Consider the following 109,096-nt stretch of genomic DNA (forward strand, 5'->3'; position numbering starts at 1 on the left):
AGTTAGACTGAAAAAGTGCAGTGGGAAAAAAATTTAATCTTCATGCATGATAATACACCTCCACATACCAGCAGAGTCACTACAGACTTCCTTAAAGCAGCAGATATCGCTATTCTGTAGTGATCTGCTTGCTCACCCGACCTTAATCCTATAGAGCATTATTTGTGGGATATGCTTAGAAAAAGAATTAGATCTCGCCATAGCGGATAATCCACAAAACATCGTACAGCTAGTACAAGTTGCTCTTAAAGAAAGGAAAGAACCTACCACAATGAAGCATACCCACGTGACTTGGAGTTTGCCTAAGGCATAGGGTTAGTAACATCTTCTTCAAGTGCCCTCTCCGCTACAGAGTTTGGCAATCATCATTGCTATTCGTATCTTTGAAGCTGTTGCTCTAAATAATTGGTTAGATGTGCACTGGAACCAGTCTCTTAAATTGCTCAGCCAAGATATACTTCGTTTACCCTGAATCTTTCCTTGGATAATTAACTGGAGCAATCTGTACTTTTTCCCTTTCATCACATGACCAAGATATTCCAACTTTCTTCTCTTGATGGTGATCAACAGATGGTGACATTCTGTGATATCATTGTTGTTATTAACGCTTGTTCCCAAATATTTATATTTGTGCACCCGTTCGATTTTGTTATTGTGAATGTACAGGTTTGCATTCAATCTTTGTTTTTTTTAAATAATCATGAATTTCGTCTTCATGACGTTCATTGTTAACCCTTTCTCTTCACTAGCTGTGACTACCTTGTTTAAAATGGCTTGCAGGTCTTCTACTGTCTCCGCCATTAAAACCGTATCATCTGCGTATCTAATATTATTATTTGGTTGGCCGTTAACTTTTATCCCAATCCCTTCTTCCTCCAATGCTTTCTTCATAATTTCTTCCGAATAGAGATTAAATAGCATTGGTGACAGAACACATCCTTGTCTAACTCCTTTTTTAATTTGAATTTCATTTGTTGTACTATTTTCGATGCGTGCGACTATATTCTTATATCGCAAGTGTCTAACTGTTTAGCTTCCAAGATCTCTAAAAGTTGGTCATGCTTGACGTTATCAAACGCCTTGTTGTAATCAATGAAACAAGCAAATACATCTTGATTCACATTCAAACACCTCTGTGTCAAGATGTTAAAGGCAAATAATGCTTCGCGAGTTCCATATCCCTCTCGGAATCCAAACTGAGTTTCTCCGATATCTTCTTCCAATTTTCTGTAAATTCTATTGTGAATTATTTTGAGGAATATTTTTAAGGTATGGCTCATCAGACTGATCGTGCGATGATCACTGCACTGCTTAGCATGTACCATCTTGGGAAAAGGGACAAAGGTTAATCTTAGCCATTCTTCAGGAATTATACTGTTTTCATAAATCTTGTTAAATAAGTCTACTAACAAATGGATTCGATCTTCATCTATCAATTTTAGTAAATCCACTGGTAGCTCGTCTGGTCCTGGAGCTTTGCTATTCTTTGATGACTTCACCGCTTGCATTACTTCTTCTTTGCTTATTTCTGGACCTGTCTCCTCTGAAAAATTATCACAAGGAGGCTGCCTTTGATCGTCAAACAGTTCTTCTATGTATGTCTGCCAATGTTTTAGTTTCTCCTCTGTTTCCATTATCATGTTCCCTTGTTGGTCTATAAGTACTGTCTGCTTCCTGTTTCTATTGATCATTTCTTTAACTTTCTTGTGAAGATAGAACGAATCATATTTGACTTCCAAGTTTTCAATCTCCTTACATTTGTCTTGTAACCATTGTTTTTGAGCGTCGCGGATTTTTCTTTTGATCTCTGTGTTAATTTGCTTATACTGTTCTTCATTTTTGCCTTTCGATAGTCTTCGAGAATTCGAAGACTATGAAATGCTGCGAATCCCGTAAAATCACTTTTGGATCGTGTTACGTACAATATTTTTCTGTAGGCGTTTATTGCGTTAAAAAGAATCTGAATGGATACATTATTTATGAACTTTTTATTATAAAGTAGGTACATACTCATATCATAACAATTGCTCTTATGAATAATGATTACACAAATATAACAATTACTTATATTAATATTATTAGGGATATTAACAGAAGTGGCAATATTAAAATTAGTATTATTAGACTTATCAATATTTGTACTAGTTTGCGCAATAAACATACAAGTTGATATTATTGTTAAGGCCGCTTACGTAGATACTCAAAATCGTTCCAAAAAGTGAAAAAGATCGTCCTGAAAATAATTGCTTTCGGTACGATTTGTATAAAGTGGAACTTTCGATTTAATAAAACATACCGAAAGTTTAGTTTTCGGGAAGGCTGCTGAAAAAGGTCTTTTATCGAAACGGCTAATGCTTTAAGTTCTGTTTCGGTTAGAAATATTATAACTGGTTTAGTTGTATTTACCTGTTCGAATGAAATATCACTATTAGCTCGGAATTTATTGAGTATATTCTTTTAGAACATAAACTAAGTAAAATATTTTTTTATAATAAACTAGTTAAAAGGTCCTATTGAATTTTTCGTAGATTCCGTAATCCGTAGTGTCTCGTCAATTTAAAAGCAACATGAATACACGATTCCTTAGACAATTAGCAGACCATAATGTCATAAAAAGACTGATCTGTCAATATACTCTTTGGTCATTTTAATTTCTCTTTTAATTTTTTGTTGTAAATATTTATATTCAACCTGATTTGAATCGTATAAGTGCAAAACCAGACATTTGAATTTTTTAAAATGAGATACATATATACCTATGGATTCCATATGTAAAAATTGATAGGAATTCGATTTTTTGACCCGTCTTCTTCTTCGGCTTTTTCCCATTATCAGTTCGCCGTTTTCGTCCTCCACAACACTCTAGCACAGAATAAATAACAATCAGATGCCGCCTTTGAAGTTTGTCAGCACGCGATCGCCATATTTTAAACGGAAACATAGACTCGAATTGAGAAATTTGTGACAAGCTACGACAGAACTATAATTTAAATTTTTAGAGATTAATAATTTAGTACATTTGAAATAATTTAATCTATTCTTCAACTAAGAGTACAAATAAAATAGTGCATATTGTGTCTATAGTTGCCGTAAATAAATTAAACCTGGTTAATTTTTCTATGCAGACCAGATAAAATGTCACTGAACAGCACTGGTTCCGTTTAAAACATGGCTGATTCCGTCTGCACGGACGAGATGCGCGTAGATTTTTTCAAGCAGAGTGGGCATTCTGATTGTTTATTATTCTGTGATTATGCTCTGAAAGATCCTTTTTTTGTTTACTTTGGTTAGAGTGTTATATGGCCTTGTTCACAGTCAGCATTTAAACCCTATTTAAAATATTTGTAATAAATTGGAGAGATGTATACGGAAATATGTGAAAATTCTACAGAGTTTCGAGACGTATTAGTACAGGAATTGAACATATGGATATCTTCTGCAGAATGTGATTCAATGCGCTCTTTAGCATATTAAATAAAATTGTACATTTTAATTAGTAGGACAACAAAAAAAAATTAAAATGTCTGTAGTAACTTCAAATTACCGGATGACCTAAATTTATACACAGTACCTAAATCTATATCAGCATTTTGTAAGTTTTTTAAAATTTTATCAATGTATAGTGGTTTTAATCGGAAGGAAATAAACATTAATAGTAAAAAAAACGTTAATTCATAATAATAAAAACAGTTTTTTTAAACACAGTTTTTTTAGAGAAACACAGTTTTGACATTAAGCAAAAAATAGTACCTTATCTTGTTTACTAGCAACAGATTTATTACATTTCTTATTGCATTAACGATAAGTTTCACGTTTATTATGATAAATTCAGGTCGCTCTTCATTAGTTTTTCAAATCGTGTTAAGTAGTATAACTCCCGAAAATAATGCAAAAGTTGTGGCATTACATGAAGATGGTCGCAGTATAGGTTATATTGCAAATCATTTGAATATTGCCAAAAGTACCGTCCATGATGTTCTTACGAAGTAGGGTCAAACTGAAAAATACCCTAGAAGACCAAGTTTATTATCGTTTTTTTTTAAGATTTACGTATTACGGAACCGCTCTTTAACATCCAATGTTCTCGTTAGTCGTTGGTTAGAAGCTCGAGGAACTCATATTTCTGCACGAACTATAAGAAGAGTCCTGCGTGAATGTAAGGGAAAGTAGCCTAATTTCGGATACCATTTACAATTAGTGTCATATTTTTCACCTAATAACACATTTTAAACTTTTATCTACTCAAGAGTACTTGCAGAGTAATATAGAAACTAATTTTATTATCATAGACAATTTATTGAAAATCTTTTTTACAAAAAATATTGTTCAATAAAATTAGTGCTTTTGTATGTCAAAAATTTTAGGGCTCCTAATTTCGGATACCCTATCCGAAATTAAGACACCATTTTGTTCATCATAAGAATAGTTACACATCTTGACAAAAGTCGCAAATATAGGTTTTCTTCTTATCAGCATTGGCGCACATCTCATGACACCACTTGAAGCACTTTATACACCTTATCCACTTCTCACCGTGTGTATCTTCGGAATATAAACTGTCACAAAACATACATTCTGTGTCTCCATCTTCATCGTCTACATCCATATCAGAATCATCATCCAAAATAAGGTCATCACCAGGATGTGAAGTGTCACTACTACTCGATTCAATTTTTTTCTTTTGCTTTTTTTGGCGTGGAGTTTTTTTTCTGTTGACTTGATTTAATTCGTTGCTTATTTTTGGTTTCTTTTCTTTCAAAGACTTTTTTCTTTCTTGTTCGGCTACACTTCGTTCAAGTTCATCTTTATAAGGTGTACTAGTTATTATCCAACTAGAACCTTTTCGAGGATTTTTTTGTTTGTTTGTTTGTGAGGTATAACTGCAAGAAGGCAGTGGACTAATATCCTCAGCTCTTATCATAGTTGCCGTAGTTTCAGTTGCATTTCCATTGGATGATTTATTTGTTAAGTTATGTTTTGGAGGTGTTCTTTCGATAATGCTTTGTGGTTCTGGTCTTGACTGACCTCTTGTTGGTAATACTTCCCCATGATTTTGATTTATGGGTGGTGGTGTTCTTTCTCTTTGTCTCTCCATTATAAAATCGTGATCAGAAAAGTTATTTTTATTAAAAGGATATATTCCAGATTTGCGAAAACCATTCGCGGAAATTTCTGCAGTAGCACTTTTCAAATATGCCGGGCACATAAGCTTACAAATTTGATACGAGTTTATGGTGCGTCCAGGATTTTGCCTTAACCACATCTCAATTTGTTGCGAATAATATGTTTTAAATGGTGACATAAAAGACAAATCTAGAGGTTGTAGTTTGTGTGAACTGTGCGGCGGGATACACAAAATTGTAACGAAATTTGCACGTCCTGCTTCTATCACATCTATATTTCTTGTGTGGCTGTAGTGGCCATCAAGAATAAGCAGCACTGGGTCTTCACGGGATGGTTTCACGTGAGCTACGAAATGCTGTAGCCATTGGGAAAAAATGTGCTGCTGAATCCAACCTGATGGATGGCAAGCTGCAATAGAGCCAGGCGGCGATCCATCTAATAATTCCACTTTCATGTTCTTTCTTGGAAACACGAATAATGGAGGGACAAACCCACCAGCAGCATTCATACAAAATACAACAGTAACTAATGCGCCTCTTTCAGTCGCGGTAACAGATCCAACCTGTTTTTTTCCTTTTAATGTTATAACACGAGTATTCTTGGACTGAACCGTTGTTATGCCGCTTTCATCAACGTTATAAACTCTTGCGGGGTTGAAGTTAACTTTTTACATTGACGTTTCTAAAAGATCATAGAATCTGCTGACATTTTCTGGGGTAAATCCCTTAATTCGGGCTTTCGAGATTCCTTGTGGTTTTCTAAGGGACAAAACTGCGTTTCGCCTCATAAATCCCCTTAACCATTTTTTACCGGCAGATTCGGCATGGGCAAATGGATGACGAAGACCATTTCGTAAAGCTATTTGATATGCAAGTCTCTTGATATCAGCGGTCCCAATTCCGTAAAATCGCCGGTCCATTTCTAGGCAATACGAGACTAAATCTGCTTCCATTTCTGCAGAAAGTACTGGTCTTCTTCCAATTTTAACAGCAACCAACTGCTCCGGAGTTTTATTTTCTTGCTTAACATAATCTTCCAGAGTTGATTTCGGAACAGCAAATAACTTCGAGGCTTTAAGATACCCCATTTCCTTTCCCCTGACGGCACGGATAGCACGTATCATTCGGTCTGGATCCCATTGTTTATGTTTTTTACTTGTTTTTGGCATTTTCTTCTGAAAAGAAACAAAAGTTTTTATGCTAACATGATCATCAATTTAAGGTTCCTAATTTCGGATATCCGAAATTATGGGACTTGTACTATCCGAAATTAGGAATTTTTTATTTTTAAGGTTAGGGCTCTCTAATTTATATGTGATTAAAATCTGCTTTAAATTAGTAGCAAAATCAAATAAAACAGGTTTCTAGCTTACCCCTGCCAAAAGATCAAACTTCAAACAGGAATAAAAACACGAAAAAATAGGCTTTGAAATACGACCGAAAAAAAACTGCACAATAACGTTTGGTGGTTTCGGCACTGCCATCTAACGGGGAGCAGCTCTACTACCTAAACAATTTAAGATAATGTTCTCTGTGGTATTCAGCGTGACATACGTATAGGTTTCTGTTCGCAAATAAAGAAACTTTTTTAGATACACCGCTATCCGAAATTAAGACACTATCCGAAATTAGGCTACTTTTCTCTACTTTACGTTTTCATAACCCATTAGCATTCCCTAAATTAACAACAGCTCATCGAGCTAACAGGATGAAGTTTACTAATGATCACTAGGGATTGGAGTGTTGCAATGTTTTTTCACAAGTCTCGTTTTTGCTTACGATCTCCAGCCGGACACGAACGTATTTGGGGAACTCCCGAAGAACGATTTGCACCTTGCTGTATTTTACCCAGGACGTCATTTGAGCGTAGGTGTTATGGTATGGGCGGACATTTCTTTCAACCGTCGTACCGAATTAATTTTCATCGAACATGGAACTTTAACAGAAGACATATACATAACGACAGTGTCTGGAGGATAATGTTGTCCCTACGCCCCTTTTGTTGGGGATAATTTTTTATTTATGCAGGATAATGCGCGTCCACACACTGCGCGAATCGTCATGGACTACCTAAATACTGTGGGAAAATCTGTTTTGGATTGGCCCGCTTGCAGTCCTGAGATGAATTAATTAGAACATTTATGGGACATTTTAGGGAAAAAGATTATAAAGAGGCAACCATTACCAGAAACGATTCAAGAGCTGAAAATAGCGTTGACTAAAGAATGGGAACATATACTGCAAGAACAGATTCAGCAACATAAAGTGTGCCTAGGCGTATTGAAATTCTCTGCAGATGTAGAAAAGGTAATACCCGATATTAAACCTAAAGAACAGCAACTGTGGGCAATTAAAATTTTATTTTTTCTTTTGTTTAATTTTTCGAACCATGTTAATTATTTTTTCATTACTTATTTCTTTCTTTTGGGTTACTTATTTTTTCTATTATTACTTTTTTAATATTTTAAATAATCGATTTCTAATATTAATGTTTACTTCCTCCCCATTTAAAACACTTCACACCTACAGAATTTAAAAAAATAGTTTAATAGTTAAATAATAATTTAAAAAGAATATATACATTTCCTATTTTTTTAAATTTTGAAATAAAATCTAAACTTTTTAATCTGTTTATATTTTTCTAACCCTTTCTAATACTTAATTACACCGCTACTGATAAAACATTTATTTAAATTGCACCAGTCACTACTTTTGTAAATATGACAACATCGAATTTCTGTTTAGTAAGTCAATAAACGTCAATTTAGATTATACGCCATTGAATTAATTTGACATTATGGCTACTTAAGTAAAGAACAAAAGCTATTTTTTATGTTTATTTTTTGTTATTTATAATTTACAATTAATTTCCGTTGCAGTATTCAAAGTTTTATTAAAACTTAAACTGTAAATTTAGTGTTATCGTTCCTAAAGAGGTATTTTTGATAAGTAAGTGGAAACATGAACTAATTTGTCAATGTGTCATTCTTATGGTACTACTGTAGATTATTTATTCCCTACTCATTTGTTGATAAGATTTAGTAGAGTAAAAGACTTTTTGTCGTAATGCCGAGCACTACATATTTTTTTTCAGAAGAAAACATGGAGACTCCCGGTGCCAGCAGAGCCCCTTCCAAACTGGAGCAGACCCAGCAACAGGTAACTTAAAAGTCTTAAACAACTTTTTTACATACAATGTTTTTTTGTTTTTATTATGTTTTGCTTATAAGACGCTAACTGATTCGTTTTTGTGATTGCCTGTTTTTGAAGATATATTAAATGTTTCTAAAATATTTTACTAGATAAATAGATATTGATTTTAACCTTATGGTTTTAGATATATTGAATTATATACGATACAAACAATGTACATTTTGATATCATTGGTGTTATTTTTATTTTGCACATAAGATAAGGAAATTCAGGGTGGAGATAATATAATTTTGACAGCTGTCATGTTACTGATACTGATGACATGATGACAAATAACCCTTGCTCAGATAACTTGTTGAACCATGGAATACAGGGTGGATCATTAATTGTAAGATAACAGAGCAGTATTATTGCTACAAAAAAATGCTCCAGGTCGGGGCCAACTTATCAGTTGTTAATATTAAGACATTAAAATATTTTTGTTGCTTGTTTTCTGTGCAACTTCAATCATAAAATTAATTCCTGCAAAAATTAGTTTAAGAATATTTAGTAATTAACAGTCTTCAGAAAAATGTATTAAAATAAAGCTTGCAAGTGTGTTATAAGAAAACATGAAAAATACACTTAATACATATTTTTATTGAAATTGAGAAGCTTTGTATGAAATGAGAATTAGTCCTAAAAAGTATTCTATTATAAAAAACACATTCACTATATAAAATATATTTATATTTTACTATGGAATCATTATCAGATGGCGCTACACTCCCTAGGGAGCTCTGAACTGCCTCAAAACTGTTCCCAACAAACTCCAATATCTGTCAAATTCATACAGATATCTGAGCTTAAGTTGCCCCCTTGATTTCCCTCCAACTGTCTAATTTATCATAGTTGTTTGAAATCTACCATATACAGTTCCTAAATACCTTTCACAAAAGAAAACTTCAAATCCTGGAACAATTATCTTCAAAACAGTTGTCTTTTAAGTGATGACATTCTGGAGATATCTTTTTGAAATTTAAAGTTCACATTTTTATCTTCCACATTATGGTTTTAGAGCAGGCCACTAATTTGATTTAAGTCCTGGGTCCTGATTCTAATTGAGATTTCGACTCAAAACATGTCGAAATTAATATGGCGACGTCGAAATGAGACTTTGCGAACCTTGTGGATTTCAGCTGAACTAACCAAACGACGTCACTAGTTTTCGACTTATCGAAATTAATTTCAACTTCAAGAAAGTGGTTGAAATTTCATTTCGAGTCGAAATTAATCTGACATGACTGACTGGACTGGGAGAAGTGAACTTAGGTTCAGTTTAAGTAGGCGGTGTTTTGATCCTTGCAAGGAAAACTGAGGCAAAAAGTATCAATATGGCTGTGTTTTACGGACATTTGCTAGTTTTGGAGGAATTAGAGAGGTTAGATATCCGACGTTCATAACGGAGGATAAGAAGAATGTTACGGGATACTCAAAATTCTTTTTCACTAAGTGATGCTCAATTTAGGCAGCAATTCCGGATTAATAAACAAGCTGCAAATTATTTAATAAGGGTATTAGAACCATATTTGGAAGAAGGTGTTTATGCCTCTAGGATACCCAAAATGTTTATTGTTAGTATTACTAAGCTGCAGTAAATTTAAAAATATATTAGAATATAACCACTAAGTCAAATCTTAGTGGTTATAACTTAAGGATCTCCCACATCGCCTTTTTTTTCTTGCAATCTTTTCTTTCAATTCAAAATATAATTGAGAATGGCCAATATTTATGATTTAACAACTCAAACAAGAAAAAAAAGACGTTCACGTAACGTAAACAAAACAAACATTCAACAAGCGTAGTGCAGCCAATAAACAACAGGGCCAACCTAAATTTTCAGCAGTGTCAAAATGATAAAGTAAATATCCCCAGTTTTAACTACAATCGAAATGAATGAGAATCGCTAGCGATTGCGACTGTCATGGCGTAGTCGCTTTTAAATTTCGACATCGAAATGAAATAGAATCAGGGCCCTGGTTGTAAGGTAGTAGTCTTAAGACAGAGTGATGTAAATCATTCATAATCTGATCTATCTCTTATGTTTTATATCTGGAGTTGTGAATTTTTATTATGCTATATAATTCTGCATTTATCATTTCTTCTGAAAAGGGAATGTTCCGCTGTTCTAACCATTCCTTTATTTCGTCTTTTTTGCACCCCATAGTTGGACATTTTTGAACTTTGATATTGTGTAAGTATTGTCTATAATAGATCATCATCATCATCATCATCACTGACTCGACAACCCTTTTTGGGTCTTGGCCTGTTCTAGGATTCTTCTCCATTCCGATCTGTTTCGTGCTTTTTTTCTCCAGTTTTTTATTTTTAAGGTTGTTATATCATTTTCTATTTGTTCTAAGAGTCTCAGTTTTGGTCTTCCTCTTGTTCTTTTTCCTACTGGCATCTGTTTGAATATTTTGTTTGGTATTTCGCCTTCTTCCATTCTTTCTACATGTCCTATCCAACGCAGCCGTCCTATTTTGATGAATGTTATAATATCCGGATCCTGGTATATTTTGTATAGTTCAGAGTTGTATCGTCTTCGCCATATTCCGTTTTCTTTTGTGCCCTTATATATGTGTCGCAAGATTTTTCTTTCGAAGGTGGCTAACAACGTTTCCTCTCTTTTAGTAAGTGTCCAGGTTTCTGAGCCATATGTGAGTACCGGTCTTATTAGGGTTTTATATATTTGGCATTTTGTCTTTCTTGCGACGTTATCTGATCTTAGGTGTCTAATTAAGCCATGGTAACATTTATTTGCAATAAATATTCGCCTCTTCACTTCCTCCGTAACGTTATTATCAGACGTGACTAGGGATCCCAAGTATATAAAGTTTTTTACTTCCTCTATGTTGTATTCTCCTATAATATAATTATATTCTCTCTATAATAGATACACTACTGTTTATATTAGGAATAAGTTTTTCATGAATCCATTTTTTATAATCAATATAGTTCATTTCACTGTGATAATCTCCTAACTTAGTACCAGATTTAAATTTTAAACAGCCCTTTGGACACTGGCTTGGGAAACCTTCGGTGATATTTAAATTTGTATCTTCTTTATATTTGTATCTATTTTTTAGATTTGTATCTGAGACTATTCACTTTAATTGGAAAAATTTTGATTATTTATTTGTTTGCCAACTGATTCTTGTGAATAAACATATTTATATTCTATTGTCTCCACAGTATTTGTCATGAGTATGAGAAACCTTATTATTACTTATCCCATACTTATATTACCCCATAATTTACATGGATGAAACTTATTTAATATAATAGTTTTACCTATGTAAATTATGGGACGATTTTCTTCCATATAATGTTTAATATATTAAGTTTTATGTAGCCCTGTATACATATTGTCTTCACTAATTTTTGTTTTGTTTTATGTCTCAAGGTAGGAACTTGTTTTCCTTGACATAAACCAATATTTAACAATGTTAACCTCTGTTAATATAGTCCAAGTTGGATTTTTGGGTAGATTTCATTTTTTTTTTTCGTTAACTGTAGAAAATAATGTAGATGCACTTTCTTCTATATTTTTCATTTCATGGAAAATCAGTTTTATAGTGCTTACTTTCGTTGCTAAGGCAGCACGCTCTAATGTACTTTTTTTTTTAATCTTTAACAGGCTGATTTTGTATCGCTTCTCGATCCATAAAAACAACTACATTTGCCATTATATCAGTGTTTATCTAGACAATTTGATGACAAATTCCACGATAAAACTCAAATCAATCACAATAATAACTCTTCCAACACAGGTAAAAGAAAAAACAATATTTTTTGTCGCAGACTGTAAAAAAACCTCGCTTTCAACGATCACGAAATAAGAATGATGATAATTTTGTTGCTGTTCACTGCGCATCGTAGGTGCTGCCTAATATCAAAAAGGTCCAAGTGTCAAGCTATTTTTGACAATTAATAAGTTCTAATAATTTATTTATTTGCGAAAGTCAAAACCAATTTCTCCAAGATGGTATAAGCCAAATTTATTGTGATGACCTCGGGTAGTAAATAACAGTCGGAGACAGAATTCGTTTTTCTCAAGACATTTATTTTGATCTAAACAGATAAAATATGAAAATCATTTCGTTATTTCAAATTTATATAAGTTCTACATGTACATATCCGGCTTTCGTAGATCTTGGAATGTTAGTGTGACGATATTTGATCCGTGAATAATAAATCGACGATTGGCGAAATTAATCTTAAAGGCGTCTTCGATTCAACACATCATACAGTAAAGGAAACTCGGTGGCTACATTCAATTCAATGCATGTAATCGCCGAGGCAGGACGGGGAATTATCGATTTGGTTCAACTCACCAAATCGACGGAATGGAACACGTTCAGCTCATCTGTTCCGGTAGGTAGGTAGGTATTCTTTTAGTTCAATACACCAAGAATGCCTCTAATGGATTTCTGCTCGGTCTTTTATACAGCCAGTGACGCTATAAAAACATGTTGTGTTGAATACGTAGGCGTACTCTAGAGTCTAGACAAGATAAGAGTATATTATCGTCACAATCTGTTAAGCGTCTTAATATATATATATATATATATATATATATATATATATATATATATATATATATATATATATATATATATGTATATATATATATATATATATATATATATATATATATACACGCAACGCAAAAGTCTAAGGATATTTTAATAATTTGACAATACCAATGACAGAAATTTCATGACCATATAAATTTGCTTGTACTATAATTGTTGATACAGACACTCACTTCTTATCAAAAAAAAAATTTTAAACTGATAGCAATACGTGTTTTAGAATATTTTTTAAAAGGGACAAAAAAATCGACATTTTTATGTTTTGTTTATTTTTAATTTTAGTCACTTTATACCATTTTTGTTTAATAGGTGAGTTAAAGATAGTGTTTTTACCATGCAACGACAACATTTAACGTTGGAAGAGATGAATAGAGTCGTGGGCCTCCTTCAAGCTGGTATGCGACAATCTCAAGTTGCTGACCAGCTGGGTGTCTCCTAAAGCGTCGTAAGTCGTTTGTGGCGTCGGTTTAGAGACACTGGGAGTCCAGCCGAGCAACATCCAGGACGTGGTCGCTCTACAATCGTCGCTCAAGACCGATATTTAATTTAAATGCCAGAAGGCAGCCAACAATCACAGCACCCGAGCTGGTTAATGAATTACAGCTTGCACATAGTGTAACAATTAGCAGCAGTACTGTGAGGAATCGTCTCCATAAAGCTAATCTTCGTAGTCGGCGACCACTGAGATATCCACCTCTATCTGGAGGCAATCGCGCTGCAAGATTAACCTGGTGTCAAAAGTTTCAGAATTGGACTGACAATGACTGGGCCACAGTTTTGTTTATTGACGTGTCTAGATATGGATTTCATCCAGATTCTCGTCGGACAAGAGTTTGGAGACGACCCGGAAATGGAGAACGATTACGACTTCTTCAAGACGTGTATGCATACAGAGGTGGTACATTAATGGTATGGGGCGGAATCATGATTGACGGAAGAACTGACCTCATTTTCCCACATAGCTTTCTCACAAGTCAGCAATATTTGGACACTATGCCCGTTTGCTGCTGCTGTTGGAGAAAATTTCTACTTTATGCATGATAACGCTCGACAAAATGTTGCGCATATTGTAACAAACTAGTTGGATATTGATGTATTGCCGTGGCCAGCACAATCACCGGACTTGAATCCCATTGAGCATGTATGGGACATGCTCCAACGAAGAATTACTCCACATATGGACAATATATACAATGAGTTTCAATTAAAAGAGCTTCTGAGAGAACAATGGACACAACTACCTCAAGCAGACATTAACAATGTGATTCGGAGCATGAAAAGTAGATGAAGAGCTGTGATAAACCAACGTGGTGGCCATACTTTATTTTAAGTTTATATTTCGTATTTTTGACATTTTATGGTGGTATGTGAAACATGGGTGATTTGCAATATATTTTTTTTTTGCTCCAATTTTCTGTTTTTTTTTGCAATTTATGGGTTTTGACATATTAAACAACAATTTAAACTAGAAATTTTTTATTACTTTTTTTAAGTTGATTACAGGTACACAAAATAGACAGTCGTTTCCGTGCTACGACAGTCAATATTTTCGACCAAAAACTGCAAAAAAATATCTCGGACCGGAATTAAGCCGTGAAAAAATGTACAAATTATATTGCTTATCATGTGAGGAAGAAAATACTTGAAGGAATGAAACTGTTAAATTATGGCTATATAAAAAATTATGGCTGTATTTAATTTAGCATTTCAATCGGTTTGGGTGGAACGTGTGATACTTGCGATCGTTTTATGCTACAAATAAAAAAGTGTTCCGAACAAGAAACAGTACCAATACGGCAAAAACATTTTCAAGATGCAGAAAATCGATACAAAATGAAAGCAAACGATAAATAGGAGAGCAGACAATCAGCTGGGAAAACTAAAGTTATGTGTGATTTACAAAAATGCTTACCTACGCCTTGTTTATTCAATAATCAAAGTTTTTGTTAGCCTAAATTATGGACTGTAAATTTCACGATATATGACGCCACAGAAAAAAAATCTTATTGCCTTGTCTAGGATGAATCCGAAGTTGGAAGGGGTGGACACGAAATTGCCTAGGCATTGACTAAATGAGCTATAGCAGTTCTATCACAAACTGATGTGGAAGAATTGGTGTTTCGGTCACTACAAGCTACTTTTGGCGTTTAAACATCTGACCTAATTTAAAAGTAATTGACTATAAATATTTAGTGAGAAGACACGCTCATTTAGAAGCTGACCAAGTACACGCTCTAATTGAAAGGTCTATAAAAACAGCCAACAATGCAGATCGTAACGCTTTGGGATTGGCAGAAATTAATCAGTTTCGTAGGTGATCAGGTGATTAAAATGGACAAATATGACTTTAAAAATTTTGAAGTACTGTACGCTCAGTCTCAATCCCCATTCATCCGTAAAAAGAAAACGCAGAAAATACACCGACTTTAATTTTTTATAGACTTTTAAAGAAATTAGACTCCATGAATTGTACGTGGCTAGAAGAACAGCAACTGTGACCAATCTTACAGACCAGTTACCACTCATTATGAAAAACCGAGAGGTATAACACAACACACCAGACAAAATGTTAATGATAGCGATGATGAATAAATGTTTTTTTTTTATCATTTTTTTGATAAAACACTATGACAATATTGTTCAACTAACTAATGTACAAAATTACAATTATATAAATACATAATTTCATATGTGTTCAGATTTAGAATGATTGCAATAATTTTCTGGAATTCATCTTATTTACTCATCTCAAACTTTCACTAGATGGACATACTACCATTGACCTCTACGGTACAGATATATATATATATATATATATATATATATATATATATATATACAAAAACTAAAAATTAATAAAAATAATTAAAGTTATTTAAAAAAAGTAATCATTAAATAAAATTAACCAAAACAATGAAATATTTCAATAATTGTAGTATCTTTATACATACAGTGTGTAAAAGCCAAATGGAATAAATTCATTATTTAGGTTACTGTACATATTTATAAAAAATCCCGAAACACGTCAAATTTAAATTATAACTTGACATTATTTAACGTGAAAATGCAACCCCTACCTTCAACCCCCTTAGAATGACAGGTACAACCCCCAATTTTTAAAATAGGAAGTATAAGCTTCTGATATATCGTTTGAAAGGTCTTTTCATTCTTCATTCAAAAATGTTGTCGCTTTCAAGTTTATTAAGATTAATTAAGATAAAATAAATTAAAATCATGTGATTACCGAAATTCGCTACAATACAATCAAAAACTAAAATGTAATGCAAAACGTAATAAAATGTAGAACACGAAAAAGAACTATGAATTTTAATGAAGTAGATGTTCAAAATGTTCACCGCGAACGTCTTGGCAACATCCTAATCTCAAATAAAACTGTCTTCTAACATTATTTAACATAACAGGCGTGATCGACCTAATCGCAAGCGTTATTCGTTCTTTTAAGTCATTTAAATCAGAAGGTTTAGTTTTGTACACATGGCTCTTCACATATCTCCATAAAAAGAAATCTAATAATGTAAGATCAGGTGATCGCGCTGGCCATTCAATCGATCCTCGCCTCCCTATCCACGGATTGGGAAATATTGTGTCGAGGTACTGCCGTACATTAAGTTGGTAATGTGGTGGTGCTCCATCCTGCTGAAACCATATCGTATTCGCTGGAACTTGGGGGTTTCCTGGATCAGGATATAAATTTGCCAACGTTGGAATGACATCATTTTGAAGTAGTGCCAAATAATTGTTGCCATTCAAGTTGCCCTCAATGAAAAAGGGACCAATGATATTGTTTCCTACAATCCCTGCCCAAACATTAACCTTTTGAGGGTATTGAGTGTGTTCTTCTCTTATCCAGTGAGGATTTTCCGTGGCCCAGTAGCGGCAATTTTGCCGATTAGCATGACCGTTAAGTGAAAAAGTACACTCATCAGAAATCATAACGTCTTCTAATTGGATAATATTGTTATCCAACATGTCCATCATTTGCTCACAAAAAAAAGTTCTCCTATCAAAATCGTCTTCCATGAGCTCCTGAGTAGGTATCATCTTATAGGGATGCAATTTATTTTCTTTTAATATGTTTACTATCGATGTATGGCTAGCATTGAATGTAGTGGATGCCTGTCTACTCGATGTATGTGGATTTTCCTGAAACTCAAGCAACACATCTAATTTGAGTTCATCACTCAGTGCATTGGCAGCTGCTTTTTTATCTGCCATTCATGACCAAACTCGCGAAACTGCTTCTCTATTTTACTTATTGTTCCTTGGGATATAGGCGGTAAATTAGGAAATTTCTCATGAAATAGGCGAGTTACTTCCTGTTGTGTTCGGGTGTTATCTCCGTAACCAATCATTTCTAAAACTGTTATTTTATGCATTTCCGTTAATCTAACCATTTTTCAGAATTGAATTGAACGAACTTTTTACTTAAATTAAAATACTGACAACTTAAATAAAACAATTTACTAATGCGTGTTAAAATAACGCTGCCACGGAAATTCTTTAAAGTTTTTTAATGGTTACCATCTAAAACCCACATTGCTATGGTTTTTGTTCACTTTCTTATTATCAAGACCTAAATGGGAAATAAGTTTTGAGTACATTTTAGCGAATTTCGGTAACCACATGATTTTAATTTATTTTATCTTAATTAATCTTAATAAACTTGAAAGCGACAACATTTTTGAATGAAGAATGAAAAGACCTTTCAAACGATATATCACAAGCCTATACTTCCTATTTTAAAAATTGGGGGTTGTACCTGTCATTCTAAGGGTTTTGAAGGTAGGGGTTGCATTTTCACGTTAAAGAATGTCAAGTTATAATTTAAATTTGACGTGTTTCGGGATTTTTTATAAATATGTACAGTAACCTAAATAATGAATTTATTCCATTTGGCTTTTACACACTGTATAAATAACAAAATTTAGAGTTAGAAATACAGAAAAAATTCCTCTGATTGAAAAAATTTGTTTGTTTTAAAATATCAAAATGTCTGACTAATTGGCTCGGTCAAGGCCATCATAGTCACAAAAAAATATTATTTTCTTCAATCCTGAAATTAAAGCAACAGCCGACATATAAATATTACTGCACTGCGGCCGCCCCTTGTTTTATACCTGTCTTTATGTTTATTTCTGACATTTTCCATTTATTTATACTTTCCTGGTGACTTTTTTATGTGCTTTTTAATACTTTTATAATTTATCGAGAAATTTTCAGCCCTTCCATTATTGACCTTATTATTTCTGTATCTAAATTATCAAATTTAATGAAGCATTATCATTATCTATAAACGAGATTTTTTCCCGTTTTATACTTCTTCTGAATAAATTTTCTCAACATCATTGCCCTTGATCAATTAATAATCGACATTTTTTTCTTTAGTATCAACAAATAGACTAAGCTCAATTTATTTTAATGGTATTTAGAATTTGCAGTAAGGAGTACAAATTGTTCAATGTCATTATTAGCAGACACTACAAAGTATAATTATTGTGGAAACACACTTCTATTTATAGTAAATATGTACAAACGCTTCATTCTTTTTAAAGTGACTGTTTATGTTGACATCATTATGTTTTTAGGAAATGTGTAGAGGAACAATCATTTGTTTTAAAAAATGCCTTTGCCTCCCTTTTTTATTACAAGATTTATAAATCGGATATACATCAACATTATTAACATATATATATATATATATATATATATATATATATATATATATATATATATATATATATATATATATATATATATATTGTGTGTGTGTGTATAGGGTGTTCCAAGATGTTTTTAACAGCTTATAATTCAGAAAGTAATATTTTAATTTGAAAATTGAAGTGAAGGTTACATCAAACGAAAGACTTTTTATCCCAAATACAAGGGTGTACCACAATGAGGGCATTACTGTTAATAGTTACGCTAAATTTTCAATTTAATGACGCATTTATCATCTCCAAATTAACCTGAAACTAGCTACTTTTATAGTTTTTACAAATTCACAGGTTGTCCTTGAGATTTTATTTAAGTAGTTTTCTTATAACTACAAATAGTAATAGCTAATGTCATTTCTTGTATTCACTCACTAATACGTTCATTGTAGTTTTAAAATTCATTGAATTTTGAAATATCATGAGTTTATATGTACAGTAGTAAAAACGACTTTTCTATTCACACCTAATGAATACATAGATATGTTGTTGATTTATGGACATGGAACGCTTTCCCGAAAGATGAACTTAGTCTTATCTAACTTTGGTATGGTTGAGAAGATGCGGCAAGATTCATTTCCGAACGGTAAACATAGAGATCGTGTCAAATCAATACAGACCGAACAAAACTTGGTGAATGTTTTAGCATATGTAACAATTAATCCACGTATGTCCATAAGGTCCGTTGGTGCAGAAACTTAAGTGTCTTCAACTATAGTTTAAAGTATTTAAAAAACCACCATTACCATCAATTAAAATTGTGTTTGGTTCATGAATTGCGACCCACATATTTGGATCGAAGAGTAACCTTTATCACCATAATGCAAGTGATGATGCAAGACACTCATGACTTTTCAAGAACTAGAATTTTCTTTTTTTTAACTAGGGTTTTCATAATAATGGGTTTGTAAATCGCCTTAGCTCCATTACTGGTCTGTGGACAATCCGCACTGGTTAAGGGAAACTCGTTTTCGAACTAGATGGGGAATTAATGTTTGGTGTGGAAATATTTTTTTGAAGAATATTTAAATGGTGAGAGATTTTTGAATATTCTGAAAAATGAGCTACCTGTGTTACTGAGGAATATTCCTTTACGCGAAAGAGGAGTCATGGTACGGCAACAAGATAACGCACCCCCACAAAACAGCGGTATCGTTACCAATTATCTTAATGCCACATTTCCAAAAAGATGGGAAAACCGTTGAATTTGGGATAATTATACCTTTTCATACCCAGATGATGACAAATCTTGTAGTCAGCGAAGATATATGCGTAGGAACAAGATCCATAGACCAGGTAATGGCCTATAAATACCTAGGTCATGAGATTCGCATAGGAAAAGATACCCAAACCGTTGAGCTTCTCCGTCGTATAAGACTGACTTGGGCAGCCTTCGGCAAGCTGAACCATATTTTCAAATCGTCTGATATACCAATATGCCTTAAAAGAAAAACGTTTAATCAGTGTGTTTTGCCAGTGTTAACTTACGGTGCCGAAACGTTGACCATGACAAGGAGAACATTTCAAAAGATCCGTGTGTGTCAAAGGGCGATGGAGCGTGCTATGTTGGGCGTTTCACTACGAGACAAGATCCCAAATCGCCAGCTACGACAAAGAACAGGAGTGGCTGATGCAGTAGAGAGAGTAGCAACTGGGCAGGTCACCTGGCTCGAATGACAGACAATAGATGGACAAAGCGGATACTGGAATGGAGACCAAGAGATGATGCCTACCGAAGTAGAGGTCGTCCACCAACACGTTGGACTGACGATCTAAAACGTTGTGATAGGAATTGGATGCAAGATCGAAATAGATGGAAAATTATGAGGGAGATCTATGTCCAGCAGTGGATAAGTGAAGATTGAATGATGATGATACCTTTTCATCTGACCTGACCTTCGCCCTGATCCATTGAATTTTTTCTATTGTAATGACGTCACAGCGCCCGTGATGGCGTCACAGATTTCTGTATGTGTCACTTGCTAGTATTTTAGGTCCAATTGACATTTCCCAATTTTCAAATAAAAATATTCGTTACTTCCTGAATTATGGGCTGTTAAAAACATCTTGGAACACCCTGTATATAATCATCATTCTCGTTTCTTTTGTCCCAATGCGGGGTGGGCTTCCCTAATACATTTCTCTATACGTTTCTATCTTGGTTCATACCAATATCAATCTGCTTTACCGACATGCCTGCCTAAGCGTCTCCCTCCCCACAAGTCTGCTTGTTTCATGGATGACAACTATTCCAAATACTCAATTACTACTGTTACGTAAATTGTCAACTTCTTATAGTTATGTACATTTTCTGATCTTCCAGATATTACGAGACATTTCGGGATTTTTCGATATCTTGAACATTCTAGATTTTTTAAATATTTTTTTTTTTCGTCAAGGGACTTTTCTTATGGAATAAATCTTACGGAACTATCAGTAACACTGCTCCTTCCCTTATAGTCATTCGCCTCAAATAACTGGTCTATCAGGAACCGACCGAAGCCAACAGGATGGATCAGTTCTATGGTATGGAGCTAATCTCTGGATATCAAGTACCTTGGGTTTAGTTCTAGATGAAAACTGGATGCGGCAGATTAGATCGTTTATTTTTAGATCGCAGATTACAGGACAGTGTACGGGCCACCCCAGTTTCGGACAAAGTCCTTTCTTACGTTTGGGATTGTATAACCATACTGAATCACCTCTTTCGAAAGTTGTCCCAGTAGTATACATGTCGAGACTGGCCTTGGCTTTATCACTTTAAATCTTCAAAACGTTTATGAGCAAATTCGTAGACTTGTCCCAATTTTCGATGTACGTCAGGAATAACGTTCTTCTTTACAGGGAGGCAATCTTCCGAAAATAAGATCTTAAGGAAGCTTCATTTCTCTTCCGGTGATCATTATCGATGGAGAATAACCGGTTGCTTCATTAAAGGAGGAATTAAAGTACCCCAATCTTTTTGATTATCAGTGACACATTGAAAAGTATTGACAAACAGTTCTATTATGTGCGACTTTCCTTAATACCCAAAATTTTCATAAATGCTTGCCATAATTCTGATTCAAAATTTCGTTTTTTGGTCAGAATGTAACTCTAAAGGAACTTCATGTCTTGATACGACGTATGCCATGAATGTTTCTGCTACTGTAGTCGCTTATTGATTAGGAAGGGATGCAATTTCAGGCCATTTTGAAAAATAATCCATTGCTACCATTAGTATGTATTTCTTTCCTCACTCTGTCTTCGGAACAGGACCGAGAATAGACACGACAAGTCGTTCAAAATGGTCTTCGGATAGATATTGTGCCATTTTACTACGACTTCTTATTCTAGGGCATTTTCTACCGTTACATAAATCGAATTTCTTACACCAACCTTCTACATCTCCGCGACAGTTGATCCAGTAAAATATGTTTCAAACTCTGGCTAGTGTTCTTTTAACTCCAAAATGCCCTACAGAAAGGCTGCTATGAAGTTCTTGCAACACAATTTTTATGTGTGATTTTGGCAGTAGCAATTATTGAACTGTACATACTCCATCGAGACTTTCCCACTTCCGATATAATAGATCATTGGAAAGATACAGAAGTTCCCATTGCGCCCATTACATATTTATAGTTCCACTGTATTTTCTTGCCAATGGTTATTTCCTGCCAAATAGACCTTACTCCATTTTTAAGCCATTCTCGTGTGACTTTTAAGTCATTATCTTTCGAATTGTATGTACTGTACATGCAAGTTAAAATTTTGTCTACAGTTTGCTGAAAAAGGTAAAAAATACACCTTTTACACCAATTTTTTTTTAGTTTAAAAGCTGTGTAGTAGCTTGACAAGAATTTAGAATGAATTGTATATACAGTGCATCTAGTTTACTTACCGTTGCACGTCATTATCATTGACAGAGATCGAAGTTGACATAGTTGCCAAAGTATAAAAAATCCTGAATCCATTTTAAATCAAATAGCTTACATAATTATTACGAAAGAGCTACCATATCTTTACAACGACTATTTAAATTCTTAAGTAACATTTCTGAAATAAAACACACTAATTTTGTTCTAAAAAGAACAGATTTTATTAAATAGCTAAAAATATAAAACAACAGGTATTCACTTTAAAATTCGAAATAAAAAAGTGTCAACACCGCAACTGTCAAAAATGTTACCAATTTATGCCAAAATATCACCTTCATTAGATTACAGTTACAGTGTGTTCCGAACAAATGTTCTTCATAAAAACGCGTTATAATGCATTTATACAAATTAAACGAAACATATTATTGTGTATTTCTTTAAGTTAACAGTAATAGAAATCTTTAAATATTATTTCTACGCGTATATAATAAAATATTTCTAGTGGCTGTAATGCCAGTGTACTCGGCAAAGTGATTCTAAAAAGAACACACCTACCGCCTAAATATTTCGTGTTGGTATCATGTGACCTCACGGGCTATGACGCGGATGACGTGCAACGGTAAGTAAATTAGATGAAGTATATATGTTCATTCCGATGATGGCTGATGGTAATATCTGATTATCATTGATATATGATATATTCTATTTTGATTGATTATAAATTTCTATTCTGTGGAAAATATCCACTATATTCACCGAGTACCTAGTTGGCCAATAAGTAGTTATAGTCAAGTTCTCTTTTATCTCCCTTCTGGATATAATTATGCGGAAACACAACATATAAGAACAAATAAAAATAGACATGAACTATTTTTACAGTATTTATCTTGATGATATCATTATGTAATGAATGGTGTGCGAATTGGTTTTTCAAATAAACTCGTTTGTTTCAAGACCTGTGAAAATTTTTGTAGTAGAAAACATATCTGAAATTATCTCTAGAGTTTGCTCGATTTTTGACATTTTTTTTCAAAAGTTTTTATTACATATTTTATATTCATATTTACAAGCAAATTATTTGAGTTATTTTCTATGAGCTGTGACAATTTCGTCAAGATCCGTCTCTACATAAGAAAGTTACGTAATGAAAATACGTTTCACTGGGTATATTAGCACCTTAGCGAATACTCGACAATGAAAATTACTTATTATCTTTAACTACGTTAATGAATATTGATAACACTAATACGTTAGTGTCGTTAGTTATATCTAACGGATCGCCAGTACATTAATTATGATTTCAGCAGTTTTTTTAACTTCTACACCACAATATTTAGGAGAGAAAGTTGCAAGTTTGCCCTTTTTTTATTTTTCCCTTCGGGAGACTTAGCCGATTGTATCAACTTGATTCTCCCTCCAGAATCCAGAAGTAGTTAAGAGGTTTCCCTGTTTGACGTCCTTGATAGTGTGAACTAATCCCTCCTATCTTTGAGCTTCTGATAAGCATAGCCAAGATACTTCCCAGTATTTCGATGTTTTCTGGTAGAGTAATTAAATCTCCTCAAGTGACTCTTAATGATCCTAACGATCCCGTTGTTGTTGGTCTTCCTTAGTCTTCTGGACATTCCTTTTGGAGTAGTTTCGTTAGTGTTCGGTTTCGTATTATGTTTTTTATTTTTATTAATTTCCTCTATTCAATTCCACGAGCACGGGAAAATGAGGTTCCGTGTCTACAGAGCTCTCAATATAGAATATGAATGGAGCTGCTGCATTTTTCTTCAGTACACTTTTGTGTCAGTTTTTTTAGGCACACCTCTGCACTGTCATACACGCGTGTGTACAATATGGTGCAATACACCTTTACTTTGCGTTTAGCCATTCTCTTAGTCCCCTTGCAGCAGTTTTCCAAACTCAAGCCTCATAACGTCACGATGGAACAGCACTTTTAAATAAATAACACTAATTTTGAGTGGATACGATTTATCACTTGCTTATATGCCCTTGGTGAAATCTCAAAATTTTAAACTTAAGTAAAAGTCTTACATTGAACTGTATTTAAAATGAGTTATTGAAAATACTGATAACGAAAAGTTTTAAAAGTCAAATGTATTCTAAATAAAACAGTTTTCATATATTTATGGAATGTTGATAACAAAATATGTATCGTAAATTAAATCAATGAGTAATAGTTACTTGTGGTCAAAGACTACACATATGTCCAAAAGTTTGGTATATTGGAATATTTCATCTTTTTATTGATTTTTATATATAAACTCTTCTGAATAGTTAAACATAATTTTGTTTCAATTCTCAACAATATTAAATAAATCTCAAAACCAGATAAACGATATGCAAAAAAATTATTTATTCTCTTGAAGTGAAAAACTTAAAATGTACAACAAAAAATTTAAAAATAACTTAGTATAGAAAAAAATAATTTTTAATAAAACTAATAATTAGTATTTCCTCCATTGTCCTGTATGCATGCCTGTAGGCGATTTGGCATGCTGCCGATTAACTGGTCGAGCTGGGCTTGCGGAATTCTCTCCCATTCTTCACGAGCAGCATCTTTTAGTTCTCGAAGTGTAATAGGGATTGTTTCGCTTCTTGATGCGTGTTTTGAGAATGTCCCAAGCATGTTCAATAACGTATATGTCGGGGGAATTCGAGGGCCACTGTAATGTAGATATTCCTTCTTCTTCTTCCAGAAAATTTTGTACTGCTGTTCGATGAGGAGGTGCGTTGTCGTGCATAAACACAAATTCATCCCCTACTGCCCCTCGGAATAGACGTACGACAGGATTTAAAGCTTCCTCGATGTATACAGCACTAGTGACTCTTCTCTCCAGAACCAGCAGTGGCGTCCGTGTACCACTCATAATACCACCCCAAACCATAATACTGCCACCTTCAAATAGGACAAGCGGTTGGGCTGTTTCTAGTCCGGCTTGTCGTCCTGGGGCCCTCCAAACCAGTGTTCTTCGCAAATCAGATACCAAGCCAATTTTTGACTCAACAGAGAATATCACGTTATTCCAGTTAGGACCATGATTCACAATTTCTCTAGCCCATTGCAACCTAACTATTTTGTGTTGGTATGTTAGTTTAGGAACACGTAGCGGTCTTCTACGATACAAATTTACCACATTTAGTCTGCGAGTTATTGTTTGCCGTGAAATATTCAGTCCTTGAAGCCTAGAAATTTCTCTGGATATACCACTTGTAGATTCCAGACGATTTCTATGAGCCATCAATGTTATTTGCCAGTCTTGTGCTGCTACAACTTTGACTACAGCCCTGTTGTAACAAAGCAATTACTCTAGATCTGTCAAAATGAGATATCACGTTTCTAGACATTTTTAAACGGCTCAATTAAAATTTAAACAAAGACTGAAATAATTTGTAAATACGCTAATCAATTGAATGTGAACAAAATCATACAAAAACGATTCAAATTTTGTATCATGTTCATTAATTTAAAAATGCTCTAGAATGAATATCAACAACAGTTTTAAAACCACCATAGGCGTAGATATATTATTTGTACGTATTCCAAACTTTTGGACATGTGTGTACATTGTTTACATTTTCTTTTCTTAAATTTTGTTTCTTTATACAAAGTATTAGAAAACTTAAAAAAAGCCGAATGAAATAGTTTATATAATATGTATCGTAAATTAAATCAATGAGTAATAGTTACTTGTAGTCGAAGACTATATTGTTTCATATCCTTTTCTTAAATTTTGTTTCCTCCGTAGGAACTTTATACAAAGTATTAGAAAACTTAAAAGAAGCCGAATGAAATAGTTAAAGTCATTCCCAAGTTATGGCTTGAGCACGATTTGTCAGTGTGTGTTTGAATTGGTAAACAAGTTCACAAAATTAAACACGAAAGACCAACAAACCTCTCCTAACTGTCTGTTTTTATACGCTTACTGATAAAGTGGTAAGCGTACAAAGGTGCCATATACTTTGATGGCCATACAAAGTTTACATTTTATCATATATATACATATATTATCTATTAAAAAACATTATTGATCTTACCGTAACTTAGAATTGTAGAGTTAGAATATTAAAAAACTTTGCTAGTAACATAATGGTGTTTTTTGTTACTATGTGCAAAAAAAGTTTTTTTTTTATATAACGTTGGAAATGTATGGTAGCTTTGAACTTAAAACGCAAAGGTTTACCCAAGGTTAATCGAAAAACCCAATGTAACTATACATTTAAAAGGAGGTAATTCTTTGAATTGTCGGCAATAACTAAATTTTTGATCGTTAGAAAGTTTAAAAGTGAGGTTCTGTTTTAGCCCGAACGCATGCGGTGACAAATTCAAGTAGTTCTTATGAATCTTTATGTCGTTAAGGTTCATTGGGTAAAACCGAATGAATTTAAATCCCAGTATAGGGAAATATTATTTTGAATATATATATATATATATATATATATATATATATATATATATATATATATATATATATATAGATTATGATTAGTTGAATACGCTATATTTTTAAAGTTTTTAAACTCTCTTACTTTTGCAGGTGAATGAAGTTGTCGGTATTATGAGAGTAAACGTCGAGAAAGTTCTAGAGAGGGACCAGAAACTTTCAGAGCTCGATAGTCGAGCTGATGCTCTTCAAGAAGGCGGCAAAAGATTCGAGCAGCAAGCACAAAAGTTGAAACGAAAGTATTGGTGGAAAAATATAAAGATGATGATTATTATGGGGGTTATAGGCCTCATTATTTTAATTATCATTATAAGTAAGTAAATATATTATTGTGTAACATAATTACAGTCGAAATTTAACGGGTCGTTTTTATCTATACAAATAAAAATGAATCTCCGAAATGTATGTACGCGCATCACTTCAGAACGACTGCACCAGATTAGATGTCTTTTTTGCTTTTTTTATTATTAGGTACCAGGAGAAGGTTTGTGTAAAAGATAATTTTCAAAAAATTGTACGGAAAGACGTAAAAACAGTTTTTCTGTCAGTTTAAATCGCATTATAATAGATGGCGTTATACTATGATCAACAAAGGAAGCTATGATTAACAAAATAAGTGTCAGTATTGATAGATTGACATTGAATAACGATTAAACATATCAGATGGGAAGATATGTCAATGAGGCGGTTTTTAGAATCTCTTCATTTTCCATAAACCATCCCACTGTACTTAATTTAGCTGTTTACCTGCTGAATGGACAACGCCTTTATTTCACGAGAGAAAACACAACGCAAAGAGCTGAACGATCACCAACGACAACGTTGAAATGTTACCTTTTCTTAAAGCGAGACTCGACAACATAAATATATATTATTAGGTAGATTTTAAGTTCAGCGATAAGTCAGAAACTGTTTATTAAAATAAAATAGATTAAAATAAAATAGAATTAATAGAAAAAATAAAGTAAAATAAAATAAAACCGTAGAATAATATTAAAAGAAATTAAAATAAAATAGCATAAAATAAAATAAATTAGAATAAAATGGAATAAAATAGAATAAAATAAAAATAAATTAGAATAAAATGAAATAAAGTAGAATAAAATTAAATAAAATTAAAATAAATTAGAATATAATGGAATAAAGTAAAATAAAATAGAAGCCAACAGAAAAAAGTTAAATTAAATTAAAATAAAATAAATTAAAGTAAATTGTAGTAAAAATAAAACAAAATTAAAATAAAATAGAAAGCAATGAAATAAAATAACAATAAAATAAAATCAAATCTTAAATTTTACGAACAGTAATAGACTCCCAGTTGCTAGTTCAATTGTTTGGTCTGTCTTTTATTTTTTTTATTTTAGTTTATTATCAAGACATAGTTTTTTTATGTAGCTTAATATATTTTTCAAAGAAAATTTACGATGTACTATTAATATTTGACAGTAAATAAATGTTATTCATTTCCTTTGTAACTTTATGAAAGAAAACAACAGTTACAAAGAGAACAGCAGTTCAACACTGAATTATTTGCCGAAATAGTTCGTACAAATTTTCTGCAATTGAATCAACAACAAAGGATTGCGTATGATACTTTAATAGAAGCTGTGAACATTGGATCTGGTGGAATTTACTTTATGTTGTTGCGGGATGGACAGAAAAACATTACTAATTTTATTGTTAATGACAAGGATCAGATCGCAGTAGAGTTTGTGTCATCTGGAATATCTGCAACTTTATTAGCAGGCGGACGAATTGCACATTTTGCCTTGAAATTGCCATTAAACATATAAAATAATGAAACACCAGATTCCAACATCCTCAAAAATATCGCAATGGCGAAGATTTTACAGTTATGTAAATTAATCGTTTGGTATGAATGTGCATTGATCCATAAGAGGTCATTATAGGGACCGGACAGAACTTTAAAATATATTCGTGACAATCAAAAACATTTTTGGTGGAGCTATGATTCTATTCAGACTGTTCCTTATTTAATAATTTTTTCCCAATTAACTGTGTAACGATATTTTTGCTTACCACAGGGTAAGAATATGGGGGACAAGATTGGGCAAACAAAATAATCGGAACTAGTGCGTACGACACTCAGTTGGTTGTTGGAGAGCTGGGTCGTGGATAAGTTGAAGATATGGGGGTTGGATTGGGGCAACTACAAAAAAAAAGAAAAAAAGGGGTACTTATACAAATCTCTTGGGGCAAACAGAATGAAAATAAACCGGAAACACCTCAAGAAATTTAATATAGGGCGCCACTTGAGGTGCCTAATTATACCTATTACAACCACTAGTTGTAACTAGGAAAAGAATTATGGAACATCAAAAATATAGAAAAAAAATATCTTTTTCAAATAAAACTCAAAATAGATCAGAGAAACAAATTAAACGTTTATTTTTGTCTTAAACAAACAGTTATCAAAAATACAGATTTTACAAGAACATATTATACAACATAATCCAAATTAATAAAAACTTACATGTTCTTCGTTTACATAAGAGATTGCTACAAAAATTTTAAATGGTTTCTAGGTTATAATATGGCCAATTTAGATTATCAAAATTTCATGGATATCCTTTTTATGAAAAATATTATTGAATTTAATCTTACATATGGAATATCTTTTATATAAAATAATCAAATTAAAATTGTCTTATAACAACAATGGATTAAAGCGAAATGTCATATGTGAACATAACAACTTAAGACAGAATAAAATATGACATTTTTTAGCTACGACAAAAATAATATAAAACTTTAATTATTACAAATTCTTTTATTTTAATGAAAGCAAATTATTAAAAATGTCTTTATAACTTGGGAGAATTAATATATTAAATTGTTACCTTAATTCACATAATCACTTAACTTTGTAAAGGAAAAACTTGCTACATCTCTGGGAAGCTACTTGGACAGAATGGAATCAAATGAAGAATCAAAATGGAAAACAGGAAACCATTTCCGTACTCAGGCAGGAACGATTGAAACAGGAACTTGGTGGAGGAATCAAGCTGTCGACGGGGACATTCTATATAATACTTTTCAAAAATTTCCAGTATCTGTTCAAATCTTCCAGTGACCACTCTGACAGAACTGCCTATGCAAAGAGTATCATCACGTCCACTGGTATGAGAACATTACAAAAAAGTTGAATCGCTTGTTCGATTCAAAAATTGCCCCAGATTTCACATTTCAAATCTTTTGTTAGACTTCCTTAGCTCGACTCACATTGTAGCACGTCTGCCCTGCTTGGAACTTAAATGTCGACCCTATTTGCGTTAAATTTTACAAATTCCACGCCATAAAATAACTCTCTCCCTTGTGTTTACAAAACCTAAACAAACAAAATACCTCGGACCCTCGTTCTAAGCGACAAAAACAACCTTTTTAAATATTCCAGTTTATTGCGTTTTAACGACGAAAGACAAATAAAAACTCTTTTTTATATTAGGGAGGCATCATGAAATATAATCCTCTAGGCGACAAAAACTTAATAGATATAACATAATACAAATTAACAAAATAGCACGTAGATTTTAAACCGGAGTTCTACCTGACTTTGTAACAAAAGGTTATGGAATTTGAAAGTACACATAGACAAAAAATATATCCAGCGTTATTTACGCATTAAGGATTTTCGTAAAAGACAAACACAGATTTTATGGCAACCTTTATGCGTACTGACGAGATAAACGAACAGGGACGTATTATAAAATATAAAACGCTACAACTGCTGCGAACGAACTAAACGCATACCTAACGTCAGTCAATTTGTGTCAGTCAGTCATTTGACAAATAACATGCAAGTGTTTTTGCAACAAGATCCAAGTGCATTTGTGTTTTCGAAGCAGTTGTTAGACATTGGAAATGGTAAAGTCGCTATTGACACCTCGACCGGATTTATTTCATTACACAGAGATTTCTGTTACTTACAGTAACAGTCTCGAAAGAGAAGCTTATTGAAGTTTGATATATTATTTAATTTTAAGGCGCTAGGTCAGCTAGTATCTTTATAACGAAGTTTCAAACAAATGTAGGAGCATATTTACGACAACTGTGTATTTATTGTACGTTATTTGAATGTCATTGTCGTATTTAAAACCAAGGACTATAACAATAAAATAAAGAACTACTGAACATGAAAATCGACAAGAAAATGAAACACCACCCCACTAATACTCTTATGAAAAAACTAATCAACTTGTTGCTCAGAACTAGCCTCAACCGAGGCTAATGAATATCAAATTAAGAAAAATGTATGCAAATCAGAAGCACTAGCAAGCGATTATATGACCTTCCTATAATTCAGAAGGAGAATGCTACTTTAAGACCGATTAACAAATTACCTCGTCTAAATGCGATCTTGAAAAATATCCAAGTATGTTGAAACAACCCATTGTCTATTCCGTTGCTACTCTTAAAATGTTAAATACGTAATGTCAAATTAACGTTTCTTCAGATTTAGCCATACGGCTCACTCTGAAGAAACGTTAATTAATACAGATGTATATATACGAATTTAGTTGGCTAATAATGCCGCATCATATCTAACAAACTCGTATTTATCTATTTATAAAACAAAAAAGTATTTTTTGTTATTTACTATCTTTAATGGAAATTACTAAAGAGAGAATTTTACTGCTACGATTGGGTGTGATTGTCTTTTAAAGACACATCATATGATATGATTTTTCTGACATTTATTCTCATATTAAAGTTAATTTCATGTAATAATTGAATGAACAAACTGTTCTCCAATAAAATCCCAGGAACGCACCTCAAAAATATTGACACTATTTTTAAGTCATCAATTTAAAATGTATAATATGAAGGCAATCTGAATTGACAGATCAAAATTATTTGTTTAATTTTTATTTCGAGAAGGATTTCCGAAGTGGAAATCGTAACGTAAAAATAAACGTATTTTCAACTGAAATTGTGGTAAATTCCAATAAAAGATATCAATAACAATAAAATGCTACAAGAAAATAGCTTCCGTACAATATTTAAAAAATATTTTTTTGTTTCAGTTTCCATTGCTAATGCAGTTAAGGACAAAGACTCCACGACCTCAAACACAACACAATCTCCATAATGAAATTAAATGTTGACAGAGCTTTCTGTATCTGATTATATATTCTGTATTTGATTATATATATTTATTGTTGCATTATACTTAAAATAAGAACAAAATATTTTACAATTCTATGTTTGCTTTATGTCATTATTTTAAATATATTATTCCATAGAATAAAGTGTTTCTGTTTAAAAAGTAAACACCTATTGGGTGTTTAACTATCGAGAATTTGTTTTCCATTATTAAAAGTCATCCATCAAGTCAATTTATCCATTTTAAAAACAATAAATGTTAGTAGCATTTATGATTGGTCATTGTCGATATAAAGGTTATTTGGTAAACAAATTGTATTATTCAAAATATATAAATTTTTAAACAAAAAGTTTTTTATTTTTAGTTTACATAATCTCTTATTCGCTGTTTTAAAATCTAAGATATTGTGCTTGATGCTATTATTTAGTCCACAGTATCATATGTGTTTTTGTCTTTTATTGCGTTCCTTAATCATTTAGTTTCTTGCATTGCGGATAATAATTTTTATTCTTCCCAATATTACAATTTCAAGCTACCAGATGAGTGTTCCATATACACCGCTGAAATAATTGCCATGGCAAAAGCATTTAGATATGTCCAGTCCAGAAATACACAGAATCATGTTATATTTACTGACAATTAAATATAAATACGACTCTCCAAAAAACGTCAAGGTATCAAGGGGACATAATGATTAGCGACGGAAATGGCCTCTTCCTTTCAGAACTAAATATTTAAAAATTAGTACAGTAAAACCTACCTTAACCGAAACCTCGTTTAACCGAAACGGCTGAGTTTCAATAATTTCTTCAATAAAAAGTAAATTTTTATCGCAAAACGTAAACAGTTCCATTAATTTCACCCACCGATTGATGCCTATGTGTTGGGAAATCAAAAAAACCAAGAGCTCTAAAAGATATTTCCGAAAAAGCACTTCCAGCTTTTTATAGAGGCCAAAAAAGATCATGGATGTCGACCACTTTATTTTCAGAATGGTTCGAACATGAATTCGTCCCAAGTGTAAAATCCTTTTTAAAATCAAAAAACCTTCCCATCAAAGCATTGTTGCTTGTTGACAATGCGCCAACTCACTCTCAAAATCTACAAAATGGTCAGATTTTTGCCACCGAATGTCACGAGCTTAATTCAGCCGTTAGACCAGGGAGTAATAGAGACATTCAACAGATATCATAGAGGAACATCCTTAAGACATCTGTTATTACAGAAGACAAATGAATCCAAAAGTGTTGATTCTCAATCTTTAACAATGAAACATGTTGTTTATTGGTGTGCTTAGTCGTGGGCCAAGATCAAATCTTCAAATGCTGGAACAACCTTTTTGATTGGATTGTGATTGACGATCCTGAAGAAGAAAATGATAAAGAAACGACAGAAAAAATTAAAACTTTAATAAAAAATTTTGCCGGGATGTGAAGAAATTAACCAAGAAGAGATACGTGAGTGGTTAGCAGCCCATGACTCAGAAAGTGAATTCATCGACCAGGAGATCATTGATATGGTTCTTCATTCAGACAACCTGAGCGTATTAGACGACGAAGATGACAACCCAACAGGCAGCACGAGACCGCCGACTCACGCTGCCTTCAATGATTTTCAATGCCGTAGAGGTAAGAACTTTATACAGTAGGCCTAATTAGTTAGGGACACGATGAGGTTCTTAATTTTTGTTGTCTTTGTATAAAGTTTTTTCCTTTTAAGATTGCTTTATGTTTCGTCGAACAATCGAATGAGGCAAACTCATGACGTTCTGCAAATGACCGATGAAGAGATATAGCTGCAAAACATCGTTGTCAAACAAAAACGCAAAAGAAAATAGAAGATTTCTTTAAAAAAGCATGTTAAACTTGTTCATTTTCCTTAATTTTATTACTTTTTATTCTGTATTTACTTATTAGAAATCATTACGAAATCAGCTCATAGTATTTTTTAATACTTATACTTTGACCAAGAATACTATAAAAAACAATTTTATTTTTAACCGAAATTCTTGTTATCCGAAACGGCCTCCCCCCCCCCCCCCAATTATTTCGGTTAACGGAGGTTTTACTGTAGTTCCAAGTAGTAGGGATATCGATAAGAAAATTAATTGATATAATATATGGATATTGTAATGTCGAGATACCAGGGGAAATGTTAGTAGACAAAACAGAAATTAAAAAGTAGAAGTTAAGCGCCAATTATTTTGGTTTTTAGGATAAAAACAAAGATAAAGTATCGTTATATTAATATAAATTATTTAAAAACAGGAAGAGAGAATAATTGATAGAAAATTAGGCAAATATAAAATAAAAATTTTCAAGAAGCAGAAACTTAACATTATTTACTGAGTTCATTGAACAGCTATGCTTGAGTTTTAGGTTTATTTATAGTCATAACGTTTCACGCACTCGATCCATAATCAATATTTTTTTTGCTTGACTCAAGGATAGGACTTTCCTATGCTAGGTTTGTTTAAAGATCTCTAGTAGCATTTTTCTTAACAGGAATGGGTATCTGGCCCATTTACCAACCTTCCTTCTTTACCTGGGATTGGCAGTGGCAGTGTTACCGTGAGTTACTCAATCCATCCAAAATACCAAAGGCGGAGTTAAAAGAGGAGTCCTGCGAGAAGTTAGAAGAAACGTATGACAGTTCTTTGAGAAATGACAAGATTGTATTAGGCAACATAAATTACCAATTCTCAGTCAAAGTAAGTTTTTATTAATAAAAAATTCGTTAGCCGATTGATAATGAACTCTACCGCGACTCTATTAATGCCTTCGCTGTTAATTTTCATTACCTCTTTAATTTAAAGTGAAAAATATTGAGGGCTATTATTATTCTACTAAAAGTTCCGACCTTTATATTTGGTATATTTGTCGATTCAATATAGACAAAAAAAGGTCCATCTTTTGGCTGTTGTTTGTGTTTGTTTCCTGCTGTGAATAAGTTTGTTCATAAAGGTTATTATTCGGGTTATGAGAATTTGAGCACCTTAGATAAAAAATGATAGAATGTTGGGAAGCAAGAGAAACTTTAATGTAAAAAACACTTAAATAATCTTAACTAATACAATATAACACCGACAAGGTTAAGACAAAAAACCTCTTATTGTGAACCACTGTTCACAGTTTCGAAACATTTTAACGAACCTCAAACCTAGAAACAGATCAAATGAAAGTTGCACCTTGGGCTTTATTTGTTTTTAATTGAGTCAGAACTTAACTTATTTCATGCAGTTATTTCTTATTATCTCTACCGACTCCACGTTCAAAACTTTTTCTTTAGTTTCTATATATCTTTGCTTTATATACTTCTCTATAAAATTCTTCAGTTATTTTTTTGATGTTGTCTCGGCCGTGCTATTTGCCATTCTGATTTTTCAAGCGAGGTTTTCAAATAATTTGAATTTCTCATTTGATTTATACTACTACTGAATCATATAAGGGAAAAATAATAGGTGCACTAAACTCTACTCTTGTCCAAAATCTATCACCAAACAAAAGAAGATACATCTATATAACAACATTTTTAAAAGCATTGTAATTTATGGATCAAAGTCTCTGAATTTTAACGAGAATTCTGAGATTGGTGCTTCCTTGAACAGTTAGTAGAGTTCATGGTTGTACCAAAGAATTTGGTTGTACCTGCACGACGTCACATACGCTAAAACTATCTTAAGAATTATAGGTACACAAAAGAATGTACTCCAAACTATAATTAGACATTAGTGTAATGCAATTAGTCAGGAGAGAAGCAATATTTGCTCTTATCTTCTTATTAAAAGATGCTTAGAATTAATCAAGACTTTTACGCATATTATTTTATAGGATAGATACAACAAAACCTTTGATATGATCAAACATGATAAACTAATAGAAGTTCTCAGTGGTATCAAATATAATTATACTAGATGCCTATAGCTTTTTTATTTATAGCTAGTTGTTTTATTCTAGTGTTATTATTACAATCATAACACAATAATTCTCCTATTGTTCTATATATATATATATATATATATATATATATATATATATATATATATATATATATATATATATATATATATATATATATATATATATATATATATATATATACCTATATATTCCCTAATAATTCAGAGTGTTTTTTTTTTGTGAATATTTGTCAGTTTATTTTAAGTTGTCGTAACGTTGATAACATCGTAACTTACGTAATACTGTAACTTAATTAATACTAAAAATTGTTTAAAACATTTTTATTTGCAAAGTTTTAGCGAAATCATGGCAGTCGGTATTGGCAAATTCCCTATTTTCAAATACAAAAAAGTATCGTAGTGCGCTAAAAGTTGGAACAAATATATCTAAAATGTTTCGAAATCAAAGAAATCGAACTTAATTATCTTTGTTCGAAATAGACTTTTTACTATGGACAAAAAAATGTTTGGAATCGATTAATAGCTACACATTTTACAGGAATGTGGAATGTTGCAATGTGCAATTATTTCATTTAGGAACCCCATTAAAATATCTACTTCGAAAGCCACTGCTGTATCATCTAAAATAATGCTGTTGCAGATTTTTTTTATTTGGAAAACTGTTATAAATTATTTATATTTTTTATAATTTACTGAACAGCTTTGTGATTACTAATATCTCCATCTTCAAATATTTTGAATGAATTAAAAAATTAAAAAGATAAAATATGTTTTATTTTTATATTTGACATCGGCACTGTTGTCATATCTTTCGTTCTAGTATTCACGTGATAAAAATCTTCCTGGAAATTTTGACTTTTGACATTCGTAAACAACCAAATTTTTAAACATAACCTTCAATTTATAATGTGGTTTTAAAGTTAATTGCTTAACTTTGAATTTAGTTATTTTCATTTAGGAAAATTAAGTTATAACTTCGAAAAATGTCCAAAAAGCGATATAATTGGAAAGCTAGGCAAAATGTTGAAACTCTGGTTGATAATACTCATAAAGAAAAGGTATATCATGCTAGAATAATTGTAATTTGTATATTAACCCTAGACTATAGATATTTTTTTCACATATTAATCACTAGAATATTTACTCCTTACCCAAAAAAAAAACGTTCTAACATTTATATGTCAAATTTTTAATAAAATGGTATTATCAGGTACAATAGAATTACAATTTTTGAAAGAAGAGGTGACCAATAATGCATGGTTATCCTTGATTGTTTTTTATACTCAACTGGCATAATATTTTCCAGAAGGTTTGCTATTTTTGTTTGAGTTGGCTGTGATTTTTTAAGCTTTTTATGCTTAACTGGTTATACTTGTCCTTGCACCAAATTGTCTTATTGTGTGAACTTGACATGCCCTTTGAAGCATGGTGGTGACTTTTGTGATAGGAAAAATAATGCAACTAATGTTATTGATATCATATAAAAGACATAAAGGTCCTATTGTCACTGTGACACTGTACTCACATAAACTGGTTTAGATCCAGAAACGAATTGTGACCATGTCCATTAATTAATGGAGATGGTCACTGAACTTCATCTTTCTTGTGTATTATTTTAAATAGTACTCTTAAAGTATGACTCATGAGGCCCAGTGTTCGACAGTCAGAGCACTCTTTTGCTGCTTGTTTTTTAGGGATGGTTATAAACGCTGACTTCAGCCACTCTTGCGGTATTATTATTTCATTCATACACTGTGTTAAACAAATCTGCCAGTATTTCCAAGTTATCCTCTTCCATTAGTTTTAACAGTTCTACTGGTATTTCATCTAATCCAGCGCCTTTTTAGATTTTTTGATAGCATATTTGATTTCATCTATTATGATCTTCTGTCTCTTTAAACCTTTAAAGGATCTCAATGTTGTATCTCTTGCATTTCATTTCTTTCATCTTGGAAAAGTTCTCTATCATACTCCTCCCGTCTTCTTAATTTCTTAGGTAAATGTATTAGCAGTACTCCTTGTTGTCTTTTTTATGTCCTTGTTGTCTTTTTCAACCCATTCTGGTCACCAAAAAGAAGATTACCACAATGCAATTATCTTTTTAGATTCACTTTTAGTTGTTGAAGATTAAAAATCCAACTCAGCACATCCAATTATATTATTTTTGGTATTGAAACAATTCTAAAAAAAATAATAAATAAATAATTGTAGAAAACCATATGCTACAAACTAGATATTTATTCGCTCCGTGCGTGACCATGGTAGGGGTACCTTGAAACGATGCCAGCGTGCATAGCGGCAAAATATGACAACATACATTTTATGTGTGCAAATACATGTTGCATATTTAATTGTGCTAATAATAGCAAAAATAGGAAGTGTAGTTTTTATAGGTTCCCAAAGATTGCATATAAATTAGAGAAAAGAAAAAGATGGATCCGTGCTATTAATATGAAAAAGTAAATATCACATAATCTCATTTTTATGCAATTGAAATAGGAAATATTTAAATAATTTACCTTAAATGATATTTTATAAGGCTTCAAGCTAACTGCAGAGTGCCTGATGACTTTAGCTTTTATATCATACCTTTTACTATTACTGTTTTTAATTATGTGCTCTTTCACGTGAAAAACTTGATTTGCCAGTACTAGATTTTTCCCTTTCTTTTCCGTTTGGGGTTAAAAAGATATATTATGATGAATTTTGAGAAACCCAGTTTTTAATACTACATTTATTTTGTACATAAACTGAAAAAATATAATTAAAAATAATTGTCAATTTCGCCTGTATTTAACAATGTCAAACATATGTTATATGTTTAACCTGAAAATTGGTAGGTCCAAAACAGCCAGATGAAGGCGGTAGGTGTCGCATCAGTCACGCATGGAGCAGATACATAATGCCAAGAGAAAAGCTGTTGGAAAACTGAAAGGAAGATATAATATAATATAATCCTTGACAGGAATGAAAAAACAGAAAAGGAGAAAGAGAATACACAAGACTAAAGAACTCATGAGCACATATAAAAAAACTTGTTCCAAATCTTAAATTGAAGAATATAGAAAAATTGGAAAAAAAGTTGGTGATTCACAGATTTAGAAAATATACAATTTTTTATGTAATGAGAAATGGAGAATATAAACATATATCATAGATGCTTTACCTGTTGAAAATCTATCACTTTCCAAGATAAGCTTGTTTAATTGTCCATTGCTCATTGCAAATGACCTAATTTCTGACTAATGGCTAATTAAAGAAGAAAAATAACAAGTTCAATGATGAAAAATAATTCTAAATTATTCTGCCCACTGTATGTGAAACATTATTTGGTTAAATGATCTCATTCGAAAAAAAAGAGCTTATGAAAATGGACAAATAGAAAAAATGGAAGAAAATTTCAAAAACAACTAAATTAGAGGGGCTTACGAATACCTAAAAAAGATATCAAGTGGGTATAAACCTCAAACAAGTCTATGTAAAGATGAAAGTGGGCAAATAATCAGTGACCAACAGAAAGTCACAGAAACCTGGAAGCATTATTTTCAGACCCTACTTGGTACACAAGCAGACATGGAAGATGAAGTTGGTAAGTTGGTACAAACTACATAGAAGAGAATGGAGTAGAAGCCTCAACTATAGAGGAAGTTCTTGAAGCTATTAAGGCCAGAAAAACAATAAAGCCCTGGGAGTTGATGAAATACCAGCAGAATTGTATAAGGTAGGTGGCGACCACCTAGAAATCCACATCCACATGCTCATCAAAGACATATGGCAAGAAGAGAAAATACCCGACGACTGGAAGAAAAGTATAATATCTATCTATCTATAAAAGTATAAGATCTATAAAAAAAGGAGACAAACTCCAGTGCAAAAACTAATGTGGAATTTCTCTACTATGTACAGCATATAAAGTCCTCACATATATTATAAACCATCGGCTCCAACCACTAGCAGAAAATATTATTGGAGAGTATCAGACGGGCTTCCGACAGGGAAGATCGACACTGGATCAAATATTTACAGTCAAACAGATCTTGAGTAAATCATGGGAACATGACATTGATAAACAAAATTCATGATACAAACGAGAAGAAATATAGTCCCACAAAAATTATACATGAAGATGTAATTGAAATGGTTGGAAAGTTTACATACCTGGGGGTAGAAATATATGCCGACGGATCAGAAGATGGAGAAATACGGAAGAGAATAACGCAGGCAAACAGAGCTTATTTTGCCCTCTCCCATATATTTCGGTCTAAAAATGCCCACCGAAATACAAAGATGAGAATCTATAAAACCTTAATTCGACCAATTGCATGCTATGGCAGTGAGGCATGGGTCCTGAAAGAAACATCCAAAAGCAAACTCGACACATTCGAAAGGAAAGTACTGAAGAAAATACCTGTAAGAATGGGAGAGGATAGGCCACCAAAAAGAGCACTGAATGCTAGAATGAAGGGAAAGAGACCGGTTGGAAAGCCAAGAAAGAGCTGGGAAGACACAGTAAACAGTGAAGCACAAGCCCTTTTAGGAGTCCTTGTATGGAGAAGATCAGCCAGACAAGCAAGGGTGGAGACAAAAAACTAAAGGAGGCCAAGGATCAATTTGGGCTGTAGTGCAGTAGACGAAAAAGAATCTCATTTTAATGAGTTTAATTGTTTCAGACTAAAGGTAGCATTTGTTTGAAATCTATAACTAGCGTCAAACATTCAAACTATTTTTATAAAGTTAAGTATTACATTTTGTGAGAATTTTTATGTTATTTCATTCAGATTTGGATAATATTAATGACTAAATGCCCATTAAGTTTTCACAAATTTTTACACAGATAAACACAAATTCCCCTTATCTTGGCCATTTTCACATTATACTTCTGCATTTGTGTCAGTTCTTTATCAGTGAAGTCTTGAATTATTTCCTGCTAATTTAAATCTCGGTTTTCTGTTAAGCCCCTTCAATAAATTGGGACATTTTTGTATCTAGATTTTCTGGCATATTTTTTAAGAGAGAACAATTGACAGATTCCAATTTCATCTTTGACTACTGCTATATACTGCAATTATCCATATTACAGCAGGTGATATTCTTTTTTTTCTCAAAATTATCTGTGGTGTTTGTATTAAAAAAAAAAAAACAATTATTATAAAAATTATGTTTTATTTTAAAATTTTGTGTTATACATACCTTGATCCAGTGATTAACAATAAAATGGAGTGTTGGTCATAATGTTTGAACATAATAGCTTGTGTTCTTCTAACAATAAACTAGTCTGATAACTTTTGTATGCTGGTATTATATTTTTTTACGTTCAGAGATAATTTCACATTTTTGTATTGTAAGAACCAAATTCTTATGTTTAGGAAACATAATAATCTCTGCTGACACAAAGTAACACAAATAAATTTCACATTTATTTACATTTACATGTTTTATTTAATATTAAATTAAATTTCAGATTAAAGTTGATTTTGAAACTGTAGGAAAATATGATCAGAGCAATGAGCTGGTTCTACCTTCTGAAAAAAGAAAAACAAAAATTAAAAAGAAACAAGCTGAAGTTACAAGAATACTTTCTAAGAAACAAAGGAAACATCTTCAAAATATTGTAGACAAAAAGAAGAAGAAAGAGATGGTAAGTATTACATGCGATATGTTACTTTGTTGCCAACCTTAGAAAGTGAATGTAGTCAATATTTGATTTATAAGCCCTAGTTCATGAGTTCTAACACTGGTTGTTTTTCCTTGTTGAAGTTTTTGGATATAAACCTGTGGTACTTTAGTCTAACCCTGCCGTAATCACTACGTTGAAGTTTAAAATGTTAATGTGGAATTTTATGTTGCTGGAAAAGTTGTTGTCTGTAGTTTACAAGATGTATTATATTTAATGCTTTTTAGGTTTTTCTGTATTTTCTCGTTTACTTGACAATCCCACTCAATTCTTATTCCTATTTTGCTTTCTCATATATTGAATTATTCTTAAGCTTTCTTTTTTTTAACCCCGAAGACTCACACGTATGTAGTTACATAAGTCATTTTATAGTCATTTCGACGATTTTCATGGGCTCTGGAGCAGTTGAAAACTGACCCTAACAAAAGTACAAAAGTGAATGCTCGTGCGTTGATTTGTTACTGTTAATATAAATATGTATATATTTGCATGTAAAGATGTCTGCACTGGATGTTCAACCATTAACACGACCTTCACACTACACCAAATTCTCGAAAAGGCACAAAAGAGTTGATTTTAAAAGCAACATGTGACAGTGGCCATCATGGCTTTATGAACAGCAACTGTAAATAATAATATTGTCGATTTTCCATACCACTATCTTATGTTTTTAAGCCATGATTTTCTTCTTCCACCAGGACCACATTTACCTTGGATTGTTCCCTCTATGATAAGATGCAAAAATTCATAGTTTTCAGCTGAAGTATACCAGCTTGTGTCTTTTTATTATATTCATTAGATGTGTTGCTTGAATCAGCTGTCTCAAAAATAGTTGTCTGTGTACCCACATGTTAATGACTTCTAAGCGTTTAAGCATGTCCTCAGAGTGCACGCTTCTACTCCATATGGTAGTACTGGAAAGATGTAACAATGTGTAATTATTACTCGAATCTCAAAGGTCGTTTCTCATTTTTACAAACATTGGTTGGGGCCGGTTATTCTGCTTTTAATTTATACAGTTTGATCCCAGCTCTCCACTCTGTCGTATCTTGTGATATTCACATTTAATCCATTCACCCCTTCTATTGGTTCCATTAGAGGCTCCAAGACTTCCGTAAATATTTCCTCTAAATACAAGTTGAAGAGTAGAGATAATGTAAGCTCTTTTCTTAATTTCTTGTGAAGGTGAAAGGGATCATAATTTTTCTTATAGTTTTCAATTTCATTACACTCTATTGTATAAAATTATGCTTTCTCATCTTTTGTCTGATTATAGTGTGGATTTTCTTTGTAATCATCGAACGACCCATGAGGAACGATGGACGGCAATAGGTGGCAATATAACTATCTCTGAATGTTCAAGTGAGTGAACAGAGTGAGCTCTGAGTGAAAATCAAGATATTAACTAATCATATTTATTGTACATAAAAAATATAAACTTACTTATGAAATTATTGTTTCATGTACTGTTCGCTTCATGTCCTTCAGGAAGTTCCTGTGTAGTTCACCAGGCTCAGGAAGTTCCACCCATGTGGTTACACTATGTCCCACTAAAAGGTGGACAAGAAAAAAATTAATAAGGCCAAAAAACTAAAATAATAAATCTTGAGTTAGTGACTGCATAGATTTTAAAATATTTTCTTGCCATATGGAGAATGAAAATAATTACAATATTAAATAGAAAATAGCAAATTAGCAAGGAAAAAATTAATATAATTATTATTAAAAAAAATTAGTTAAATTATATTAAAGATTATCATTATCATTCTGGCTTTACAACCCTGCGTGGGTCCTAGCATCCTCAAGAATTTCTCTTCAGTTGTCCCTATCCATCGCGTTTCTCCGCCAACTATGTATTTCCATATTTCTCATGTCTTCATCGATGTTATCAACGAAACTTTTTCTGGGTCTTCCTCTTCTTCTCTGACCAATGGGTGTATCAAGGAGCGTTTTTCTAGCTGGGTCATTTTGTTCCATCCGCATTACATGCCCTATCCACTTCAGACGTCCTATCTTAATATGTTCTACGATATCACGTTCCTGGTATATTCTACAAAGTTCGAAGTTGTATCGTCCTCTCCACACACCATTGTCATTCACTGCTCCATAGATTCGCCTTAGTACTTTTCTTTCGAAACATCCTAACATGTTTTCATTATTTTTTGTTAGAGTCCAGGTCTGTGAACCATATGTTGGGACTGGATGTATTATTGTTTTGTAGAGTTTTATTTTTGTATTTCTCGATATAATTATTGTATATGTAAGGATGAGATTGAGCCCATTATATTAAAGATACTAACTGCATATAATTTGAAGAGAAACAAGTGGGTTGGAAGTTAGGTATAAAAATTCAAATATGAAATTATAAAAAGACTTTGGATAGTTGGTAAAATATTAAATATAAACTTACCCTAAGGAAGATGTAAAGATATAAATGAATTTTAAACTGAAAATTCAGCTTCAAGTAGACAAAAAACATTATAAAAACTAATCTCCCTTCTACATTGAATATAACTGACATGACAGAAGTCAAGAGTAATCAACTGACAGATATACTTTGTCGACTGAAGTGGGGCGTAGAAATTCATGTATGTTCTATCTCATAGAACATAATGAGGTCTGAATACAGGGAATTAGAATATTAAGTGAAAATTAAAATTAGAATTTAGATTATCACCGAATATTTAGTAAATAGAAAGTTGACCGAAGAGTTGAGCGCCAAGTATTTTTAGAATAAAAATAGTTAAATAAAAGAGAAAGTTAATAAATCAATAAAATTGAAATAAACTAATTATTGAAAGAAAAATAACGAACATGTGACTTTTATAAAGTTACATCTTGTATTCGTTCTTATATTTATTTCTCTCCTTTTTTGTGCATGAGCTTCAGTATTTCTTCTGTGATCCACGCCTGTTTTATTCTTGTATTTACTTATTTGTTTAGGAACCTAGAAATCTCGAGATCAATTGATCGTGTTAAATGGTGTTTTACATTTATATAGAAGCCCCATAAATGGTTCTCTTTAATTGTGGTAAATATCAATATTTTAATATGCGTGTTCACTGTACTGCGATATTTTTATATTCAGTTGTCTTAATGCCATACATACAAGATATTTCTTCGATACAATTAGCTTTGCCTTAACCTTATAGCATTTTTTCTGACATGATTAGAAGGCCCAGAATAAGACTTAAGCGTCACTATAATTTCTGAGAGCTTATTGTTTACAATTTTGAAATTATACTTTAGTATCGTCAATGTATTTATTTTTAGAGAGCACACCTGTTAGATTCGCTTCAAAAATTTCAAGTATCTGCTGAAGAATTGTCTAAATTAACTTCTATAGCTTCAGTGCAAACTAAGGGTCTTAAAAGATACTTCCAAGAAGAAATAAATTCTGAGAAAGTAAAATCAGAACCGAAATCAGAATTAAAACAGACAAATATAGACTTAGCACCTAGTAAAAAACGAAGAAAACTGTTAGAAACTAATGAAACAAAGAATACAGATGATCCAAATATTGTTGGGTTTGATGAGAGCAGCAGTTCAGATAGTAGTGATGTAGAATCTTTTGAAGAATCAGTTGAAGTTAATAATGAAGAAAGTACTCGCGAAAATGGGATAGAAGCTGTAGAAATTAGTCCTGGTCCTGTCAAAAAGGAAGCGATAAATATCGAAAACAAACTAAAGTTAACAAGTAAAAAAAATGAGGATTCGAAAGTGGATTCTGCTTCACGAAAACCTGCAGTTTATGTAGATGTGATAAGAAGTGAGCAGATCCAAGCTGCCAGACTAAAATTACCCATATTAGCTGAAGAGCAACAGATTATGGAAGTCATCTATGAGAACTCTATTATTATAATAGCTGGAGAAACTGGAAGTGGAAAGACTACACAAGTAAGTATTTTTTTGTGATTATTGTATGTAAGTAGATGTTTTAATAATATAGAGATTTTGTACTATAGAGAGAGACATCAGGAGAGAGATTCTCTCTCCTGATGCCAACCAATATGTAGCTTCGTCATTTTGTAAAAATTTTAAACTGTCCTTGTGTCGTGTTATGTTAATGTATAATTTTTAATGTTTATGACATTCTCAATATATTGTTGGATAGGCCAAATTTGACGAAATGCCCCTGAAGATGTTCTAGGAGCGAAAGTACTTGGACACGATTTAATAAATAAGCTGTGCTCGATATCTGCCTTTTATTTGATTAAAGTTCATATAATTATTCGCTGAAAGTATCCGTTTGTCAAAATAAAAAAAATAATCACAACTATGACAGACATACATAAATTTAACTTTGATTCCTCCTTTTTTCCGTCGTATTCTTCAGATCTGGCCCAAGCGAGTATTAGCTTTTTGGAATCTTCAAAAAAATGCCCCCAAAGAAAGAGATTAGGATTAAATGAGAAAGTGATTGCAGAAATTCAGACATATTTTAAAGCCAAATAAAAACCATTCTACAAAATAGCATTTAACTGTTAGAGAAGCATTAAAATAGGTATCACCGTTAGAAAAGACTGTGTTAATAAATAAGGTTGAATTTTCCCTAAAAGTTGTTTCATTGATTAGCTTCGGGGCCTATTGAGTGAAGTGTTATATTTATATTTACTTTTGAAAATCATAGGTATGTGTAAAGTAGGTATCGTTTTAAATTAACATAGTTTTCATTACATAGTAAATTTCTTTGCTATGAAAATATAGGCGATCGGACCAAAGTTCTAACGCCAATAAAAGAGACAGTTAAACAAATGTACTATTAAATCAGCAGAAAAGATTTATCTTAAAAGTACTGAGATAAATACAGTAATCAAAAAGTATTAGAAATATCAAAAATATTCTTTTGTAATATATAATTGTTTTTCAATAGAAAACTAGAGCACACATATTGGATAACATGCGTGTCTTGTTTCATAACATTTTCGCTACCCTTTAAATTAACCTTGTAGATTCAGCAGTTTGATCAACATTCTTGGTATCGAGTTGATGTGTATAGAATCTTGATGTTATAAAAAGTGTAACAGAAATGAATCGGATCAGGATAGTTTAGTCGGTCGGTACTTTGTAATTAAACATATGTAATTTTAGTTACGCGTAGACAATGATATCACCGTGCGGATCCAAGTAAATCGCGTTACATCTTCAATTAAGTACTATATAAATCATTAACTATAAATTGTAAATAGTGAGTCATCAATAAAGATGTAAGAAATATGTCAGAATATATGTTATACATATATTTTGACTCTCCATACCCCAAAGATGAAATCGTGAGATAGCAGGAGAATGGCTAATAGTGCAGCATGCCTACTCCAGATTTAGTCGACCCACTGTTCCACCATGCAACCAGCCAGAAAGACCCGGTATAGGTAATCTCCCGGCGAACGACCAAGACACAATAATCGCGTTACAATAAATTATAAAAGAAATATGGAATCACGTTTCTACGTAAAACGTAGAGAATATTAACCACTCTACTATGCACTTTAACTCTGAGAGTTAGAAAGAGTCCACAATATTACCTACTTGGGTGCAAACGTTAACGATAACTGGGATATAAATAAAGAAATAAGAATACGCATTGAAAAAGCCAGAGCCGCCTTCTATAAATTAAAGAAAATTCTAATTAATAGAGATATTACGTTAAACCTTAAAGTCAGATTAATACGCTGCTACATATTTTCCACATTGCTGTATGGTATGGAGAGCTGGACCCTTACAGAGATATTAATGAAAAAATTAGAGGCCTTTGAGATGTGGATTTATCGAGGAGTATTGCGGATAGGTTGGGTTGATCGAATAAGAAATGAAATAGTTTTACATCGAATAAAAAAGAGCACAGAAATAACAAAAACCATAAAAATTCGAAAGCTACAATATTTCGGTCATGTAATGAGACATCCAGAGAGGTATAACCTTCTACACCTCATAATACAGGGTAAAATCGCCGGAAGGAGAGGCCCAGGCCGGCGAAGAACATCTTGGCTCCGAAATCTCCGAGAATGGTATCAAGAGACCACCGCTAATTTATTTAGAGCCGCCGTAAACAAAGGTATTATTGCCAATATGATCGCCAACGTTCGATAATCGGACGAAGAAGACTATGCACTCTTCTCTCACCATCTGAAGAAATAATACTTGGATTAAGCCAGGCTCTTTTCATGTTGGTAAACCGGTAATTTATCAGACTTCTGACCTAAGACGAATTAAAAAAAAAACAATGAATTGCGGCATATTACGTAAACATTTATATGCTGTCAGACAGCTTATGACTCTATAAACAGAGGAGATATAATTAGGGTAATGGGAGACCTAGAAATACCAAAGAGTTGGTAATTTTAACAAAACCAACTGGTGAAAGAATTTAGTGCAGAGTGAGGATCTGGGGGGAATTTTCCGAACTTTTTAAAACAAAACAAAAACTCTCCCTCCTGTATACTATTGAATCTAGCGCTGCTATATATACAGAGTGGCCCAAAAGTTAGTCCAATCATCTCGTAAATTGCTAGTCATAATTGTACAAAATTTTAGGTATACCTATTTTGGAATACGGAGATTCCTTATTTAATATTTGCAATGTTGCCAGATTTGCCGTTTCTCTTATATTATTAGTAACTTTGGTTTTTCAAATTCATCACCCTTAATATTCAGTCATTATTGGAATCTCCTATTCAATACGAGTTTAACCATACGTAACACTTACGATTTTATGTAGTCAGGAAGGTCTTAAATACATAAAACAGTGCAAAATATGTAGATTTTAATAAATTTAAAAGTAGAATGCTGTGATTTTGACATTTGTTCACCATTTACATTATTAACTAAAACTGACAGTAGTTGTATTTCGAAAAGTTCTGCAAGATAAATTGCTTCTATAAAATGGCAAAATGGCTCTTAATGAAATAGAACGAATTACTATTTTAATGATGAGGGGGTACGGTGACAGAAAAAGATCTTATTGTGAAGTAGCCAACTTGTTTAATGATACTTTCCCAAACCGTTCTCCTATTCATAAGGCGACGGTACAAAAAACTGTAAAGTGATTTGAGGAATCTGGAGAAGTAAAAGATAGATACCGATCAGGTAAACCGAAAAGAGTTATGAATGACAACAAAACTTTAGATATAATGCAAAGTTTTGTAGAAATCCACATACATCCTCCCGCAGGTTTGCACAAGTACATAATGTAGGTCGTTCTTCAGTCTTTCGTGTATTACGTAAGAATAAATTTAAGCCATACAAAATTAACTTATTGCAAGAATTAAGTGAAGATATCTTCGATGGTAGATAAGAGTTTACTGAGCTTATGATGGATAAAATTGAAAATGATTAAAATTTCGTTAACAGAATGTTTTTCCGATGAAGCAACCTTCACACTGTGTGGAAGTGTAAATCGACACAATTTGAGATACTGGAGTGGCGTAAATCGACACTGGATGCGTGAAAACCATACTCCAAGACTACAAAAATTAAATGTATGGTCAGGTATAGTAGGTACTCAGTTAATTGGGCCATTTTTTATCGAAGGAAATTTAACATCAGATAGTTACGAAATGTTACTTAGAAATGAAATTGTACCTACACTGAGAAACTTGTTTGGGGTTAATTTAATCAGATATGGTTTCAGCAAGATGGAGCTCCAGCTCATTTTGGTGTAAATGTTTAAATGTAGATATTTCCCGGACGATGGATTGGTAGACGAGGTAGAATTGAATGGCCTCAACGTTTAATGAAATTTGGGCCAGTCGGTATAATTTTGCGTTTTGGAGATTTACTTATATGGAGGGAATTTAATTGGAAGCCAGTACGACACTTATGCTGTAGAAGAAGAATTCCCAGTACTGACTGTACATAAGGGAGCGTTTCAAAGAACAGATGACGCTTTTTGCATGGAGAAATCTGTCAATACCTCCATGCTGTTGGTATTCAGGTACTGGGGTCTGTACACAAGTCAAGTCTTAATCTAAACCACATAGAATGTATGGGACACCCTAAACAGAATAATCTGTAGCAGATCAGTGCAAATCGTTGAGTATGATAATGATATATTGTGAGAAGACTAGAAAATATATACCAGATACATATGTAGCTCTAAAAGAGGCAGCCATAAAAATGGGTCTAATAATACAATAGCACCAACAAGTTAGTTTATGGTTTCAAATCCCCAAGTACATCGAGAAATATACAACAACTTGCACTTTTACAAAACGCAATGAAAACATGTTAGGATGTTTTGAGAGAATAGTACTGAGGAGAACTTAAGGAGCGGTGACTGATAATGGTGCATGGAGAAAATGATACAACCTCGAACTCTACAGAATGTAATATGAGGTACCAGATTACTTTAAACATATCGACATAAGATGTCTGAGGTGGGTAGGACATTTGATACTGATGGAGTAAAATGACCCTGTAAAACAAACACTTCTTGATAAACTCATTGGACAGAGGAGAAAAGGAAGTCCCAGAGTGAGATATCTTTCATAATATCGATAAAGACATGAGAAATAAGGGAATAGGCGCTTAGTGGAGAAAGACGATGGATGGGAAGGCTGGAGGGAAATACCTGAGAAGGCATGAGGCTGAGGAGTCAGTAGTAAATCGGCGTTTAGGTTTTTAAAAATTGTAGACATGCTCTGTTTCATTTACACTGGACTTCAAAATTTACAAAAAATTCACAACAAATATTTGATTAACTGATGAATTCGTAATAATTCGTTTAACATTTTTTGAGATTTGTGAAAGAAATATTACTTGAAAGTCAGCCGTATCAGCCTTAAAGTCGTCGTAGTTCCGACTAATTCTTCTGTTTAGGGTGTCCATACATTCTATATAGTTTAGATGAGGACTTCTGGTGGCGACTCCAGTATCTGAATACCAACAGCATGGAGATATTGACAGTTTTCTCCAACAAAAGGCGTCACCTGTTCTTTGAAACGTTCCATTATTAACAGTCAGTGTTGGGAATTCTTCTACAGCACAAGTGCCGTACCTGCTTCCAATTAAATTCCCTCCATATCGGTAAATCTCCAGAACGCAAACTGTGTTTAGAATTCTCGCAAATACTAAGCGGTCTGTGCGATGGTCTTCGATCACAAGTCAGTCCGTGGCAGGTGGATAGCTAGTCAAAATTTTGTTCCCACAATCTTAGTACAAAATCTGAGAAAACTACTGTACCATGAACATCTGATAATCTTCTAGCCAGCACTATAGAAATAAGTATATACACAAATGCTGATGATGTGGTGGTATGATGAAGCCTAAAAACTGAAATTTTTTTATGCCTATATTTGAAAAAAATATTGTAAGCAAATCTGCAGTGCATTGCACGTAATTTGCAAATAAAATAAAGAGGGTCTGGTAAATTCTTGATTGAGTGTAGGTTAAATTTTTATTGGAAATGTTTTTTAAAATTTATTTTTTTATTTTAAAATTTTTTTCCGATTTTTCTTTTTTTTGTGTAATTTATGTACTTTTTTCAACGTAGACTATTGAGCATACCTGCATTTCAGATCCAGTTTTAACGTTGCTTAGGGTCGAAGTCTTTAAAAAAATAGCGTATTTTCTACCACAGTTTCATTGGTGTATATGATTAAAATAATTTGTTTGTTTAAATATTATGTTTATATGGTATTTTTTTGTTAGGTTCCACAATTTTTATATGAAGCTGGATTTGCTCTCGATAAACAAATAGGTGTTACAGAACCCAGAAGAGTAGCTGCGATTTCCATGTCAAATCGAATTGCACACGAGATGAATTTAAGTACAAAAGAAGTCAGTTATCTAATCAGATTTGAGGGGAATGTGACTGATGATACGAAAATCAAGTTTATGACTGACGGTGTGTTATTAAAAGAAATTCAAAGTGATTTCTTGCTGAGTAAATACTCTGTCGTGATTTTAGACGAAGCTCATGAAAGGTATTTATATTTATATTAAACGCTAATTTCAGTTTTATCAATCTGAATCAATCATATGCGCAATATCCTAATCGAAGGAAACATGAACTATTTAATCACATTATTCCATTTTTAATAGTTTATTTTTTTCTTATACTTTATCCCATTTTCTCTTCAGATCTTCTGTGACTACATTTGTCCATCTTTTTTCTAGGCCGCTCCATCTGATCTTTTGCGTAATACATTGTTTATAACTCGGCAGTCCCTGTTCCGTATCACACGTCCTGCCCATTATTGGCCTTTATGTGTTTCACTAGATTTTCCTATATGACGAGAGTATCTAATTCGTTGTTGTATCTGTGCGCCCATACGTTTTCATTTTATTTCTGCAAGGATCATATATATAATTAATGATTTTGCGTTTCCACCATTATTCGCATTCCAACTTCCCTTTTTTTTTGTTCTCATTGTTGATTGATTTTTTTGACCACCTCGAAGTTGTGGTTATTTATAGTAATTTTTTGCCTTATTAGTTGCTGCTCGTACTTTGAAACCATGTATTTTGTTTTATTTTCTTTTATATTTAGACCGATCTTTAATGCAGTTTGTTCAAAACTTATCCAGAAAATATCCTTAACTTTCTTTGGATCCAGATTTTTCCTTTGTAAACATTCCATCATTTTGTCTTGTTTATTTTATCAAAAGCTTTTTCGTAGTCAATAAAGTACCAGTAGATATATTTTTGCTGATCTTGACACTTGTGCATTAATATGGTGAAACTACACAATGTTTCTCTGGTTCCTGGTCCGTTTCTGAACCAAAATTGGTTCTATCTCAAATCTCACATTTCCTGTATATTCGCTCCTAAATCATTTTTATAAATAATGTTACATGAGGTTTAAGTCGGAAATGGTTGCAATAAAAGACGATGTTACCTATTCCCCAGGAATTTTGCCTGTTAATGAATATTTGAGTGAACACGTCTAAATTTTCCTTTTCATTAAGTTTTATATATATATGAATATAATGAACTCTTATACATTTTTAACGACTTCGACCGACATATAAAATTTACAGTTGAAACAGAAGACAAACATCAGTCAATCCCATTCCTTGACACCAAACTAATACGTAACAATAACAACATAATAACAACAGATTGGTATATGAAACCTATTAGTTCCGGAAGATACATTAACTATTGGTCATATCATAAGCATAGCACAAAAATTAATCTTATAAAACAAATGAAAAACAGAATTTTACAGATTGCAGATCAATCACTCTATTATAAAAACCTAAAAATCCTTCATCAGCTCTTTCTAGACAATTCATACCCAAACACATTACTTACTAAAATACTATTCAACACAACAAATGATACATTATCTGTAACACAAACCATCTCTAACCACACACCACAAAACACTACACCTACACTAAACACAACCCCTAACACTAATTTAACTCCTTTTAAATACTTTAAATTACCCTTCATACAAGACTTAACACCGAAACTTACACGAATTTTCAAATCAATTGACGACAACATAAAAATCGCTAATTACACAGTGTTAAACATTAATTCGATATTCACCAAACTAAAAGATAAAACACCTACTGATCAATTATCTAATATAGTCTATCGTATCCCGTGCGGAAGTTGTAACAAACAATATATTGGCCAAACCAACAGACACCTAAAAAGTCGCATCACTTCCCACAAGAGTGACAGCAGATTATATCCTGATAGATGTTCCCTTGCAAAACACGTACATGATGAACACCACATAATGAACTACAGTGAAACAAAGATTCTTGCAATGGAAAATAATCTCAATAAAAGACTCTTCCTCGAGATGGCATTTATCACTCAAATGGATAATTTAATAAATAAGAAATCAGATGTTGAACATCTGAGTGAGATTTATGCTTATTTATTACACATCGAAAAACAAACATTATAAATAGACACATATAACTATTAAATAATTAATACAACACATAATGTAATTTCAAAAATTTTTCAACTATAACACACCTTACAGTAAATATTAATCAAATAAACAACTACTACGTCAACACCATGGAACTAATCATCTTCACAAAAGTCAATTAATAACATTCGATATTTGATAGTTCTAGTACTTAACCTTAATGACATTTACCGAACTAAACGTTATGTCTGTTTTATTTTTAATTTAAATTGTATTTGTTTCCTATATTTTAATTTGTAATCAACATCAACTACAATCAACATTATTCCAACAAAAAAATTTTTACTTGATGGTATTAAAATAAATCGCACTGCCATTAACCTCAATTAAGTAAGTATATAAACAACAAACTATTATTAAATTGTATTTTACCATGTTTTAAATAATTGTAGCTCTCATCTGATGATGCCAATGAAAATTGGCGAAATATAATGAATTGTTAAACAGAATACACTTGGCTTTTAATCAGCTGTATACCCAATTAACCTCAACCCCCCTTTTTCATCTACCAGTTCAGCTGTTATTTTAGAGGATATATATATATATATATATATATATATATATATATATATTTTATATATATATATATATATATATATATATATATTATATTATATATATATATATATTTTATATATATGTATACATATATATATATATATATATATATATATATATAAATATTACAAGATATCACTGCTAAATACAATATATTTTGGAGACGGCTATCGTCGTATTCCCGTTCTCCTCCACCAATCCTCCAATTAAGTTTTATAATGTCTATAAATATTATCGGATCCTCGAACTTTCCAACACTCAAAGAGCGTCAACTAATGTACATTATTTATGTAATTAAGGGAGACAGATACACAATACTTGACTTGGTTGATCATTGACGTAAAAATTCAAGGGAAAAAGTCAATAGGAAGAAGACACCATTTTTGATTCAAAGACCTGCAATGTTGGCTTGGTAAAATATCGATCTAGATCTTCAGAACCGCTGTAGCCAAGTGGATCGTCAATCTTCGAAGGAAGAGGACGCAGTAAGAAGGAGAAACTTTCTTATTTTTTGATGTTTCGTATTGCATAGTTTATTTTTGATTCACAGAATACTTGAAAATGTCCCCAGTGCCCAAGCAGGCTGTCGTCCTCATCGAGGTTGTACGGACCAACTCTTATCAATAACAACTTTTAGTTTTCAAGAAAAAAAAAACAAAAAAACAGCCGCAGCGTTCATAGATCTAACAGCAGCATACGATACTGTTTGGAGACAGGGATTAATATATAAACTGACCCGTGTTATCCCCTGCAGAAACATAATAAACCTCATTGGCAATATGCTGACAAAGAGAACCTTCCAGGTAATAATGGGAAAGAATATAAAAACAAGTGAAACTTAAATAATGACCTTTCACAGGGTTATGTGCTTGCCCCTTTACTTTTATGCTCTATACTGCTGACTTGCCTGCAACCGAATCTCACAAGTTTAAATATCCTGATGACTGGACCCTTTCAGCAAGCCACCAATACTTAGAGACTACCGAAAACATTTGTTTGTAACTCAAATAATTGTTATAATAAAGTCATCAAAAATGTCTAAGGAACATAAGTTTTTTCTCATATATACACTAATTTTGATTGGACTTTAAAAAGTGACATACTCGTATTATGCCTGTGTTTTCTTCAGTAGCATTACAGTCTGACACCTCCTTGGCATGCTTAAAATTAAATTATAAACTTCGTTTTGAGGCAATACAGTATTAACATTATGTAGATGAGGAGCAATCTGTCTGTGAGCATATCCCATACATGATCGATCGAATTAAGATCTGGCGATTGTTTTGGCCTCTGTAAGAGTGCATTATCGTCATTATGAAACTAATCTCTTATTGTTGCTGCAGTATGTGGCCTGTGGCCTAGCATTATCCTGCAGGTACCTCAAAACAGGACCTGTAGAAGTGGAAAATGGAAGGACAAGATGTTCTAAGATACGATCAATATATCGAGATTGATTCAAAGTGCCTTCTACAAAAACGGAAACAGTTTGATGATGAAAAATTATTCCAACCCACATCATAACTTGTAGACCACTATATGGACGAACACCCTGTACATGCTTGAGTTTCTCTGATTGACCAGGTCCTATCCAAACTCTCACTCTTCTTTAATTAGAGTAGAGACAAAACTTTGTCTCACATATTCACATATTCACTCTTATGAATATTCAGTTTTCTGAAGACAGAAATTGTGTCTGTGAATTTGTGAATAAGACAGAACTCCATTCTTGTAAGTCCCACTGCACGTGTTCTTGTACCCACCTTAATCTGAGTCCACGATTTCCATGACGCAACCTGGGAATTCTCAATGGACGTCAGGCGTGTAGGACAGTTTCATGTAAATTATTCCTTAAAGTTTGGTCACATACGGTAATGTTGTGGGTATTTTCTAAGGCCCCATAGAGTGCATGTGGAGTTATATGCACATTTCGACGAGCTAATCTTACCACATACCGATCATGTTGAGGAGTACTTTCACGTTGACGACTCCCATGTCTTTCAACGACATTACCAAATTGTTTATATCGAGGCTACAATCTCGAAATCACGCTCCGAGATACGTCAAAATGACGTGCAACATCAGCTTGTGAAAGATTAGCCTGAATCATATTCACAGCACTTACTATTTGAACATGTGTTAAATGCCGACGAAATAAGGATGACCGTCAAAAAAAACCAAATATATGACCTTCAGTAAGAATCCAATACATGACACTAGTATCGCAATAAACGGTGCCCAACTCGAAAAAATAAACGAATACAAATACTTGGGAACCCTCATCAATGAAACAGGTGACCAAAATCACGAGATAAAAAGACGTATTGAAATTGCCAGGTCTACCTTTATAAAAATGAAAAAATTATTTTGTAATCGTGATATTAGTATTCAGCTACGAACTAGAATGTTAAAATGCTATGTATTCAGTACTTTGCTTTACGGTGTTGAGGCATGGACTCTTAAACAGAAGAATGTCCTGGATGAGAAATTTAAGAGAGTGGTTTGGCTGTACCACTAACGAATTATTCAAAACAGCAGTAAATAAAATTAGAATCGCCCTAATGATATCCAATCTCCGATAGGAGAGACACTCAAAGAAGGAGAAGATTCATTTAATTGAACACTAATTTTATAAAAGAAGTTTGAATTTCTAGTTACATTATATTATGCTATGAAAATTAAGGATGTGTAACTACATGCATATAGTATGTAATTGTTATTTCTTTGACATACTCCTCTAGAGATTATATTCACCTAGATAAGTTGTACTGTAGTTTTTATACCCAAATGGTAATATCTCTTAATTTTCCTTCAGTTGTGATATTTCTTGTTTTTTTTTTAAACGTTATACAGATGACGAATATTGCTAATTTTGACATGTGTTTTCATATATTTCTCATATATTTAAATATGTAAATTTGTGAGAATCTTTATTAAAGTAAATAATATTTAGCATTTTTTACTTTTTATATCTGTTGCATTGAAATAATTTTTAAAAATGTCATCCTTTAGTTTAATGCGGTGCATATGTCGGGTGTTACCGCAAAGTAATCCAGCCAAAACTGCAACTGATAAAGAAATATTTATCGAATAATTCAGATTCATCATTAAAAATAATGTGGAGAGAATGATAAAACCGGAAGTGTTCCTTCGGTTGAAAAATATAAAAACACATTTACTATTAAAAGTTAATATTGTCACCCCTTACAATTTGTTTTTGTAGATCAGTGTATACAGATATATTAATTGGTCTGCTTTCCCGAATAGTCCCTTTAAGACACAAGAAAAATGACCCTCTTAAACTGATCATAATGTCTGCTACTCTACGTTTAGAGGATTTCACAGAAAACCAACGTCTATTTAAAAATCCACCACCGGTTATAAAAGTAGAAGCCAGACAATTTCCAGTGACCTGTCATTTCAATAAAAGGACCAATGAAAATTATTTAAAAGAGGCTTTTATTAAAGCTGTGAAAATTAATACAAAACTGCCGGATGGAGGAATTTTGATATTTGTTACAGGTAAGTATTTTTACACTGCTTTTTACTTAGTTTCATGTCTATCAATTTATTAGCAGTTTTCCTTACAATTTTAAAATAACCAGTCTTCTACATTAAGAACAGTAAGGCTTTCGCTGCCAGTATTTTATTAAGATTAAATAAAAAATATCAAAATATTAAAAAAATGATAGAATTCTGTTGTTTGATGACTTGAAGCAGAAATGATGAAGATGACCGTGATGCTGATGATGCAATAACAGTTAAATGAAAGCTGAAGGTCAGAACAAACGAAGACAACTAGCAGATATTATTTATTTCCGCATTTAATTTAATATAATAAACAAAATTACCATGTGAAATAAATAATAATGGAGAATTAAATTAAATCATATTGGATAATTTTATACAACTTTTCCTATAAAGTCCTGAGTTTTCAGTTTCGTATTCAGAACTCTCTGATGTCATGTTGACATTTTCGCGAACTACGAACTACTGTACCAAATAACCAGTCAGATGGATATTTTATTCAACAAAAATAGGACACTTCATTTAATTTTATTTAATTACCTTGTGATTTATTTAGATTAAACATCAAGACCAATAAATGTTAAAATAAGTGAACATCAATCTTATATCAAAAAGAGAAAATTTCATATATCTCAAAAAGTTAACACGTATTAGAAAATGAACATAGAATTCAATGGAAAAATTCATGTGTGGTGCTAAAAGAAACAGATGGTAAAAAGAGACAAATCAAAGAAGCTGTCCTTATTATATTAAATGAAACCAATAGTTGCCAATATTAAAAGAGGAAATAAATAAAAAGAAAATCTGTACAACTATAAATCATCGAGAATACAACATTTATGTTTTAAAGTATAATACATGTAAAGTTGAATTTGATATTAATATTGGGAGTAAACTAAATGCAAAGCCAAAACTTACCATGTAGAGGACTTATCTTAGAGTTTTTCCCGGTTTTTTACATGATTTACTATGGGATCACTAACTGGAGAATTTTACTGTCATCATTGCATGTGGTTATCTTTTTAAAGATAAATCACATGCTATGATTTTTCTGACGGGTAAGTTAAAGTTGATTTCATGTAATCGAATTAACTATACTTCAATCAAGTCATCACAGGCATGCAAGAAACTCATAAACTATTGACAATATTGTTTTATAGTCATCTACTTTAAAATGTATAATATATAAATGAATTGTCAATATGAATGAGTCAGATAAAATTAAGTAATTAGAAAAATTTTATTACCAAGTAACAAAAGCAAAATTTGTTTAATTTATATTTTGAGATCTATTTCCAACGTCAAAATAAACATATTTTAAAGTAAAATGGTGGCTTATTTCCAGTAAAAATAGTAAATTTTATTTAATATTAGTTGGTATAATAATACATACTTTTTTTTCTACTTTTGTCATCGCGTGCCTTAGTCTGTGGACCAATGAGCATGTCGATGCGTATCGCCCAGCCTTTCTACCTCCTATGCAATTTATGATTGGCCGATGGACTTGGAAAAGCACATATCGATACGAAATAAAGTGTATAAAAAGACCGCCGCTCTGAATGAGAAACGAAGGTTTCTCGACTCCATCCTCGTGTTCGTAGAGTTTATGTGATCTAGGCTTCCGCTTAGCGAGAAGTTTATCGGGGACTCTGCGGTCGACAAGGTGCCACCAGCAGCCAGAATACTTTAACAGTCCGAGGTTTATTTCTTACGTGAATTTGTCGTACATGAATATTTGTTTAGTATTTTGTGCACAGTGGATGCCTTGAGTCTTACAGAGACCTTGGATGCCTTGAGTCTTACAGAGACTTCACACCTCGCCGTGTGGCCACGTTCACACTCCTCGAGAGGTACAGGAACGTCGGCATAGTGTTGACTCTGCGACGGCATTTCACTCCGTATCGCCACCTCTCGAGAAATAATTGGTAGTCCTATAAGGACGGTTACTATATCTGTAAAAAGGTTTTGGCGGCGAGTTGTCACCGCAGCTCGGCGACTAAGTGAGAAGTAATTTCCAGTCCCCTTGGGGCTTTTATTTACTTCTGACCGTCAGTGGACCAGTGGAACGCTGTGTCAGTTCGACACAATCTGAAATAGCTATAAGACAACCTGTCTTTCCCTATCTCAAAGAGCGTGTCTATCTGGCCAGGGAACGTTCTCTCCGAGCTGCTAGCCGGCCTCTGCGAGGTAATTGTAAGTCCGTTGCCAGACTTTTCTTTAAATCGACAAAAGGTAGGCCGTCAGTCAACAGTCGCCGGTTCTTGTACCCCCCTGTGGTTCGAATGATATCGTAGCCACACGGCTTCGTAGTCATTCAAGCACTAAAGAGCTTTGGAATCGTCTTCGCTTCGACGTCTTCTTAGATTGAAGAAATGTTCACTCACGTAATAATAAAACGCAGAATCGTAGTAAAGGCACTCGGCCAACAAGGTCTAGCAGGAGCTAGTGATGTAGACAATTCAATCCGGATCGGAAGATGTACTGCCTTTTTATACACTTTGTGTTTGCAATTTAGCAGCGATCTTCCGCCGGAATGACAACGGTGATTGACCGGCCAGAGTGACAATCTGCCTCGTGATTGGTCACTTCTGGCGACACTTTACTGATCAGAAAAAAAATACTACTAAATATGTACCAAATTTTCTAGAAGTTAAACGCCAGTTAATTGGAATTTGATTGTATATAACTGTTTGCATAAAAACAACGAATATTCCGCGTGGCAAAAAACCACTTTAGGATCCCCTGTCGTTCGATCAGAAATTGATTTTATTTTCACTATTACAATACGTAATAATTATTATTATATAATAAATAGGTTTTTTTGGGACGTTACTGATCAGATAAAATAATACCACTAAATAAATACAAAATATTCTATAAAATTATCCGCCAGTAACTTTAAATTTGACTGTAACCGTGGTTACTGCAATTAATTTCATTTTAGGTCAACAAGAAGTGAATTATCTAGTGCGAAAACTTAAAAAAGCTTTTCCTTTGAGGCACAAAAATAAAATTCTTCAACAAAATGAGCAACTGAAGAAAGGTGATAAAGTATTTGAATCCGAAGATGATGACTTAGGTAGGTGTACATTTATTTTTTTGTTTTAATTTATTATTTATTACATACTACTTTGAGGTAACGTTAAAAAATGGAATATTTAAGTATGGATGTTAACTCGCCAGAGATGATGAAATTTTATAAACACATAAAAGCCAGTGGACCATTTTTTCATCTTTATTCTGTTTTTTTTTTTCGGTGAATCTAAACATTTTTGTGAATAAGATTTATAGCGTCAATTGTTTTATCATCCAATTAAATTACAAAATTTAGTAAAACCATTCATTTTTATAGTATATTTGGGAATATGAATAATTCGAGGAACTTGCCAATCTTTCTTTGATTTTTTTTCTGATTTACAGGCAAGAAAAAAACACCAAAGAATAAAAATAAGATAAAAATAATCCCAGAAATAAATTTAAATGATTATAGTATTCCTGGCGATAATGAAAATATAGATGAGGAATTCTCAGACCTTGAGGATGACGACGATGACAAAGTTGAAGAAACAGTTATATCCAATGCCCAGCCTCTGTGGACTCTTCCCTTGTATTCATTATTATCCACCAGTCAACAACAAAAGGTGAGTAAAAAGTTAATTAGCTTACTGCATTTATCTAGTCTGTTCACAGTAAGTCATTTTTTATCGTCGATGTAAAAATTTAATTAGCGTATACTTTCTTAAAACAATAAACTAGTACCAGACAAAAAAGGAATAGCAAGCATTTTTTTTTAAAGTTTATCAATCCAACCCAAGTTATCAAAACCTAAAACTGAAATTTCTTCAACAAAAAATATTTTTAAGCCATGTAGTATCCCTATTGTTAATATTTATATAATATTTATTTAAAACAAGTTTTTCCAAACATATGATCCAGGGCCTATCAACATTTAGGTACCTATCCACAAACAAAACAAACTAAGAAAATCCAACATCTTATCATCCAATTTTTAACATGTAGCAAAGTGATGGAGAAAATTATAAATTACAGATTAATGTCGTATATACACAATTCCAAATTTTTCTCCCCACACCAAGGTAGTTTTCACACAAGAAGGTCTCCCGTAGATAATTTAATATTAATCGAATCCGAACTGCGCGAAGTATTTTTGGAAAACTAAAAATTATTAGCAGTATCAACATTTAAAAATTTAAATTCCTAAAAATCATAAAACAATGGTCAATTCAAGGTAATACCCTGGTTTTCCAAAATTTTTTAAATGAAATTTAAAGTAGAGAAAATGGATAGTGCAAGGCACTATTTTTGGCCACTATAAGTGATATTTTACCTATATACCTACCAAAACTGCTAGGTTACCATAGTATAACATAAAAATAATCATGATAGACGGTAATACAAAAATGGGAATCAAAAAGATCTACAAATCAATAAGAGGTAGGCACAGTAAGCATAATGAAAGAAATAAAAATGGACAACGGCTAATGTTGTAATGTAAAAAGAAATGGTGGTCAAAAGTATCCAATTTTAAAGGAAATAGATATACAAAAGGAACTTCAACTTGACCGGATAGTAAAACAGTCAACGAAATAGATTGTGCTTATAGAAAAAAAAAAACATGTCAAATATATCACCAACATGGAAAAAAAAGAAAGGGCGCCCAAGGAAAAGATAGTATGACAGTGTTGTAGAAGATGTAAGATCTAATTGGCGTTATTGACTAGAAATAATTACGAAACGACAGAGGTGAATAGAGAAGAATAGTAAACGCATACGGTGGAATCAGACAATAAAAAAAAAATGAAAATGATTGATGTGAATTGTAATGTAAATTGTATGTAAGTAATGTAATGTAAAATTTGTAAAATGTAATGAAAAATTGGACCATCCACCCTAGGCCTACAAGGTCTGTTGAGCAAATAATATAATAATAATAATATATTATAGAACTGTTCACCCAACACTGGATTCCATTTTTGAACTGAAAACACTGGATTTGTAATATTCAATAAGAGAAAATATCTATTTAAGCATTACCCTTTAATTGACTATATTAGACGAAACCAACGTTATAGATTTCTTAGGAATCTACCTTGACTCTTCCTTAAAGTGGCAAGCCGTTATTAATAACATAATTGTAAAGTCAGATAATCCACTAAGCTTCTCTAAAATCGAATATGGGAGACGTATACTACAAATTTATTAAACCTCTATTAATCACTCCGAAGATACGGCCACTTTAATGCAATTAACGAATAACAATGGGTGTAACACTACGTGAATCCTATTAAATAGATCTGTTAACCTGCATTTAATACGGGCCTGCAAGTAAATGAAAATAAAACTAAGATAATGGCATCAACACCCAACAATAGAGCCAGAAACATCGGCCACCAATTCACGGTTGATAATTCTACCTTTGAAGTGGTGGACAAATTCACATACTTAGGCTCCCTGATCACCAAGGAGAAGACTGAGTAGACATATGAGAAGCAGAAACTTAAGCCAAAAAACAAAAATAACCATATACAAAACCCTTATACAACCAGTGTTGACATATGGGTCGGAGACATGGACCATTTCCAAGGCAGATGAAAATCTGCTTATATTTGAACGAAGGATCCTGAGAAGAATATTTGGTGGCATCTGTGAAAATGGTGTTTAGAGAAGGAGGTACAACTACGAGATATATCACAGATATAAACATATATTTGGTGGTAAAGACGTAGTATCCTTTATAAAAATAGGAAGACTAAGATGGGCAGGACATCTGGCAAGATCACAGCAGAACAACCCTCCTAGAAGAATCCTTATGTCACAACCTGTGGAAAGTAGAAATAGGGGTAGACCAAAACTCAGATGGAGGGATGGTGTAGATGAGGATGGTAGACAAATAGGCGCAGCAAACTGGCAACAGTTGGCAATTGATAGAACTGACTGGCGTAATAGACTTGGGCAGGTCGAGGCTCTTTTATAGGGCTGTAGCACCAATGATGATGATGAGATCTGTTAACCAAATTTTCCCTGTCCCTCTTAATGCTTTCCACGCTTCCCCATGAATATCATCTGGTCCAACTACTTTTCCTTTCTTTATTTTTTAAACTATTTGAACCACTTCTTCGTTTTGTTATTTTGTCACCATTACTGTATCCGTTACTCAACTCAACACAGTTAAGTTGCAGAGGGTTGTCTGTCAAATTCTTCATTTAATAACCTGTTAAAGTACTTTTTCCATCGCTTTTTGGCATCTTTTTCGTAAATTAGTACAGTAGACTCCCTCTATAACGAGAACTGAAATGGCAGACTAATTACCTCGTTATAAGCGGATCTCGTTATATCCAACAACAATAATACTGTGCATACATATGAATATGTAGTTTTCTAAAACATTAACTTTCTATAGTGAAGCCATTCGGAGCAATATAAGATGCTAATAAATATTGTTTGAATGGCGTTTTTGAAAAAAAAGTTGTTTACTTTTATTGTCAATGATATACGTTAAAACAAAAAAACTGTATTCTGTAAGTCTGTATAAAGCGTATTTTCAAGAATAACATAAACTATTGCGTCTGCAATTGGAAGAAGTTTGTCATTTTTGACTGCTCTAAATTGTCCAGTATTCTATCTATCATATTTTCTAAAGATGTGAAACAGTTTTATGCTTCTTCATTTGCGTTTTTTCTTTGGATAAAGTTTCTGACAACCTTTAAAACACTTTCCACATCTTGTATATTAGGACCTTATTAGGTGTGAATGGTCAACCTCCTACAATGACACTTGTGAATCATAAATTGTAAATTTCCAACTAAGAATCATAAATTGTAAGAATGTTATTGCGGGCGGCGCAGTTAAAAAGGGTATTTAATTATAGCTACGGCCGGGCAAAAACGTAAAAAATACGTTTTTCAATCTTAATTTATCTCGTTATAATCAAATTTATCTCGCTATAGAGGGTTATAGCTCAATAGAAATTGCACGAGACATCTAATGTACCTCGTTATAAGCGAAATCTCGTAATACCCGTGTTCGTTATAGAGGGAGTATACTGTATTTTACTATTTTCATCTCATCTAATCTGATTAAAATCTTTTGGTTTTCTTTGCTCTATAGTTGGCTATTATATATATATATATATATATATATATATATATATATATATATATATATATATATATATATATATATATATGCTTCTCCTCCCCTGGTATCAATTGGATCGATCGTTGGAAATTTCATCTTGATTTTATTATTTCATGACATTTTTATTATTTCATAACAGAATTGGAAGCAAAATATGTCGAGGTATTATTACAATATTATAATATAGGTATTCTTTTTATGTACCTTTTTCGACTTCAATGTATAAGGTGATGTCTTATATTCGAATCTTATTTATTGATATATAATATACTTTACACTGATGTCTTGAGTTCGAATCCTAACTCCTCCGTCTTCTTGCACGATCACCAGATTCTTCAACATCCGCATCCCGATGAACACATTGACGTCTTGCTAAGTTCTGAGCTTGCTTCACCAGAGATTTCTTGAGTGTCTACCGATAGAAGTTAATGAACGTTAATATGCTTGGTTTATATACTTGACCTCGTGGCCCCACATCCCTCTTACTGCACGAAATATTAGATATAATTTTTAACATACTTCTAGCATACTTTTAACATACCTTTAGTTTTTTTATTATTATTATATTTTATTATTACAGGTTTTTGAGTCTCCTCCTCCTGGCTGTAGACTATGTGTAATTAGTACCAACATTGCTGAAACTTCGCTTACGATTCCCAATATTAAATATGTAGTAGATACCGGAAAAACCAAGGTAAAATTGTATGATAAAGTCACAGGTGTCACCAGTTATGTTATTTCTTGGACAAGTAAAGCATCTGCAAATCAGAGAGCTGGCAGAGCTGGACGAGTGGGTCCTGGACATTGCTATAGGTAATAAATGTTAATCATTAATGACAGAACCCGTTCAATTTGGTAAGGATTTATATATGAAGAGTAATATAATTGAACTTCTACTTACAAAAATACCTTTATCTAACAAAGATTTTACTTTATTCACATTGAATGGGTTTCAACCTATAATAAATATATAATAATTGGAAACAACACCGACTGTATTGTTCTCTCAGTCGAGCGCTGTTTGCATTCGTACCTAAACCTAAATCCCAAAAATCCGGCAATAACTCGAGCCCCTACATATATTGGGATTCTTCCAAGACGAAGCGATCCGACTTCTTGCAAAGTTCAGGATGTCTGCACCGAAGATCAACTAGTTCTTTTTCTCTCAGATATCTTGAACAATATGTGCGGTGCCGAGACCTCTCAAAAACCTACATTCTCCAAGAAAATGGGAAGTAAAGTCCTCTTCATACAGGCGTTTATGGCAGGGGCTATGTTTCATTGCGATATCCTCTAGTGAGTCATGAGGATCGCTATCATTATTCGTAAGTTGCCGCGACTAACGTCGGGGAGTTATTTCGTCCTGATCACGCGCGGTCTCGCTACTACCATCTTAGCCTCCTCAAAAACGCAAATTAAGCTTATTGCTACTGTCTATACCGCCTTATCTCCTATATCGTTACTCGGGACCCCAGTGTGAGCAAGCAGTCAGTAACACATGTGACCACCTTGTCATGTGGCAGTTTCTCACCTTTAGTTCTGTACCTATTCTTATATCGGAGTTGACCGCGCCGCCACACAGTGGAGCGAAAACGCTTAAAAATGATTAAATCCTCAGGATATTGAAGTATAGCCTGGAAGTTTGGCATACTTCTTTGTGTTACCAAGTAGTTGGATAGTATATATTATGAAACGAATTCGAGTATAATGAAATGTTCAGTATTCAGTATACAAGACAATTGTCAAGAAACAGAACAAATATTTTTCAAAAAAGTTGTGCGAGGTATTATTCGTATATATAAATTCATATTATATTAATTTGTGTGGGGTGTTATGTAATACAAATGAAGTATTTATAAATGGAAGAATTTATAAGAAAGAAAATTTATTTTATTTATATATAAAACAAAAGCTATATAAAAACTAAACTACATACATCCATTGCAATTTTATTAATTTTAGCTGATGCTCCCTGATGGAAAATAACTGTTTAGCATCAGTCTCAAGGTCCAATACGAGTGGTGGCAGGATTTATTATCAATTGTGAGTTAATTCAGATTAACTGACTTATCTTCACGATATGACAGAATCGCATACATTTTATGTAATTTTCTACTGTGACTTGGCTATTTTATGCATAGCTACACAGGTCATGATACTTCATACCGTTTTTACTCATTATGTTTTGAGAACTGTAATCTAATGTACGTTTTCTGAATGTTACACGTACGTAATTATTTACGTAAACGATACATCATAGCCCCGAATATCAGTATGGAGTAAAGAACTAAAGGATTACCATCTCCCCTCTTTCGTTTGTTTGTTTACACAAGGATAGAATTATCGAGCTTTTTCGATTTTTTTGGGCTCGGGATCCAAAGTACGCATTTTTACGCAGCTAATTCCCTTTCAGGATCTTCGTTCAGACCCTTGATGACTAATTAATACTTATTTCAAGCAGTACATAAGAGGCCATTTTTTTTGTACTGTTTTGGAAAAAAACCTAGAATTCTCAAGGTTTTCGTGGCTGATCAAAACCGACTTTTGGTTTAAATGATTATTTATTTTCTTTATCCTATTACTATCGATGAACACAAGAGAAATTAATATAAACGCCTTTAATAAAAAAAATTATTAGACTATTTGCTGAAATAAGTGATGGATTCGACCGTTTGACTATTTGTTTGAAGTTTTTGCTTAAATTTTTTTCCAAATTCCCGCACTCATGGTTTTTTGCCGTCAAAAGGTTACCGTTAGCGTTGTAGTGGAAAAAGGGCTCTAAAATTCCAGTTCTGATTTCGTAAAAAGAGGCCTATGCAAATTTTCTAATCATCAATTTTTAAAAGCTTTTTGATGTTTTCGCTCCACTGTGCGTCACTACGTTGAGTCAGAACTAACAAGCCTAAAGTCCGTGGCACACGGTTAAATATTTGATTAAACTGACGTAATGGCGTCATAATTATAGTTTGTTAAAATTTTAAAAATCTGTCTCTTACACGATCATTCACATTTGATCAAATTTTTATTGACAGTTGTCTGTATAGAGTTATGTCAATGAAATTAACTGCCTCTTGCTTATTTATTAGTTGTTTGTGCTTTATTTATGATTCAAATTTTTCTTATCCACAATGAAAATAAAAAGACTTGGCTTTTTTATAATAACGTGGATTCACATTTAATAACAGCTTCTTTCTTGATATAAATCAATTAATGTTATAACTTGTTCCTGGCTCCAAGATATTTTAAACTTTTATTTTTATTTTATAACAAAATTAGAAGGCAAACATAAACAAACAACATCCTGTCAACCAAAGAAAAATGAATTTCATCACGTCATCATGTCTAACTGCTGAGTGTCATTTGTCTTTAGATATTTTTCAACAGGAGCGGCTAAATGTAGCATACGAATCCAACGTTGCCAAGTTGGCTAGAAAAAGAATAGCGCGAATTTTAAAATTTAGGATTGAAGTTTCTGATATCAGTGTCTACCATCAGTATCTACCAATAAACTTACTCGCATATTTAGCGAATAAGTTGCTTATAATTAAGATATTTTTAATCGTCTGATGCTAATTATTTGTTAATATAGGAGACAACATTCACACAGTAAGTATTTTTTTAAGAAATAAATGAGAAGTTAAAACTGATTATTTTAATTAAATGTTGAAATTTTGAATGTTGTTTGTAAAGATAAAATATTATAATAAGGAACAATATGTGTTTCGCGTTCTAAATATGACAAAAACAAGTGAATTATTTTAGTAAGTTATCAATCACTCTGTATTAGGAATTAAAAGAAAACAATGGTAAAAAAATAAGTTTATTTATATCTACATACAGTATACCACAAAATATATCGATCGTGAAATTGCAAAAGTTCGTGTTAATTTAATATATTGCAAAAAAAAAGAAAGATTTGTATTTCACTGTTTTTAAAATATTCGACCTAAAGTAGGTATAACGTCGATGTAAACTTAAAAATAATTATGATCATTTTCAGTACTTCGTGAAATAAATTGAGATTGTCCAAGTATACATTCTTTTATATTTACAATTTCTTTTACAGTGGGTTTGCTTATATTTTTAGAATTCATAACTTGTTTCTTTTTTTTCGTGGAATAAAATGTTAGCTGCTTTTTAATTTTTTTATTATGAGGCTCTACATTAATTGTTGTAGGTGAAAACTTTTTGATTGTATTTAGGTTACATTCAACCATAGTATTTTCATTTTTTAATGTTTTTACAACATGTTTTAAATTGTCTGCATTTTCAATTAATTCTATATTGTGTTGTAGTTTAGAAACTACTATTGTAGCATGTTTTCTCAACTGTTGAATATTGTCAGTAATATTATCATTATTTTGTGACAGCGTTTTTAAATGGTCTACAATTTCTACACTATCATCATTGTCAATAATACCTAAATTTATATTTCGTTCAAGCGACTTCTGTCTTAAAGTTGAAGCAACACTATGTATGTGTTTACATATTGTATGTTTTATAGAAAAATCTATACAATTACAACTAAACGAATGAATACATACATGACATTCAGAGCATGTTAGGTGACAGCATGGTTCTCCATTTTTTGCCACTTCATAACTTTTTATACTGGAAGTAGTACTGCCTAATTCTGATACATACCACATATTACTACTATTTATATCTTCAATTATTTTAATTTGATTAATTTCTTTTATTGCAGTTCTATGTCTTTTGTTTATAAGCTGTATATGTGATGAATTTTTTCATTTTACCTTTTTTAAGATTCGCTCAACAACTTTATCTCTAATGAATTTATTAAGTGCATCAAGTCCTTTGTCTAACCTTTTTACCTTTTTACCATCTAAATACACATATTTTATAATTTTATGCATGCTCTCTAATCTCATGTTTGTATTAATTCCTGCATTTTGACGGTATGAATAAGCCCATAGTTGGAAATTTCTAGCATAAGTATTCAAGAAATATTCACCAAAATTTATTGTTTCTCCATCTTCAAATGTTTGCTCGATAAAATTTGATAACAGTTTCTGAAATTCTTCTTTATCTGTTACAGTATGTAAGTTTTTTAAAGACTGGTATACTATTTTTCTTTTTTCTAAATTACTAATTTTGGACATATTCAATTGCCAAGCTCTGTCTACGTGCCATGCACAATACAATTGCATATTAACTTCACCCATAATTGACCTCCAAGCATTATAGAAAACATGCGTTATATCTGTCATAAATACATTTGGTGTTAAGACCCCTATTTTATTTTTAATTGTCTGAAAAAATAATTCAAATATAAGTGTGAGTGTCTTTTCTATTTGTTAATAAACATGCACCAGGAAACCCTTCACCCCACTCATCGACAACTACAAGAGTTGTTAATTCGAAATCGTAAGCATTTAAACCGTGTGTACTATCAATAGCCACTATATTATTGCTGAACTGCAATAACATTTTTTGTTGTGATACATTCATAAGTATAATGCAGAAATCATCTTTTTTTAAGCAAGAGTTTTCATCCACTTCACCTTGTGCTTTATATAATAGAACTGGATTATCCTACAAATTCATGCATTCTTGTACATACATATCAACACTAACCGCATCTGTAACAAACGAATATATTTTTAGTTGATGTCAGCAGAATAATTAAATTTCATAAAAACTTCTAAATATAAAGTACCTTGAACATGTCTAACTCCATCCTGAATTTGTATATTAAATGCGTTTTTAATATTGTGTATATCTTTTTTGGTAAGCAAATCTATACGCTTTAGTTTTTCATCATTAAAATTATTTCTGTTATTATCAAGAATTCTAAAAAATAATAAGTGTATGCAATTATCTTCATATACATAATAATTTAATAAAATAGTTTACCTTGTTACACTTACACCACTATTTAACTTTTGTGCGATGTTGGCTCTTTCTACCTTTGGTATTGACAAATGTTGAATATCAACGCTATGACCATAATGTGTCTTATCAAAGATTGCCTTTACTCTAGAATTAGTTTCATTCTTTATAAGTTTGATCTGACTAGTACAAGCAACATTAATTTTCTTAGATCCTTGACACTTCTTCGTTCTTTTCCGAATGTGGGAAACTTCACGACTTTTTCCTGCAAAATTAAAAATAAACAAACAAAAAAATATTATTTTGTTTACAAGAGTACCTGATCTACTACAATCATAATATACATCTTTAACGGAAACTGAAGAAACTAAACCACGAGGACAAATGTATTCTGCGTTGGAAACACTTTGAAAGTTTTTTAACCAAATCTGAAAGTCTAGAAAAAAATAATGTAAGTACCTAATGATATTTAGAAAGTAAATGGATTCATACTGACCTTCAATTGTAGAGAATTTGTACATCTCTCGTTCCATTTTAAAATTATGACAATCCTCTAGGTGCCCTACTAATTCTAGTCGTAGCCTAAAAGAAATATTGCATCCCTCTAAACACTTAATCGATGTCATATTTTTATCATAAGATATTATTTGTGCATTTAAGCCATGAATTTCCTTTAAGTGTCTATTCAGATTACTCTGGCTTGAATAAACTTTTGAACATTCTTTGCACATTACAACCATAATTATCTTCAACCGAAAAAAAAACCAAAAAAATCAAGAATTGATGAATTGATATACTTCGTAATCGAAAATCGAAAGCGCGGTAAGATCTTTTCTATACTATATCTATGGTTATGGTTATGCTATTCTCTGTGACTAGCCAAATTGGCAACGTTGGATTCGTCTGCTACATTTAGCCGCTCCTTTTTTCGACCAATTAAAATTAACGTTTAATCAAACTGACCTTGAAAAATAGATCTTCTATTTTTTAAGGATTTGTTTAAATTCAGGATATGACGTCATATTCTGTCAATTTTTTGGTTTGCTCATATACTTGACCATGTGCCACGGACTTAACTATCAGAAAGATGGAATGCAGCTATAAATGAGTCAAATTTTACTTGGGATACACATTGATCTATTTTTGGGTGCGTATATTTTATCACCACGTTATTCTCATAAGATCTACAAATACATATTATTTTTGAATTTTAGGTTATATTCTAGTGCCGTTTTCAACGACGAATTTCGAGAATATTCAGTTCCGGAAATTCAAGAAAAACCTGTAGACGATTTGTATCTTCAGATGAAATGTTTGAATATAGACAAGATCATAAACTTCCCCTTTCCTACTGCGCCTAATTTATTGCAATTAAAAACAGCGGAATCTAGACTGGAGACATTAGGTGCACTCAATAAAGGAGCGGTAACCCCGCTGGGACGAGCGATCTCCAAATTTCCTGTCTTGCCAAGATTCGGCAAGATGTTGGCTCTTAGCCACCAACAGAATTTGTTACCGTATACTATTTGTTTAGTTGCCGCTTTGTCTGTACAAGAAGTATTATTGGAGGTAGGTTTTAGTTTATCTGCATATTTCACATCTTTTTCTGAAGCCGTTTTCTCTTGGCATCTTAATACAATTACTATGTTTATTGGGAATAAGCCACAATTTTACTTTAAAATAAGTTTATTTGACGTTTCCATTTCCATTTCAGAAATCGTTCTTAAAATACAAAACATTAATGAATTAAACAAATGTTTGCTTTTGTTACTGGGTAAAAAATTGTTCTAATAATCTGACTCATTCATATTGACAATTCAGACATATTATACATTTTAAAGTAGATGACTTTAAAATTATATTATCAATATTTTTGAGTTGCGTTCCTGTTATGTTTTTATCGGAAAAACTTAAAACCATAGGAAATAAATTCAACATTTCAACAATGTTTAAAACAGCAAACACTTTTCTATTTTATCTAAAACCAAAACTAATAATGAACAAGAAAGAAAAAAGGGTTATATTCATAAAATACCTTGTGAATGCGAAAATGCGAACATTTTTATTTAGGTGAAACATCAAAACCATCAAATGTTAGAACATCAGTCTTACATCAAAAATAGAGAATTTGATAGACCTCAAATATGTAAATACGCATGGAAACATGAACATAGAATTCAGTGGAAAGATTCGGGTATAATCGTGAAAACAAACAGATGGTAAAGAGAGAAAAAATAATAGAAGCGGCTCTAAAAATAAATTTACAGTAATAGATGATTCAAAGTAATCTAGTTAATGATAATCGGAGGTTTCTACGGCCAGAGTAAAAATCATTAATTATTTATCTTCCGGGTTCGGACCGTCTTATTTAGACTTATTCTTATTTAGACGAACGTGTTTGAGTTCATCTCGACGTTTCGCTAAAATTTTATACAGATTCTTCAGGGAAATGATGGTTTGGTGATCACGGTAATCCAAGTAGTCAACGTATTCACGGACAAAAACTAACTACCGGATAATTCACGCTCAGTAGCTTAGTTAAATTCTCGACCTTTCTTCATTTCAGAATACTTTTTGTATATACATATTTGAATCACCAGTTTCAGTCAAATCAAGCTTTATTAAAAATAATATGAGTACACCTGTTAATATCTATTTGACGCCTACTCGTTGCGCCTGTCGATACACAAAAAATCAACGAATTGACCCTTCAGGTACAAAACTGCACCTTCTATTTTCACCAAAGGGATTTAATAGCCAGTCATAAATATTTTATTGCCTTTGAATATATGAAACTGTAAGCCATAACTGGCACACCTGTATTTTTTTATCGTTCTATTTTTACTAAAATAATTCTTAATAGCCGATTATAAAAAAACATTTTATGTTTTTAAATTTACAAACTAGAAGCCAATTAAAAAGATCGTTGATTTTTCCCCTTTGTTAAGGTTCTGTATAAATTGCCGCTGCTTAGTAGTAACAACACACTCTCTTCGTACAGTTTATCTCTCACTCTAAGAAGTATAAGACACTCTCTCATCCCAAGTTTGGACAAATACAACGCGCTCTCTACTTATATATTCTCTATCCAGTCTTCTATTTAAAAACCAAAACCTTAATCTGGAGATAAAGGTAAGGCTCCTACGATGTTATGTCTTCTCGATATTATACTACTGAGCTGAATCCTGGACACTCACTGAAGCGATGGAGAAAAAATTTGAAGCCTTCGAGATGTGGCTATACAGAAGAATCCTAAGGATATCATGGACGGACAAGATAACCAACGAGACTGTACTACGAAGAATGGGGAAAGAAAGGAAGGTGATGTACACCATTAAAAGGAGAAAGTTAGAATATCTCGGACATATAATGAGAAACGACAGTAAAGACAGATTACTGAAAATAATCCTTCAAGGCAAAGTATTCGGAAAGCGAGGAATTGGGAGAAGAAGAATATCATGGTTAAAAAACCTGAGAAAATGGTTCTCCACAACAACAAATAATCTATTTAAAGCATCAGTTAATAAAATAATTATAGCCAGAATGATCGCTAATATTCGAAACGAATAGGCCCCAAAAAAAGAAGAATCCAGTCTTCAGTTCGGACCTTTCATTAAGTTCAGCCAGTTCATTACGCGCTACGTAAAATTACATATTTCACGTTCACCACGTATTATCGTGGAAGACATAGCAAAGTGGTCAGTTTTAAATTTAGGAATTTTAATATCTTATGTAGAGTACAAGGGATAGTCACAACGTATTATTTAGTGTTTTAACCTTTATATCTTCTGTATTTTTGGTTATATTTTGTAGGTTCCAGTCATACAAACAAGCCAAGAAAAACAAAAAGAACTTCGACAGAAATGGTCTTTGACACGACAGAGATGGGCTGGCCGTGCTAATTCTCTTCTATTAGGCGATAATATGGTGTTATTAAAAGCAGTTGGAGCTGCTGAATATGCCAACAGTGAACAGAATCTCGAAAAGTTCTGTTTTAATAACGGCCTTAGGTATAAAGCGGTGCAAGAAATCCGAAAGTTACGAGTCCAGCTTACAAATGAAATAAAGAAAAATATCCCGGACGCTGATGTTATAGTCGATCCAAAATTAGAACCTCCAACAGATATTCAAGCGAAATTATTAAGGTATTTTAGTATATCAAACTCTTAAATAGACTACTTCATACATTTCTTTATTTTCTGATATACTTTTAAGGTTGTACAAATATTTTGTCCAGGGTTTATCCAAAAATTATTATCTAATGTATAATGAATCGTTTTTAACAAAATCTTTTTGAATAGTTCTTATCGCCTCTAACTGGGTCACTAGATGGCGTTACATGTTTTCACTAAAATATCCAAAACGTCCGTCGTTACCTAACGACTTAGTAATTAACATTGCATTACCTTAGTAAAAGTAATACCATTTACGAAGAATATACAAACATAAATATTTATATCTCGTCTATGTACCATTTTGTTTAACGTATTTCCGGATTTTTGTCTTAGCAAACAAATAGCAATAGACCAGATGAGAAATAGGGCATATACCAATTCTGGTGAAGATTTCTCGCGCAAATTTTAATAGGGCCCAGTTTAGTGGTCTCATGTTATATTAAAAGCTGTAGTCTAACTAGCTACAGTATATTGTGGTTGCATAACTAATAGGAACATGTGTAGAAATAACCTGAACCACACTATTTTTCAAATAAATATATATTTTTAAATTGGTTTCTGAAATTGTATATAATATTTACAAGTAATTATTGTGATTATTTATTAATTATTTATTATTAATATGTATACACTAAGATACGGTAAATGGCTGGTGGGAAGCCAACAGCGAAGTTTTGGTACGACTGAAAGAGGAAAAACATCTGGAAAGGGTCTCCTAGGAACAAAGAAACTGGGTGGTGGAATGATGAAGTGCAATAGAAAGTTAGGGAGAAGAAAGAGTCTAAAAGAGAGGAAGATAAGGATATATACAAGGTAGCAAAGAGGGAAGCAAAATATGCTGTAGCTACTGCTAAGTAGGAGTTGACTATGCGACAGATTAGATGTGCGGATGGAAGAGTGTTGAACCGATGTTAAAATAAAGAAAAGATGGTGTGAGTACTTCTGAAAGTTGATGAATGAAGAACACCAGATGAGAAACAGAGGATGCAGGACCTCAAATGATAATGTAGTACTGGGGATAACGAGAGATGACGTTGTCGAGAATTTAAATAGGATGAATAATGGTAAGGCAGTAAGACCTAATGGAATACCTCTCGAGGCTTAGAAGGTTATAGGAGAGGAAGGGATTGATGCGTTGTGACAAATGATCGAAAAGGATGTCCAGTGCGTGGAGAGAGAACGTGATTGTACCACTGCATAAAGATAAAGGGGACATTTAGGACTGTAAGAACTATAGAGGAGTAAAGTTAATGTCGAACATAATGAAAATTTGGCAGAGAACTGTAGAGCGAAGGTTAAGGAGAGATACATCGATAGGAGAACAGTTAAGGTTTATGCCAGAAAGGGGGACAATGGATGGTTTGTTTTGTGATAGTTGGTAGAGAAATGCGGCGAGAAGAATAGAGATCTCTACATTTGGTATTTATAGATTTTGAGAAGGCGTACGACATAGTTTATAGATAAAATCTGTATAGATGTATAAGAGAGAAATGGGTTCCTGAGAAGTACATAAGGCTAGTGAATGATATGTGTAAGGGAGCGTACACTAAAGTAATGACTTGTCGCGGATGGACCGAAAGTTTTCCATTGACGATTGGTTTGGAGGATTGGTAGGAGAAAGGCTATCGAAGAGGGAGGACTTAAGGTTAGCAGGTCGAAAACGCGGTTATGTGGTTGGGAGGAACAGGAATGGTTGAAGACATTGCTTGGGGAAAACTAGAAAGAGTAGGAGAACTTAAAGACGTTGGCTCCTACATAACGGAAATGAGACACTGCGTTGGTGTATGACGGTGAAGTGTGACCTGTAAAGAAGGTTCAGGAAAGGAAGATGGAGGTAGCTAAAATGAAAATGTTGGGTAAGACTAGAAGGGACAATACCAGAAACGATGTGATTAGGCAAAGAGCCGGAGTGACTACAGTTTCAAAAAACGATCAAGAACAAAGACTGCAATTGTTTGGTCACGCCAGATGTAGAAATGATAACTACGTGGAACGTGGAATGATCGGCTGCCTAGCTTGTGGCCTAATCTTAGTAGCTTCCTATAAGCGAACGGATGAAAAGAATACCGCTATGGTGCTGGTCCCTGCCAGTGGTAAGAGGCGACTTATGGGATGTCCGGCAGTCTAGCAGCGGCCGTGTCCAAGTAGCTCTTCGGAGCAAAAAGACGAACCGAATACTGATAGGGTGCTGGTTCCTACCAATCGTAAAAGTGGAGCAATGGGGATGGAACGTGAGTTAGTATGCTAGAGGTGCTAGTACGCTAGAGGTGCCGCCACCGCAGCAACGAGCACAGCGTGCGATCTAGTTATTAAGTCTTGTGTGTAGAAACAGTAACGCGGCGTCGTTTGAGGTGTCGGTAGTCGGTATGGGGGCTACTAGAAGCGAGATCAGTCCATAAGATGCACTGGTCAACGGGTTGCGTTCTTAGTATCCTAGACGATCTCTCGGAAGTTGGCAATACCCTTTATGCTACCCAAACGGTAGCGTAGGCCTTTCCCCGGGGAGGGAATCGTTATCCATTTGTGTTGTTTCCTGTCATCACGGACAGATGTATCCTGTCATCACGGACGCGTGCGATAGGTCTGCTCCTAGACCAGAAGTTCGCGTAGTGTTTAAGATCATAGTGCTCCGGGAAATGCAATCCAAGTAGTGATGCCGCCTTCCTGTGTCGGCTATCAAGCGATTATCTAACAGTATGGGTCTGGGCTCTGGTGTAACCGGCAAGGGGTGGAATGGCGGTTTTGCTAGCAAGCTGAAAGTACTGGAGTTGACCGCCCCGTCTCGTAAAATAGAACAGTCGAACTTTGTCCTCCAGACCCCCCTGGGGCGGTCGTAACTATGACTTTCTGACATATTGTTAGAAGTTGAGGGAAAGAGAGGTAGAGAAGAACATGGAAGGACTGTGTGGCAGAGAACCTGAGAGAGAAAGGTTTAAATGAAGATATCAAGATTGACAGAAATTAGTGGCGAAGAAGAGTACGGAACCGCATCTCCTGAAAAGGGAAAAGCTGAGGAAGAAGAAGAAAGAGAATATATATCGACGGTTAAATGTCGAAATCTTTAGTCGAAAGGTTAAAAATTGGCCATATTTAGTTTTATGAAGATTTGTGTTGAAAATGTTGTTCTGAATGTTCTGCGTGAATGTTTCTTCAAACGAATAATTAAATAAATACTAAGAAAGAAAAAATATTTACTAAGCATCGACGATTTTTCACTCTTCTAAAAAGTTGTAAATTTTATTCGACATTAACCATCGATATCCACTATATTACAATTTTCGTGTATTATTGGTTGCATAATTATTGGAAATAATTTTAAAAATATAAGTATGTAAGTAATATTTACCAATATAATTTTTTTGTTAAACTAGTGTTTCTGTTTTAGATTTAATTGCATTAATATTTTTTCTTGATAGTTATTTAAAAACCACAGATCTTTATTATTATTATGGTTTCAAATATATTTCTTTATTTCTAAATGAAATTTGAGAATGAAAGTATTAAATAAAAGCTGTTATTATCGTTTCTTTTAATGATTATGTTTTAATATTATTTTTAAACACAGTAGTGTTTTATGAATATGTAAGTTATTCTAATAACTTTTAAAGATTGGGCTAAACATTCCAGTGTGTAAAAGCTGGAGCAGGCAATAACAAGTTGGTGAATTAAATCGTATCAATAAAGCAGTGACTGGTGAAGTCCATCTGAACAGTAGATAACAATTACTAATACTTATTTTAGTATCGTATTCCGATGGCTGATACTTAACTTTCAGCTACTATGCTAGCGGTCAATTCTAAATAAACCAAATACACAACATGTGCCTTTTTTTGAATATCACTATATACCGCCATATAGTAATCTACAATCTACAAATTTTTGTAATGGTATCGGGAGCAAACTCCAGTCCTTAGTTGTGTACTCGACAGATATCTTCTCGTAGCTGTACATATTGTAATAGATCGTTTGAGAATATTACTTTCCCCAAAATAAGTGCTAAAAATGTATCGAATTACCATACACTTCAAGTTTTTGTATGTTGTTTTTATTTCCCTAATTTTTGTTTCTTTTAAGACAAATACTTCTCTCTGGAATGGGCGACCAAGTAGCCAAGAAAATCTTACCCGAAGAAGTGAACGAAAATTATGTAAAATTCAAATACGCCTACAATGCCAATAATATGGAAGAGCCTGTATTCTTGCATAGAGGATCAGTATTGAAAAAATCTTTACCAGAATTTGTAGTATACCAGGAAATTTACGAGACAAATAAAATGTACATGAGGGGTGTGACAGCTATAGAACCAGAATGGTTAGCAACCTATGTTCCTAATTTGTGTAATTTATCAGAGCCTTTGCCAAGTCCGGAACCAAGGTATAATTCAACTACAGGTCAGTATATTAAGGTTTAAATGTTTGTGTAGGGAAATCGAACGCTAAATATGGCAATGGTGTATACTATCATTCCTACTTTTACGAGTATGGGAACACAAATTCGAAGCAAAATTATATGATTTGCAGATTGGTAGAGGTATTTTACATTTTATCGTCTGTGATCTTAAAAATATCTGTGCGTCGCATACTGATAACAAAAATTTAAAGTCTTCATCTTATTCTTTTCTGTATACATGTAATCCCGTTCGTCCTTCGGGTTATTCCTCTGTTTCAGAGATTCTCTAACCATCGTTTTCTTTCAACTTTACTACTATTTTTACTACTCTATTCTCAGCCATGCCATTTATGAGCTGGTTTCATTTAGTTCGTCTGTTCTTGATCTACCTTCTTTATTCCTTCTGATGTTACAAAAAACACCATTATGTTACTAGCAAAGTTTTTTAATATTCTAACTCTACAATTCTAAGTTATGGTAAGATCAATAATGTTTTTAATAGATAATATATGGTAGCTCATTATAATTTATTCTCTTTGAGCCCTGAAGAAGCCAAATTCTAGTATTATATAATTAGTATTATATAATCAATTAGTGTTATATAATTTACCGTAGCTTAAACCAATACATCAATATTCTTTGTTTTAGGGAAAGTGTACTGTACAGTTACTGGCTCTTTCGGATCACAAGGTTGGCAGTTACCCAACATAGAAATCGTTTATCCCGAAACTATTGACTGTTTCAAGTGGTTCGCCAAGTTTTTTCTTGAGGGTATAGTGTTTATCAAATTACAGAAGTACTCTAAAATATTGTTGAGCCAACCAAATATTATGGTGAAAAGCTGGTCCAAGCTACAGCCCAGAACCGAAGCTATTTTGAAATGTTTATTAAGTAAAGGATGCTGTTCTAGGCAGAGTGTGATAGCTGTATGGAGTGCAACGCCCAGTTGTAAGTATTATTTAGTGAAATCATTTCGCTTTCTAAAATTTGCAAAGCATCATCAGGTCAGTGGTACAAAGTAAATTAAATGCTGAAATTATAAAAAGCCCATATTAGGGTGCTGTCTTATAAAGATATAGATAAAAAAAGTTATAGTAATTATGCCAATATTACATGTCTGCATGCATAAAATTGCTTTAGCAGACAAAGTAGCAACCCACAAATTGGTAAGAGAAAAAAATCTGTTGAATTGTAATAAATTAGAAATAAACAAAATACTACTTACATTCCGGTACAAGAGTTTTTATATAGTGATTGGTGAAAAATAGTTTAAACTATCCCGTATTGCTGATAATGGGTGATCTTCGGTCAATGTTGTAACTATTAATAAACACAGACATGTAATATTGGCATAATTACTATAACTTTTTTGATCTATAACTTTTTTGATGTATATCCTTATAAGACAGCACCCTAATATGGGCGTTTTATAATTTCAGCATTTAATTTACTTTGTACCACTGACCTGATGATGCTTTGCAAATTTTAGAAAGCGAAACCGGTCGTCTTGGGTAGTAAAATTAAATTGATTGTGAGTAATAATTTATTTCTTTTACCTCTTTTATTATTTAGTGTTTTTTCTTTCTTTTGGTTACAAATATAGGCTTTACCATACATAAGCAGGCTAGTGTATTTGCTTCCTGCGTGACTGTGGCGCAACCAATCTCCTCGCGTTTCGTCGGTCGACTTCTTTTATCATATAACTTTATATGGACCAATGTGGAATATGCAAAAGATTTTGTTTGTTTATGAATCATCATCACCCTGCCCTTGCGTCCACTGCTGGACATAAGCCTCCCTCATTTTTGTCCATTGTGCTCTATCTTGAGCACTTTTCATCCAGTTTCTTGACATTTTCTTGAGATCGTCAGTCCAACGAGTAGGGGGTCTTCCTCTACTTCTTTTATCTAACCTTGGCCCCCACTCAAGCAATCTCTTCGTACACCTTTCATCACCGATTCGCGTGTCCGGCCCAGTTCCATTTCAGTGTGGCAATTCGGGAAATTACATCGGTAACTCCTGTTCTTCGTCTTAAGTCTTCATTTCTAACTCGGTCACGAAGCGATAAACTCAGCATTGAACTTGATCCAGAGTGGGCGGCCGCAAACAGCGTCGTACCCAGAATGGTCGGCTGAAACAAACACCAACACGTCTAGCCAGCGTGGTGTTTAAAGGCTAAATACCCTTCACGAAAATGTCAGATAAAAACACTAAAATCCCTCAAGCAAGTAGGAAATTATTTCCAGAATCTTGCACTGATAAATTATCAGTCTGGGGACAAAAAATTGACAAAGACACGAAAAAGTTACCCGAATAAGACGACACTTTATATAGGAACATATAATGCGTTCCCTACTATCCGATTAAAGACTTACTGAACTTGAGTGCGAACTAGAAAACATAAAGTGGGACATAGTCGGTCTCAGCGAAGTGAGAAGATGTGGCGAACACTTAATTAAACAAAACCCAGGACATAGTTTTTACCACGTAGGTGACGACAATAATCCCTTGGGAGGAACCGTCTTCATTATATACAAACGTCTCCAAACAAGTATAGTATCACCAAAGAAATTTTCCACAAGAGTGATTTGTCTTACTCTTAAATCGAATAACCATTGTTGTTGTGCACCAACAACAGACCATGATGAAGAAGTGGATCTATTCTATGATGCTATCGAAGCTGCTCTTAAAGACAGGACATTTTACTTTTATATGTGGTGATTTTAACGCCAAAACAGGAACCCTACAGAAACACCACTGGGAAACTTTGGCTTTAATGGTAGAAATGAACGTGCCGAAATACTACTAAGGTTCATGCTGCAACATGAACTATTCTAAATAAACAGTTTTTTTCAAAAAGAAACCACAGAGAAGATGGATATAGCAAAGTCCTAATGGAAAAACTCAAAACGAAATAGATTTTATTATCACGGACAAAAAACACACCGTTAAAGACATCACGGTTCTAAACATATTTGTTACCCGTAGCGATCATAGAATGGTACGAAGTAAAATAGAAATAAGCTTAAAGAAGTGGAGGTATAAGATGATTAAAAAGAAGAACAAATCACAAGCATGCATGAAACCATCACATGTAGATAGTTTTCAACAATGTATTTCCGAAATACTTAGTAGTCCTGAAACAGAAAATAATATAAACGACTTAAATAATAAGTTAACAAATGCCTTACTGGAAAGTCAAAACAAATTCTGTCCTAGAACGCAAAAAGAAGAGAAATGAGAAGCGAGACGGAAACTAAAGCCGACGAACTACAAAAATTAAATAAATATCCAAAGCTGTTAGACAAGACACTCGAAAAGACAACCAAGAACAAATCCAACATACCATTTAGAACAATACAAGTATGAAAGTATTCCGAAAAAGACTAAGAACGGGAACAAGGCAGATAATGAAGATTAAACATAGAAATGGTCATCTTACAACCGACAGAGAGGAAACCCTTAAAATAGTTGAAGACTTTTACAAATTGCTGTACACAAGCCAACATACAGCAAATAGCAGAGAAGATCAAGTACCAGAAATATTAAAAAGGGCATTGTAAACCAAGGATCAGAACTACTAATGGAAATCACAATAGACGAAATAAAACTAGCCATAAGAAAAGCTAAGAATAACAAATCTCCAGGCGAAGATTGTGTAGTTAAAATAAATAAAAATAAAAAATAAAATAGTAAAAATAAAAATAAAAAACCTTTTTAACATGTCTATTGGACAGTAATATACCCGACAAATGGCACAATACTGAGGTAATTCTATTATACAAAAAAGAAGATCCCCATGAATTAGAAAACTACAGATCTATAAGTCTTCTTAGTCACCTATACAAACTCCTTACAAGAATAGTAACGAATCGTCGTGAGAAAAAACTTAATTTCTACCAGCCAATAGAGCAAGCGGGATTTCGTACCGGATTTGGAACAAATGATCACCTATAGAGCATTAAAACGGTAATTGAAAAGACTGTCGAATACAATCGAAAACTCGTTCTGGCTTTTGTAGATTTCCATAAAGCCTTTGACATGGAGGAATTTGACAAAATCCTGGAAGCACTACAAGCATGCCGCATTGACTACCGATATACAAGGTTAATTTACAATACATACAAGAAACCATGTCGGTGAAACTACATAAAAACACGGATCATATCCCAATCGGCAGAGGAGTCCGACAGGGTGATACCTTATCGTCTAAACTATTTACCGCAGTACTAGAATATGCTTGTAAAAAACTTAACTGGGAAGAGAAAGGCCTGAACATTGACGGTAGAAGATTTACAAATTTGAAATTCGCAGTCGACATAGTTTTGTTCTCGGACAACCTCAAGGAGATATGTACAATGCTACATGAACTTCAGTTAGTGTGGGTCTTAAAATAAACATCTCCAAAACAAAATTCATGACAAACCTAGTACCTATAGAGCGTTTCACGTTAAGAAAATAACATTGTGGAGATAGGGCCATGTATTTCTTATGGACGATAGAAGCGCAGCGATGCCACGATGAACACAAGCACGATTCAGGGTTGTATAATTTGTATTTTCGTTTTCACAGACATGAATTACATTAATGTTTTTTAACGTAATTGACCAAAAGTGCCCATTCGAAACAAGAGATGAAAAGTAGGGAAAATGATTTTAATTAAATAAATAGTATTTACAAAAGATAATTTTATTTTACCTTTTTTTAATTATAGTAACGACAGTTTATTTGTTTTTCGGTAAGAATATCGTATACCATGAATCATAGAAATCAGTAGAAAATATTGCTTAGCTAAATCATGCACTTTGCTGGCTATTAAAAATTTAAAAGCAAATAAACGGACCGCTTGGAATGCATATATCTAATTACTAATTGCAACTTAAAATAATACGGTGTGCGTATGTCAGCGATTTTATGACGTTCTCTGAGACTACATAATGATATGAAGGCTTTGTGGTTCTTCAGTTGTTCTGACTTTACAGTTAAATGTTAATTGAAAATGGAAATTCGAAAAATATATCGACAATCTAGTAAACCGCATGCCTGAGAGTTTTGGCAACACTGATCTTCATAAGCCTAATGTTATTTTCTTAAAGTGGAACGCTCTATAGCGGAAATATCAATATTGGAGACAACGAAGTAGAGCTGGTGGAAAAATACATATACCTTGGACACGAAATAAAGATCACAAGAGACAACCAAACATGCTAACTACGAAGAAGAATAAACCTAGCATGAGCAGCCTATGGAAAACTCAAAGACATCTTTAAAAGCGATATACCAATTTCCCTAAAACGTAAAACAGTTACCAATGTGTGTTTCCTGTGATGACCTATGGTGCCTAAACTTTGACATTGACAGCTACAACTTCTAGAACGCTGCAAATAGCTCAGAGGAAAATGGAAAGGTCAATGCTGAGTATTGTTCATGATTACTAGACAAAAAATGAAAAGATCAGTAATACGAATTTTGTAGAATTTCTTTATTTATCGATAAGTTGTGCCATATATAGGCCACTTAAAGGTCCTTGTATTGCTCGATTTTTAATTTTTACTTAAAATAACATAAAATTTCTTTGTCTAACTTGTACATCACACATTGTCATATTCATCAGTGTTGCTCGACCGTTTCATGAATGTTTTATTTACATTACACACATTGAGTTTGTTATTAATTTTCTAACGGCGCATCATCCAATGCACTGATATGTGATTGTGATTGATATGTATGATTAGCAGTTACTTCTCGCACTTGTTTTACATTAAAAATGTTTTTCAGGATTAACTATTGCAGTTTGCATGAAAAAAACATTAATTAAATTACTACACACACTACAAAATCAAATACTGCAAATGTATAAGGATATAAAACTAACTTATGAAATAAGAAAATATGAATACCAAATGTGGCAATGATATTTAGATAAATTCTAAATATTGAGAGGTGTGTCTTTCAAACCAACCTTTTAACTAAACTTTGTTGGAGTAGAAAAATATTAATAGCAACTAATATCCAAAACCAAAGAATTAATTACTTATTAATAATTATTACAGGATCGAAGTTACTTATTTGAATGTGTAGTTTGAGTGCTATTCTATTGAATTAGAAAGTTCAAACGATTGTTTTCCTATATTTTGAGCAGCGATTTACAGAAGGTGAAATTACCTAAAAAGATTTTTCTTAAAAGCATTTTAATAATTTCTGTGATAACCAAAATTTGTTATACATGATCTACAAACTTTTAAGATATAACAAGTAAATTTTAAAGTATAATTTTTTACTAAAAGATAGAAAAAAGACGTTTGGCCTCAGCGAGAAATAATGTTTGACTCTTTCGTTCCATCCAAATATAAAAAAGTGCAATGTAGAGTTTGATAAATCGAGCAGGCAAATTCTCATTTATTTACCTTTATTAACAAAATTTAATACATATACATGTATTATCAAGATAATGTTCTCTACTTGAGTTGAAAGAACACACATAAATTCACCTCTTACAAATTTCAAAACAGTATACGCCCTAAATTTATTGAATTGATGGTTCATATCATATTAAATTTATTTAATTTTAGATTTATTATCAGAATATATGAAATGGCTGCCAGAATCAGCACATGCAGAGGTTCAGTTATTGTGGCCACCGATAGATAAAGAAAAATCGTAAGTTTATATATACACCTGTATATTTATAAAGATTTTTGTATATAATTTATTTTCAATAAAAGTTTTAAAGCATTGCATATATTGATTAAACCCAATCTGCATTTTATCTTCCCATAAGAAATAAATGGCCATGAAGGAAGCACACAAAAAAGTATAATTTATATGTGTAACAATTTTTTCTGTTCAAGAAGTTTCCAAAGCATTGTGAGTTACCGATACTCCAATTTTTTGCGCTATTCAGAGGTATCAGGAGACTGTAGAGCATAAGATGACAAGATAAGACGTAAAGGACTAAAGTAATAAAGTAACTGCAGTGGGGTACGACTCTTTTTTTATAAGCAGTGTATGCCTAACTGCGGCTGGAATCGGATCATACTTGCTATACTCTATTCGCTTAGCTCGGGCATATTTTGACAGATTCATTGTCGGAAACCTACAACACAACAATTCCTACTTCTCAGTATTAATAGCTCAAGTATCCTACAATTGCAGACTTCTCTATTTAAAAAAAGAAGAATTATTCTAAATAGTGGAAGTGTATACTAAACCCATCAAATTTTAGGTAGTATATATTTAAAAAATATATTTTAGTTGTTATAATTTAACATAACTATTTATTATATGGTGCAAATAAATAATATTGATTGTCGGTAATTCGTAAAGTTCTATTTTATATACTATTTAGTTTGTTTACTATTAATATTAGCTCTAAGTACGTGTGCTTGGTTGTATAGTAATTTCCAGCCACTTCTAGTCTGTCAAAAAGTAACTAACTTCGCAAAAAAATAATTACTAAATTCACTAGACAGTTCGGACTGGTAATAGCGAACCGAGTATACAAGTTATTTGAGTAATCCGGTCCACTTTTTCTCGTTAAAATGTACTCTGGAATGATGACGTTTGGATTAATGTTAATTTTGTTTATGTCAGATGATGGAAGGGTCAAAGTATTTAGACAAGCAGGTGAAAGATGGGCTCAGTTTAAGATTATTGCAAGAGAATCTTATGGTGGGGTCAATAACGTTCTGATAAGGCATTTCCATTGAAGCATTTTTTACGCAGCTATGTATTGAAGAAAACGATTCCCTGCGATGTCTTTTGCCCCATAGATTCTATATAATTTTTATTTATTGCATTGTAATCCATAGCAAATGTATTAAGCTATGCTCGGCTTGAAGGTTGAAGTCGATATTTTGAACAGAACTATAAAACACAAAGAGATATACGAGTACATATTAAAAATTATTAACAAACATCTGGTATTTGCATTATCTGAGAGAATTGAGCAGCAAAGTGGTGGTTATGTCGATGATTAAAACTTGTACCATCTTTGTCAATTACCATGGACTTTGGACAGGCTAATTCAGATTAAAAAACGAGTATTGCTTAAATTTATGTTTATTACTCTAAATTTATTATCAGGTATCCGTCTTCCTTCGCTTTCTGTTATGGTACTCTTCTGGATGTCTGTAGGAAACGTGCTTACGTAAGGCATCCCGACTCCTTGATACGTGCGGGCATGACTGACATGCGTGATAAGCTTCTTCGTGTGTTTCCATGTGAACGCGAAGATTGTACTGGTTACTGAGATACTTTCCACATAGAAAGCACTTGCAAGTTTCCGAAGAGTCCTTTGAGGAATATTTTCTTGGAAAGAGATACGGTTCTTCGTATTTTAACGGAATGGGTTCAGTGGAGTCTTTTGTCACTGAAAATAAAATTAACACTGTAATCGGCCTACATTAAAAAGTAAAATATACAGAGTATAATAAAATCCATGTAATTATGTATAAAATGGTATAAATCTTGAATAAGTGATGCAGTTCAAAAACCTGGGAGCGCTCACCTATAGCAAGCGTGATTCCGTAAGCGAAGGTATCAGGTAAAAAAGCTGCAGATATGCCGGATTTCTGTGAGAAATTAATATATGATAACAGAGCGTAAGGTGAAAATATAAAAACGTGTAAGACTCATACTCACGTAAGGTAACAAAACCAGAGCTGATACGAATCGAAATAAAAGTACAATATTTATGATTGGCTAAGATGATGGCTGAGAAGATTCTTATGGAGTGAGTAAGGAACGAAGAATACAAGTTGAAGAGGAATAGGTTGGTGTGAGTAGTACTTAAAGACAAACCATTAGCTGTTGAGGATTGGGAAAATTCCCCTAAAGGTGCAGAGATAGCTAGCAATCTGTATCACGGGAAAGCATGACTTGAAGAATGAATAGACCTTAGCTCTAAACGAAGGAGCAACTGTATGCTCATATTTACCTATACGCTAATTCTAATATTAAAATAATTAGGAATCATATTTTAGTTGTGAGATATTACGAGTTAATAGTTAGGTATATGAACATAACTGACTTGGGACAGTTACCTTGAATTAGAACCTTAATGGATAACTGAACATGCGGCAAGATTTTTGGACAGATTCGAACTTGAAACCGAAAATGATGCACTGTTCATACTAAACGATTATCAACTTACGGATGATCACTAGTATGAGTTATTTTATTATTCACTAGTATCACCGAATTACAGGGGATGGCCAATATGTCCTACAGCCGCTCTAGAAATTATAATATTACATGTTGAAGGAGGCATCAATTGAATGCCTCGAGACTGCACCAGATACAAAAAATTAAATCCGGTGTCTTAGTTGATCACTTAAGGATACTGAGGAAAGTTCTATTGGAAGAATTGAACCAACCAACAAATACCATGTCTACTTTCACATGTCAATGGAAGTTATTTTCAAAAACCACTGGGCGGTTGCTGAAACTAGACCGGAATTGGGCTGGAGTGGGAAGCACCCCCAACTATGTTTCATGCAAGGAGAATGAACAGACCATACGCCATAGACGTTAGTTCTTAGGAATGGTTTAGTAGAAATATCCATAAAACAAACATTTATATTTATTTAGACAGCAAAGATGCTTTAAAGACTTCGTCTTTTAGTTATGAGTTATTTACTACTAAATATAACGGGAAGTTAGATAGGTAGAAAAGAGTAATAAATACTCCTTTAAGTAGTATTACACTACTTAACTACACTACTACACTACTATATTAAAATTATTTTGCACACTAAAAATAGTTTAAAATTTCTCTCTGTCTAACTCGTCAACATATCGAGTTGATGATATTCCGTGAAAATTTAAAAATAGTGTTTTTCATATTGTTTTATTGTCGGACATAAATCAAATAAATTCATATTAAATTTACATCGAGTAACCGGTCTTTTTATAAATAACAAACAGCCATGTATACTTATAACCAGAAAGTTAAAAGTACCTTCGCGAAATAAAAAAATGATGACATTAAATCAGCAATCTCATTTAATTAAATCTCATCGAAGATTGCCTTTTAAGATATCACCTTTTATTCTGGAAGCCGTCTGTTCTACAAAAGTCGTACTGCATCAAATTGGTTTATTTTACATCTTCCATTAAATATACAAGTCATTGGAATTGCCAAGTGAGCATTTTGTGTGTGTGTGTGTGTGTGTGTGTATGTAAATTTTGGGTTTGTGTCTGTATGTGTCTTATTCAATTAACAAATTTATAGTTAGTGACACAGCTGTAGAACCTGTCATTTTCTTAGTATCGGGGATGAGAACTTTTCCATCCAGTCTGGAAAAATTCACAGTCTCAGACTGGCACGGGGGTATCACCTAAATAAGTTCAGCTGGTCAGACTGATAAACGTCGTTGATGCATGTAATACGTGAAATAATAGAAGTTCCTGGCTAAGACTTGAGTTCCCAAAATGATTTGTTCTTACACACTTTCCTAAAAACCTGATCAACTTTTTTATAAGTATTGGCATTATAAAGAGTTTTAAGGACGTAGGCTATCGCGGCCAGCTTGTTATGGTACATTATTTTCGGGGTGTATAGGCACCGGTCTGAAATTGTTTGTTTCCATCGTTTCGTCTGCAACTGTGACATTGTCCAAGGTGATGCGGCAGCGGAAGGAATAACGTATTAACTCAATAAGTGACAGTGTAAGGTTCTTACATCCGCTGCTGTATCGCCTTTCATAATGTTGATCAAAAATGCAGGTGAAACATCAGAAACAGACAATTCTAAACTACGACCATATATGTGTCATTGAAGATAGAGATATAATCACAAAAATAAAAATGTGAGAAAATAAAAAATCTAAACATTTTTCAAGAAACTAATTGAGAATAATGTAAAAGAAGACCATAATAACATGGGCGACAATAAACCAATTAATGGAACGTTTTGAAATACAGAAAGGAATCATGAAAATTAAAAAGAACACTACTAGTAGAATAGAAACACGCAATGTGAGAACGTCATTAAAGCTCCTAAAAATGGAAGAAATAGCAAGACAAGTATACAAATATCAAATTTATTTTATAATAGAAATATAGTAAATGAAAGGGACTGGAGAAGGTTGTATAGATAGAAGTTAATATTAAATATGGTAGGGTGGAGATGAAAAGCAGTTACACAGAATATCAGATATGGTAAACGGAAAAATTAAAGATAAGATAATCTAGTTTAAAGCAAAGATTATCTAGCATGCCGATGTTAATCAATAATTAACGTCTATGCCCCAATACAGTACGAGTGTGAAAAACAAAAACAATAGTCCTATAAGGATTTAGACAGCATTAATTATAGAGGCATCTCTTTGCTCAATATGACGTCTAGAGTGTTAACTACATCTTCCATTTATTCATTCAGAAGTCTGGAACCTTGTACCAGATTATACAGATCTTCTAGATGGGTACCATTTATGTTTTTGGAGTCACTTGGTAGTGCTTTATAGTCATATAAGGTTGATAGTTTCAGATTTTCTGCTACAGAGTCTGAAGCTTGTTTCCATCGTGGGTTCCGACGACCTAATCCTTCTAGATTCCTAATTTACTCTTTTAGGTAAATTTCATGATTTAGACCTCTGGCTTTCATTAAGTCTTTATTTGAAATCAATTCTGTAACTGCAGTCAGAGCCTGTTGTATTCTATTCTGACTGTACCTTTAAATTTGCCATGAGCTAATATAACCAGCTCATCAGTAGCATATCCAAAAGCATAAACAGCAGTGTCAGCACTCTGACTATCTGTCTTAGCAGTATATCCTCCAGTAACGTTGTATATAGCACGGCTATCCACCTGCAGCTTGTTTTTTACCGAAATGGCTCTTGTGCTAGTGTGAAAGATGCACACGTTCTCATTATAGCGAGAACAGGGATACTTTTAAAAAAATCCTTTGTCATAAAAAATAATATGTTCATTTTAGTTATTCTACACATGCTCGACACACTGTTTATTAGACTCTCAAGTCTAATGACTACGCAGAAAATGTTTGGATAGCAATGACTTACATAATAGATTATAAAATCGGAATGTGCATGACCAACAAGAATAGGGAGACCAACAAAATACGGGATGTAACCTGCTGCACGATGGTTAAATCACTATAGCACAAATATCACACTTGCCTTGTAGGAGGTATTGTAGAATGCTTCCCTTATATTGGAAATGGGGAGGATTCCACCGTTTGAGTAGATGATCCTACTCTATACGCATATTGTCCTTAATGTATTGGATTTTTAGCCAATACATCATCCCTAATGTGCATATCCAGCAATTTTTCTAGAGTCTACAGTATTATTCTATTGTCTCGCTATTCTCAGTAGGTATTCAGTTCTTGTCTTAAGTCTTCTTTTCTCTGCGTATTAAGTTTTGAAATGCCTTTCACTCTTCTGAGAAAACTTATTTTACTAACTTAAATTCTAGGGTTATCTTTTTCCATTGTTACTCAAGCTTTCAAATGCATAAACCAGAGTGAGTGTGGTCATTGTCTTATAAATGTTTATCATTGTATCGTTTCTTGTTTTGTTCTTGTGTGTTAAATGATTTAATGATTCAAGGTTGGTAATGGACGTTAGAGGTAGTATCGGATTTTGATGCTCACTATACAACAGAACTCTGAACAATATGATACCCCACGAATGTCATATCATTTCATAATCCTGAGCATAAGTCACAAATTCTAGAAATGTAATTCAGTTCTGTTAACAAATCCTACTCCCACATCTCCGAAGGCTTAGTGTTGCCTAAACTCTGGCTTAGTGTCTACGTTATTCAACTGAGCAGAGAGGTTGAAATACGATTTTTCTGCACCTATAACATAACTGGAACTATAAAAAACCGAGTAAGTTGTAAGGCCTTAAAGTAGCATCGCTATCATCCGACTTACAGATAACATATGCAGAGGAGAAATTACAAATACTCAGACACATCAAGCTAAACGGCCGGACGTATCAAAATATTAACGTATTTAAAGAAAAAACGTAAACACAAACACTAAACTTAAAAAAAATGACACAGACAAAGAGGAAAGAGATTTGCTTGAAATTCTAAAAATAATTAATAGTTATAAGAATGACAATGGAACAAAAAACGACAAACGAATGTAGAAAGTTAATGAATTACGAAATTGACAAAATAATGGAAATATAAACTATAGCAAAATTTATAAAATCGATAGGAATAAGATGGTACGGGAGTATATGTAAAAGAGAGAGAGAGAAAGAGATAGAGAAAGACCACGAAGTACAGGGAATACCAAGTAGAAGAAGACATAATAAGATTTAAGCATAGAAAACTGGAAAAAGGTAATAGAGAATAGGAAAAATGGAGAATTATAGTTTATAAGGCGAAACCTCACACCGATGGTTGTGAAGATATAAGAAAATGAATACTAACTTTTAAAGAAATTCAATAGCTTATAAATCAATAAAATAAAAATTTATCATTAACGACCTGTCACGAAAGTTGTAGGAAAATTAACACAACTCTTAACTTTAAATACTTACAAGGTAAAACGTTATCGTCGTAATAATTAAGCGACTTAAAGTTATGATTAATATTACTGTACTCGTTCTTGGGAGTATCATCGTCATAGTGTCTTTTAGAGAGAATATTCTCTGTTAGTCTGTCTGCTGGTCGCAATTTGCAGTCGTATTCGTATTTGTGGAAATTGTCGTCGTTGATCAGTTTATCAGAACTTGGTAAGGGTTCGTTTTTTGAAAGACCCTCGGGTCGTGGTCGATTTTCTGGTACCTTAAAAAAATATTATATAAAATAAAAATGTTACACAAAAAATATTTTATTATAAATGTTATCTTTTTTTCTTCGTCTTTGACGAGACATAATCTCACTTATTCTATTGGTCTTCTTGTACCATATTTTTTATGATCTTCCAGCAATGCAAGTTTTTTTTAAAGATCTAGATCAGCAAGTTTTTATCAGTTAAAAGATTCGAGTCAGCAATATGTTTCTAGAGTCAGTTCGATCTTTACGGCCTTTAGTAATGGAGCTACGGTCTTAAAAATAGAGACTTCATTGTCAATGCACAAATAGATATTAGGAGGTTACCCCCCGCCGCGCCGACGGGAAGGTTAGGACTTTAACAAATATTTAGTGCGATAAAACGTAATAAAAGAGTGATAAAGGTAAAAAGGGTAATAAAAATGAAAATTTTGGTATCCAAATTATTTGAACCATCTTGAAAATACATGAAATACCTGAAATACATGTTAACCAAAACACAAGAGGCATACCATAATTACAAGACAATTAGAAACGAAATACATACACTTGCAAGAAAAATAAAAAATGATCACTGGGAATCCTTTTCCAGTCTGGGAATCACTGGGAACCCAAAAAAGCTCTATGCAGAGGAAGAACAACAGACAGAACAATTAACAACATTAATTAATAAAATTATAAAATACAATAACATACCGACATAACGGAGAACGATCGCACTAATTCTACTATTCAAAAAAGGAGATGAAAAACAGCCAGAAAACTGCAGAGGTATAGGTAAACTTGTTAAATACTACCCTAAAACTTACAACTAAAATTTGACAAGTACTAATAAATCAGAGGATAAGTATAGCAAATGATTAAGAGGGTTTTCGTAGTGGAAGATCGTGTACTGATGCAATATTCGTTATAAAGCAAATTACTGAGAAATCACTACAGTATAATAGACCAGCATTTCTGTGTCCGATTGACTTAAAGAAAGCGTTTGACAGAGTAAAACTCAAAGATGTAATCCGTCTTCTGTATAATAGAGAAGTTCCCCTAAATATTATAAAAACTATCTAAAAACTCCTACCAAACAATAAAATGGAAGTCAGAATAAATGGACAACTTACAGAACCTATAGAAATAGGCAGCGGAATAAGACAAGGGGATTCATTGAGCCCTATGCTCTTCAATTTAATCATAGATTAAATCATCAAAAGCGTTAACAAAGGAACATGATACAGAATGGGAAACAAATAAATAAAAATACGCAGACGATGCGATATTGATAGCCCAAGATGAAGATGTCTGCAAAGACTGGTCCACAGATTTAATATAAGAGCAAAAGAATTTGATATGACAATCTCATCTCAGAAAACTAAAACAATAGTAATCAGCAAAGAACCAACCAGATGTAAAATAGAAACTGATGGCATCTGTATTGAAGAAGTAATGGAAATTACCTTGGAATTACACTGTCCAGCTATGGACTTGGACAAAGAAGTGAGAAATCAAGTACAAAAAGCAAATAGACGGGCAGGATGCCTTAATAACACTATATGGCGTAACAGACAAATTCGCACTGAGATGAAGTGTTATGAAATAATTTATAGAGCCAGTGTAATAATGACATATGCCTCAGAAACAAGACTACAGGTACTGTTGTGGTACAGCCACAACAAAAAGGCTACTCTGGAAACGGCAGCGAGATGAGAGTACTGAGAAGAATTACAGGAAATAAGATGAGAGACCGAAAGAGAAGTGAAGACATTAGAAGAAAATTAACGTACATTGTATAAATGAATGGACACAAAATAGAAAAAAATAATGGAATAACCACATAAGCAGAATGGGGGAGACCCGTGTCGTCAAAATAATAAGAGAACAATCGGCAGAAGAAGTATGGGATGTCCGAGCAAAAACTGGAATGACAACCTTCCATAGAGGTATAAATCCACCAATGAACAAGCAGAATTGCTTATAAAGAGGAAGAAGAAGAAGAAGAGGAAAATATTTGCACATAAAAATAGCAACTATAAAATTATTACTCTTCTATGGAAGTTGCTGTTTCGAAGAAACATATCAAGTTGAATATATTATGTAGAAATAACTGTGCTGTGTTTTACGTTTTATGTTATATTACGTTTAAAACAAAGAAAAAATTTTATAATATATAGAAAGTATACTGTAAGTACAAATAGATACTTTTTTAGTTTATAATTCTCTATTAGACAGACGATACAATATTGATAGGCCAAAATGAAGATAGTCTTTAAAGACTAGTTCATAGATTTAATACAAGAGCAAAATAATTTAACATGATGATTTTAACTCAGAAAACTAGAACAATTGTAACGGTAAAGAACCAATAAGATGTAAACTTAAAGTCGATGGACGAAGAAGTAAGAGATCAAGTGCAACAAGCAAATAGATCAGCAGTATGCCTTTATAACACTATATGGCGTCACCGACACATTAACTGTGAGATGAAATCAACAATCTAGTATAAGTCCAGTATAAGACCAATAATGACGTACACATCCGAAACAGCCAAAAGAGGGAGAGTGCTGCAAACGACAAAAATGAGAATACTCAGAAGAATTAGGTACAGGAAACACGCTGAGAGACCAAATAAGAAGTAACGAGATCAGAATAAAATATAGGGTATAAACGAGAGGTTACTAAAAAGAACAAAACAATGGAGCAATCACATCAGTGGAATGGCAGACACAAGAGTCGTTAAAATAGTAAGCGACAAATCATTAGTGGAAGAAGAAGTATCGACCGACCTTGCAAAAATGGAGTGACAATCTTCCATGGAGGCAACAACCCTTCAATGAAAAAGGAAAATTGTTTATATAAAGGAAGAAGAAGGAGAAGAAGAGTTTATAAATCGTACTTTCGAGTAATTTTCTTCGAAGAATCACAGGAAATACACAGAGGGGACGAAAAAAAAAAGAAGCGATGAAATCAGAAGAGCATGCAAGGTGTGCAAAAGATCGGCAATTCATACTGAATACGAAGAGAGAATGGAACGATAATATAAACAGAACAACAGACCATAGAGTAGTCAAGATCGCAGAGACAAATCACCGTTGGGTAGATGGGGTCGACCACGGAAAAGATAAAGGGACAATATAAAATGAAGGCACAGTACAAGAAAACAGAAACTTTTGTCACCTTTTTTGTACAATAACGACGTTACTGCTTGTAAAGATGTGCATCGCCACATCCCGTCAACGTTCCATACACATGCACTCCCACCACAAGTTCCTCTTCCATCGATGCGTGCTAGAGGAGATGGAAGGCCGACGACCGTATAAAACAGCGTACGCCACAAGAGAGAATCGAGTTCCGCTCGAGTTCTGATCTAGTGAGAACTCTACAAAGCAGTGTTGACTGGAGGCCAACCGTCAGGAGTTCCATCAGAGTGTTGATCTGATAACAACTCCACTGGCCCTGGGGTGTCGACTGAAGGCCAAAAGCTTCTGCTAGAGTGTTAATCTAGTGGCAGTTCCGTACACTGCCTTAGAGTATTGATCTGAGACAGACCTATTCTTTCACGTGGTCAAGTGTTGATTAGTCACTTTCCGCTCCTCGCTGGACCGAGTGTTGATCGGCCCGTTCCATCTCTATTCCTCTGACCCGTTCTTCCTTTTTTCGCTGCGTGTGTATTAACACATCGTAATTGTCGTTTCAATTTTAGGACATTAATTGTATTTTATTTTTCGCAGGTATTAAACGGCGAGTCGACGAGCCGTGTGTCGAGGCCGTCGCCGTAGGATTGGCGTTTGATTTCTATTACCTTGAATATATTTTTATTTTGTTATTTATTTGTTCCAAATATATTTTTAATTAAACTTGAGTTTTACTGAGTCTGCTGTCTAAGAGCTACCCGTCACATGCTTCGTCCTGTCTTCGGGAATCTTTTCCCGTAATATTTTACTTAACAGCGGGTGGAGTGTACTGATAACGGCCTTTTCTTCATTATTTAATATTTATGGAGCGACTCCATGTTTTCTTGAAGTATTTCTGCTTTATCTGGCTGGAGCTCGGATTTTACATTCTTAATTATAAAGATCAATAACCTATTTAGCTCTTCGGTGGTTTTTCTGTACTGTTGCTAAGTCCTTAATAATATTTTTGTGCGACCGTAAGAATCCCATTACTGTTGCTTGTCATTTCTCCAGTGTAGGTCTCAAGCATTTTAAGTTTCTATTTCTTTGTATTATGGTTTCCATGTGTTCCTCCTACTTCTTTCTTTTTTGCTCTTTTATTAATTTTCTGACGGTTTTATTCAGTTCTGAAATTTCTACACTTCCTCTTTGCCCTTCTCTACAAGTTTTCTTCTTTCTCTCATTAACATTTTCGTTGTATTATAAATGTAGTTTTCTTGAGCTTTATAATTTCGTGCTACTTTGTTGGAAGCTTGTAACAGGATATTTGTTAAGGCGATATTTAGTTTTTCGATATCTGTTTGTTCTGTATCTATTGCGGTCACTTCTTTCTGAATGGTTTCTTTATACTTATTTTGATGTTCCCTTAATTTAGCCATGTCGTACACTTGTAATTTATCACCTTGTATCTTCTTCTTTGTAGTCAAACTTGTATTGATATATATATATATATATATATATATATATATATATATATATATATATATATATATATATATATATTACCTCTAACTAGTCAATAGTTACTTCCAGTTCTGAGTTTGTGAAGAACTGTTACATCTTTCACAATATATTTGTGAGACGAAAGAATAAACTTTATCTGTTTCTCGTTGTTCCATTTACAACCAGTCTTTTTTTCATAAAATTAACTAATGTTTTCTCCTCTATGATTTTGTTCGGCATATTCGAAAGGATCTGTTTTTTATTCTTTAAGTGCCTAAGCTTGGACGCTCTTTAAGAGGTTATTTTTAAGTCTCTTTAGTTTTTAGGTTTAGTTTGTAGGCTACTACATTTATATACATATATATATATATATATATATATATATATATATATATATACATATATATATATATATATATATATATATATATATATATATATACATATATATATATATATATATATATATATATATATATATATATATACATATATATATATATATATATATATATATATATATATATATATATATATATATATATATATATATATATATATATATATATTGTTATGATATGTAAAATCGAGAAAAATATTGGGTTGATTAAAATATTTCAAAGTTCAAAAACATTAAAATAATTCAGATAAGTAGGATAATAACCAACAAACATTTCGAAGAAGGAAAGTTATTAAATTCTTGGATTACCTGTACTAAACAAAATGTAAGCTATACATAAATTATTTCTTTGTTATACTTGAGTGACCCGCATAATTTTAAGTGAAATCCAAAGACAATTGAACCGGGTTTTTCCAAATACATTAATGCAGTGATTAAAGACAATAGAAGGGATTTTAGAAAGAGGTTTTTGTTAGTTTTTAAGAATTATAGAAAAATATTATTTGTAAATAAGTTTTAGGAAATTTATAATTATAGGTAAAAATTTGTTTGTTATCGAAATGAAAAAAATGGGGGAATTGTGACGAGTTTTGATTGGCGGAGATTGAAAAAGGTGGGACAGGTATGTAGGAGTGAGAGTTTGGCTAGATTTAGGAGAGAAAAAAGATAATCAGTTGGTTTTCCAAGTCTGTAAGACGAACAGTGATTGTTCTCTGGCGGTTCCCGAGAAGTAGCAAGCAGTAGTGTTGAATGTTAGTGAGTTTTTGTGGAGTTAGTGTATCTGACAGAAGCTGAAGCAGCAAAATATTGTAAGTCATATTTTTCTACTTATATTCCAAGAGTCACTGTTCAGGCCAACGAGAGATTCAGTTTATCGTAAAGAGAAGATATTCCAAGAGTCATTTTTCACTCGGGCCAACGAGAGATTCAGTTTATCGAGAGGAGAAAGGCTATCATAATTTGAATGATTTGTGCTTTTGAAGGAGATCATTAAGGACGATATACTTGCAACAATCTGTTGTAAGATTGCTGATTAGATAGGGAGCGGTTGAGAGGAGATAATATAGTCTACAAGGAACAAGGATTTGGACCACTCATCATCAGAGAGAGATATTTTTGTTTTCTGCAGTTTTTTCTTTTATTGATAACACAATTTTTACACTTAATTTAGAAAGGATATAAATATTTTGATTAGGAGAGTTAGAATAGTTTGGGATTTTGAGATTTCAATTAATATTGTTTGTACCATTAATTTTGATTGTTCACGTACGGAGAACAAAATTTTGAGAATCATTATATGAGATTTGTTTATTGAAAACTTTTGAGTGTGAATTATTTCATTATTTTTATTTCAATATATAGTGTTAGATCATATGTGTTTTTTATTATTCCGGTATTCTCTGGACCTTACCTTTCACATGTAATAGCATAGATATTGAAGAACGAATTTAACCCTGAGATAAAAGAATTAAAAATTGTGATAGAGTCATAATCATATCATTTAAATAATTTTAATTAATCAAAAAAAATTAATTAGCTAATTATTGCTTGGCGCACCAAGACTTTAAATATCACAATAATATATATATATATATATATATATATATATATATATACATATATATATATATATATATATATATATATATATATACATATATATATATATATATATATATATATATATATATTTAATGTACTTTTAAAACTGTTAATTTTGTTCTGCGTTTAACAAAATATTTCTTGATTACCTACTCTAACATAGCATGGAATTTTAAATCAATTTATTTTTAACGCAGATGTACTTATTACTTTTTTCATTATTTAACGTTTCTATTATTAAAATTAATGTGTACCGCCTTGTTTTATTTAATTCATTTTTTGGCCCATAAATTTTGTGAAGAAAATAAATTAAAAAAACTTCCTTACCTTCATATCACAAAGGCCTTGGACTTTTAAAAGTTTCGCAACTGAAAGTAAACTGGGCAACTGATCCTGGGAAACCACACACTGACCTCTGTACATAAAGGACAGTATGGCTTTCACTTCTTCAAAACTGACGTTATGTAAAATTACTACTGGATGTGCTGATTTCATCTCCTAAAAATATATACAATGTAATTTTTTTATTAGAGACTGTTGTGAGTCTACGAGACAGTAATCAGATCCACGATATGCCAGCGAAACGTAGATTATGAACCAACAGGAAGAAAAGAAAGTAAAGATCTGGGAAAGAAAGGGGCGCTGAAAAATTTTCGGAGGAATACAGACCACAGGGAATATTTGGAGAAGACGAACAAATGAATAAATAATTAGGATGTATGGAAAACCAATAATTACGGCAAAAATACGAGCCAAAAGAGCTAGATGGCTTGGTCATATTATACGAATGCCAGAGAATTAAAATGTTAAAACAATACTGAAAAAGGGGAAGTGGCAAAAAAGAAGACGACGTCCAAAAAAGAAATGGTTGGAAGTAGTAAAGCAAGACTTGTGAGAAATAGGTGAGAGAGACTTAAAAGAAAAGACAAGGGACCGGAAAAAATGGCGAGAAACAACCAAGTTTTTGAAAGCTAGGGGAATAAGCTAATTTCGATGCACACCGTATAATGATGAAATGATTACGCGTAGACCCAGAATCTTCGAGACGAGGATCTGCAGGATATACGACGCGGCCAGGCAGCGAGACGTTTATAATAGCGACGCTAGAGATGGACTAATTCTGGAACTCTGGATTTGTATATATAAAAACCACTCTGATAGTGAGTTAGTTGATAAGATATTATAGTAATGGTAAGCTTATAAATAAATATATTTACATATATATATTAAATATATATATATATATATATATATATATATATATATATATATATATATATATATATCTCACACTATCAGTACATAATTTTTGAGGTACTCATTAAAAAAATGCCTCTAAATTTTATTTGTCTGGTATTTTTTACACTTTCTCCGGAAAGGTGTCCGCCAAGGCTGCATACTCTCTCCGATGCTTTTTAATTTATATGTTGAAAATATTTTTGCGGAAGCATCAGAAGACACGGAATTAGGCATTAAGGTGAACGGCATACCAGTTAGCAACCTACGCTATGCGGACGACACAGTGATTATAACTGATAATTTGGAAGATCAGCAGTTATTACTTGATAGGGTGAATAGCATAGGTAAAAAATATGGCCTCAAAATCAACATTTTGAAAACGAAATATATGGTCATTAGCAGAAACCCTCCAGAAAACCCGATAATATGCATAGGTGACGATCGCATAAAACGCGTGAAAACTTTTAAATACCTTGGCACCACAATCAATGACCAATCGGATCCACAACAAGAGATAAAAACCCGAATACAAATGGCAAGACAAGCTTTTGTGAAATTCAGACCGCTCCTATGTAATCAAAACCTAAATTTCGAAATACGCTACAGAATGGTCAAGTGCTACAAATGGTCCATCTTGCTTTATGGCATGGAAACGTGGACTTTGAAAAAAACATCTATCAACAAACTTGAAGCACTTGAAATGTGGTCATTGAGAAGAATGATGCGCATACCTTGGGTGGATATAGTTCGAAACGATGATGTCCTTAAGAGAGCCGGCGTGGAAAGCGAACTCTTTGAATTAATTAAAAAACGCAAGATTGGTTACCTTGGGCACATATTGAGAGGAGCAAAATATGAAATACCACAGTTAATCCTACAAGGGAAGATCGAAGGTAGGAGAGGAGCCGGCCGCAAATAATTATCCTGGTTAAGGAATATTAAAGAATGGACAGGAATACACAATACAGGCGAGCTGTGTCACGCCGCCAAGAACAGATTCTAGTAATGAGATAGTCGCCTACGCACTTTGATGTATGGCATGTTAAGAAGAAGGTATTTTTTATTACATTCCTGGTCACAATACTTAAAGTACTCAACTCAACCAATACAATACAAGTTGTGCAATGATATGCATATATAGTTATATAAATCAAGTTAAACCGACTGAAGTGGCCTAGATAAGAATCATAACCACTGCACAAACTGAGAACAAAAAAGATGATACAGTAGGCAGTACAGTAGACTAGCGCGAAGCTTAAACTTATTTATACTAAATTATTATGTTTGCTCCTAACGCTACCTGCTAACGTATTAACAAAGTATACGTTGTTTACTTCTGAGAGCTGTCAAATTCAGACGAAATATTAAATTAATAATAAAATAAAAATAAATGTCATTTGATAGTAAATTCAAACCAAACATTCTAAAGTCAGAGGTAGAAAAGGCAATCAAAAAGTTGAAAAATAGAAAATCTCCTGGCGCAGACCAGATCACCGCAGAAGTTTTAAAAGAGACTGGAGATGTCGGAGTAAATGTTATGCATATGATCTGCAAAAAGATTTGGGAAACCGGAGAGTGGCCCAATGACTGGACAACATCCACTTTACTATCCCTATATTCAAAAAAGGAACTCCGCTAGATTGCTGCAACTACAGAACGGTAACCCTAATATTCCATGCAAGCAAGGTTCTACTTCATGTAATACATGAAAGACTAAAAGCTTTTCTATTGCCTCAGATATCAGAAGAACAAGCGGGATTTGTCCAAGGAAAAGGCACAAGAGAACACATCCTTAATGTCAGACAGCTAATCGAAAAAACTCGCGAATTCAATACTCCTATGCTTATGTGCTTTGTGGATTACACAAAGGCCTTCGATAAAGTCAAATGGCAGCAGCTATGGTTCATACTAGCGGAAATGGGAACACCCCACCAGTTAATTCAACTAATCAGAAGTCTAAAGAATTCAACTAAACAGAGGCAGGTGTCAGGCAGGGATGCATAATCTCGCCAACTCTGTTTAATATCTACAGCGAACACATTATGCGAAAGGTACTAGACGGATGGAAGGGCGGAATATCAGTAGGAGGTCAAAAAATCAATAACTTGAGATATGCAGATGACACTTTAATAATCGCGGCAAATCAGGAAGAAATGGAAGACATAATGAGACGTCTGGAGGAAAAAAGCAAAACATATGGACTACAGCTAAATAGGAGTAAGACAAAGATCATGATAGTAGACAGAGCTCAGAATAATCTTCAACACATTAAAGAAATTGGTGGCTTTGAAGTAGTAAATAGTTTCATATACCTGGGGTCCCTAATAACAAATGACGGAGGGTGTGACAGAGAGACGTGAATTAAACCACTGTGTGGTTCTTCAACAGAATTTGTTACTTTAATATTATCAACTGATTAGGTTGATATTTGTCACAATACTAAAAAACATCGTACAAACACATGCAGTGATTATCGGAAAATAAATCTGACGAGTCACGATTTGAAGTTCGTCCTACGAGTAATACCTAGCAAAATATATAGGATTTTAGACGAGATAATTAGTAATACTTAAGATTTAGGAGTATCATGAGTACGAGAGAAGACTTGTTCAGTATCCAAGTACTGATACAGAGATGTAGAGATATAAATCAAAATATATGCATCTATGCAATTGATTTTGAAAAGGCTTTTGACAATGTTTGACATAAACATTTGCTAGAAACATTGAAAACAGCTGAATTGGACGATAAAAATTTGAGAATTACAAATCTATACTAGCATCAAGTGGCAAGAATAGTTGAACAAAAAGTGTCGGATGAAATAAATATAAAAAGAGGAATGACACAATCCTGTATCTAAAATCTAATGAACAAAATAAACCAAATCTGTGATCAGTATGGATCAAAAATTAACGTTAAGAAAACTAAATATATGATAGGCAACAAAATTATATACAGGATGATAGTATAAAAGTCGGAGATACCATACTGGACAGAGTGGAGAAACTCGTGAACCTCGGCAATAATATTAATGAGAGGATCAAACCGTAGAAATCTATCTAGGTAGAAATTAAAAGCCGAATAGAACGATCCTGACCTACAGTTGTAAAAATGAGAAACGTACTTTACTTTGCTGCTACGATCTTAGTATTGACCTTCGCGTTCGAATGACACATTTCTATAACTTTCCAGTACTATTGTATGGAAGCATATGGACTCACTATATAATAGTGAGGTTATACTTAAACGCTTGGAAGGCTTTGAGATTTGGGTATACAAACGACTACTAAAGATAATCACATAGAAATAGGAGGTCCTTAGACGGCTGAACCAAACAACACAACTGCTCAATATAATAAAGAGATGCAAGCTGGAATACTCGTCACATTATGGGACACCCTGAAAAATATAACCTTTTGCTTCTTATTATTCAGGGAAAAATCCAAGTTAAGCGGGGTACTGTTAGAAGAACATCATGGCTGAAAAGTCTAAAACAATGACACAGAAAAGCGACTACATCAATATTTAGAGCTGCTGTCCATAAAGTCACGATAGCGAATATAGTAGCCAAGATGATATCCAATGATCGATTACGGTCATGAAATTAGAAAAATACTAATAATAAAAATAGCACCATGAATTGCTTTATTTTGTTTTTATGTGAACTACATGTTTTTACTCGCGTCGCTGACCTCGTTGATAGTCTCGACTCTCGTCGTTGTACTATGTGTTTATCCTTACCACCCTAGACTAAAATCTAATAGACTTTAGCGCTTAAATTACAAAAGTAAAGGTCCGGCTTTATATTTTTTATTTATTGTATTTTTTCGATCGTACCTACAGCTTTTTTACCATGTTTGTGAAGCTATTTCCTTGTAGTATTTTTTATATATACTGTTAACCTTGTGTAGTAAAATTTAACTAATTAGACTCTATGCAAAAGACTATATTTACACAAAGATTAAAAACAAATTGGAATCTAAAATATTTTTTTACATTTGGACATTCATTTCGATTGGATTTATATACCTATTTATGATTTATGAGTTTCTTATTTGATCGTCTTCATATATCTTATAAATTTTAAACTATGTTGTTACTAACCTACATATTTCTACCAAGAAGGAATGTTTGGTATTGTGTCGTAAATCCAGAAGGCTTCGTTAACTGTAGCACTCGGTATATATATTTATTATTTTCCATTTTTAAGTAAGTGAAAATACAAAGCATCACAGAAAATGTGTCACAAATATTATTTATTATAGATGTTAATACATATTTCAAATGCTTTATATAATAATAAGGAAGCGGAAATATTTATGTCTATCGAACTTCAACACTATAAATAAATCAGACGTGGACGCGTCTATTTATACACATTTCATTCTTCGCAATTTTTGTGAATAAAAACACAAACACGCCGAAATAAAAACGACATACCTGGAACAACTGAAGAAAGTACACACTGCACATGGCCAGTATAATTTTGTGCGCCTTCACCTGATGGCTCCCTACTGAAAGGGTGACATCGGTCATAATGTCTCCATCCAAAAAACATGGTAAATTGTGAACTAATGTATTTTCGTGGTAATGCCATCTGAGAACGAATTGTTGGTCAGACATAACGGTGGTCAGTGTGTGGTAATAAGAAAAAACATAGTACGCCAAGTGGCCCAGAATTGTCCAGCTGTCTATTTTTAAGTTTCCTGGAGAAAGAATCAGGTGCCAGAAAATTTAGTTGGCTTTATTTAATTCCTCCAAAGATAGCATCAAATGAACACGGTGTCTCGATAAATAGGACGTTGAAATTTAACAATAGACGCTTTGGAAATGCGTGGTAGGATATTGTTCGCGACTGGAATTCATGTTTTTGTTGATTATACGGGGTGAGTCAGTTTGTACGAAATATGTTAATCGGGAGAATTTATTTACTATTTTATCTTTTTAAATATCTTCCTGTCTTAGTTTTCTTACGTATTTAATAGGTACTTAGGTTCTTCCCTATTGTGAAAATTATTCTCTGATTGTACTTAACAAAGATGACTTTTTTCCTTTTCGCATACTAATTGCAGATTTTTTTATTCGAAGGTGTCAATGCTAAATATATAAAGAATTTTGCCTAAATTATTATTTAGATGCACTCAAGATTTAATAAAAACAGCGTTAAAACCACCCCTGTTTGAAATTAGCACAATTAGAAAGTTTAGTTCAAAAATTTAATTTTTATCTAATACAAAAGGTACTTATTTATAGGTAAAAGAAATAAAATAAGACTTACTCGCAATCAATTTAATTTTACTACCAAAACGACCGGTTTCACTTTCTACACTTTGCAAAAGCATCTTCAGTTCAAACGGTACAAAGTAAATTAAATGCTTTTTCTTCTTCTCGTAGCACTACAACCCGGGGTGGGTTTTGGCTGACTGCACAACTTGCTTCCATCTTGAACGGTCGTCAATAGTAGTTGGGTCAGTGGGCAGTCCCATTGTTCTTAGATCTGACCATATATTGTCTCTCCATCGCATTCGTGGACGTCCTAAGGGTCTTCTTCCTGTGGGGGCTTCCTCCCATATTAATTTGGCAAGGCGGTTATTAGGGAGTCTATGGACATGTCCAGCCCATCTAAGACGTTGGGATTTAATCTTTTGGACTATATCGTTCGCTCTATACATCTGCTTGCCCTCAGCATTTGTTCTCATTCGGTATTGGTTGCTATTAATGTCGTGATAAGGCCCTAAGATTCTTCTGAGGATTTTCCTCTCAAAATATCTAAGTTTTCTTTCAGTTTCTTTGGTCAGTTTCCACGTTTCACACCCATACATGAGCACCGGTCTAATCACCGTTTTATATATTCTAATCTTTGATGTTCGTGTTAGGCTTTTAGATTTAATAGTATTGTGGAGGCTGTACATACATCTGTTTGCTACCTGAATTCTTCCTTTAATCTCTTCCGCGATATCGTTATCTGCAGTGATTGTTGCTCCGAGATATTTAAAACTCCCCACTCTTTCAAAGTTATATGGATCTATTGTCACATTTTGCCTTATTTTATTTGCCCCTTTATTTCGAAAGATTCTGAGAGTTTGTTACCTATCCGTACTCTGGATCTACAGCTATTCACACATAACTTGACAAGCTGGAAAGCTGGATAAGTTTTTTTGGAACTGAAAGTTCTGCCATTGCATTCCACATCTGATCCCTTTTAATGCTGTCATACGCTTGCCGGAAATCTATGAAGAGATTATGGATAGTTATATGAGACAAACTTGCAGTTTTCATAACAGACTGTTTTTATAAGCGCAGGTTGTTGGCCTTCCGCTTAACCCTCCTTTATCCGGGCTTGAGACCGGCAAGAAAGACTGTTAAGCTACTCGATACACCAACAGACATTCCAGGCGGAGTTAAAAAAATTAAATGCTGAAATTATAAAAAGCCCATATTAGGGTGCTGTCTTATAAAGATAAAGATCAAAAAAATTATTACAGTAATTATGCCAATATTAAATGTTTGTGTTTATTAATATGCATAAAATTGATTAAGCAGACAAAGTAAAAACCCACAAATTGGTAAGAGATAATCTATTGAATTGTAATAAATTAGTAAAAAACAAAATACTACTTACATGCCAGTACAAGAATTATTAGTTAATGATTCGGGAAACATAGTTCAAACTCTCCTGTATTGCTGATGATGGGTGATCTTCGGTTAATATTGTAACTGTCTGACAATTAGCGAGGAAGTTTCTTGAGGGGAGAGATGTTGACAAATGAAATAGGAATAAGGTATATGTGATTGTTTGTTAAATGGAAGTGATGTTTTATATTATTTAAATTATTAAAAGTTATTTATATTTCTTCAAGAGATATATTTTAGAAATGTGTGTTACTTTATTGAAATTTTTTACAATAAGAGGACAGTTGTATGACAATGAATGAAATTAGATGTACTATTTTGTGGGTGTGCAATTTCTTTAACTTTTAATTATCAAATTTTTGATAAAGTGCATTTGATTTCTGTTTTGGCCGAAAATTGTGATGTCAGATATGTTTTTTGTTGTCTACTAGTATTTTAAGAGGTAAATTTGACTTGTACTTGTTTATGATTAACTAAAATGTGGCCCGATTCTAACGCAGCGAGATTCTAGAACGTATGATGTTCTACTAAAATGCTTTTGTTTGGTCACACCAAAAATATTCTATGCATATTTAGTTTAATATTATATGAATGAATACACTACTAATACGCTATAGTATCGTATTTGCTACTTAGTAACAGACTCCGGTCTAATAGTCGTCATCATTTCTCCACGGGTAGTAACAACTAATAGAAACTATAAACTAATAGAAAAAGACTCGATTCACATTTTAGTTGAACTTTTCAATAGCATTTATACATCAGGAAAAATACCACAAGAATGGCTTTTATCCACCTTTGTTATTATACCAAAAAAGATAAATGCCAAACATTGTAGTGATTACCGTACAATCAGTCTGATGAGCCATGTACTGAAAATATTCCTGAAAATTATACACTCTAGAGTACAGAGAAAACTGGAAATGGACATCAATAATACCCAGTTTGGATTCCGAAATGGACTTGGAACAAGAGAGGCGTTGTTTGCACTGAACGTTAAGTCTCAAAGATGTTTTGACATAAATCAAGATGTATTCATGTGTTTCATAGATTACAACAAGGCCTTTGATAAAGTGCGGCATGATCACCTAATCAGACTCCTGACAGAAAAGAATTTAGATAAACGAGACATCCGACTAATAGCAAATATGTACTACAATCAGAAAGCAGTAGTGAGAGTAGAGAATAATACCACTGAAGAAATTGAAATAAAGCGAGGTGTGAGACAAGGGTGTATACTGTCACCAACCCTGTTTAATCTTTATTCCGAAGACGTAATGAATAGAACACTCTCTGAGCAATCCGTACGTATTAAAATAAATGGTGTTAGATTAAACAATCTGAGATTTGCCGATGACACCGTTCTGATCGCAGAAACACTTGAAGAGCTACAGACATTGGTGAATAAGATAGCAGACTGCAGCGAAGAATATGGACTATCTTTGAACATAAAGAAAACTAAATTTATGGTAATATCGAAATCAACACAAAATTTATATTTACACAATGAAATTATTGATCGAGTTAGCAAATACAAATATTAAGGCACTTTTATAAATGAAGACAACGATAGCTCAGCAGAAATCAAAATAAGAATAGAAAAAGCCAGATCCATATTCACTAAAATGAAGA

General features: G+C 33.0%; 4 protein-coding genes across 4 annotated transcripts; 2 read left to right on the plus strand and 2 right to left on the minus strand.

The window, feature by feature from the left end:
- The first annotated feature begins 7,870 nt into the window (after positions 1-7,870).
- On the plus strand, positions 7,871-32,226 carry LOC140445156 (vesicle-associated membrane protein 3-like). Its single transcript, XM_072537015.1, has 4 exons — positions 7,871-8,072; positions 8,218-8,282; positions 27,050-27,269; positions 32,002-32,226. The coding sequence occupies exons 2-4, from the start codon at positions 8,226-8,228 to the stop codon at positions 32,064-32,066; spliced, it is 342 nt and encodes a 113-aa protein (XP_072393116.1). The 5' UTR covers positions 7,871-8,072; positions 8,218-8,225; the 3' UTR covers positions 32,067-32,226.
- A 4,648-nt stretch (positions 32,227-36,874) lies between these two features.
- Positions 36,875-85,966, plus strand: kz (putative ATP-dependent RNA helicase kurz). The gene is made up of 13 exons (XM_072537016.1): positions 36,875-37,058; positions 41,462-41,638; positions 44,948-45,571; positions 51,323-51,597; positions 57,352-57,650; positions 60,601-60,735; positions 61,077-61,297; positions 65,395-65,627; positions 71,882-72,236; positions 74,481-74,812; positions 78,917-79,233; positions 79,880-80,179; positions 85,804-85,966. The coding sequence occupies exons 1-13, from the start codon at positions 36,984-36,986 to the stop codon at positions 85,893-85,895; spliced, it is 3,435 nt and encodes a 1,144-aa protein (XP_072393117.1). The 5' UTR covers positions 36,875-36,983; the 3' UTR covers positions 85,896-85,966.
- Positions 70,386-71,407, minus strand: LOC140446109 (uncharacterized). Its single transcript, XM_072538643.1, has 3 exons — positions 70,987-71,407; positions 70,692-70,932; positions 70,386-70,628 (listed from the first exon to the last, which is right to left on the minus strand). Exons 1-3 carry the CDS (start codon positions 71,405-71,407, stop codon positions 70,439-70,441), a joined length of 852 nt encoding a protein of 283 aa, XP_072394744.1. The 3' UTR covers positions 70,386-70,438.
- A 1,308-nt stretch (positions 85,967-87,274) lies between the features above and the next one.
- LOC140446234 (uncharacterized) lies at positions 87,275-105,752 on the minus strand. Its single transcript, XM_072538771.1, has 4 exons — positions 105,272-105,752; positions 99,920-100,090; positions 92,752-92,998; positions 87,275-87,602 (listed from the first exon to the last, which is right to left on the minus strand). Exons 1-4 carry the CDS (start codon positions 105,452-105,454, stop codon positions 87,313-87,315), a joined length of 891 nt encoding a protein of 296 aa, XP_072394872.1. The 5' UTR covers positions 105,455-105,752; the 3' UTR covers positions 87,275-87,312.
- Between the last annotated feature and the right edge of the window lie 3,344 nt (positions 105,753-109,096).

The sequence above is a fragment of the Diabrotica undecimpunctata genome, chromosome 7, assembly GCF_040954645.1.
Source record: "Diabrotica undecimpunctata isolate CICGRU chromosome 7, icDiaUnde3, whole genome shotgun sequence".
In the NCBI taxonomy this organism is placed as follows: domain Eukaryota; kingdom Metazoa; phylum Arthropoda; class Insecta; order Coleoptera; family Chrysomelidae; genus Diabrotica; species Diabrotica undecimpunctata.

Coding starts and splice junctions, on each gene's coding strand:
- LOC140445156 (XM_072537015.1), top strand. CDS start 8,226: ATGGAGACTCCCGGTGCCAGCAGAGCCCCTTCCAAACTGGAGCAGACC. Junction 8,283..27,049: donor TGGAGCAGACCCAGCAACAG/GTAACTTAAAAG, acceptor TTACTTTTGCAG/GTGAATGAAGTTGTCGGTAT. Junction 27,270..32,001: donor TATTTTAATTATCATTATAA/GTAAGTAAATAT, acceptor TTTTTGTTTCAG/TTTCCATTGCTAATGCAGTT.
- kz (XM_072537016.1), top strand. CDS start 36,984: ATGTCCAAAAAGCGATATAATTGGAAAGCTAGGCAAAATGTTGAAACT. Junction 37,059..41,461: donor ATAATACTCATAAAGAAAAG/GTATATCATGCT, acceptor ATTAAATTTCAG/ATTAAAGTTGATTTTGAAAC. Junction 51,598..57,351: donor TTAGACGAAGCTCATGAAAG/GTATTTATATTT, acceptor TTGTTTTTGTAG/ATCAGTGTATACAGATATAT.
- LOC140446109 (XM_072538643.1), bottom strand. CDS start 71,407: ATGGTTGTAATGTGCAAAGAATGTTCAAAAGTTTATTCAAGCCAGAGT. Junction 70,933..70,986: donor TTATGATTGTAGTAGATCAG/GTACTCTTGTAA, acceptor TTAATTTTGCAG/GAAAAAGTCGTGAAGTTTCC. Junction 70,629..70,691: donor AGTGGTGTAAGTGTAACAAG/GTAAACTATTTT, acceptor ATTATTTTTTAG/AATTCTTGATAATAACAGAA.
- LOC140446234 (XM_072538771.1), bottom strand. CDS start 105,454: ATGTCTGACCAACAATTCGTTCTCAGATGGCATTACCACGAAAATACA. Junction 100,091..105,271: donor ACTTTCTTCAGTTGTTCCAG/GTATGTCGTTTT, acceptor ATATATTTTTAG/GAGATGAAATCAGCACATCC. Junction 87,603..92,751: donor CGACGATAACGTTTTACCTT/GTAAGTATTTAA, acceptor TTTTATTTTCAG/TGACAAAAGACTCCACTGAA.